Genomic DNA, 143,018 nt, shown 5'->3' on the forward strand with positions numbered 1-143,018 from the left:
TTGCGATTCCTTATATCGGGTATATGGAGCTCGATGTCGAACTTTGTGGTAAAGTAGTACCGGAGTGTGGAGTGCTGGTTGTCCGAGATCCTCCTGGTGGCGCCGGTGGACATGTCCCGGGTGTTTTGGGGATGAATGTCCTTGGCCGGTGCTACCAGGAACTTTTTGGACAACATGGTACATCCCTTTTTGACTTACCGGTGGTGTCACAGGCCCCTAGCTCCGTCACAAAGGCATTACAACATTGTAGTAAGGTTAGTGTCCAGACCTCTGTTGATCGTGTTGGGGGGGTTAGGGTGCGGGGGCGGGGCGTGTGTGTCACATTCCAGGTGGTACCATGAAGCTGGTAGCGGCAACCTGCTCAGAACATTATGCTTCCGGTCCCGTGCTGTTTGAGCCTCCAGATTCAGGCTTACCTGCTGGTTTGTTGGCCTCCCCCGCACTGGTTCAAGTGACCCGGGGCACGGTGTATATCCCGGTTGTGAATGTGGGTACCACTGAGGTGATTCTTTACCCCAGGACGTCTTTAGGCACATTGAGTGGTGTCTTTGTCATTAGTTTGCCAGAAGGTATTACTGAAGTAAGGTCCTTAACTGCTACTGTAGGCTCCCATAGTTCCTTGGTCCCCTCTACTGTGGAGGACCAGATTGATGCCATAGATTTGTCAGTTTTGGCTGGGGAAGAGCAAAGCCGGGTCCGGGCTTTGCTTCACAAGTACAAATTTGTGTTTTCAGCCCATGAGGGTGATCTGGGGTGCACTAGCCTCTTGTCCCATGATATTCCGCTTCTGGACGATACCCCTGTCAGGCAACGGTACAGGCGTATACCACCTTCGGAATATGAGGTAGTAAAGTCCCACATTAATCAACTTCTTGAGGCACAGGTTATCAGGGAAAGCTGCAGCCCCTATGCGTCTCCCATTGTTTTAGTTAAGAAAAAAGACGGTAGTCTACGAATGTGTGTAGACTATCGTCAACTTAATTCTAAAACTAGGAAGGATGCCTTCCCTTTGCCCCGTATTGAGGAGTCCCTTGATGCCCTGACTGGTGCCCGCTGGTTCTCCACTATGGATTTAGCCAGCGGGTACAATCAGGTACCTGTCACTGAAGTTGACCGGCCTAAGACTGCTTTCTGTACCCAATTTGGCCTATTCGAGTGGAACAGGATGCCATTTGGTCTCTGTAACGCTCCCAGTACCTTCCAACGTCTGATGGAGAGGTTGTTTGGTGACCAACAATGCCAATCTTTGCTCTTGTATCTAGATGACATTGTGGTGTTCTCTTCCTCGGTGGCTCAACATCTGGAGCGTCTGGAAGTGGTCTTGGGTCGGTTAGGGGCTGAAGGACTAAAAGCCAAGTTAGGAAAGTGTGCCTTCTTTCAACGTGAGGTAAAGTATTTAGGGCATGTGGTGTCGTCTCAAGGTGTGTCCACAGACCCAAGTAAAATTGAAGTGGTAGCTCAGTGGCGCACTCCTACAAGTCTGTCCGAGTTGCGTTCGTTCCTGGGTTTTGCCAGTTATTACCGCCGTTTTGTGGAGGGGTTTGCCAGGTTGGCGGCCCCTCTGCATAAATTGGTGGCCGAACTGGCAGGTGCAAGCAAGACAAAGAAACGTAGAGAGGTGAGTTTTTAACGGTGCCTGGGGTGAGAATTGTCAGGATAGTTTTGAAGCCTTAAAGAGGAAACTCACCTCTGCCCCTGTGCTTGCCTACGCAGATTTTTACTTTGCCATTTATTCTGGAGGTTGACGCTAGTTTCAGTGGTCTTGGGGCAGTTCTTTCCCAAGAACAGGGAGGAACCGTGCGGCCAATTGCATATGCCAGCCGCAGTCTTAGGCCCACTGAGCGCAATATGAACAACTATAGCTCTATGAAATTAGAGTTTTTGGCGCTCAAGTGGGCCATGGCTGAAAAATTCCGTGAATATTTGTTGGGGCACAAATGTGTTGTTTTTCACCGACAACAATCCCCTTAGCCATCTATCATCGGCAAAGCTTGGGGGCGACTGAACAGCGTTGGGCAGCACAACTTGCAGCTTTTGATTTTGAGGTGAGGTATCGATCAGGCAGATGTAATAGAAACGCAGATGCTCTGTCGAGGCAGCACCCACTCGACTCTAGCATGTTAGGGGACTTGCTTCCAAGCACTGCAGTTCCTCGTGCTGTACAGCAGGGGGCTGGTACGCAGGTAGCTGTTCAAGCCACTCAAGCGGTGATCACAGCCCTGCCCAGTTATACCACTGCAGAATTGAGCTCTTTGCAACAGGCAGACCCTGTGATTAATGAAATTTTGCCCTTTTGGAAACGAAAGGTGTTCCCTAGAGCGGAAGAACGCAAACGGTTGTCTAGGCTGGGATTGATCCTGCTTCGTCAGTGGGATCGGTTCATTGAGAGAGAGGGTGTATTGTATCGACGAGTGTTCCGCTCTGATGGGGGTGAGGAGTGTTTTCAATTGATTTTACCCACTACCTTAAAATCTGAGGTTTTGAGGCAGCTTCATCAGGAGCATGGGCACCAGGGGAATGAGCGTACCACTGAGTTGGTACAGCAGCGGTGCTATTGGCCTGGAATGTCCTCAGAAGTGGCACGATGGTGCCAGGAGTGTGAAAGGTGCCAAGTTGCTAAGCATGGGGGTCCCACTGCCCGTAGTTTTATGGGCCATTTGTTGGCATCAAGACCTAACGAGATCGTAGCCATTGACTTTACTGTGCTTGAACCCTCTCGTTCAGGAGTTGAAAATGTCATCGTGATGACTGATGTCTTCACGAAGTACACCATGGCTATCCCCACACGGGACCAACGGGCGGAGACTGTGGCCCAGGTTCTTGTGGCCGAGTGGTTTTACAAGTTTGGGGTCCCTGGTCGGATTCATTCCGATCAGGGCCGTAACTTTGAATCCTCTCTCATCCAGCAGCTCTGTCAGTTGTACAAGGTCGAGAAGTCTCGCACTACTCCTTACCATCCGGCTGGTAATGGCCAATGCGAGCGCTTCAATAGGACGTTGCATAATCTCCTCCGTACATTGCCTGTTTCTCGGAAGAGGGACTGGGTGTCTTGCCTTCCACAAGTACTTTTCTGTTATAACACCACCCCGCATCAGACCACTGGTGAGTCTCCATACTTCCTAATGTTTGGGCAAGAACCACGGCTCCCAGTTGACTTTTTGTTGGGCAGAGTCCAGGAGGTGGGGGTAGGTAATGTTCATGAGTGGGTTGTGGAACATCAAACTAGGCTCCATGTGGCCTTTGAAGGGGTACGTGATCGGCTAAGGGTGGCCGCGGAGAGACGTAAAACACATCATGATCAGAATGTGCGGTGTGTGTCACTTGAGGAGGGCCAGTTTGGTTTACCTCCGTGAGTGTGGCATGAGAGGTCGCCATAAGATCCAAGACTTGTGGAGCCCAGTTGTGTATAAAGTAGTGAAGGCACCTGTTGAAGGGGGTTCAGTATATACAATTGCACCGGTTGATGAGTTGGGTAAGGTAAGGCATGTTCATCGCTCTTTGTTGAAGGCTAAGATTTTAGGGGACCGTCCAGTTTCGAGCCCTCAGGATAGGCCTTTGGTGGAGGGGGCGCTGCCTTTAGAGGATGAGCCAGACGAGGGCGATTTGCTACTGTTCGTCCCTGAAACCCCCCAGGCTCAGAGTCCGGCTGTTAGTAATTTAGTCCCTGTAGCTGTCCAAGCTCCCTTGGATATCTTGGACCCTTGCCCCCCTGTGACGGTACCTGGGATACCAGTAGCCCAAGGACAACACCGTTCTGGAGAAATGGGTCTCGCTCCGGGATCTGTTACTGTGTCTGTAGGCCCACCAGGCACTGAGGTAATGGTTTTGCGGAGATCAACGAGACCCAGAGCAGGCCAGCACTCCAATGTCCATCACCTGCCACGGTCAGTGGAGGTGCCTGGTGAGGCTGTGCCCCTAGGTGGGTCTGTCTCTAGTGGGATCTCTGTCATTTACAGGCCTTGGAATTGATAAGTAGGGTTGCCGTATTCTATCGTCGGGGCGACGATACAAAAAGTAGGGGTAGATTGTGGCAGATTAGTCAGATCCTCCCTGTAGTGACGTCATGTTATTGGTAGCCTATCTTCCCGCAGGGAGGTGTGTATAAATGGCTGTTTGGTGCGGGCCGGATGTGCGTCATCTGTTCTGTGCCTGCGCTCTTCCTGTTTACCGGCATTCAACAGAGGTCTGTGGTTAAAACACAGCCGTTTGGGCATTTTAACACCGCTTGTGTCATTTTGTGGGGCTTTGCGTACACTGGAGAGTCTATTGTAAACAACCGTTACGTGCGGTCTGGCTCGTTACACTGCCTAGTCCCAGGTACGTAAGATTTAGTATATTGCCAGAGGTTTTAGGTGATGTGGTGTGGGGGTCAGCTATGTTTATCTTTACCGCAGCATTCCCGTGTGTTTACCGTTTGAGTGGGGACATCCAATATATGCTGTTTGGCATCTACTTCATTTCTATCCCGTGGATACTGACGTCAGCTCTGCTTTCTGGTGTGGCAAACGGCTGCGTTATTTGGTATGTGTGTTTATATTTCCGATTGCTGTTCATAAACTATAACTAGTTTACTAATCGTCTTCTTATCTGTTAGGGGCTAAGACTGTGCGTGCTGCATTTCCCTACTACATATAGAAGCACGCTGCTGTTTTGTTCCTGCTGGATTTGCTTTCGTTTCTTTTCTGTATATTTTTGTTGTGTGTTTTCATCATTTTGTCCTGGGTGATTTAGCGCGGCCCGATTTTGGAGTTGTTGGTTAAAACCTGCTCCTACTGTGACTGTATTTTAAAGATCTTTTCCTCGTACGTTGGGAAATAACGAGTTCAAGGGCCGCGCTCATTCAGATATTTATTTCTTCATTTTCCCTTTGTGGTGTTTCTCATTTTGGACCGGTTCAGAATGCTGAGATTTTCTCTTGGACATTGTTGTCTTTAAATTTATTTTCCTTTTCCTTTTGTGGTATTATCTAGCTGTTTAAGCTAGAATTTAATTTCTTTTCTTTATGTTGGAAGGGTTTCTTTTGCTCCCCTGCATTTAATAAGTTTTTATTGATTAATTTCTATTGATTTGATTTATTCTGTTTTGTATTACAATTACAGGAGCTGTGTGTCCGACGGCAGTGAGGCTTTCCTTCACCGTGTGCTGTGTTATGCTGTGTGAGCACCACTGATAAAATCACGGGTATTGGAGTGAGTGTGTGTGTGTGTGTGTGTGCACTTAGTGTGATTTTCCTCTTTTGCTCCCTCTCTTAGCCCATTTGATGCCAATAGGCTACAGCTCCGAAGTAAATGTGAATCCTTATTGTGGATTGTGATTTCCAGCTTAGTAATTGGCTGGGTGACTATTATTCCTGCATTTTAAACTTTTGTACTAATAAACAAACTCTATTTTGCTACCCACGTCTCTTGCTCATTTTATTCAGTGGAATGAACCTGGGTTCCTTATAACATTTTAAGTGAACTGTGATTCCCTGGTATAGTCCCAGGGTGGCGTAGTCTATTGTATATCTCTTGAGTGTTGAATATTGCTGCAAAAAGACCACTTTGCCACATGTGCTTTGCCTGAACTTGCCTGATCAACCCATCAGACATTAGGTTTGAGTTTAACTATTCTTATATGGACATATTACATTTTTTATTACACAAAAACAGACTAAGTTATATCAACCTAAGCTAAATTTAAGAATCTAAAGTTTAACTAAATGATTTAAGTGTGTTAAATGTGATGTTCAAGTATATTACTGAAGTTATTCATTGTAATTGCTTGGCAGTGTAAGTATCATAATGTATGTATTTGCATGGTGAATGTGATTTCACCAAATGCAACATGTTCCTGGATCAACATCCATGTTGATCCTGGAACAACATTCCAATCAACCAGCCAGAACTACGGGATAAGTTTACAGGAAATGTCACTTTTAGCCTTCCAACCAGAGTTACGTGCTTCTATACCCTTGTTATTTAACCATCATTTCCCTCTGATTTTAGGGATAAATTATGGGTAGGGGTATGTTTATAGGGATAGGGTTAGGTCTATATTTTTGAAGAATAATGTTGATCCAGGATCAACAAAAGATGTTGATCCAGGAACATGTCTTGCTTGGCAAAATCATGGTGACCACATTTTGGCCTTTCAAGTCAAGTCTGCTTTATTGTCAATTCTTCCACATGTACAGTACATACATACAGAGAATTGAAATTGCGTTACTTTCAGACCCTTGGTGCATCCAGATAACACTAACAGTAGAACATTAAGTACAGATAATAAAATATAAAGTACAACTATACAAATATAAAAATAGGTAATGTAAAAAAAAGATAAGTAAAGCAGCACAAGGCACATGGCAAATAGAGTGCAAACCAGTGAAGTAAACAAACAGTGATGATATAATGATTGTAGTGCAAAAGAGCTTATTCAGTCTGGTTAAAGTGTCAAAAATCTCAGAGAGCAGTTTTTTATTTAAACTGACAGAAGAGGTAGTTGGATGAGGTCAGTTAACTGCTGAAAGAGGTAGTGAGCAGACCAATGCTGTAACAAAGTGTCTGGTGCAGGTCCCAGTGTGTTAATGGGAGCTGGGGGTTGGGGGGTGGACTGAGGTTCAGAGTTCAGTGGTGCCTGGGGAAAAAGAGGGGAAGGGGGGCAAGGTAGGGAGGGAGTTCAGCTTCCTGGCAGCCTGATGAATGAAGCTGTCCTTCAGTCTGCTGGTTCTGGCCTGGAGACTCCGTAGTCTTATCCTGATGGCAGCAGACTGAAGAAGCTGTGTGACGGGTGAGTGGGATCACCTGCGTTGCAGAGGGCTTTACGGGTAAGATGTTTTTTTTTTTTTTACGTTTACAAGGTTAAAAAAAAAATGTTTTTCACTTAGATTAACTACATTCAGTAGTTAAATTCTATAGTTACGGTTGAGGTTTGTGATGGATCCAAGAACACATTGTCTACTGTCACCCCTTTTCAGCCTGTTTTTCTCCTAACTGCAAATTGTCCAGGATTTAATAATAAAAAAGTCAGTTAATGTTATCTCAGAGCTGCTCTGGTGATGTAATTGCAGATCTTCCCCAAATCTCATACCAGCAGCTAAAGGTTAATTTGTTCAGCTGGGCTGCATGTACCTCATCAGCATTTCTGTAGCCCTGATGTTAAATGATGAAAACTTTGGGTGCCAAGTCAAACAAGAATTCTGAAGTTTAATCCTCTAGCAGAAGAGGAGCGTGTCTTACGGTCTTTTTTATTTATTTAAATGTATTCCCCACTGAGAGATGATGTTTGACTGAACTAGGACAAGCTAGTCTTGTTTAGAGGAGTTCTGGGAAGGACTTGTGGAAATCGCACAAATAAATAGCATCATGTGCAATCAGGGCATATGCTATGACTGACAGAATGTTCCAGCATGGATGGACGATAAAGGCTGATGGCTGCGTGGTTGAATCTTCTTGTCAGTGCACGATGCTGGCCAACCGTTTGAATGAGTGTGTGTGCATGAATAATGGAGGAAACGTGACTTTGGTGGCAAAATGATGATTTTGATGTGAAAACATCCTCCGCTCCTCAGTGGTTGGTATGCAGTGTAATAATCTAATTTTTGTGGTTATTTTGGAAGTCAAATTAATTTGAGGCTGCACTGAATTAAATATTGCTCGGCACATTTTGTTTTCTTCAGAAATGATGAACAGAAGGTCTATTTTTGCATCTGGAACAAAACAAATGCATTATGAATCAGTTTGGCACACTGATATTGTGAGAGGATGGAGAGAGTACATGTCGTCCACTGGCAAGTGTTTAACAACACAACCTTGACATAAATCGCATCTACACAAACAAACAATATTTATCTCTGCCAGCCAATTGCTCACTAGATAGGTTTATGCTTTTATATGTACTTCATTTGTGTGTGTGTGTGTGTGTGTGTGTGTGTGTGTGTGTGTGTGTGTGTGTGTGTGTGTGTGTGTGTGTGTGTGTGTGTGTGTGTGTTTTTACAACAGTTTTGAAACTGAAACCTCAAAGCTATGTGTTAAAATATTTTTAGAAGATGTATTAATAAAAGATTATGCCAAACTACTTAATCAGTGTTTTTTTTTTTTTATGTTTAATGATTTCTTTCATTATTAAAAATAGATGCATCCAGTCAAAAATGTTAGAAATTAGTAATTGTTACTTACAAAAAGTAACAGTTAAAGTTAAATAAAATGAATTCTTTTTAATTAAATTCAGAAAGTTTAAAAAACATTCTTGAAGGAGTTCTTGTATAAATTTGTTATAATTTCAGTGTAATAACAATAATTTTAACTGTTATTTTGGTCACAACTGTTACCATGGCAAAAGGCTCCATCTATTTTATTCAGTTTTATTAACGTTCTGCTTTTCCCTGTTTTATGTTTTTGCTGAAATCATTTCTAAGTCATGGCCTGCAGCTAACATTTTGAGTAAATAAAAATGAGAATATCTTCCATCAGGCATGTCAGGTGAATTATGAAACCATATTTCCATTAATCAGAAACATGTATACCATGCTATTTTCCCATTGTGGCAGGTTTATTGTGGTTGAGGGGCATGTTTGTCACAATCATAGTAATCCATATGAAATCCAGTGCCGGGATTTGCGTTCGATGCATATGGTTTCCAAAGCAACATTTTAACACTTTGTACATGCTGCCAAAAAATGAATAAGCCATGAAACACTTTGAAAGTGATGTCTTTTGTTTCCTGTCACTGTACCTTTGTTGTTTCACACTGGTGCTACAACACATGTTGAAAGGCATGGGTGTGGGATAAGACACGCTGTGGAAATCATTTTCCCACATCCGATCAAGTAAGTAGAGCTGTAACAGAGGGGTGTCTCTGAAACACCTGTTAACAGTTCTGCTGTATCGCCGCAGGGAGGAGGAACATCAATAAGCCACTGAAAATCCTCAGGCAGATCTTTAAAACAACAAATTAAAAGGGGTGGAGGAAGAGAGGTGTGTGTGTGTGACAGGGTGGCTGATGAAGCTCTGGAGGATGGGCTGCGGCGCTCCTGTTTTCATGCTGATGGGAGATCGAGTCCCCAGCCATCTGCTTCTTGGCCCACTCCAGGGACGCCTGTCTAGCTGAATATGCTCAGCAAGCAGAAAGGGAGACGCTGTGGCAGCACTCCTTCTCTCCTGCCCTCTCAAACCCACCGCTACAGACGAGGTGGCATCCGTGTGGGGGGTGAGAGTAACCGTCTTGTCTTGGCAGGGCTCCATTTTGATCATCATTGCCAAAGAGCTGGCAGGCACATCCACACACACACACACACTCATTCATAAAAACACACAGATGAACACGCACAGGTACTGTCTGTCTATGTGACCTTTACATGTGGTTTTCTTGTAAGCAAACTAGTGCACTACTAGTATGAGTGCATTGAGATTTCTTGGATCAGGGTTTGATGGACCCAAGTAAATGTCAGCATGAAGTTAACAGATATTGGTCATTACAACCAATTTCTTTTTAACCCTCTGGTATTATTTACTTTGTGGTGCTAGACAATATTCACCTCTAAATTAATTTTTAAAAATGATATTTTGAAGAATGTAATGGCCCATAGGAAAGAAAAAATTAAAAAGTGAGATAACTTTAACATCTCAAAAATTTCTCCTAGATAGAAATGAGGTTACTTTAAGATCGAATGGAGATTTCTGCTTGAGTCTCCTGGTTCTCAAACTTGTCTCCTGAGAAAAGAACTCTAACAATCTCACAATTGTCTCCTTTAAAGCTTTAACAGAGATCTGAACAACAATACACACTGTGCTCAGATATTTCTCCTTAGCTACAGACTCTGGATCTCTCACATTTGTCTCCTTTAATGCTTACAAGTGATCTCAACAACATCACACACTGTGCTTAGATTTTTCTCCTTAGCTAGAGACTCTGGATCTCTCACATTTGTCTCTTTTAAAGCTTTAGAATAGATCTCAAATACATCACACGCTGCAGTCGGATTTTTCTCCTTAGCTAGAGACTCAGGATCTCTCACATTTGTCTCCTCAAAAGTTTAGATTAGATATCTCAAGAACATCACACACTGTGCTTAGATTCTTCTCTTTAGCTAAATAATCTGGGGGTCTCATATTTGTCTCCTGTAATGCTTTAGAAGAGATCTCAACAACTTTACAAAGTGTGCATCAAGTCAAGTACTTGTAAGGCACTAAATAAAGGTTTGTCTCCTTTATTGATTTATAGTTGATGTCTATTTTTTTAGAGAGTTTGTATAGAGTTAAGGATAATGTTACTTTTTATAGGACAATGTTTATGGACTTAGGAACATTTGTTGTTTGAAATAGTAATGTTTTAATATTAAAAGTAAATAGTAAGTCTTGATTATTAATTGACTAATTTGATTATTAATACAAATTATATGGAAGAAATGTTTTGAACTCATATTGATGCATTTGACTTCGTGCACACTTTGTAAAGTTATCGGCATCACTTCTGAAATTTAGAGGAGACAGTCTTTAGTGTAGGAGAAATATCTGAGCACAGTGTGTGATGTTGTTGAGACTTCTTCTAAACTTTTGAGGAGACAAATGTGAGAGACTCCAGAGTCTCTAGCTAAGGAGAAATATCTGAGCACAGTGTTTAAGGTTGTCGAGATCTCTTCTAAAGCTTTACAGAAGACTATTGTGAGAGGTTTAGAGTTTTTCTCTCAGGAGACAAGTTTGAGAAGCAGGAGACTCAAGCAAAAGTTTCCATTAATTCTTAAGGTAACCTCATTTCTGTCTAGGAGACATATTTGAAATGGTAAAGAGATGTTTTTTTATTATTATTTTTTCTTCCCTCTGGTTAGCTTCAATGTCCTCTATCTACACCATTTCAGTCAAAGACAATACATGCATTGTCATATTTGAAGTTGTTTTATGTAGACAGTGTTTTATTGCACAGTGATTTAACAGAGGAAACCATAACCTATTTTTACATACATGCAAAAATGGTCTGTACACGACAAAAAACAAACAAACAAACAAAACAACAAAAACAGTGGGACACTAGTTGTATATTTGTTTAAAAAAAAAAGGTATTGCTCTTATACTAAACATCTTGCACTTTCTAGTGTGTTTGGAAAATGTGGTGTTTACAATGTTGGACATTGAAGATAAACTTAAACATTTAAACTAGTAACCCTTGATATTCTGAAATGTTTAATGCTGTTTAAATGATAGTTTTTTGTATTTACGATATTAGTAAAAGTTTAACGTTTCTCCTAAAATAAAACTGAAGGCATCTTAAGACAAAGCTGATATCTCAATGAGACATATAAGAGAATCACCTTTAGTATCCTGAGCATAGAGTGACATCTGTCAGAGCCATATCCTTGTGGGCAGCACATCAATGTGAAGGCACAACTGAACCTCAGACAACATGGGTTTGAATCCCAGCTAAAGGTACTTTCATGCTCATGTTTGGTTCTTACTTGTCCAATTGTTTCCTGTCTCTAATATTTACTTTTGGAGATGAAATACCCCATTGCAATAAAAAATCACCAGCAACCTCTGAGCAGTAAAACATTTTTATAATGGACTCTTGCAAGAGATTACAGCAAGACAATAAAGAGATCTCCCATGTTTCTCACACTTTTTCTCCCATTGTCATTTTGGATTCTTTTCTTTCAGAACTTTCTCATGTCTCAGTTGTGTCTACTTTTATTTCTTCTAAGGATTTTTAGGGGAAACATCTGGAAACATCTAAGACACTGTTGAGACTAAAATACATGAGAATCACAACTAAGGCTACGTCCACAGAAAGCCAGAGCTTTCCCTATCCAATCTTTTTTTTTTCCTCGTCTCAAGAAATATCTGCGTCCACACGAAACCACAAAACCACCACAAAACGATGTAGTATACATGCCAGACCAGCATGTGGCACTGTAAATCTGCCACAGAGATGGACTAAAAACGGAGAATAAAACATTTACATTTACATTTAATCATTTAGCAGATGCTCTTATCCAAAGCGACTTACAAATGAGAACAATAGAAGCAATCAGACCAACGAGAGAACAACAACAGAATACAAGTGCCATAATAAGTCTCAGTTAGTCTAGCACAGAACCCGTAGCTATGTTTTTTTTTCTTTGTTTTTTTTAGCTAAGAATAGGATAGACAAGAAAAGTTAAGTGCTAGTATTAGTTGGTCAAGTGCTGACGAAAAAGATGAGTCTTTAGATGTTTTTTGAAAATGAGTAAAGACTTGGGAGAGATTGGGAGGTCATTCCACCAGCTGGGCACAGTCCAGGAAAGGGTCTGTGAGAGTGATTTTGAACCTCCTTGGGATGGCACCACAAGGCGTCGTTACCTTGCAGAATGCAGGCTTCTGGAGGGCGCATAAGTTTGAACTAGTCAGTTTAGGTATATTGGTGCCGTGCCAGTGTCCAGCTTGTAGGCAAGCATCAGTATCTTGAATTTGATGCGAGCGGCTACTGGTAGCCAGTGTAACCTGATGAGGAGAGGAGTAACATAAGCTTTTTTTGGTTCATTGAAGACAACCCTCGCTGCTGCATTCTGGATCAGTTGTAGAGGCTTGATAGTACATTCAGGAAGGCCCTAGACTTAGACTATGCGCGTAAACCTTACACGCTGTATACAAACGAACATGGAACAATACATTTATTAATCAGTGTTAATGTTAGTTAATAAAAAGACAATTGATCATTGTTTGTTCATGTTTTTGTTGCTGTTACATGATGTAGCTGTGTCTGACTAGGGGCGAGGCGTGGGCTGATGACATCATCGTTTCAGAAAATATACGGATTCGCTGTCCACATGAAAACACAAAGGCGGCGTTTTCCAATTTATCCACTCTGGAACCCGGTTTCAAAAAATATCAGTTTCACTCTCCCAAAACGCCGGATCCATATGGACAAAATGCCTATACTATACAAAATTTATGCGTATACAGCAAAATGCATCTCCGTGTGGACGGGGCCTAAGTCTCCTGAGGCTAGAAAGAGCAACCACTGAGCAATAAATTTCTGGTTTGTTTTTGATTAAATTTCTCCTAATGAATTTTAGTTGAAATTTTTTATGTGATGTTTATTTTGTATTAAGTGATGTATGATGTTTTCTTCTAAGTTTCCTGAGCTTAAATAGAAAGCTGAGCAATACATTTATCCTATGGGAGTATTGAACCCAAATTTACAAAATATCTTCTTTTACCACAGGAGAATGAAAGACATACATGTTTTGAACAATGTGAGGGTGAGTAAATGATAGCAGAATTTTCATTTTGGAGTGAATTATCCCTTTGAATTCTATCAACAGCTTTTGTGGCACATGGCCATATGGGCATTTGGCCAGGTGGCACCAGTTCATTAAAGAAGTCGAAATATTGGAGAAAAAAAAAACTTTGCACAAGTTAGGAACTGTTTCTATCACATTATAGTCTCATATATAAACATAATGTTAAAGCTATACTTTCTTGTGGATTTTAATATTTTTTTTTTCCCTTTGGAATAATGACGTCCATTATCAGTGCATTACTGTTGAGACATTTTAGTTTTGTTTGTTTTGAATTTATTTCATTTATTATTTGCTAATTAAGCATAAATCAGATTTGGATACTACTGTTGGCGGATCTTCTTAACTTAAATTGTACAGTCCTTTAAAGCCTGCATAAAATGAAATTTCATCCCATCTTTTTTTTTTTTTTTTTTTTTCTAATACGTTAAATATCTTATTTTTTTTTTCATTTATATGTTTAATAAAAAAAAAAAAAAACATACATTTTGACCTTGCAATATTTAATCAAAATGTCAACTTAATCTTCAGACTTCTCCCTGGTGACATACAGGACTTGTAAACCTACTCTTTTTTACAATCAGCTGCAAGCTTACATTAATTTTTGAATGGATCGCATATGTCTTAAAATCCAATCAGCAGCCAATGGATAGAATCAAGTCCACGCCCTAGATTTTTCTTTTTTGATAATTCATTTCACTTGGACGTACCTCACAATAAAGAAAAAAGATCTGACACTTACAACCACACATCTGGAGACAAAGAAACTCATCCAGTGTTTGTTATAAAGCATTTTGATAGTATTTTTTTTGATTCATGATCTCTACCCTATCCACTTCCATTTAAGTAAATTATTCAGGTTTGTACCAGCATGAGCCCGTGTGGTTAATTCAGCCATTGCAGTGGTATTTCATCTGCTTCCTCTGCTGCTGCATTAGAATTCCATTCCATCCAGTTCCCTCTGATTGTCTGATGTAGACACACAGACACCTAAAGAGGATTCTGCTCCCACTGAAAGTAATTGGCAACTGCTATGCATGAACAACCCAGGCGTAATACACTAATGGCTCTGCGTGTGTGTGCGAGTGCGTGTCTCTCCTCTGGTGTATGCTAATCCCTAGAAGGAGCCGGACTTGTGATCGGCATGTTAGTTCCGTTAAGTGTGGAAGGAGAGATTCCATTCAGGACCACAGCAGAAGGATATCAGTGTCCCAGCAGAAGTGTAAGCTGTGCTATCAGGGGAGCTGGTAATGAGAACACGCTCTCTGTGGGCCTGATTAAAAGGCCTGTCACTCCATTAGCTTAACACTCACATAAATGCACACACATAAACTTAGTAATGGCTGTAATAACATGTTGGGACACATTCCGGGGGGAAGGAGACCGTCTTTCTGTATTGATGTGACTGATGGTCTTTTCCATCTGAGCATGTTCAAGCTGAGCGCCATGTGGCTGCTTACTATTACAGGATTTGGTTAGTGATTCAGGCAGCAGGAGCGGCTGGTGTGTTCTGCACATCTGTCATACCCAGGGGACTCAGACTTGTAAACTCCATTAAGTGTTTGTGAGGGTAATAACGGATTCCTGTCTGATAAAGCGGAACGGCTGCCTTTCTCATCTTCTGCTTCTCTAACATCGACACGCTGTTCCAGTCCAGCAGTCTTCACAACTAAACAACACCATGGCTGTAGGTAAACTTTAAGCTCAAACCCTTATTGGTTCTTTCAGGTATTTGGATTATACCCTTTCATATCCCCCCGCCCTGTCATATATGTGGCCCTGGGCTGTTTATTTTTGTAGGCCTCCCCCTTTGCCCCTCTGAGGAATTCCATTAAGATAATGACACAGAGGCTGCGCATCCACACTCCCCTGCAAACGTGTTTACACCTGCGGGCCGCAGGTTATTGCAAACATTTTTAAAATCAAATGATGAGGGTGATTGGCGGCCTGTGGGGGATCGCCGTATTAAATATCCCATTACACTCAGAGATAGAGTAATAGTGTCTGGATCACAGGGGTGCATGAACACTCCAATCATTGGGCCTCTGAGCTCCGATCTGCTTCTGTTTGAGTAAACAGCTATTTAAGTATGAGGGACTGTGGTCAAATGCTATTTTGTCTATTCCGAAAAGGGACGAAAGCAATTTTGTTGCCCTCCGAACCAGCTGGCTCATAAAAAAACACACATACGCATTCCTGGTCGGAAAAGATCGGAATAATGCATGTGGCCACACATTTATTTTAATAATTGTATGTCTACAAAACATGGTTTCATAAACTCATCAGTTATGTGAATATACAATATAAATGATATAGATAAAAAAATATTGTTTCATTCCCACATGATGTTTTTTTCCCCAAACAAACAAGGGCCTTTCTTTCCCTCAAAGGCCATTTTCCATTTACTGATGTTGTGATATCATAAAAGTATGATATGCAGATATCCTCCCTGTAGAATGTAGAATTTGTCTGGCATTGTGTCAATCTATAATCTCTACAGTCTATATCTACTTATCCATCCTTTTTTTTTTTTTTTTTTTTGACAAAACCGTAGGCTATTCACTGGACACATTAGTCTGATGGCAGTGAGAGGTCTTGACTCAGAGAATCTTTGGGCAATGAGAAAAATTAGACACGAGTCTTTCCTCCCTGCACGCTTTCTCACGGCTACACTCGGTTGAGCAGCGACACAGAGCTGCAAGGCCACAGAGATACACAGCAGGGAGCCCTAATTACTGCCTTAGCCAAAAAGAGCTCTCAAAGACGGAAGGGAGGTGGCGACTATGAGGATGCTGTTATAGAGTGGATGCTGAGATTAAGTGGATACTTACTATTCCCTCATTCTTGGAAAAGTCTAGATGAGCTGTAAAAATGTGAATGTTCAGTGAGGGCAATACCCAGAAGAGATAATGACATGAATGTCACAGGTCATTTATCTGGAAGGTCATTTGATTTAACATTTAATTGACTCTTCCACTCACAATGGGAGATTCATTTGTGAAATATGCCTGGGTTAAGATGGTGCACTGTGCATTTACAGCCCAATAATATATTTATGAAATAACTGAAACTGAAAATTGGTTCGTGTTTAGATGTTTCTTTAAAATATTTGTCATATATCAGAAATATATAACTGTTTGCCCTTCTAGCTGCCTTTATATTAACATTAGGCCTATTTCTGGTATTAAAACAAACTTTACACTAACTCTATGAAAAAAAAAATGTTTTTGATCATATAATACATTTTGTGTGTGTTTTTGTGCAGTAGCCACTCTTGTTTTTCTCTCAAGGTTGTATCACTGTTCTGTTTTTAAAAGTCTTTTCTTGTACGTAAGAGGCTGGTGAGTCATTGTAAGTACAAAGAGTTGCGCGTTTTTTTTTTTTTTTTTTTTTTTTTGCTCTAGACTTTCCATTAAGAAATCATTTAAATGCCCCAGCATAGTACATGAAAGTGCAAAAAAGATGATGTCATGGTCACCATTTTCACGACAAGCTGACAGTATAATGATAACATCTGTAAGGCACGTATTTAATGTTTCTGGGGGGAGTGACAAGGAAAGATATTAAGAGTCGTGGGGGGGTGTTCAATAAGAACTTGGATGGACGGTTGTAAATTAGGTTCAGTATCAGGAGTGAAAGTACTGCAAGTAGGTGACATTGCTGTATAGATGGATACTGAGTTTTGGTGGTTTGAAAAACTGTTCCGAACTATCATTTCACAAAAGAATTTTCCTTTTTGCTAAATGCCTGATACAAAACAAAAATGGATTTATGATATACACAACCACATAATCTTTACAATTTACATTTGTTTTATATATGATATCTAATTTAATAAAATAGTTTATTTTGTAAAGAGCATGAAAAATACAGTGATCACCATATATGTAACCATGTTTTGTTAGTGTATGTGCCAGTGTATATGAGGATTGAATTATTAAATTGTCTGCATGTACAGCGAAACCCCAATGGCACACATCCAGACTTTGTTTTTTTCATATCACAGTACCTTATTTCATATGTTTATCAAAAGAATAGGTATACATCAAGCTTGATAATCTTATTAAAACCAATAATGAAAAAAATTAATGAAAGAGAATTTTAAGCTGAAGTGTGCCATTTTTTTTTATATAGTAAAATGCTTCCTGTCTCATCTTAATATACACACACAGCTATAAGCTATAAGCAAGCATATTGTGTCTCCTACAAAACAGCCCAACACAGCAATGTGGACTCAACAAAATGGCATGAGTTTTGTGAGACTTTCTGTTTGGGAAACCTGTGTAAAACTTATTTAGCAGTGCTGAAGGCCAGCTCCATTCAAACTCCTTTTTTTAAAGATTAATATTTATAATTATTGTTTTTCTAATAATAAAAGCATTTCCCATATTAAAGAATGTCATTAGATCCAGAATAGTATTCATTAGACAACATCAATGCTGCATATTTTCGTGTGCCTCTTTGACTGTGTTCTACAAGGAATTCAACAGGTGACTCAAAACAACTTGAACATTAAGCTAAAATAATTCATATTAGGGCTTGATGAATAGCTAAAATTAGTTTCTTGATGTGTTAGTCCCTAGGTAATTTCAGTTTCCTGCTCAAGCACACATTTGAATTACCAACATTCTATGAGCATTTAACCTAAATCACGGAATGAATGACATTCTGTTCTTTTGTGTTCTGCTATTCTGCACTTTACTTGGCCACATCGCCAGTGTGTTGTGCTGATAAATATTGCAGAGGGTTTTGTGGGTTATTGCGCACTGCGCTGAGCGCCAGGAGGACATTGCAGAAGGCTTTGGATAACTTTACTGTGCCATAAAGGCAGCATGAGTGATTTTCTCTAGTATTTATTACCCCCACCCAATGAATTGCCAAACCCATTTCATTTCGTTTATAGCTTTATGCTAATGTGTGAAAATCAAATTAAGTTGACTTGTTTATTTATTTGATTTTAAGTTGGTTCACTTTGTGATTTATTTGACATTTGAACAAATGGGGTATGATGGATAGCTAATAGCATCTGACACTTGGACATAAATAGGAATTCCTCAAAAACAATCAAGTAGCAAAAGACTAGTAGCAGTTCCACAAGTCTGAATTTCATGTATTGCACTTCAACAAAAATGTTATTAAAAAATCAAAACAGACTCATTGTAAAGTTATAAATAAAACAAAGACAATTAGAGCATTTTTTTTTTCATAAAATACTATTTTAGTCTTTTTACTTTAGTAGTTTTATTTAATGGTAACATCTATCTAGTTTGTATCAATTTTTTAGACTAGGCCTATACTGCTTTCATTTAGTAGGCTACTGTTAATTTTATGGACAAAACATGTTTCAGCTGATTCAGTGACCATAGACCCTTATATTATAAATGCAACTGTGTGTTGGAGTAGTCACCTTGCACTTTGTCTCAGTAATTTTAGCTATTGTTGGACATAAGTGCAGAAAATATAATAAAGTTAATAAAATAACTGGAGTGTACAGAAACACATCTATTTGTTTGAAAAATTAAATCAGTACCCCTTTATGCAGTATGTGTGTGTGTGTGTGTGTGTGTGTGTGTGTGTGTGTGTGTGTGTGTGTGTGTGTGTGTGTGTGTGTGTGTGTGTGTGTGTGTGTTGTGTGTGTGTTTGTGTTAATAGAATAGTTTTAAAATGGTGAGTTACTTATTTATAAAAGAGGCTGACCGCCCCCTTGTGGACAATAATTTCCTGGTCTGAAAGGAATCTTATAACGCATGTGGCAACACATTTATTTTAATGATGATATTTTGTATCTATGCACTATTCAAAACCTATTACAGTCAATACAAATCTATAATAGACCAGATTTCCAGATCTGTACTCTGATCAAATTATCTTGATTGATTAACAAGATAATTAGTAAAGACACAAAAAAACAGATTTCATAATTACCATTATTATTTATTAATGTTTGCGTTGCTATTTTCCTACATAAAATTTTCACTTTCAAGACAATGATGTTAATAAAAAACTGCCTTATGATAGTAAAAGAAATGATAGAAGATGTAATATAAGATAAGAGATATAGTAAGGGACACAACATGTGAACATTTTGATACATTTTTTGAAATATCTGTAAAATATAATGAAACTGAAATCTATTAATCTGAAATATTTATGAACAAATTAACACTCCAAATTATTTCATGCAGTATATTACAAAATATGTGATGGGGGCATGGAAAATGACTCTGACATAAATAAATGGGAGATGGTGATAACAGCAGGATGCTCCTTTGTGAAATTAAATTCTGTACTGTAAAAAAAAAAAATATATTTACAAAGGAAGCTCAAATAAAAAAAATAAAACATCTTTTTAAAACTACAAAAACAAACTTACAACATTCCAGACAACATCAACAAAATCCATTCATACATTTAACCACCATTTAATATAATGGATGAGCAGATCCATTTCTGTAGCTGTGATTTCCATTGTTACGTCCCCCTAGAGTGTGTTTATCTCACCTCTCCCTGTTGGATTTCTCACAGAGAGGAGTGTTGCAACAGAATACCATCCGTCTGCTGAATCAGCAGAATAATATATAATGAAAAAGGTGTGACAGAGCTGCTTAGCACAAGACTTCTGCTTTGATTAAACTGCATCAGACTACAAACTAAAAAAAAATAAAAATCCAATAGAAACAGAATCAACAAATAAAAATGCTCACCGTGTTCAGACCAGACAAAAACTCAAATGAAAAGTGTTTTAAAATTCTTATAAGGCTACTTTTCTTTCCAAGCACCTCCAGTTCCTCAAAGCTCAAACATTAGAGTTTGTGTGAATATCTGAGGTATTTTTGAGACTATCAGCTAGATATTCCTCTAAAGCACCCAAGGCCAAGTTGACTAATGGAAGACTCATCAAGTCGCCTCTCTATTTGCTTTGGATGGGAGGATCTGATATGCAGCAGGAGGAGAAAGAGCAGTTGCTTGTAAAAACTGCCAGAGTTAATGATGGCTACTTACAGCAGGGTGTCCATTTGATTGATTAGACACTATTCATCACTCCGACAAGGGGAACACATTTTGCTGTGATGTTGATAAATCAAATCAGCTCCTAATGATAATGCTCGATGGGGCCTTCCTCTTCATTTATAGGTGTGCTTATCATCTAGTTTAATCTCACAGAAACCTCTCTCCATCTCATAAATGACGTTACTTTTTAATCATACATGTTTGCATACAAGCTCCCGCTCAAGTCAGTGATTAGGCGTCCACATAAAGGTTTAAATGCCAAGTTTTATTTAAAGATCCCTGTTTTTATACTCTCCTGTAAAATTATATATTTAAAAAAGTCTTTCTAGTTTTAGGGGGACTGGAGCATTCTTCGTGTAGTTGTAAATAATACAAATAATATCTGAGAAAATTTAATTTTTTTTCTACTTAAAAATTAAGTTTTAATTGAATGTGCTTTACATTTAAATTAATTCCCTTCTAATTGTGAAACATGATTTTTCGTGCTGTTTAACTACAGTATAAAAAATTATTTTGCGAAGTTGCAAATAAACAGATATTGGACTATGAGTTTACAAGCAAATACTATGTTTCCCCGTTTTCCTACTTCAAAATTATGACCTTTAAATAAGCTGTGTTACTTGATCTTTCTTGTAACTGAATTTTTAACATTTACTAGGAATTTCTGAGTAAAAATGGTTTTTGACCACCAACCTTTTTATAGTGTACTGGGTCTCTTTCGCTTTTTATAATTTTATGAATTTATAATAATATAACTTGTATAATTTTTTATATTTTTAAATAATTTTATATTTTATAATTATAGTTTTATAACCAATATCTTTTTTTTAGTGTTGAAATTATATTGTCATAATCTACCAAACTTCAAATCTATAATGAAGAATGCCTAATAAAAAGGTGTTTAATAAAACTTTTTTCCAACAAACCCTAACACTTCATAGTGTCAAGTACTATCTAATTACTATGTGTCCAATCACATTTAAAAAAGTCCATTGAAAATTGCAATTGATCTGAAACACAATTTTGACGCAGGAACAGCAAAGTGGACAAAAATAACATAAATCTAAATTAATTTATTTTTATTTTTAAGAATTCAGGGTTGAATTCAAGTGTATTAAATGTTAGCTCTTGACCCATCTTTAACCAATTTTCTTTTTGGGTTTTTAAATAATGCACAATAATAAAGGCCCTATTAATTACCATCAAACATTTGTTCGGCACATGATCCCATACCCACATGCAAAAAAAAACAAAAACAAACGAAATCCTACTTGACGGCTGCTCAAGAAACTTATTTCATTACATATTTAGAATGAATACGTAGTTTTGTCACTGGAACGCAGTCAACTATGGTCTTCCTCAAATCACAGAAAACATGAACAGTGCATTTTTCAATTCAACAGCTACGCAGATGGCGTTTTGTTTTTTAGCACGTGCGCTCACAGCGGCGCGCCCGGCCCCCAGAATGCATGCGGTCTGCTGAGGTTGCTTGTTAGCCACTACGCTTTGCCTGGGTAACCATACGGCATTTATACATGCACGTCAGGGTTGTCCCTCCCTCGAGTTTTATAGTTGTCTTAATGCGATATGAGCCTCCGAAAAAAAGCGAGCTCAAGCTGCAGGCATAGAAAACCCAATAGAAAAAAGATAAGATCGCGAGTGAGATTTGCGGCTTTAGCCTCTAGCCTGGGCCATATGTCTCTGATTCACACACCACCAGCGCGTTTCTGAAGCTCCATAATGACGCGTGGAAAAGACTAAAATGAATGGAACTCACATGGATAATTCAGTTTCATATTTATTTAGTTTAAACCTGCATTCTGATAGTGTCAACGGACAGTGAGGTACATAAAGTACCGCAAATTGACACGTTATGTGAAATTGAGCCAAAGTCGATACTACTTGCTGCAGTTTGCGCCAGAGATTCAGGCATGTTGTCTGGCAAAAACATAATGAGGCTTGTCGCCATGTAGACAGCATTGTGCGTCGTCTTATCGCGGGGTCAATTTTTTTGAATACGTATTAATTTGAAAATAAGTTTTCACAATGACTAACAGACAGTCCCAGGGTTGCCGCGTGTAGAGTTTTGAGGCCCACATCCCCCTTAGGTGATCTGGACAGTTACTTATGTTATACGTACCTAATATTGTTATTTACCCGTTCTCGTTGTTTGTGGGTAATATAGGAGGAATATTCAGGTATTGATACAACACTATGCCAGTTAATTTTTGTTCTTGGTTTTTGTAAGCATTGCATGCTGTTCTGTTACACTTTTAATCATCCTGATTATGAAACCTATTTGATATTGATTTGTCTGGGCCGTTTTTAACAAACACTAATGATGTGACATTGTTACTAGTGACTTTCAAATTGTGTTTCCTAGGCACGATCGATAAAACCCTTGTGGACATGCTAAAACAACAAGGGAGCTAAAACAACAACAGTTTATCAACGCTAGCTGACACAGCAGGTCCAACGTATGGACAGCAGAATTCCACGACACGGTAATGTATTGTGACAACTCTGAAGGTTGTTGGATAGTCGTTTATATCTTAATTTATAGAATTTTCCCAAGCCATTGCCTCCAATAGTGTTCTGTGCTCAATGTAGTATTATGTTTTTAGTTTTGTGTAGGTTGCTGCTAGAACAGCTGACAAAGAACAAAAAGAAGGATGACAAAATAATGAGTTTCTGTGTCGGAGCTTGAAATGAGTCTTCTTTAAAAGCCAGTGGTGGCAGCCTTCACTAAAGTTCAGCAGAAGGGTAACTGAGTCCATCGAATAAGGGAGAAAACTTTATGTTGAAACTGTTCTCGTGAATCATGCCCCTAATTCAGATCATCAGGGGTGGCATGTCCAACAACAACAGTGTTTACCAGCTGGTCGTAATCAACAAAAGTTCTAACCGATTCCAGTGACGTCTTTCAAAACTCAAGTGTTGTTTTTGCAAACAGCAATCGCAAAACACAAATTCACAGCTATTCCCGAACGCCTGTGGTTAGAAGCTAATTTTTTCCTTGTTTGCATGCTTAAATAGATCAGTGGGGCAAATCTATAGTTTCCTCTAGTTTGGCATAAAACTATAAAGGATCTCTATTTTGTTGTTTTTCTTTTGTGTTTGTGAAGAGTTGCTGTGTTTGACAAGTTTGAAAGCAAAGCGAACAGAGAACAAATATAGCAGGGTAGTACCTAGATGTCAGCGTTTTATTTCAGAGCGGTGCGACAGGGATGTGACTATTTTAAACCCAAACTGATGAATTAGCTGAGAGTTATTACTCCATCACCATACCAGATCTATATTGTTATTAAACAACGCGCTGTTAGGTTATAGCGCGATGAGTTATGGGATTGTTTGTATCGGGAGAACACCCCCAGTGGCAACTGCTCTGTATTTTAATTGCCGACCTGTAATACTTTTACTTTGGTCTTAGCTTGGTTTATGTATCCTGCTGTGGTGAATAGAAGTTGTCTCTGCTTGTGGTCTGAATAGGACGGGGTTACTGCCCATCTGTACATACTTGCTCTTACTGTTCTATTCTTTGTTTTTGTGTCATCATACTTGATGATACGCACTTTTCTGTGGATGATTTGGTTTTCTGTTTTTTTCGTTTTCACGGTGTCTGTGGACTCCGCAAGTCTGTGCTGTGGTGCTTTCCTTTAAGCAAGGCCAGTGTACCAAGAGGTTGATAGACGGATAGAATTGCGTCGACAATGACCTCTCTTTGGAGAGGAAATGTGAGAAAAGAGGAGCTTGTATGTGGGAATGGCGACAGAGATGACGAGCTGGTCGAGGAGAAAGGACGAGTCCCAGTAGTAGTATTTCAATGAGGCTTCATATTTTAGCACAAGTATTATGTACAAATAATACAATTTGAAAACCACTTAGAATTAACAGTACTAACAAGCGTATTTCTCAATCTGGATTGTTGGCAAATTGCGACCGTAAGTTGGATGCTGTATTGCTTCTCATGCTGGTCTGATGGAAGAATCTCAAAAAATACATTTGGTTTCTTTATGTGTACTTTAGGATATTTTTGTAATGCAAGAACAACTATGGAAATTGGGATGAAAAGAAACTTGAGGAGGTAGTGAAACAAGAGAACATGGAACGATGGCTGAAAGAAGAAAGCAAATACCCAAAAGAATTGTAGGTGAGCCATGTGGCGAGGCAGATTTGACGCACATTAAATCTCTCCTCAGCATATTAGCATTGATCGTGATGTGACGCACGTGCGAATCAACGAAATTAATAAAATAAGACTTTATTTCTATCAGGTAGGGTCATCAAGTATTTACTTCTTATGCTGATTGAACACAACATACGCCCTGGTGCTTTTTGCTTGGTTCTGGCGGGGTCATTGGGAGGGCGAGACGAGACACGAACTGCGTTATTGCTACCGGCCAGCGCTCTCCCTCGTGATGGAGGGCCAGGTTGTTCTGAAGAAAGTACAAGAGAAGAGAGGAACGAACGAACGATACTATCGCGCTGGAGGGATTTGATAGAGACTGAGAGTGAGAAGGCAGTGACGACAGTGTTCAGAACATGGTAAGGTAGTCATCGCAGTGAGTCAGGGAGAGGTCTGATAGTCGTTCATTCTATTCACAATTGGGTTAGTTATAGCGATCAGTTCTTTCGTTAGTGGAGCTATGCTGTCTCTGGGAGGCAAATGTCATCCACGGATTACTCTGTGAAAAACACATTCTTGGCCTGGAAGAAAAGGGAAAGCGCAAGAGAATCTGGGCTAAAAGCAGAGCTCAGACATGGAGAGAAGAAAAGCCCCGAAATTCAAGCTTGCAAAGCGGTTGATGTGTGTAGGGAAAATCATGGCACTCGCCTCTTCCCTGTTTGTCTGATTCGATTTAAAATACTGACCTCAAAATAAAAAATAAGACAAAACGCGACTAGTTGCGTGGGTCTCTTCTTACGTACTTGGGCATTAAAAGTCCTGGTTTCTCGTGCAAGACCTCTCCGCCGCTCTTGTGCTGTTTATGGTCCTTGGCAAGCGTCCGTGGCGATGGGAAACAGTAGTTTGAAGAGCTTTCAGTACTATGCTTGTTGATTAGGCATGCACGAGAGTGACCGAAAATGCCCGATGCATGACCCAAATACCCTGATCGCTGATGATGCATGGACTCATGCTCGCACTTGATGTTCTTATTAAGCAGAGCTGTTACAACAAAAAAATACATCTTATATATTATAATGAGTTTATATACATAATGTGCACTACTTACCTAACATAGCCTACTGACGACGCACGCAATAGTGATTAGCACATGTTGATATTCTGGATGAGTTTCCTTGTTGCCCAAGCCCCCACGGGAATTCTGGTTTTGTACCTAACGTCTCCCGACACCTACACATGCAATCGTAATAACAATACACGACATTGCTCCCTAGAATACTGGTAGTGGAAAAACTCCATTCATTTACAGGAGTGGCAACATTATTAGGGCAGGTGTTTTTCTCTTTATACTTCGTATAACTCTTGCGCTACAAAACACCCTTTTTTAAATTTTTTTTTGGTGTCATTTACCTCAATCGCGCGCATTGAAGTGATAGTTAAAAAACGAATGCAATACCAGAAATTGCAGGCTTAAAGACAGGCATGACCTTGTAAATCAAAAGGCTCACTGGGAACATCACAGTGTCCAGAAAAAAAACCACGTGGAAGAGAAAGACCCAGACATTTTATACTCCTGCAAAAGATTTAAGAATTTACCTGCTTAAATGAATTATGACCTCAACAGGAAAACAGTTAGTCCTCCTACAGCACCCCACCATTTTCCCAGTACTGTCAACCTTCCTGACGTCCTCCAGACACTTTGCATAAGGTGCAACTTCCACCAGGTTCTCAGAGACTTTGCTTGGGTTAACATAGATCCAAAAATAAAATGGATGACTGCCTGCACGATACAAAGCACAGAAATATACCTGCTGAATTCTTGTGGAAATATATTAAGACTAATTTTTTACTAGGCTTATTATGAACAGATAAGTTTGAGGAGTGACTCTTAAAGAACCAGCACCACAATCCTCTTCGCACCACCCCATTCAAGAATTTACCTTCCAGAATTCTGTGTCGCAGTACGATTTTAGGAGCTCATCGTATTGTGTGCTGGCCTGGTCCTGTCAAGCGAGGTCACTCTCGAACAGTCTATATCCTTTAATAACGTCCTCTCAAACTACACATCTTGCATGTATTTTCCAATAGTTCAGCGGTTTATTCAAATGTTAGAGTTTTAAACACCAACAAAGTCTCTCAGAACCTGAATCACCGCTTATAAGTCTGAGAGAACTGCGGAGCGGACCAAGGTGCATTTCCTGGAGTAAAATGGTGTTGTGGGGGGCAACATGGGAAGACCTCAAATGTTTCCAGATGGGGTTGCACCGAATGCTGCACATTAACATTCAAAACTAATGTCTTTTACAGTTAATGCGTTAGTTACCTTATTGGGGGGTCGGGTCCCACCTGTTTGTGTACTAGACACACATCTGAGCCTTATTGCTGCTATTACAGTCAATCACTCGTCTAACTTTTGCATTTTTGGGTATTGCATTTTCGCGTGTGTTGAATAACTTCCTCAATGGGTATTTAATCAAGGCACTTTTTAGTGCTGAGGTTTCAAGCTCTTTTTTTTGGTCGCTCAGTTTTAGCTCAGTACAGAAAGAAACTTGCCTAATCATTCTGCCACCACACTCTGAAAGTAAAGGGGGTCCCAGGAGTTTTTTCACGGGGTCCAGCCTTCGCCACGGACAGAGTAGTCTCACGGCTATATCGTCACACAAAATCACTAGTACTTATTAAAAAGTGATTGTGGTTTGGAATTGGTAAAATGTGCGCCCTTGCGGAAAAAAATATAATCATAATACTCCCAGCGGTATGTGCGCTACATGTTTTTGTGTCTGGTTCAATCTAATACTTTCTCTTGTGATGGCCAACTTTCAGTGCTCTCCACAGTATCACAATTCCTTTAGCAATTTGTTTACCTTGATTGCTCTTCATTCAGGCTGGATACGGAAATGGATGTATTTCAGGAACACATTGACAATGTGCTATAATTTTATCCTTAAAGAGGTGGATAATGCAGGTATAAACGGTGGCGTCCGCTAGACAGATTTACTGCCAGAGCTCCTCCAACACATGACACAAATGAAGATGGTGGATATGCGTAGTTTAATATCTCTTGTTTTATATTTTTCTTTTGTTTTTGGTTTTTTTTGTTTTTTTATTTTGTGTTGTATTTGTCTAGGGCTATTTGTGATGTTACATTAAGTTCCGTACCATCTTGTTTTAAAAGGCATAGCAGAGCAGGGTCAACTGATAATATAAGAAACAAAACGAACTGGATCTACTATATTTTTATGTAATTTCACTATTTCTACCCAGCTGTTGTTCTCTCTTTTCGTTTTTTTCGTGTTCAAATTCGCACAATTAACTTGCTGACCAGATGTCCAGAACCACTGCTTTAACAGTTGTATACTTATTAATGCTTTACTTTTCCTTCGACCTTAGACCCTAGTCCAAACTTTTTTGTCTTTAATGAGCGTAATAACTCGCAATCAGGTTCACAGTTTATTACATCCTCAAAATGTTCATCTACTTGACCATCACGGACCTTTTGTTTTGTTCCCACAGATATACATTGAGCGAGGCGATCCAGGCCCGGATCTGCTGGGCAGGAAAGCGAGAATTACTTAGCTGCCGAGGACCAGACGCTGGAGGACGGAGAAACCAATGAGGAACTGAGGTCAGAAGGCGTGACTGGTAGAGCGCGACACCTCCATTCACCTTGGGAGGTATCTAGACGAAGCCTAGACGGGAGGCTAAGTCCAACACACTGTACCTGACGGAGTGAAGACTTGCACTATTGTTTTTTTTTCATAACTACCCATTGGCTGATGATGTCAATGACAGATATTGTTCCACCAATAAACTTACCACCGAGAATTGACATTGTCAGAAGCTGCTTGCCTGCAATATGTACCCTCCATCACTCGAAATGGTCAAACCGGCGGACGCTGACGACCCAGGTGAAGACTTCGGAGTAGTTGTTGCTCCTTATGTTCTGCCTCTCTCGTCGGATTAAAAAAATTTTTTTTTTTTCTTTTGTTTTTTTTTTTTTTTTTTTTAAATTTAAATGGCATTACCCCCAAAAGCCACAGTCAGGTGAGGGTTTTTGTTCTTCAGACAGGAACATACTCCAAATATTTATGAGGCTGTTTGATTATTTGATATTTCTGCGTTTCTTTATTGGAAGGATGTGATTAAATCACTCTTGATATGGTTCATGTCTATGAAATGAAATCCAGCATAAAGCCTCTAGTGGGAACTCGGGTTTTCATACTCTCTGCTGGTATTGAAATGGTTGCTGTGTAATGAAAGCAAAAGGTTTCAGTCGGTCGTCCCTCGATTTTTCAGTTTTGTTGAACATTGTAACCCTCTGCATGCCTGTATCAGGAATCAGATGTAAAGGTGAAATAAGTGTCTGCAGGCTTACATTTCAAGTTTTTCAATAATCAGGTTGATCAGATTGAGTCTGGTCGAATGTGAAGTCTCTCGGATGCAAATGTGGCATCTCTGGACTTCACAGAAGAGAGATGTGGATGACGAACATCATTAACTCAGTCAAATTTGATGTTTTTCGAAGTGGTTTCAAGTAGTGTGCGCGAAAGAGGTTGAGATTGGTGAGATGAAGCGAGTGAAGTGTCTAGTACTTTGGTATTCAATTGTTTTAAATTCTGCCCTCCCACCAACCCACATTGTAAATAAACAGGATATCCGACTACGGGCTTTGATTTGACAATGTCTACTTGTAACTTTTTATTTCGGCTATAGGTTTATTTTCGGCTTAACCGAACAACAAAATAGTGAACAACATGCAGTCTGGGTCGATGGAATATGGTGATGCTTTTGTCCGTTTATCAAAAAATGGAGTCTTAGTACATTAGTGGCAACTGTGGTAGGTCTGCAACAAACCAAGATACATTAAATGTTACGGGGATTGTATACAGATATAGATGGTCTGCAGTGCTGCCGTTATTAACACCTGGTGGCGCTGTATACACTAGTTCCTACGTGAAGCTTAAGATTTTTAATAATACAATTTGCCGGAAATCCACAGCTTTAGGTTTTATGACACCTTTCACTCCTCCCCAAAGTCCTGCTGGTGAAAACCTTGATGCCGTTTGTCGTGATGTCACCGCGATTGTTTTAAAGGGTTAACTTCCCACCGCAAAATGAAATTTTGGGTCTTAATCATTTACACCCATGTCGTATTCCACACCCCTAAAAGCTTGTTGTTTGTCTTTGGAATACAATTTAAGGATCGTATTTGGACGGTACAATAGGGAGGCTTGACGAATGGTCTCAATAGACTGGCAAGATAAATAAGTGCACCAAGTTCCAAGAAAGTACGAAAAGCATCGTCAGTAATAGTGCAATGTGTAGGTTCAGATGGTAATTGTTATGAATGCGCCCGAGAATACGTTTATACACCAAGAAAACATAAAATAAACGATTTAATATTAGTCCACAATTCCTCTCCCTCTGTGTCTCTCCATCTCAGTGTAGAGCCCATTTTGAGCGTATTCTGACGCAGGACAAGCATTTCTCGCCCAGAGTGGCGCTGTATGCTATTCCTGTTTCGTCAGCCGCGCTGCGCTGTTTTCATTCAAACCAAAGCAGAACACTACACGCTAAAAAAAACAAACGTATCCTTGTTGCGTGGCTGCCACAGAAGAGCGGACGCTGGACTGGGTACTGTCTCAGAATTGCAAAAATGGCTTTACTCTGTTTGGGAGGAGTCACAGAGGAAAGGAATTTGTTGACTAAAGCCCGTTATTTTGTTTGTTTTCTCTTTTTTTTTTTTTTTTCCATGTACAAAAAGTATTTTTTGTTGCTTCCTATTCATTATGGTTGGATCACAGATTGGACCGAAGGGGCAATATTCTGACAATGCTTTTCATACTTCCCTGGAGATGGACCTTGTTTATTATTTTGGTCGGCGTATCGGTACAGTCGTCAAAGCCTACTCGTTTCTCATCCAAAATATCGTCAATGTGTTTCTCGAAGGATTAACAAAGCTTTACGGGTTTGCAAGACATGGTGTTAAGCGTGAATAACTCGAAACAATTTTTCATTTTGGGCTGGAGTAATCCCTTTAAGCAGTGGGACATCCCGCGCAATCTTCCACCCAAGCTAGACTGTCGTTTAGAATCCGCTTGCTGTGTTAAACCAAAAATACTGATGGAAAATTTTGAGAGTACATTTTCATCAGTATTTTGAAGGAAAATTGTTGAATAAATGGTTTGATTACTTTCTAGCAATCGTCGAACATTGCCAACTGGTCATGTATAAACATACTAGTACTGCAAAGTAGAGATAGTCATGGCCATGTCTTTTAGAGGACCGAGTTAATAACTTCTACAGGTGGTCGAAGTTAATAAGAAGATGTTTAGAAAGCAACAGCAATTTATATCGAAAATAGGAGTCTTTCATGCCAAATACTAACACTATCTTTGGTTCACAACCTTGGGATCAACACATCTGTTTCTTTCTTTAAAAATAGAAATTACTTCATTCAGAAAGCATGTTAGCCTTATAAAAAGTGATCAAAGTAAAGACTGTTTGGAAAGCTTTATGTATTTTAAATATTGTAAGTAAAAACTTTTTTGTCATCAACGAATTTTCTGAAAAAAAGTATCATTTGTGCCAACAAAATATGAACGCCTAGTGACACACTGTTTTTCAACATTGATAAAATGACATACTATTAGAATGATTTATGAAGGCTCATGTGACACTCACGCCTGGGACAGTAAAAACAGGGATGAAAATTCCAGCTGTACACAAAAAGGAAAAAAAAGAGAAAAGGAAAAAACTTACTGTATCATTTCAATTACGTAGCCTATAATAAAAATGTAATTTAAATTTTCATCACTTGTTTTTTTTTTTTTTGTTTTCGTCAGTCATTTTTGATCAAATTACTGCCGCCTTAATGAGCAGAATTGGCTTCTTTAAAAAAGTCAAAACCAAAACAACACAAATTATTCACTGCTCCCCAATCTTTTGCCCGGCAACTGTATCTTTGATCACTCAATAGAACGCCATGTGTGGCTTTTGTTTTTTTTTTCATTCATTGTTAATGAAATTTCTAAATCAACGCAACATATGTATTATTTGATGCAATTCCCGACAAATACTGATAGATTTTATTCCTGCTGGCGTTTGTTCTGAAGAAGGAGGAGAAAGAATGGCAAGAGATCACTTGAGGAGTTGATGGAGAATTTGAATACATTATTACTGGAAAATCATTCCTTGGCCTTGGAAGAAAAAGGATAAAGGCAAGGCGAAAACGGACTAAAAGCCGATCGCTAGGGACCTTGGAAAAGCACAGAAAGCTTGGCAGAGCCACTTGGAGGGAGTTACCACATCTGCTTGTTCATTGCCTCTGTTTGCCTGATTTAAAGAAAAAGAAGAAGAAGGACAAGTGATGGTGGATTGAATTTTGGATGTTTGGCGGTGATTGCTGTGGTCCAAGGGTGTGGCAGTAAAGCTTGTGCTATCAGATCCTGTGGTTGCTGTTGTTGTCCTGGGGCCTGTTTATAAAAAAACAAGTATACCAAATAATACAGGGCCTTATGTCAGTTAGTCCTGATTTATTTTTGTACCAAATCAACTGACAATAAGTCAGACTTACTGAAATACTCCTGGATTATTTGGTAAAGCTTGTTTTATGAAACCAGCCCGCTGGTTCTTCAAGACTTTCATGTTGTTTACTTTTGTGTAAAAATGACACTCATCTCTTTCTTTCATGTCCTGAGAGGTCCGTGGGGGAAGGGAATTGTTTTGAGTTCAGACCGGAGCTAATTAACAATGAGCAGCGCTGATGATACGTGGGAATGTGGAGATGTTTATTCCCAGAGCCCCCCCCCCCCCCCCCCCCCCCCCCCCCCGCCCCCCCCCCCCCCCCCCCCCCCCCCCCCCCCCCCCCCCTTCCACCCCCCCCCCCCCCCCCCCCCCCCCCCCCCCCTCCCCCCCCCCCCCCCCCCCCCCCCCCCCCCCCCCCCCCCCCCCCCCCCCCCCCCCCCCCCACCCTCCCCCCCCCCCCCCCCCCCCCCCCCCCCCCCCCCCTCCCCCCCCTCCCCCCCCCCCCCCCCCCCCCCCCCCCCCCCCACCCCCCCCCCCCCCCCCCTCCCCCCCCCCCCCCCCCCCCCCCCCCCCCCCCCCCCCCCGCGCTAACCACAAATCACGAAGCTGGGGAAGGACCGCTCGGAACAATCTTTTTTTTTTTCTTTTTTGCAGCCCCCCCCCCCCCCCCCCCCCCCACTATCCACGTGGCGGGGGGGGCAGCGGGGGGGGGTGGGGGGCGGGCGTGGGGGGGGGGGCTAAGGGGGCGGGCCGGGGGGGGGGGGGGGGGGGGGGGCGGGTGTTATCCCATGGTTTTTTTATAGGCCATTGACCTGATGATGTCTAATTCCGTCATCATCACCTTAAGGGCTGTTGTAGTACTTGTAACAAAAACAAATGAAAAATTATTCGGGGTATGACAGCTGAGTTTTTGTTTTGACGGCAGATGGCATCGCAACAAACTGATCAATCAAGGCTTTTCCCTCTCTTTGGCTAGAGTTTGATCTCTGACCACATGGCTCAAGGCGGCTGAATACCTACAAAACCATTTTGTTCGCTCTTGCGTTACAGGAAATGTATGAAAAGGGTCTAACTTCTCTCTCTGTCTTCGACGCTAGAAATAAAAATAACTGCAATATGAGATTTTTTTCTAAAAAAAAAACAAAACACCCACAAACAACGTGGAGCCAATTCCCATAAGTAGAATAATGAGAAATTGATTTAAGAGAATAAGGTGATTGTTATAGTACTACTTCAAGATTTTTACCATCAGGTTTTCAGAAATGGTTATCAACTTGTAGTATATATAGAATATAATGAAGATGTAATTTCAAAAAGCTTGAGTGGGGTTCGTTGCCAACAGAGTACAAGTTTTTCAAGAGCATAGCCAATTTTCACAAAAAAAGGCGCCGCGCCATGACTCGGTTAAAATCATAAAGTTGGGTGTAAAGACAAGCTTGCCCATCCTAAAAAGATGGGTAAGCTGGAGTCGTGAACTTCATGTATCAATACGACAGTTAGTGTCGGCAAACTGAATTGATCTCAAGAGTCCAGGTTGGGTCCATAACAGTAACAGTACGATCAAGAGAATACTGGGGGGGGAGGTTGGAGGGGATACGTGTTTGCGGCATGGGCCAGAAAGACAATACACGGGTAAGTAGTCTAAACGCAGAGTATAATTTACATGTACTTTATGGGTAGGTGAGTCACACATGCTGGCGCGTGGACTCTCCATCCGGTCATTTCCAGAACGCAACCCACCCCACAGGGGGGGGGGGGGAAGAGAACCTGGGAATGGAGTGTATCAAGTACGCACTGGCGGGGGGGGGGTGCGACACGACTGGGTGCACAAAGGAGGATGCCCCTCTCCACAGTTTGGCATGTGTGAAGCACCTAAGCCAAGGGGTCAACACATTGTAAAAAACCGCAGAAGCCTGCGGATGGCAGTGTCCCCCACCGACGAAAAACACAGGGAACGGAGACAACCGCGGAAACACACAATAAGAACCACCAGGGGGCTGGCGGAGAGCGTGGAGTGTGTACGGAGGAGAGGTATCAAGACAGCTCCAGGGGGCCCCGGAGAGGCAGGGGGGGAAACTGAACCACAGTTTGGCTAGAGCGAGTAAGCGCTCAGATCCGAGGCGAGGAAACCCGGAACAAGTCCAGAACACCTTACGGGAAAAGGAGATTGCAAGGTCATTCAAAGGGAAGAAAGGCGCAAGGGGGACAGTAAGTTCAATCTTGATGCGCACCAGCGGCAAACGTAATTATTTGTGGCCACTCTGGGCCAATGGTATCACATGGTTCCCACAAAAGCCCGCTTTGACGGCAGCACGCCATGACTGTCAGGCTCTGAAAACAAAAGTCACTTTGTTCCCCAGTAGAGTGAGAAATGTTGATTTATGATTCCAATTTGTAACTGGTGCCTTTTATTTCCTCAGGAACACAATCAATCTTTTCAAGCCTTTTACTCTATGACAATCGAATAAAAGCGAACACCAGTTTGTTTCGGCATATATTCTAAGTTAACGTTATGTTAAGGGTCAAAAGCAAGCCTCCTAGCATTGTAAAACAAGCCAACATAGGACATAAAAAAAAAAACACCCTAATGTCTTTCATTATGGCGAAATCTATGGAGGATTCCCAGGGGATTTACGAAACTGCATTCTTGGAGATGTACTTTCATCCGGTGTTTATTGTCATGAATCAGCTGACAAGCCCATATATGAATAACATTTTCCTCAAGGCTCTGAACAGATCATTTGTTATGGTTACAGGCTATCTGACGACCTTGTACATAAAGACTGAGGCTCAAGGAGCTTTGTTGGCAACATTTTACTTTCGTCTTTTTAATAATAACAATGATTTTATAATAACAATAAAATTATAGATTACGCTATTGCATGTATGAGATTACAGGAATTTTTGTTTAAATAATTAAATCCACGTTTGTTTATTGTTGCCTCGAATTAAACACAGATAAAATCCGTGCCTTTCTTAAACACAGGGTGCGCGCAGTTTCAACAGTTTCTAATGAACCAAAAAAGACGTTAATAAAACACAACAGATTCTTCTTGCCTGGAATCACAATGATTTAATGGTATTTAAAATGTGTACGCAGTTCACATCAAATGCCGAGCATTTAACGTCCCTGGGAAACACGCTGCGGAAGTTTCTCGTGACGTCACCGTGACGTTTCAGCAGGCTGGTCTATTTTCACTTCCTGTGCAGTGGGACATCCCGCGGCTCCATCCGAGCAGGACTACAACATCTCCGCCGTGTCCTACTTTTAGAACTATTTCTTCCATTTCACAGCTCAGGGCTGGGGTTTACTGGGCAGGCGTCCCGCCTGGAATGATGTAACGGACATCTCGGCTGGATTGTTAGTGTGAGTGTTGTCAGTGTTCCTGTGTTGTTGTTATGGAGCGCGGAATCAGTGGCGATCATCTGTGCTGCTGATTCAGACGGCCACCGCACAAACAGCGCGATCTCCATCTACTCTCACGCTTACAACTGAGATACAAAACATGGCCAACATCCAGCATGTCTGCTGTTGGATTTGGGCTCTAGTGGCTCTTTTCTACTTTGAACACAAGCATCTTTCTTTTAATCTCGGGACATTAGCAAACCCACGGTTTTCGCGGGACCTCCAGGAAGTTACTGTTGTGGATTTTCCGTGGCTTGCTTCTCAATCCTGATGACAAAGTTAAAAAAAAGTGAGTCAAATAAGTTGCATTTGTAAACCTTGTGAGGCTTTCGGTACGCTAGTTTTGGGTATCATAGGGGCCTGCAGGAAATTTTTTGTTGTTGTATAGTTTGAATTTTTTTGGAGAAAGACTGAGGCATGATTCTTTTTAAATATGGCATGTAAGAATTCTAAAATATACTTTTGTAACAAATTTAACAATGCTGACAAAGTGGGAGAACATTCTGTTGTGAAAAGGTTGTATGGTTTTACAGCTCAGTATGTTGTGTGTGTGTAGAACTGTTATGTGAAAGCTATGTATACATATTATTATTTAGTATTTTATTGAATGCATGATAAAAAGATTTTTCATTTATAGGTTTTATTGTAATTTTATTGAAATCTTACCATATATGTGTCGATGTCGGTTAATGGTGGCATTGACATGTAGATATACAAATAAACTATTTCTGTTTAGTTGGATTTGTTTTATTTCTAAATAATATATTAATTTTAATATGTTTTAAATGAATAATTAGGCTCTCATCAATTCACATACCCACTGACAGTTACAACCCATAATCAACCCCGAGTTTGGGAATTGACATAATGTTTAATGCATTTCCTTTTGTTGATAACAAAAATGGAATATATACAAACACACACCACACACACACATTTATTTTTCTCGTTGTTTTATAGGAATATGGTACACTATGAATCCCATTCAAAACTATGTGACTAAAAAAAGTTAGGTTGAAAAGTAATCAAATAGGTAGTCAGAATACATTAGAGTAATTTAATAGATTAACATTACTACATCAACAAAAATTTTTCATCACAGTAAAGTTTAGTATAGTTTCTTAAATATGTATATATAGATTTTTAATAATAGTAATACATAATTATATACATGTATAATAAAAATTATTCAGTCTTATGTAATTAAAATGACAGATTTCCTTGTTTCAACTCGCAGGTGATCTATATATATATATATATATAATATTATATATATATATATATATATATATATATATATATATATATATATATCTATATATATAATATATAATTATTATTATTATTAGTTATTATTGTGTGTTTTAGTGTTAGTATTTAACAAAAGCAATTAAAACACATTTTCAACCCTGTGCTTCCAGGTTAAACATACTGGTCGTCGGTGCACCCAGGGCAAACACATCGGATCAAACCCCATCAACAGTCACTGAGAGGGGCGCTGTCTTCAACTGTCGCGCCCTGGCACAAAGTGGCTCATGCACCCAGATTGAGTTTGACAGCACTGGTAAGATGCAGCACTGTGTTTTCAGTCATCATAGTGCAATTTTTGCTCCAACATGCTGTTATTTAATGCTTTTCCTGTCTGTCCTGTCTGTTGATTCACGTTGCATGCTAGTTGAAGAGGCTGGGTTTGTCAGAATTTATTAAGGGACCTTCTGAGTAGCCTGTGGCTCTTTTTAATGATTTATTGGGTCATATATCAGCTTTGCTCTAAATATTTTCAATAGGTGGGGGGAATATAACAGGCGAGGGAGTCTGGGATCATTTCAAGGCTCATCTAGGATTTTAAGATTGTTGTTGCAGATTGTTTTGAATTCACATGCTTGGCATGACCTGCAACAGAGAAGGCCTTCTTTTTTAGCGGACATTCACAAAATTCATGTGCTGGCCTACTAACTAGTTTGGGCAAATGTACACAGTCTTCACACTAACAAAGACTTTGTTCAGCCTTACATTGCTCTGAGGTGAATATAGGCACCCAGTTTTTTGTGCCAGATCTCATTGGCATTCAGTGACAGTTATAGACAGACATAGTCTGCCTGATTTACCCTGCCAGCCAAGCTGGATTGTGCTAGAAGAGGAACTACCCAGAAGAACAAAACAGGTCTTCAGTTGGATTATCTCAGTATGCTTAGAGTTCTCACCAACAGCTGAACCTACTCGTCTTTGTGTCCTTTTCACCCCTTAAATAAATTCTTGGACAAAAAGAACCAAGTATAGTGTAGATTTAATGAATACTGTGGCACCCATGGCAAATAAAGCAGACACAGTTCAAGTATATAATAATATAATTAAATATAGTTTGCGCGGGGATTTTTTTTTTTCTTTTCTATTTTAGGCTACAATATCCAACTAAATGGAATTTAGACTTAAAAAAAAAATCATTTTACAGTGCAGTTGTTAATGACAAAATAGGTTTAGTAAATAAATGTTATTGCTGTTTATTGATTGATTGATTTAATCATTGATTGATTTAAATTAATGTCAAACCAAATGAAAGTGGGAAACAGCTCTTAATGCCGAATTACTGTAGCTTCAGTATTTCACTAGTACTTCAGTTATTTTTCATTTTGAATAGCACACATTTTTGGGACCTTTTCCTCTGCGCTAACATTTTATTTTCAATTACTGATAATAGTACAGAGTTAGTGGGATTGCCAAGCTATACATATGTTATCATTTTTGTGTGAAGCACTTTAAGTGTCTGGATACTTATTGGGGCCATAATATTGTCCACCTGACCTGCAAAGATATGTTATATTTTTCTTTTCAGCGCATTTAACTCCAGTATATATAATGTTTAAATTTTGTTTCTTAATATATCACTTTTGCAAGAAAGAAGCTTAAACATTTTTTTCTGTTAAGCAGCTGGCTTGGCCAAAGCATAACTGTCCTGACATGTTTTTTACTGTGAGTGATCTGGGTGTGGCTTTACAATAGTGTTCTCTCTGTGCTGCGGCTGACCCGCTGACTGTTTGAGGAGCTGGAAAAGACTAGATTAGAGAAAAATGTCAGAAGTATGAGATGGAAAACACTGTGTGTGGAACAACACTCATGCTGACTGTTACAGCATGCTTATAGTACAACTGTGTTTCCATTGAGCCGCAGTACCATCAGCTCCCCTTTTGTTTTGTTGTTTTGGCAATAATTAAGCGCTTAATTCTAGTAAAGCCTGGGTGTTGTTGACCAGCTGTAGGACTGGGTTGACCATGAGAAACACTGGGAAATCCCCAGCTCAGTAGCACAGACAGCCGAACAGCTGACGGCGTCCTGTGGCTGAGATGAACCAGCCACAGGGAGGGAATTATCTTTTTGGGTTATGTGTGTGTGTGGGTGTGTGTGTGCTAGGATCACGGCAGTACTAGGAAAACCTTCAACTGCAGTGTATTGTTGAAAGAGCATTAATTTGGAATCCTAGGGTAATATTACAGAACTAAACAGAGTGCTTTAAATGACTCGAATGATGTCAGAATAATGTACATAATGGGACAAATCACTGACCTTTCTTCTGGCAGAAGCGCACTGAAAAAAATCTTACATTCTACATTTTCCATATAATCATCCATTCCTTAATATGATTATGCTTTCAGTTACCATTCAGATTTTAGCAGTCTGAGCTTCATTACATGTTTTATCATTTTTTAATTCGCAAACATTCCTTAAAATGAGCACCCATCTGAAATTGTAAACCCAAAAAAAAGGTCCCTCTGGGCCTACTTCCTCTTATTATTGTCACTAGACATTCATTCTGCTTGTTTAATAGCAGAAATGTTTAGGGTTTAATTCTATCGATGCCATGAATAGTATTCAGCTGTCACTATCTTTGTTCTCCTACCTATGGATTGAACATTCAGTATGGTTTGGTAATGAACAAGAATGAGAGAGTGTTTTCATGATCAGCGTATGCAAACTCAACTTTTTGAACTCTGATCGCTTCTGTGATATCAGACATTTTGAAATCATTTTGTAATTTGAGGAACACGCCAGTGGATGAGATTGTAGTGAATGAAAAGCGCAGTGTAGCGACACTACAAAGGAAATGATGACAGTCTGATGATTCTAATCAACCTGATGTAACTTATATTTGCGCATTCCTCCCTCCATCTCCTCCTTTCGCCGTTCTTCTCCTTCCCTTGTTGTTTTCTATCACAGATGACAGGAATAATTCCAATGGACGGCAAATGAGTTCAAGTCAAATCAATGGTTTGGGGCCACTGTGCGTTCCTCTGGGGACCATATTTCTGGTGAGTGCTGTCTGTGGAGAATGTGAAAGTTTCTCCTGAAAATAGATTGTACTACTGAGCTCAAACCAGAAAAAAAAAAAAAACTGGGGCTGCGCAACAATTATATTTTTGTTTTATGGTCCAACATTTGCAGAAAAACATGATTACTACTCTTGTATTTAGATTGCACATCTCTTTTTTTATTTTTTTTCGCAGGCATGTGCTCCTCTCTACCAATGGAGCACATATGGATTATCAGAGAGAGAGCCTGTTGTGGACATGTTACCTGAAGAAAGGCAATAACATTGTGGTATATTCACCCTGCCGCTCTAGTTATGTACATGATCACCGCTCCTTACCTCAGGCTGCTCATGCCCTTATTGGCGTCATATTAGTAGCTGCTCTCCTCAGAAATGTCTTAACTAAGATTAATGGAATAATTGTAGTTGTGTAATCAATCATTCTTCTCACTCCTCATGGTTTTAAGATGTGTGAGTTAAGTTCTGCACACAGACCATTGTGCCAGCAAGCTGTGCATTGTGTGTTATGACATTTCCTCTGTCTAAAGTTTGCCTTCCTTTTTCTTACCTTTTTCTTCATTCTGAGACTTCCTTAAAAATGATTTCGCTTGTGAATATATGAATGACTTTGTTTTAGTTTATTTTTACATCAGACTCAAACTCGCCTGAAGGGACAAGGATTTTGTCAAGCAGGTTTCAGGTGCTGACTTTGTGAAGGTATTAAATTTCACATAAATCTGCTTCTTTATATATATATATATACTATATATATTATATATATATATATATATATATTTATATATTAAAAATATATATATATTATATATACATATCATATATGATATATATGTCTATATATATATACTATATATATATTTAATTATTTATTTATTTATTTATTTATTTATTTATTTATTTGTTACATTTCATATCAATTTTAACCCCAAAAATATTAGGACACTTTATTTTCATTACATCAGAATTTTAAAAATTACAATATAACAGAATATAGAAACAACTCATATCAAACCCCATTATGTCTGGTTGTTTGTTTTTCTAATGAAATGTTTTTATTTATTGCGTGTGCTCTTTCTTTGGTCAAATTAATGATGAAATTGTTTTTAGTTATTTAGATACTTGCATGGTACAGTGCCCTTCTGTGCAACAGTAGTTTTATTGGCTGTAATCTAATATGATTGATATTTTGTCAAGGCATATTTTACAACAAGAAATCCGTACAGTACATGAAAAGACAATTTTAAGTGATCACAATACAGCCCTAAAAAACTAATTAATTGTAGAATTTTAAATCTTTACCAGTCATTGCCACCATCCTTCAAACCTCTAGGTCATCTAAAATATAATAATGTGTAAGTTATGCTAAAAATATATTATTATATTTTAGATTTTTAATCATTGCAAAATATAATAACATTTAACATTTATGATCACTTTTCTTTTTATATATTTCATATATTCACTTATATATATTTCTTTTATGTATATTACAGAAAAAGTATGTTGATTCTTTTTTACATAAAAAATATGCTGTTATCGCTGAATGACAATGAAAACATTATTTTACCCATATATTTGACATTTTATTTACACAAAAGGTATTGAATCATTTTTGTAACTATTTTTGCATTTCATAGCGTTTTAAAGTATATAAAATCACTTTCCTAAATGAAATCTGGCGTGGACACTAAAATGGGGTCTTGGACTCATGTATAGCTGCTTTTACATTGCTGTGTATGTTATTGCCTATTCGTGCCCAACTTGTACAGAAGTATGAAAAAGTTTTGTTATTTCTCCTTCAGAAGCAATCGGGTTGTTATTGGAGGACCAGGAAGCTGTTTATTGGCAAGGTAAACCTGGTTTTATTTATTATGATCCCTCTGTGAATTCGACATTGAAAGCATAACGGAAAAAGGGAAACAACAATGTGCTCTGTCCGGATTTTTTGTGACTTAAAGAATGTCTGCTGTGTCTTTCAGATATAGCATTCACACAAAACTGGCCAGTGAATGTGTGTGCACAAAGCAATGGCAATGCATGTTTTTAAATATTACAAATGTGTCCTTTGGTCCCCGGCTGTCAAGGAGAAATGCTGCTCAGAGGAAAAGGGGAGGATGTTTTTGTGAGTCAATACAAATAATGCCAGAATGATATGCTGTCTCCTTCTGTGAAGATGCGCCTGCTGTTTCATTGAAAGGTTTTGTGGTTTGGCGCTGTGCGATGTGTGAGATGACTGGTTTACTGAATCTCAGCACTGTTATGACCTCATAGGGTGGGGTCCCAGTAGGGAACCGTGCCCAGAAAATGCATTTAATCTCTAACACATCTTTCATGACCTGCAGTGATCCATGTTTTTTAAAGGTTTCTTGTTTAAAAGCGTTCTAATAGCCTTTTGTGAAACAAACCCAGTTTTTCTCTCTCCTTTTCATAGTGGTATGTACGGTAATTATACAGCGCTGCTGTGGCTGAAGAGTAAAATGCTTTTTAGAAAAGTGAATGTTATTGTGTGATTGCTAGTAAGCTTGGTTAGACTTGAACTTCTTATTTTCGCTGTTTTCACATTTTGTGAGTGAATTCCTGCATTATCTGCCACCCTGCATTATGTCCTCAGTAACTAAATTTTGCTACAAAAAGGCAAAAATGTGGGGCAACCTTTGGGACTGTGCTGATGAACCCTGTTTAATTTGAAGTAATCTTATATTATTTCAAAATTAAAAAAAAAAAAAAAATCTAAATTATTTTTAGCAGTACATTTCAATGAACAGACTGCAGGAACTTTTTTCTTCTGTGTTTTCGTTTTTACAGCTGAGCGCCTCTCTTTTCTGATCTGGTATGATAATTATACCACATGCTGTAAGAGTAAAAAATGCTTTCAGAAATGTATGACACATGTGACCTAAGCTAACCTTGGGATAGATTTGAAATAAGTCTTTATTTTTGTTTTTGTTTACATTTGTTAATGATTTCCAAAAACATTATTTGCCATTTAAGCCCTCATGAGGGGGGTTTTTTCTACAAAAAGGTGACAAATGCTGGGAACTTAACTCAATTACTCATTATTATTATTACTCAAATTATTATTATTATTATTATTATTATTCAGAAAATGTATAACTTTTTTTAGTGATACATTTAAATGAACAAACTGAAGAAATGTAGCCACTGAAATAAATTAGACTTAATTAGACTTGATGGGAGTGTGTTTGATTCTTGTATCAGCTTGCTCTGTCTGTTGTCAAGGCTGTGGTGAGGCAATAAAATGTAGGCATAAAACATGTTAATATACTTTTAAAAATAAAAAATAATTGCTTGCTGCTGAAAAAGCTACACTGTTTTAAAAAACCTGAGCTCCTGTTACACTGCTGAAAAAATGAAGTTTATTAGTCGCATCACAATTCATTTAATTATTTACTCCCTATAACACTGATGAGTCTATATTAGTCTAGTTTAGATTAAAGACCATAAAAACATAAAATGCATGTGGTGCAAACCATATTTATAGTATGTTACATGACTGAAGACAATGTGACCTGTTTAGAATACATTTTGTTAATTACATCTTTCTGGTCTGCTGAACATTACATGCAGGCAGAAGAAATCTCTATTACCTGCACTCTTCATTTAATTTGTGTGTTTCATATTTGTGCTTTCCTAACTGTTTTAATTGTCTTTTTCTAGGTCAGCTGATCTCAGATGACATCACTGAGGTCATCAGCAGATACAATAAGAGGTTTTTGCTCCTTACGGTAACCAGCTATCAACCAGTTCAGCCGGAGCTCAGTATGATGAAGTTTATTTGGGTAAGCCTGTGTGCGTCTTTTGATTTTGACAATATTTCTGTAAGTTGTAGTTTGTGTTTTTGTGGTGGTTGCACTGTTACCTGGAAACCAGGAGTAGAGGCCATGCTGTAATAATAGGTCTTAGAAATGAATGTTTACCCCGGTGCTTTAAGTTGCAGTGATCAGAAAATACAAAGTAAAAAATCGCCAGTGGAGTGTAGATATTAACTGTCATCATTTGATTTTGCTCTTAGGTTACTCTGTGGCCATTGGTGATTTTTAATGATGATGGTGAAGATGGTAAGATATTTAATCTCATTTTACATGGTTGATATTTTGTGAAATGATAAATAGATGTGATCGGTTAGATATTGTTTTGTAAAAAATATAAAAATAAAAAATAATAATACTTTTATTTGGTAGGCACATTCAATTACACACTTAAAATCAATAATGATTTAAAGACATTAATAATGTTCACAAAAGATCACTTTTTGGAATACAACTACTGTTCTTTTGTAAGAATCCTCCAAAAAAAAGTGTAATATATAGTTTTTTTCAGAAATTATTACGCAGCAACACTGTTTTTCAACATCGATAATTATAATCGATTTTTCTTGAGCACCAGATCAGTGTATTTATAAATGATTGCTGAAGGATCATGTGACACTGAAACTGGAGTAATGGCTGTGCATATACAGGAATAAATTCCATTTTAAATACATTCAAATAGAAAACTTTATTTTAAATGGTAATACTATTTCAAAGTACTGTAATTTTTTAAACAAATAAATGCAATTTTTTCAAAAACATAAAAAAAATCTAATCTGATCTCAAATGTTTGAACCAGTAGCTGTAATTTTAAGCACCACCCACAACCCAAGTTTGTCTGTGGATTGTTTTAGCTGGTCTTTTATAACTTGGCCTACTCTGAATACCAGCCTAATAGCATTGCAAACTAAAGTAGTGCATTGCAACTAATTTCTAAATTCTTCCTGCCTCTAGATTATGTCACTGGAGTTACACAAGAGGGGAGAAAGCTGCTCGGTTATGTGAGTTTTTATACCTATTTTTGGTTAGGAATCTGATGACGGAACCCATAAAAAAAGTGATGAAACTCTTCTTGAAACAGCTTGCAACGAATCCTCTCTCTGGTTTTGTTCATGTTAGGTCAACAGGTTTTTAAATGGAAGAACACTGGAGAGTCTGTGTATAATTTCAACAAAGGCACAACACAGGTGAGCAATTACAAAAGTGTTTGTTAGACAGTGTGATGTATGGTAAATGACAGGATAAGAGCAGTCTTGCCCTCCGTTAGCAGCCTTCAGGTCACATGACAGGCCCGTCGCTTGTGGTCATGGCACAGTTTTATGCTTCAACATTTTTGTTTTATGAGCAGCCAGTTCATGTCCTAAATCAAAAAACATCATTCCAACATCTGGAACCTGTTGACAGCAGTGTAGCCAACACATGAGAGCAAGAAGGGAAATAGGTGTTTTTGGCTGAGTTGTGATTGCTTCAGGGATGATTCATTAACAGTTAATCAAGCTTAAGTCAGAATGAGCGTAACAGAGATTTCAATAAGCTCAAGAACTGAATCTACATGTATATGCTGTAGGGTGCACCACCAATACCAGTGATACATCATGATAATGATATATTAGTAATAGTAGTAGTAGTAGTACTCATTGACATTATGTTGGTTGATTTGAATGTTATGGCCAATGACCTTCTATGTAGACCAGTGTTTTACATTTTTACTGTTTTTGTTTGTCTTGTTTGTCTTAAAAACAGTGTTTAGTCTAAAGGCTCCAGTCTAGTCATGTCTAAATTGTATTTGTTTTTTTTCTCTGTCCACCTAGATGGCTGCTTACTTCGGTCATTCTGTAGCGCTGTTGATATCAATAATGACAGGTAAGTAATGCTTTACACTCACATGCTGTTGGATGATTTTTTACTACTCAATGTGGGTTGATTATTCACTTCTTATAAATTTTTGACAATCTTTTCTTTTAACAATGTGCAATGGATACTTTAAATCAGTGGTTGTTCACAACTGGTATGGCGTGGCCCGGTTTAGTGATGGCAAAAATCTCGCCAGATGGACAGGAAGAAAAGTAAAATAAAAAATTTAACATAAAAAAAATTAAATGTGGCAATGAGGAGGACAACTACTGAAACACAATCATCCTACATTGTGGCAAGTCCTTTGAACCAAAATCTCAAAAATGTTGCCAGATTGGATGGATGAATTAGAATTGTGTTACTTCCAGCTGTAGCTGTATCCCTTCTAGCCACAACCGCACGGCCCGATGGGTTGTTGATCAGTTTTATGTTCAGAGCATTCTGAATTCAGTATTTGTTGCTTTAAACTGGCCTTCAGGGAATCAAGTTTAGTTCACTTTAGGTCACTTTTTTGACACTTTAGTCAAAAAATTTAAATTGTTTATCATTACTCAACCTCATGTTGTTTTAAAATGTACTAACTTTCTTTTGTTGACCACAAAGAAGATATTTTGAAGAACGTTTCAACTATTTGCCACCCGTACATTGAAAATCTGTGAGTCTAAAAAATGTCACAAAACCCATTTTTCAAAATATGTAATGAGACATTAGAGATTAAAAAAACCCTTAAATAAAATATGTATTTTTATTGTTTTTTTTTTTTTCACTAGATTAACCACATAAACAATGCTTTGGAAAACCAACAAAAGAGGGTTATTAGTTTTAAGGCTTTATTAGATATTTTTTTTGTTTTTTTAAATACTCTGTTTTGGGCTTCTAATTTTGATTTTTCAATGTACAGTATGAGGCTTTGCTCACACAGAAGTCAAATTTCAAACCAACCAAGAAACTTTCCATTGGTCACCGCAGCGAATTTGCATGACCAACTTGAACATGAGGGAAATCTGAATGGGGAACGTTTATGCCCTCGCACAAACCTCCAAAATGCATGGATTCATATTGGAATAAATGGAATTTGCCCCCAAAATTTCACAGAGCACCTTAACATACATTTTGATTATTGATGCACAAATAAGCACATTACACAGTGTTACACAGGCTTTCTTTCCTGGAGTATGATGTTCTAGTGTTGTTGTTGTTGTTGTTGTTGTTGCTGCAAGACAGGAGCATCAGGTCCAGTCTGCTGCTGTCCAGAATCAGGGTGGTGTGTCTTCGTCTGGGCATCTCAGCTGAGACTCCTGTCCACTGCATGGGTAACCTACAGGTAGTTGTGAATAGTACCCGTGGCTAGTAGCTCCCAGCATCACACTGATGCACACAAGCCCTCACAGTCACCGTCAAGCTGCAAACTGTGTGAGGGACCTTAACCTGACTGTTTTTAAACAACACTACATGTCAACCAGACACTCAAAACATCCTAAAAACCACATAGAAACACATATAAAAATCAAACAGAGGAGTCCAGCAAACGCAACACAACAAGCTAACCAACTGGGCAGGCAACATCCTTTGCAAATGCAAGTCAACACACAGAAAACAACCAAAAACATCCCCACAACCATGTAGCAAAGCACTAAAAGCCAATATGAACAACACAGACGGGACCACAAACACTGCATTGACAATCACCAAAAACATCTTAAACAACAATACAGCAAACGTGCTTACTTACTGTATAAAATAAAACTTACTCTACCAAAATAAAACTTACTCTAAAAACTATAAACTTACTCTATAACTATATGTACAATATATACAGTATTTACAAACTTAGGTCCCTCTGTGTGATGCTCCATGAGACACTGTGATGACTCAGTGTTTGCTCAGGCAGAGGTTCTTCACTGGATGTTCACATGGATTCATGGATGTGAAGCTTTTTCTGCTTGTGAAACTCTGTGGATGAAGACACGTCCGTCTGGCTGCTCTGTCTCCAGCAGTGAAGGGCAGCTGAGCGTCTCCCACAGGCGCTGCTTGATCTTCATCCCCAGCTCAAGGCTGTAGGGACGCTGTTGACCGCAGTGTGTCTTCATCATGGGCTTCACAGAGTGTTAAATGTCCTGGTAGTCCCCTGCACACAGCAGCCGTGGATGGAGACTGGGATCTTCCTGCTAACACAGAGACTCCAGACACTCGTCCACTGATGAGACTGAGGCTGCTGGATGGATTGTCAGGAAAGACAGAGCAGGTTTTCCAGGTATCGCCCTCTCCAGTCTGTTGGGTCTGTGAGCTTTGGCAGAGATGCAGCTGTAGGTGTGATCTAACCTGATTATAGCTCCGGCCAGCTGTGAAAGCTCTCCCAGGCCTCTTGAATGGAAGAGATGGCCTCCACCAAGAATCCCCTCATGTGTGTGATCTGCTTCTTCTGGGGTGAAGCTGCTCTCCATGAAGATGCCTGGGAGGAACACTTTACAGATTTGACAAACTGATAAAAACGTCACCAAACTGTAGAGTTTGAAAAGCTTGCCAGCACGTGTGATCAGACTTTCAAAGGCTTTCATAGATAGTTTGTTGATTTCAAATATCAACACAAGCTGCTGTTACAGGACCTACAATGTTGAAGTTCATTTTTTAAATGTAAACAACACGACATCAGCAGTAAATCAATTAGAGCAGCTTGAACTCTATGATACATCTATTGCCATTATCATTTTCATTTACCGTATATATATTGCCGTATATATATATATATATATATTATATATATATATAAATATATATATTCCTAATTCTTGTGCGTGGTGTGGTGTATGTAGTGGTGTGTCTGTTAAGGCCAGAATCCTTATTAGGAGCTTTTCTTTGTTAGTGGCTCATGATGAATCCTGCTTTATGAACACAAATCTTTTTAAGTGACAAAACATTCTTTTTTCACTTCCTAGCACTGACTCGTATCATTTGTTCATGTGTTTCTCTGTTTAAGTAAATGACTGCTTTGGGGTTTTTTTTTCCACCCTCCAAAGACACCCAAAGCATTTCATTGGTTGGACCTAGCTTGTATGAATGTGAATGAATAGAGGGCATGTGATTTATTGGCAAAGTGAGTCCATCTTGTTTCATCACCAACAGAAAGGGTGGGAAAAATGATTAATTAAAGAGTTTTATGTGCGTTCACGCAAACCATAGGTTTTTGGGCATTTTAATTTTAATGTTTTTTAGAAGCCAGCTGAGAACCACTGCTTTAAATTATATTCAATCATGTTAGCAATTCATTTTTATGACACTGGGCCAAGTAAACCTAGTCTAAATATATGCACAGCATTCATTGGCATTATTTCAAAAAAAGAGCTCAGGTTTGAACATTGTGCAACAGTGAATATAAAGTTCCCTATGTTTCCTGACAAGTTGCTCTCTGCCTGAACATGTTGACCAGTTTTTTTGTTCAAAAAAGTCCTGTTTTTATTATGAGGTAGTTTTCATCAGCTTATCTTTTTTTTAATTCTGTGCATTTATTAAAATCACTTTGGAAGTTTGGCATTTATTCAGAAGAATCTTCCAGCTGTTTTATGCTGGTTGATAAGCGCAAAATCCCAAACACAACCTATGTTGATCATTTCAGTTCGAATAAACATTTTATGTTCCCCCTTCAGGAAGATGGATTTGTTGGTGGGAGCTCCGTCTGTTCATGGACCGTGGCTCAGATGGGAAGCTGAGGGAGGTGGGTCAGGTCCTATGTCTACCTAGGCAAAGGTGGCTTCACTTTCAACAATGTCATCAAGCTCACATGGTTCTGAGATCTATGCTCGATATGGAAGCTCCCATCTGCAGTCTGGGAGACCTCAACATGGATGGATATAATGGTACTATTTTGTCTTTCTTTAACATTTTTCTGTATTTCTGTGCTGTGTTCTTTCAGGACCCAACCTAGCATGCAACATGATGAACATACAGTACATATTTACTCATTTGTTGTGATGGTCTGATGCTGTTGTCACCTGTTCTTCCCTTCCCTCCCTCATTGTGCAACAGTAATCATGACTTATGAGCTTTTTGTGCAAAGACTGTACAAGCTGATACAAACACAGTACTGTCCATGGCAGTTACTCAATAACCATAACTTAAAATGGTTTTGTTTTTAATCCTTTTGTTTTTTCTCAGATGTGGCCATTGCTGCCCCATATGGTGGGCAGTTCCACCGTGGCTTGGTGTACATTCATAACGGGCGCCCCACACAGGGCCCAATCCTGTGGCCTCTCAAGTTCTGGAAGGAACATGGGCGTCTGCTTCCATGCCTTCTAGCTTTGGTTACGCCATGAACGGAGGCACAGATGTTGAGTCAGAATGGATACCCTGGTTAGATTTCAACAATCAGTTTTGTTTTACAAATTAAACGTCTTTTGCAATTAACCGATTACAGTCACATAAATTCAAGTTACTTCCTCTCTCTTACTCTTATATTGCCATTCATTCCTATTCTCTCATACTCTCTCCTCTTATAGACCTGATTGTTGGGGTGGTTTTGGTGCTGACAAAGCTGTTCTGTACAGGTACAGAATGCTTATGCTTCCCTTTGAACTCACACATGCGTTTGATTGACTTTTATGATCAGGGCCGGATAAGCTATTAAAGGTATTCTCATTTAATTCAGCAGTATTTAAATTTGCTTTATGTGGAAGTAGCGAAAGCAGTTATAGGCTGTATAAAAAGAAAATCACAGTGAAACATTTGCCATCATTTATTTTTGTACATGAAAGACCACCAGGCTTAGATTTACATTGTATTACACATACTGTGTAAGCCAAAATGTACAGTCAGCTCATCATTATTGCACAATAAGCTCTGAGAGGTTAAAAAACAGTGAGCAAAAGTTAAGTCATACAGTGTTAAACTCTAGACCATAAATGGATACGAAGCTGCAAAAATAGGTGATTCTGAATCCCACACAGTATTGTTGTCACAGACCTGAATATACTAATATTACCAAACCACATATTAATATCAGTGCTTTTTTAGTATTCTACAGCTCTGACTGGGTACTCATTAATGGATCTGTGAATTAGGCATATGCAATGAGGATAATCAATCATAACAGAGTCCATTTACATAAAGAAGTCCCAAAGGTACAACAGCAAAAAATAGCCTGTTCAATTCTAAGGGTCAGGGAGTCAAAAACTACACTAAAATGATCATGTAAAACTTAATTAGTGTTTTCATGATTTTTCTGTGATTGTCTACCATCTTACAGTATAAGGAATCTGTCTGAATTGGTAGACTGATGATACCTGCTTGTGTTGTGTTATTAGGGCTCGTCCGGTCATCAGCGTGAACCACCACACTAGATATCAGCCCACAGATCTTAAACCCTGAAGACAAGAGCTGCACCCTGCCTGGTACACCCCACCACAGTTTCCTGGTGAGTCAAGGTTTTTTTCAGCAGTTTCAACCAAAACATACATGGTGCAATTTGTTTCATGTAATGATGGAAATGTAATTTTCCAAATAAGAAGTGCATTAAAATCATTGCAATAATCATTTTGTTTGCCTCTTATATCACCAATAAAATCATATCAGATATATTGTGAATATCCCTAATATATCACTAAGTCTTTTATTTCTCTTTTTTTTTGAGGTTTGTTATACTTGTAACATTTTGCTTCTGTTAAAACCACAGTTGTTTGTGCAAGAATACATTAACATAAGCATCGGCCTGCATGAATATGCTCCTGTTTAGAAACATCTATTTAAAGAACTGATTTCTTAAAGGCACAATATGTACTTTTTCACTGCTAGAGGACGTATTCAGAACAAACATAGAAGTCTGATGACGCTGTGACTGAGGTCTGGAATCATAGGAGTTGTGGTCATCCCACAGCCGATGCAATCTGACGGGATTTGGGCAGAAATCATGTTCATGGATGAGCAGATGATTTATTAACGTAGTAGAATGAAGCAGGGTGAGGCTGAAAGCCGTCGAAGTGAAACGAGGCTGCTGAAAGAGCGGAACACAAGGCTCGAAAGCAGCGGAGCTTTTATTATGCCTCAGTCAATCGCTTCTGCTCCTTCCGGTCGTGCGTATGTGGGGGAAAAAAAGCAGTGCTGTTTTATCATACTAGATACGTTTGAGAGTCCGTTATAATGATACTCTGTGCGGTTGTCACAGGTCTATTAAAACACAACATATTAAAGCGTCTTTGATGTTTCCATGTTTTCTACAAAACAAAAAAACGCGGTTCAAAATCAAGGGGTTATGATGTCATTGGCAGGCGACACAATGACACTACGGACATGGTCCATGTCACTAGTTAAAACTGCTTAGGTTTCTCTGGATTTAAACATTTTTTGAAACATTTGGGATAATCTAAGTACACAAGTCAGCAAAATATATAACACTGTTCTAGTGGTGGTATTTTCAAAATCCGCAGTTTTTTTCTATGCAGTTTTCCATTGGTCACACATGCAAACGCAGCACCAGGTCACTGAAACCGAACATTTTTGAAAACTACTGCCACGGGTGAAGATTTTTTAAAAACTTCGGTGTAGACAGCGACAAAACCGGAGATTTTGGCTTGTGACATCGAAGCAAGTGTACTGGGTAGGGAGCTCAGGATTCTGATTGGCCACACATGGCTTTAGAGTTGAGATTATATCACCACCTGTTAGCTTGGCATGCTCTTGACAGTGCTTCATAGCATTTATAAAAATATAAAAAATACCTGTGTACGTGTGGACATGGCCTAAAATGACCTGATTTAAGGGGGCGTGTTCCTTTAAAGCTTCACAGTAATCAGCCACTGTTATGATTGGCTAACGGACATTGCATAGGAAACAGTGTGTCAACACCCCCTCACTATTGCATGTGAGTGTTTTGACAACATGATCAATCATAAAAAACTTCCAGACAAAGCATTATGAAATCATTTACTTACGGTTTGTGATGCAGCTGTGGTCAGATCTAGTACTGTTCATCTTTCAACAGTGTTTCTTTGTGAACTCTCCATGACACTGTGCCCTGACTACAAAACAAAATCCAGATAAGATTATAAGATATGAAATGTGTTTAAGAATATGAAACTTGCAGGATGGTTTTAATGGTACAGAGGACCTCATTGTATGCCAAAAGATCAAGGCAAATTTGATTTCTCATGTCATGATCCCTTTAAGCAGAAAGGATGAGTGTACATATAGTTTCATCATCAGTAATATACCTTAAGATGCTTGCGTTGACTTATGCATTTGAGAATATCATGAAATAATGAGTAATTCTCAATTCTTTCCCTTAGCTTTACTGTGAAATACTGTCTGAAGGCAAATGGCAAGGGAGAACGCCATCTTCTCTTCGTAAGTACTTTTTTCTTTGATATATGCAAATGTATAATATCCAGGGCAATGGGCAGTTTGACCTATTATTGCACGTAGTAGGAGCACTAGGTGGCTGTAAATGGAGTCCTGCTGTTGCGGTGTGTGTTATGAGCACTCTACTGCAGGGGGGGAAACTAGAGCTCAACGTGTCACGCAATCAGTGTGTTTGGAGCCGGACGTACGGTGCAGAGTCGTTAAAAGCCGCGCGTCCGGCGCTCACAAAGTCTTCACAAGGATCTCATTACAGTCTGGCGGTGTAATGGCTACCAGACCCACAGCCCACTCTTCACAGACCACCATACCATGATGCCAATTCATTATTTCTCTGTGCGGCTTTGAAGTTCTCCTATGCTCTGGTTGAGCTAATGGCAACCGTTATGCAAGCTTAAGGTGCGGATGTGTGTATGGTGCAAGGCCTTGTCATAAATTGATCTGAAATGCATAAACTGTATCAGTTTATTTAGTGTTTCTTAGGAGTAGGACATGTAGTAGGTATGAAATCTACTATTGAAAAGTTAGGGGTCAGTTAGATTTTCATTTATTTATGTTTACAAGTCACAAGTTTCCACAATACATTTATCAGAAGAGACCGTGAAGACATTGTTCATTGCTAATAATAAGAAATGTTTCTTGAGTAGCAAATCAGCATATTTATTTCTCAAGGATGACGTGACACTTTTTCTGTGCAGTTTGCCATTGGTCCACACGCAAACGCAGCACCAGGTCACTGAAACCGAACATTTTTGAAAACTCCTGCCATGGTGAATATTTTTAAAAACTCCGGTTTGCAGTGTTATCGTGTAGACAGCGAAACGAGAGATTTTGGCTTGTGACGTCGAAGCATGCACTGTTATCTCCACTACTGGAAACTTTTTCAGGCTTCTGATTGGCCAACATGGCTTTACAATTGAGATTTATCACCACTGTTGGCCTTTGGCAATGCTCTTGACAAGTGATTCATAGCATTTATAAAAATATAAAAAATACCTGTGGACATGGCCTAAAATAACCTGGTTTAAGGGGAGTGTCCTTTAAGGCTTCACAGTAATCAGCACAGTCCACTGTTATGACTGGGCTAATGCCATTGCATAGGAAATAGTGTACCCCCCACACAACACCCCCTCACTATTGCATGAGGTGTTTTGACAACATGATAAAAATAAAACTTCCAGACAAAGCATTATGAAATCATTACAGTTTGTGATGCAGCTGTGGTCAGATCTAGTAACTGCTGTCATCTTTCAACAATGTTTCTTTGTGGACTCTCCATGTCACTGTGCCCTGACTACAAAACAAAAACAAAATCCAGATAAGACGTGACACTGAAGAAAAATATATCTAAATATGTATGGAAAACAGTTATTTTGAATTACAAACCCGATCCCATCTTGACTTCTGAGAGACACTGCCACTCTGAGAGGCTCTTTTTATACCCAATCATGTTGCCAATTGACCTAATAAGTTGCAAATTGGTCCGTCCAGCTTTTCCTTATATGTACATTTAAATTTTCTGGCCTCTTACTGCTACCTGTCCCAACTTTTTTGAAATGTGTAGCTCTCATGAAATCCAAAATGAGCCAATATTTGGCATGACATTTCAAAATGTCTATATGTTATCTATATTCTATTGTGAATAAAATATAAGTTTATGAGATTTGTAAATTATTCCATTCCTTTTTTACTCACCAATTTGTACAGTGTCCCAACTTTTTTGGAATCGGGTTTGTATAATAATATTTTACAGCATTACAGTTTTAATGTATTTTTCATCAAATAAATGTATGTGAAATGAGTATCAACGCTTTTCTGTGCTTATACAAAAGAATGTGTGATTGCTGTTGGTGAATTATAGTATAATAGATGTAGTCACTAGTTCTGTCCTACTTGTTTACCTCACTATATCTAGGTAGGGAAAGTTTCAGAATACTGAAGAACTGTTGTTAATGTGTCAGTGTGTGGGTTATTGTTTACCCATAAATCACTTACTCATCCTCATGTTACTCTCCAGATCTCTGTGGCTTTCTTTTTACTGTAGAACATACCAAAGAAGAAAATTCTTAGAAATGGGCTCAGTGTTTGTCATGCAATTGTCATGGTATGTCATTGTATGTCAGTGTTGTCCCAGCATTACTTGGTTTCCAATATACTTCAGTCTTTTTTTATATCCTCTTTTGTCTTACTCAAAAGAAAGAAAGTCATACAGGTTTGGAAAGACATGGGTGGACTGTTCTTTAAGGAGAATTTAGGAGAAAGTTTTAGAAGTATATTTTCAAAGTCAGGTGCTCATTTGTCACCTTTAAGTGGCAGCTGTGCTTGTAACTAAAAGGTCCATACTGAAACTCCAAGAGCCATAACCATTGTGTCTTTTTGAGCAAGACCGTTAACCCCAGGTTACTCAGACAGACTGAACCAGGGCTTTAAAGCAGCTAAATGCTTACAAAAAATTCAGGGGTATAACTGTGTTTAAAGGTTTCGGGGTTGACTGCTTGTGTTCTAAACGGTTTCATTTGCAGATTATATTTCTTTTGCTTGTTTCCTTTAAATTGCCTCTTTCATTTAAAGGAGAAACTCTTGTTATGTGAAGAATGTAAATAGCTCCCTCATTCCTTCGGAATTTAGTGCTTTGTATTACTATTTGAGTTCCTCTCCTTTATAATTGAAATGAAAACGTGGCCTTTCATTCACAGATTTCCAAGTGGATCTGACCCTGGATCGTCTCAAACACAAGGGAGCCATCAAACGGGTGCTGTTCCTCCATAACAAGATGTCTCATTATTCAAAGAACATGACCGTCTCCAACAGCCAGGGACCAGCCTGCGAGGAGCTTCAGGCTTATTTAATAGTGAGCAAACCCATTCACATTTATTTATTTGACAGATGTTTTTATCTAAAGCATTTTGCAGTCCTTGCAAGGTTATGTATTTTATAGGAAATCAAACCTGTGGCCTAGGTGTTCCTGATGTAATGCTCTACCAGTTGAGATACAGGAACACACAGAAGAATCCCTATGTAACTCATTCACTTCTGCTGGTCCTGCCAGTACTGGGCTGTGAAAAGTTTAGTGTAGTTTTGTTTTACTTGGCCAACTGAAGAAGTGCTCATGCCTTTATGTCATCAAATATGTGTTTGCTCTGTGCTTAAAGCAGATAGCCCAGATGTTTGGCACTGGAATATGCTGTTATTTTGTTTTCAAAAAAGGAACAATGTGTTACAGAGCTAAAGAAGGATTTGACCTGGAAAGCCAAAGCTCTCTTTCTTGGACATAAAAGAGCATGTTGTAGAGCTTGTAAGCTGGACTGAAATTCCCCAGCCTTGAGCTCATTGAACTAGAGGCCCTATTTCTCTCTTCATCCACTTTTGGCTCTCTACATCTCTCTCTCTCTCTTAACAGGATGACTCAGAATTCAGGGATAAGATCACACCCATTTCTGTTTTTATGGAGTACAGCTTGAATTACAAAGCAGCAGCAGATAAGACCGGCCTGTTGCCCATCCTTGACCAGTCTACACCTACAAATGTCACCAAGCAGGTACAGCTGTTTCCCACACTAGACCTCTGCTTACAGGGGCACTACATATACAAATAGAAAAAAAAAAATCTTAGAAATAGAAACCAAAATCTTCTGTATCATAACAAATCATAAAATCTAGTCTGTACTGATATTTTTATCCGTTCAATACATCAGTTTAATAGATAAGTATACATTTCCTTCAAAGAATAATCTTTCTGACCTCAGACTTTGGAGCGGTAGTGAATGAGCACTTTGTTTCCTCATTGGGTGGGGCTGTCATGGGGCTGAGTTGCATCTTTCGTGTATTCCGGAAAGATCTTGGCATCTCTAGGAAAGGATGACGATGGAATAGATGAAAGTGGTTTATACTGTGTACATGGCTGACATGATTGTGTTAAAATCTTTTCCCAAGGACATGGACAAACTAAAAGTAGCAGGGAATTTTTTTAATGTTTTCTACATTTAGAAAAGCCATGGATATAATTAAAATCCTAATATGTGCTAATAAGTCTTTTTTTATGCAGGGTTCTGAAATATGTTTCATTGTGAGAAAACTTTCAAGAAATTGGTGAAGCCGATTTGCAAATTGGTCTAAAAAATTCATTTTTTTTTTTTTTTACTTTAACTTGAATATTTTACATTTTGTGCATTATTTACTGCAGCTTTTGTATTTAATTTGCTTTTGTATGTCAATTGGAAAACCGTAAGAATCATTGGTCTTAAATTGTGGGAACCCTGAACGAGACGTCTTTACATTGTGTAGAAGCTGCTCAAAAGATCAAATCTTCTACTAACCAAAGACTTACATGCTGATTAACACGAACAATTCACATTAAACAGCACTGGATAAAAATAAAAACTCACTTTATTTTCCTATAATCCCTTGTGAATTTTACAGGCTCACATACTCCTGGATTGTGGCGAAGACAATATTTGCAAGCCAGACTTAAAACTGTCTGTTGTGAGGTGAGTCACTGGTTCATCTCAGTCTTAAATTCCATTGCACTGTCTGGTGGTGTGGAGCTGGAGATTAACTTGGTGCTTTTTGATGTTTTGTTTTGTGCTCCAGTGACCAGAAAGAGATCTACATAGGTGACGATAACCCCCTGACCCTAGAGGTCACAGCAGAGAATGGAGGAGAGGGGGCATATGAGGCCGACCTTACCGTCACCCTACCATCTCAGGCAGATTTCATTGGGGTTGTGCGTAACAGTGAGGTGAGCAGTGACCCATCTACACCTCATAAAGTGCACTGTCCTCCCTACTGTGACCTTCTGTAACGAGACAATTAATGTTGTATTAAAAAGAGCTGATTAACAGATGTTCCAGGTTTAAAATATGGACAATGTCTGTGACATCTTACTGGTAACTTGTTGCTCCATTTGCAAACACAAGCAAAAGTAACTTTTGACAGTAGTCAGATCACCTAAAGGAAGATTTATAAGCACTTTAAAAAAAATACATGCTGCACATTGCTTTCAAAAGCTTTGGAAAGCATTGCCGTTAACTCTCTTTTTTACAGTGACCTTGTTACAAGCTACATGTACTTACTATTATAATAACAACAAATTATGCATGATTACATGCAAGTAAAATGCCAATGCTAAGCCAAACCCTAATCTTAAACCTAACCATATAGTAAGTACATGTAGTTAATTAACATTACTCAGTACTTAAAAATGTATAACTACACTGTATCATGGACACCTTAAAATAAACACATAGTTCCCAAGCATTGCCTCATTAAGACCCATTAGTGTAATTTAGTGTTTTGGGACAAGTCAAAAGTACTTTTATTTATCAATAATATTTCTATGCTGTTCTGTGACATCATTTAGAATTGTTTGAAGGTCCATTTGTTATTTCTGTATCTCAGACATTGTCTAGACTGTCCTGTGCCTTTAAGAAAGAGAATCAGACCAGAGTGGTGGTTTGTGATCTCGGGAACCCAATGAAAGGAGGAACTAAGGTGACCAACAGACTTTCCACACTAAAGTGTCTGCATATTTATTTGTACCAAAAGTTATTTTTATAAATGTTGCTTATTGTAACATAAAAATTAATATTTTTTCTATAAAATGGTGTTGTTTGTGTAGATAATAGCAGGATTGCGCTTCAGCGTGCACCAGCTTTCTGAACAGGATACAGAAGTCAAGTTTAACTTGCAGATACAGAGGTATTTAAATTAATGCTTTTTACAATAATATAGTTGATAGATTTGCTTGTGCAGTGTTAATTAAATGGAGTTTGGTAAGCCATCAGTAACCCAAGGAGGGCCATTAAAACAAATGTAAAACGTATATTTTCACTTCCTGTCTTTTTATTTAAATCAGTAAAACTTCAGACAGCATTTGCTTCTAATGCTACAGTTTCCTGCTGACTGCCAGTGGTTTTTTCGTAGAGTGTTAATTATAGGGAACTGCTATTTTTTGCGTCTCTGTGAGAACATCCTGCTTTGCTTCCTGTATCTTTACACCCTCATGTCTTCGCCTGTCTTTACCACAGTGATTTGTAGTGCATTTCTGAAACATAAAGAGTGGTCCATGGTAATATTTGATCATGTTGTCTGTAATTTAATGAAATGTATCAGTTTTTAAAACAACAGCACCACCTATTGGAAATTAATGATTCCCTTTTGCTTCCAGCTCAAATCAGTTCAACAATACCAGCAATTTGGTCTCTGTTGTCACAAAGCTTGCTGTGCTGGCCAAAGTGAAATTAAGAGGGTATGATCATTTAAATCATATTTCTGTCAAAATTGCGTGACATGTATTATGTAAACAGATTTAAAATAAGCATGAATGCCATTTAGAACACATTTTACTTTTAAGTTATGACATTTAGATTAAGAGGGCAAGCTTTTTTTAGAATGACTTGCACAATATGACCAAGAATGTGAATTTAGAAAGTAAAAATGATACAGTATGGATTAAATGTCAATAAAATGATGAAAAAAAAAAAACCTTGAGCACTTGGCTGTTACTAGACACGATCTTCACTGTGTATTCATCTGCTGTATCCTGTGTAGGGTGTCTGCGCCAGAGCAGGTGTTTTTACCCATCGCTAACTGGCAGCCAAAAGAGAATCCTGTTCTGGAGGATGATATTGGGCCTCTTGTACAGCACATCTATGAGGTAGAAAATGCAGTGAAGATCATTAGTCAAAGAAATTATACATTTATTAAACTTCAGCAGTGCATCATTTCTGATTTTTTTTTTTCTTTCTGCTGTAATCATTTATCTCATTAGCTAAGGAACACAGGACCCAGTACTTTCAGTAAGGCCATTTTGGATGTGCAGTGGCCATACAGATTCAAAAATGGCTCTCTGCTCTACATCACCAAATTTGAAGTGGACGGAAACATGAATTGCAGCTCAAACAGGGAGCTCAACCCGCTTAACGTCACTGTATGTATCCCACAATCCAAAGTATACATTTATATGTAAGACTGTTGTTAATAACAAGTGTAAACAGGACCCAAAACCCCGCTCCACGCAAGCTGTATGTTAAATAACATCTGTGTTCTGACTGGCTGTGATATTTTGTAACATCCAACAAATGGGATTTTTTACAGTGTGGACAGACAAATTAGTTACATGGATGGTTAAAAACTTTATTCACAAATTGCTTAAAATTAGGATCTCATCTAATACTCCAGGGATAAACTTATGCTTTTGCTTTCACCTAGAATCCCAGATTTATTGACAAAAATGAGACCTCTGCCAGCGGAGACGGAGCTGAGGGGAGGAACAGACACAGCGTCCACCGCAGAGACCTGGAGGACAAACAAGGGGAAGAGAACCTGGAGATTCTGGTTTGTTCAAAGCTTTAACACTTGCCATTTGACGACCACAATTGTCTGTGAAGTACTTGGAACAGTTTTATATTGAATTTGAAATATATACACTTCACTGTTCAAAAGTTGTTCAGTGAATTTGTGTTTGCTATTTTTTAAAGACATTTCTAAATGCTCACCAGGTCTACATTTATTTAATCAGAAATTCAGGAGAGAGAAACACAAATTTTAGAACAGTAGTGTGTATGTATAAAATGTATGAACTATTATTATGGTTATTAAACCATCAAATAATTTTTTATGGGAACCGTTTTACTTTTCTACACACCAGTAGGTGCAGTCAGTACGTGTCATTAAACTGTCCTTTACACCAGTATGTGTGAATGCGAGTACAATGGTTTGTGTGTATCCACACAGGAGTGTGGGAATGCGGAGTGTCAGGAGATTAAGTGTTGGGTCGGCCGGCTGGAGAAAGGCCAGAGTGCCATTCTATTTATTTACTCCAGACTCGCCGTGAGCACGTTTCTTAAGGTAAAATCAATTCATTTGAATGACATTGCCAAGCCTTAAACAGGATCTTTAACATCCTGTTTTCACTGCACAAATACTAATACATTTAAAACACAGCAGTGGTTTTCTTTCCTTTTAGGCTGAAAGTCAAAACAAATCGTACAATGTTCGCTCCTCAGCATCCTTCAGTGTCATAGAGATGCCATATAAAAATCTCTATTCTGAGCTCCCAACTAGCAAGACATCGGTAAGTTCCTATAATCATCAATGTAACGGGGACATAACTTGGATTTTCTTGGGTCAGAAAGAGTGGAATGGTTAACCGCTATTTATGAAAAAAAATCATAATCAAATAAGAACACATTTGTGCACTGAATATATAGTGTTTTTTACTGTCTTCACTGATCACGACTGAGGGTTGTGTGATGTCAGTGTCATTATCACGCATGTCTGTCCTGCAGGCCTCTCTGAAGGTGATCTGGAATTCAGAGAACCCTCAGCCTGTCCCAGGATGGGTGGTGGCTCTGGCTGTCCTGGCCGGACTTCTGCTCCTGGCTCTGCTCATCTTTGTCATGCATAAGGTGAACAGCTGTAAACTTTAGTCAAATAACATAGACTAATTGATTTCAGAATTAGTGTTGCTAATTTTATAAATATTAATTTACATTTGTATATTTTTAACCTCTAATAAGAGACTATTACTTGCGTATGGGCTTATTCAATAGTTATGTAAAATGTAAAAAAAATATCTCTGTCTCTTTTGTGGTTTACTTAATGTTCAGTGCCTGAAGAGTCCATTTTCAATGGTATTTGTATCAGTGATGGAAGTTTTGGTATTGAACTATGCATACGAATATCATTGACTGGTTCCATCTTGATTTCTCTCCTCCTCAGATGGGCTTCTTTAAACGTGTGCGGCCGCCCCAGGACGACAGCATAGAGAAAGAGCAGCTTCAGCCTCAGGAGAACGGAGACCGAAACACAGAAGCCTGAGCTCTTCATCTTCACTAGTCTATCACAGTGCCAACTCAATAAAGCCACATCAGCAGGAGTGTGCCTGATTTACAGTACAACACATCCTTCATCTTTATTAGCAGGTCAGCCTTTAATCATGCAGACAGCCCTGACGAGTAAGATTGCTGTCGTCACTTGAATGGTACACAGCTGAGATGGTTTGAATAACCATGATGCTCTGTTAATAGGACTAAAGCTCCCTGCGCTCCTGTCCTTCTTTAACTGCACTGAGTCTTAAGACGAGATTTGATTTTCAGTCGGGTATAGAGAATAACACATTTAAAATCATAATACATTTCAAATTGTTTACAAGTAACAAAAATAATAATGGTAATGAACCATAATACAAAATGAGATCATGATTTTTACATGGAAAGACGTGAGGTATTTTGGTACATCATTAGATTGCTGGTTCTGCTTCTTCTGTGGGATAAACTTTTTGTTATACCGCTCAGTTTCTACTGTTTTGGGGATTTCTGTAGGACTTTCAGTTCTTATCTGTTTTCTTTGCAGTTGTTTCAGCTGTTGGGATTTGATTTCTTATTTGGGCGTAAGGTGTATTATTTTGAGAAAATATTCTTATGTTTGTTTACTGTAAACACATGATTTTAGAGCAGGGTTGTGTTTGTGCATTTAGAGCATTTGGTTGAATTTGTATTATAAAAAGAAACAATAATATCTTTGCACAATAGAGCAATAAAATGGTAGCAGTTTTATATTTTGAAAACGACCCCTTATGGACAGAGCACCTTTATTAGAATGTTTTAACTCCCCTTTAGTTTTAATATTCCTCTTGGTCAGAAGTATTTTTTATAGATGAAACACTAGTCTGTTTCTGAAAGATCTCTTTTACCCAAATACATGTTGATTAGAATAGGAAAAAATATTAATTTAGTGTGATGTATCCTGATTAATATTAATGGATAAAAATAAAACAGTTTGATGGTACGGAAAAACATCTACATTTAGAAAACTGAGGCTGGAATCCTTAACAATATTGGCCTTTTTAAAATGGTTTTGTTATATTGAAAACGGTTATTTAATTAATGATTTTGTGGATTTAAGGATGCGGTTCATAGTTATTGGTCTTAATTTTGACTTCAGATATACTGATACACAAAATCAACAACACTGAAGAAAAAAAAACCCTGGATTTCTTATGTTGCTGTATTATAGTAATGCTGCTGCCCATATGAATTTACCCATATTGGGTTGCCATAAGTATGTTGTCTAAATGAAAAATTGTATACATTTATAATTCAGTCAAAATTATGAATTTTCCACAAATAAAATGATCCAGAATGTATTCTCTTGTAAAGTTTGTAAAAAAAAAAATAATAATAATAGAACATAATTATAGCAACAAAAATGTGTTTTTGAGAATCTACCATGTTTAAAAATGATCACTGACTCTTTTGGCTTTCCTTTTCTTTTTTCCCCCACGAATTTGTTTAGCAATATGTTGTTAATGCTTCTGTAATTCAATAAACAAATATACCGATGCAGTTGCATTTTTCTTTTTTTTTTTTTCTTTTGGTAGTTGATCCTATTTATGAATATAGCTGGACTTGAATTTAGTACCTATTATTGCTGTCCAAAGGTCGTGCTATCATAACACCATTTTCTAATCTACAGTGATGAACTCGACCTCACAGAATGTGTTTAGCTGTTAACAATTATCTGGTTGATGAATAATTAACTGCAGGCTTTAAATACAAGAATAATCATCTTTAAATTCTACAGCGCTTCCATAGTTTTTGTTTTTGTGTACTCGAAACAAAACCGCTGTAAATAAGTCCTGTGCTTATGATGAAGGAAATGAAGAAACGTAAACTTAATTGTGGATTTGATCATTTATTGTAAAAATTTTTTGCATTGCACATAATGTAGCAGCTCACTGTGCATCTGTCAGTAAGAAGCTGAGATCACTGCCCGGTTCATACTCTGTAGTATGCTTCCCCCTGAGAAAGAAATCCACAGTCTCACTTACTGTCCCTGTTTGGGATCATTTTTTCTGTTATATTTTCCATGTGCATGAGCAGGAGTCTCTGCATTACCTCTTGAACAGTCGTGCTTTGGTGCTCCCTAATAAGGTGGCTTTGTTTCCCTCCACTAAGAGCAATGAGCCTTCCCGAAGACCCTGCCATGAACAGCATATAGTGCTAGAGCTCAACTACTGCTGGAAATTACATTTGAACATACATGCGAAAGAGAAAACGGTTCTTTCTTTAAACTTCATCATATTACTGTAATATTGATCAAATAAATGCAGCTTTGTTGAGCCTTAAATTGTCTCACTGACCCCAGCAGTATTGTACATGTTAACATACCAGCACACATGGTGTGTCGTGCTCCTCGTGGTATTGGACAATTCTCTGTTCACGTGTTTCCTGTAAAATGCAAAATAATATCTTCAGTCATGAAGCCGGAGGATCTACCTTAAAAGTTTGGTTTATTATATTCTATATAGGTTTTATTTTTTATTTATGGCAATTCATTTATGTAAAAAACATGTTTTTGGGTGATTTTACGCATATAATATTAATTAATGGAGTCGTGGTGTTGCGCACAATCATTTGAATGTACCCCCATATGCTTGCTGTTGGGATCAGCATCCAGATAGTGAGGGTTAATGTTGAAGGGCACTAAACCAATGGCAGCAAACGTGGGTGGATAGACGATGGGCATGTCATTGGTGGTGTTGATGCTGATGGTGGAGACATTGGTACCTGCACTTGATCCCATGTAAGGGATCCCATCCTATAAGAAAACAGCTACACCTGTTACGGGCAATTACGCTGTATTTTAGATTTTAATTAATAGAGACACTAACTCACCTCTAAAACTCTCTTTCTAATCTCAGTTACCAGCTTGTTGTCATAGAGAGCTTTCAGCAGGCGGAATGTATTACCGCCACCTAGTGGACACAAACAGAATAGCACAAAGACAGACCACACTCACTTTTTCTTTTTTTTTTTTTTTTTTAATATTAAATGTGTAGTGTCTTTAGTTTAATGTTTTGTCTTTTTATTGTCAATTTTATTAGGGTTTTTTTATCAAATTGAATTATTTTTACTATTAAATATATTATTATGCTGATAATTGTAAGAAAATGTATATTTTAGCAGTATATCTATTAAAAATCCTTCATACCAATGAATATTCCTTCAGCTTTCCTAACAGCCTCCACAGGGTCTGGTGTCTCATGGACACTGTCCACCTCATAGCCTGGAAAAAGAGAAAAGAAGAGATGAAGGCCAGTGTGGCAGTGGCTGTGTGCTTAACATACATGTGGTAAAATCACAAGACACAAACCCAATGTTATGAACTTGTCTCTTGCAGTTTTGGTATAGGCATCTCTGTCTTGCAGTGCATATGGGACAAAAAGGATCCTCTTTACATTCCTGTTGAACAGAAAACATAAAGTTATGCACACTTATAACTGGGGTTAATGCAGGTCAGATTAATTGATTATTACAAAAACATCTTAATATGCTTATATGCACTTGTCATAACTGGTGTTTATGTTCAATGAATGGACTTGTACTTTGCTTCACTTAACCAGTGACATGTCTGCATAGATATAAAATGTATCCGAATATTATTGTCAGAATATACCTAGAATACTAATATATAAAGGGTTTTATGACTGCAATTGCAAAACTATTCTTAGAACAGTTTTACCAAAAGTTTAATGCCTACATTCTATTTAAACTGCTGGCAACTTACTTTCCAAAGAAGTCTTGGATCTGCTGCTGACAGTGTTGTAGATATCCTCCTCCATGAAGAGTGGAGTTAGATACCAGCAGAAGTCTTCTCTCTTCATGATTCTGCCTCAAGAAATGTAGAAGTGGATCACAAGATTTCAGCTCAGCACATGAGCAGCGCTTCTTTCTGCTGACAGCACACTCTCAAATCAGTTTGGTGGTAATCTCCAATGCATAACCTTTGGTCAGACAGTATATCGCTCTCGTTATTCCACAGATGACAGACCTTCAGAGGAACAAGCCTTGATAAGAAACCTTATAACGTTACTGGAATCACGTGATTAAAGCAAAACCTCACAAAATGAACAGCATTTACTGAGACAGCAGAGGCAGATCTTGAAGTGCTGATCACAACTTCAAACCACTTTTTAAAACAGACGTAATCGTTTTTGTTTTATTTAAACTTTTTATGTGTTATTTTTATAGGTACTCGTCATTACAGGCGATTTGTTTTCAAAATAAAAGTCTAGTAGCGGGCCATCTATTCATCTAATTTTTTATAGATGGAAACGTCGACATTTTTTGCTACTTTTCAGATGGATGTATTATAGATCGATCTAAATAAATAATACTTAACGCATTTTAATTATTACTGTGTGAAAGTGATTTTTGTCTTTAAAAAAGCACAGTCCCATAGCTGTGTCATTTCAACCATTCCACTTAATAAAGTTTTATGAAACTTAGTGTTACCAAAACGACAATATGTCAAGCTTGAAGAGCTTGAGATGAAATATGAGAGGTGCAATATATTTGTGAACAAAATTTCCAGTCAGGCTGGAATTTTGCCACATTGTGCAAACCGTGTGTATATTGGTCCATTATTTTATTGTTTGTATTCAGGATATTTAAAATGCTAGCTATGTAGTACGCATTAGCAAGGAGTCTGATTAAATAAACTACTGTAAAATGCGTTTTAAAATAGTTTTGTTTTTAAGTCCACACAGGGCTGCTGATGCTTTTATTTTGTCAAGTGATTTCATCCGGTCTGTCACGTGTGTGCGCGTCGTCTCGTCAGTGGGGCACGTCATCAGTCTCTTAAAATTATATACTGTATTTTTATACAGTCTATGACTGCGCAGTGATAAGAGCAATTACTGATTATGGCATTATGGTGTACAGTTCGGCATCTTAAACAACTTTTAAAGTTCGAGGCAATTCAATCACAAGCACTGCGAATATGTTGTGGAGCGATAAGATCATCTCCAATAGCAGCAGTACAAGTAGAGATGGGTGAAATGTCTCAAGAAATTCGAAGGCTCAAGTTAAACATGAGATACTGGATTCATATAAAAGGACACTTAGATAGTCACCCAGTTAAGAAAGTCCTGAAGGATTGCTGGGAATATGAGTATAAAAACTATCAAGCTTTGGATGAACTGCCAATGAGGAGGCACAGAATATGGGAATTAATGACATTTTTTGACCCTTGCCCCAGCAATTCCTCCTTGGCTTTTCCCTATGCCTGTAGTTGACATTCAGTTATATGAAGGAAAACATAACAAGGAAAGAAATATGTTAAAAGATATAGCAGTGAAGCAATACATTGAACAAACTTATAGCATGTTGCAAATATACACGGATGGCCCTAATTAAAGATTCTGAATCTGGAATAACAGCAGCAGCAGTCTACATACCCTTAAGAAAAAGAAGTTTATTCAAGTGTGCTATTAGTATACTTCTTTTAAACTAAAAATAGGAAAGTATTCTTTTAGTTTACTTTTTATGTACTTCTCAGAAATGGGCTTTATGTACTCCTCAGAAATATACTTAAAATGACATTTAAGTATACTTGACTTATACTTACAAAAAGTCTAAATATACTTGAACTTTACTTAAGTATACTTAATAAAATAAACTTGAAGTATACTACTTTTTGGTAAGGGTACCCCAATTCAAAGTCAAAATTTCAAAAAGAATTTCAGATCATATATCTGTTTTTACTACAGAGACAATAGCAGTATTCCTATAGCTCTTCAGTGGATAGAAGAAGTACAGATCAGTCATTTGTACAGACTCCCTTTCAGTTTTAATTAGCTTGCTAAGTGGAATTTTAACAGCAAGGAAAGATATGGTTTTTGATGTGATGCAGAGTCTATTTAGAATAAGAAAATCTGGTCTTATGGTAAATTTTCGGTGGGTACCATAACATATGGGTGTGGAAGGAAACAAGGAGGCAGACCATCTGGCTAAACAGGCTCGGAAACATGCACAAATTGACATTAAAGTGTCAATTAGTAAAACAGAAGTAAAAGGGTTAATTGCAAACAAAACAACAAAAGGTAGACACTTTCATCATAATCAAGAGAAAGTAGGTTTTAGAAAAAAGAAAATTTGGCAACAGGAAAGAAGACGTTTTAATTTCAAGAATGTGTATCGGACATTGTTCGTTAAATCAGTGTCTGTATAGAATGGGGATGCATGAAACTGGAAACTGTGACAAATGTGGTCATGGAGAATCAGTAGAACATGTACTTATAGAATGTGATGCATATGAAGGAGCAAGATTTAAACTAATTAAAGCTTTAAGATCGTTTGGAATAAGTAATTGGTCACATCAGATTCTGTTAGGAAATGGCCCAAAACAATCAAGAATATTTCATGAATTAATTAATTTCTTAAAAGAAACAAGACAGATAAATAGAATTTAGGATACAGTTGTATTAAATAAAGTGTAATTTATATATATATATATATATATATATATATATTATATATATATATATATATATATATATATAATTGTGAGAATAACGGTGTAACCATTCAAAAGAGGTAAGCCAGAGACAAAATCTAAGGCAATGTGTGACCAGGGAATGGGCAGGGATTGAAGTTGACCAACGGAGGGATGGTTAGAGACTTTGTTTTGGGCACAAATGGAGCAAGCCAATTCAAACTGCCTGACATCCTGACCCATAGAGGGCCACCAAAATCGCTGGCGGATGGCAGCCAGAGATCTCCTGACTCCTGGATGGCAGGTGGTCCTAGACTCATGACCCCACTGAAGGACCTCAGGGCGTAGTGCTGCCAGCACGAACAACCGACCCGCCGGACACTCAACCGGTACTTCCACCCCTCGTCCGGCCTCCTCCACCCGCCGCTCGATGCTCCAGGAGAGAGCCTCTACCACCTATATATATATATATATATATATAATATATATATTGTTTATTGTATTATCGTATTTATTGTATTATCGACTGTTGTATTGTTTATTGTATTTGGACATTTAAGACACATTTAAAGACTGGCATTTCATACATTTCAAACCAAGCAGTATTTGTGTAAAAAGAGGGTACAACAAGTTCACAAAAAAATCTTGTTAGGTTTTAGTTAGTCTATTTATATAGTGTTAGATTTGATATTCAAAATGAATGCAAATTACATTTGGACACTTTTTCTCATTGACAAGATGGAATGTCATGCGATGAAACTGTGCCCATATTTATGTCTTTATTAATCATTTGGATTTACAAATAGGTTATTTATATATTTCATAGTATGATTTGAGGGGAAATATGTATTATTATATTCACTTTTTTACATTACTTGAAATAAAATAAACATGAACTGAAATACATTTTAAAAACCTAAATGTATTTTAAGCTAGTTGCAAAAGCAACATTTCTTTAGTTTAGCTTGACATCCTAAAATAACTCAACTAAAATAAATATGACTAAAATCTCTATAGATATTGAAATGAGAGAGAGAGAAATCTGTTACTAAAACTTTTTAATTAAATTTTAAATTAAAGTGGGGGAAAAAATAAACGTGAACATTTCAGGTTCAGAACATGTTTAATTTTCATTTTGTTTAACTTTTATGTACTTTTATCTAAAACTGAAACAAAAATGACTAAAAACTGTACAGACCTATTATTTTCTTTAAGAAGAAAACTTATAACACAGTTGTTAATAAACACTGACAATATGTATATAAAAAAACTTATTTAGCTTGTTGCAAACATGAAATTTCTGATTTTCATTTAGCTTAACTTAATGTACTAAAATATCTAAAACTGAATTCAAAATGACTAAAAACTATAGAGACATTTTTTAAACACAATTACTAAAATTAAAATGGAATATATATATATAATATGTGTTATAATAGTATCTTAATGATACTAAAATAACACTGAACTGTATTGATTTTTATTTTGATATCCCCCGGGAACGAAACGTCTCATCGAGGGAACCAACGACCCCGGTGACAGATGTCTAATCGTAGAGGATGTCCTGACCAGTGGCAGCAGTGTTCTAGAAACCACTGAGGTGCTTGAGAAGGAAGGCCTGAAGATCACAGATGCAGTCGTGTTAATGGACAGAGAGCAGGGAGGCAGGGCTACATTGCCAGACACTCACCCTCTCGCTGCCCGCCTGCTGAAGATCACAGCAGACAAGAAGACCATTCTGTGTGTGTCTGCAGATGTGACTCATTCTGAGGAGCTGCTGGAGATTGTGGATGCATTGGGGCCACTGATTTGCGTGTTGAAGACTCATGTGGACATCCTGCAGGACTTCACTGCAGATGTCGCCAGCAGTCTGAAAGGGTTGGCTATAAAGCACAACTTCCTGATTTTTGAGGATCGCAAGTTTGCAGACATTGGAAACACAATCAAGCATCAGTATGAAGGTTGTTTCACAGGGTGATGGAGCTCCTTACTAGTCTTAAAATGTTGCTTTCACTCACAGTCTGCACCAGATATACATAGAGCAAAGACATTTTACATAATGTCATGTTTTTTTTTTCTTTTTTTTTCTTCTAATAATTAAATTGGATGTTACACATATTCCCCTCATTGTCCACAACCTTTTTTTTTTTTAAAGACACCATGACTTTTCTAGCTGTTCATGATTTATTGTATAAAGATTTAAAAAATATATAATTTTTACTCAAAATTTCTACCCAGAATAATATTTTAGAGCTTGGCATAACTAGAAAAATTTATATTCATTATAAAAATCCCATGAAGTTAAAAAGTTATAGAAGTTTATTAATTTACATTACTTTTGTAGTTCTGGAAATGACCATTTTAAAATTAAGCTACCTCATATATTAGGTTGTGCTTAACGAAGTCTCTTCTGCTCATCAAGCCTGCATTTATTTGATCAAAAATACAGAAAAAACAGTAATATTGTGAAATATTATTACAACTTAAAATAATAGTTTTCTATTTGAATATACTTTAAAAAAATAATTTATTCCTGTGATGCAAAGCTGAATTTTCAGCATCATTACTCCAGCCTTCAGTGTCACATGTAACATGCAGTCTGTCACATGATCATTTAGAAATCATTCTAATATTCTGATTTATTATGAGTGTTGGAAACAGTTCTACTGTCTAATATATTTTATGAATAAAAGGTTAAAAAGAACTGCATTTATTCAAAATAAATAAAAAAAATTCTAATAATATATATTCTAATAATATATTTTCTTTACTATCACTTTTTATCAATTTAACACATCCTTGCTGAATAAAAGTATTGATTTTATTTAAAAAAAAGAAAGGAAAAAAATTACTGACCCCAAATTACTGACCAGTAGTGTATATTGTTATTACAAAATATTTATATTTTAAAAACATAGCTTCTTTTTTTTTTATTCATCAAAGTATCCTAAAAAAGTATCACATGTTCTGAAAAAATTATTAAGCAGCAGAACTGTTTCCAACTTTGATAATCAATCATCATATTAGAATGATTTCTAAAGGATCATGTGATAATGATCCTAAAAATTCAGCTTTGCATCACAGAAATAAATGATAATTTAAAGTATAATAAATTAAAAAACAATTATTTTAAATTGTAATAATATATCACAATATTACATTTTTTCTGTATTTTTGATTAAATAAATGCAGGCTTGATGAGCAGAAGAAACTTCTTTCAAAAACATTAAAAATAGTAATGTTTCCAAACTTTTGACCTGTACTGTATATATATATATATAAGCACAACCTAATATACTGTATGAGGTAGCTTAATTTTAAAATATATAATATATAATTATATTTAAAGATATTTTTGAGGTGCCTTTGAAGGTTTGCTGAAGCCTCATTTTAATAAATGTGCCATTTATAATGCCATTTTAATAAAATTTGCTATTTCTGCTTGACTGTATAAAAATTGTCATCATTTACTCACCCTCATGTCGTTCAAAATCTCTGTGACTTTGCGTGAAGCATAATCTTTATACAGCAGTTCTCTATGAAAACATATTTTATAGTGTCCAAAATGGACAGAATAATAATAATAATAAAAAAAAAACACATAGACCGATATATTTCAAAGTTTCTGAAGCCATATGTTCAGATTCCTTCTTTTGTGTTCGACAGGAAAAATACAGTCATACAGTTCTGGAATGACAGAAGTGTGAGTAAATGATGATGAAAGGTTTATTTTAGTTTATGTTTTATTAGTTCTCTTAATGTTTTTTCATTTCTGCACAAGCGTTCCTAATATTTTTTTTTTTGTTTTAAGGCAGTCTCTATCGGATCTCTTCATGGGCGCACACCATTAAGGCCTATGCGTTGCCAGGTCCGGGTGTGCTGCAGGGTCTTGGTGCAGCTGGCAAGCCTCTGGGTCAAGGCTGTTTGCTCATTGCTCAGATGAGCTCGCAGGGTTCCCTAGCAACAGGAGATTACACTCAAGCAGTGGTACATCTTCTGCTCTCTGTGAAGAACTTATGAACAGTGTTCTCAACTCTGAAAATACTTGTTTATTATTTCATAACAGTAATGTTCTTTGAAAGCTACCAGAGCTCAGCTTCTTGTTTCTCCATTTGAGTTGATTGAAATGTCTTTTAGGTCAAGATGGCTGAAGACCATATATATTTTGTATTTGGATTCATAAATGTATCAAAGATCAGTGAAAAGCCTGGTCTGGTTCACATGACTCCAGGAGTGCAAATACTGTCAGGAGGTATGTTTTACTGTGGTCTGGCATTAGCTTTTCTGTGTATCTTATGACAAAATAAGGAGTCTTGTCAGAGAAAAAAATGCAAAAAATGCATCATAATATAATATGTTGTATTTTAACTATTTAAACTATTTAAACTTTATTTAACTATTAAAGTATTTGTTCTTTTTTATACATCTGATACATGCGCTTAATTTATTAATATTTTATTCTCTAGGGGATGGACTTGGACAGCAGTATTCAAGTCCAGAAGATGTGATCTGCACTAAAGGCTCTGATATCATCATTGTGGGACGAGGTATTCTTGCCAGCTTAGATCGGCTCAGAGCTGCAGAAGAATACAGAACTGCAGGCTGGGAGGCATATCTGAAAAGACTCTCAAAGGCCAGCTAATGAAATTCTTGCCAGCTTAGATCGGCTCAGAGCTGCAGAAGAATACAGAATTGTCTAGCACCACCTAGTTGGATCTGGCCTGGTGGTTACTGAATCAATAAGCCTAGACATGAAATTATACACTACCATTTGAAGTCCGGGGTACAGTAAAAACTGTAATATTGAGGAAACATTTTTGTTCAGGGAACATTTCATGTCAGTGTTGAAACCACTGTTCTTAGTGTTTTTTTTTTTTTTTGGAAACGTGATACTTTTTTCAAGATAAAGAAAAAAAAAAAAAGAAAAAAAATGCATTTGTATGATTTGTTACATTATTTATGTAACTTTCACTTTGGAGAAAATTTATGTGGTTCATGCTGAATAAAGGTATTTATATCTTTTAAAAAATCTTTCTGATCTCCAGACTTTTAAAAAGAAGTGTACCTGATCAAAAAACTGAGCTTCAGAAATAAACTATGATATATGAAAAAAAAGTCAGCTAATTTTTCTACTGCCTTAAGCATGTTTTTAGTAACAAAGGTATTGAAATCTTTGTCAAAGCCAAAAATAAATTTATGAAACTTGTTATACTTTTGTCAAAACCAGTAGGGGGCAGAAAAACATCAGCTATTTTATGGCTGTTCCTGCCAATAAAGTCTTCAAATGATAAATAAAAACGACTGCACAATAACGTTAAGCCTTCCATATAATTGAAAAATATGGCCTTAAATATTATTTCTGTCAGTCACTGTCCCCCTGCTTTTCTTTGACAAAATGTGATGTGGTTTAATGTCATTAAACTGCAGTGAGACATGCTGTATACCACATTTAAAACAATAAAAAGTCAATATCTAATTCTTGTATAATTTCTAAGAATATAAAAGTATATGCAGTTTCCGTGACCTCATTTTAACTTGTTTTACCCCCTTTTCCTTGTCGTACGAAGAGCAAAAATAAAGCAATGCATACAAATAACATGAGCAGAGCAAACTATTAGCAAAAGTGTAAGTTTATAGGCTACCATTTAATGCTCCGATTTTATTTATGAATTCGTTCACCTGCAGGAGAGCGCAGGTTAAGGGGTCACCTTTGTATGATCTCGCGCTCTGACCTCATGCGCTCCAGATGTCTCCCCGCTTTTTATCTCGACGAAACGAGAGCTCGGTTTGCACAGAGCGACATGATTGACATAATAGAACTAATCTGCTCTGGCCCTCCCATTTGACTCCCTGTGTCAATATTGGATGAGAGGAAAGTGCCGTGTGACAGGTGTCCAGGACAGAGTTCCGCGCGCTGAAGACGGAGAGCAGATCAATGCATTTACCCGCGTGCGCACTAAATACACCGACACTGCTATATAAAGCCAAAGGCCTCAGATCAGTGTGCATTTTAGCGGTACTATTAAAACACTACTGATTCGCTGAATGACACGGTAAGATTTTATTTTATTTTATTTTATTTTATTTTATTTTTTGCTCAGGTTTTGTTAGGCTACCTTAACGTAACCTTACAATTAATCATTTAAATGTAGTAGGCCTATCCATATTTTCATTTACACCTACTACTGATTATTATTTGATGTTTGTATTGTTAAAGAAAGTTATTACTTGGGGAAATTATTGCACACATCATATGTTGGTCTTATGGTTGTGTCTTCAAGGAGAGAAGACAAGTCATCACCAGAAACGTAACGAATAAATTGACGTCCAGGATGGATGTTTTGTGTTTTCTGTACTTGTCTCACGTTGAGCCACGCGCACAATACCTGCAGATGAAAAGGTTTTGTTCGTTCGGCTCGCGTTACGCAGATGCAGACACGCGTCAGTGAAACACCACAGCAGCGGGTCTCTTCAGCCCTCTTCACCGAGGCTTTCCATTTTACAACAAGTAATAATACAACGCCATTAATATGCTGATTAACTATAAAGAATGCTTAAGCTGTGACATAAGAAGACAAAGGATAGGCTATAAATGTCATATGTCTTAATTTCATAGCCTATTTATTTATTTGGAATTTAGACAAAAGGAACGTTAAAAGTTTTTTTTTTTTTTTTTTTTTTTTTTTTTTTTTAAACCAGTAGCATTTGTAATACTGTAAGGTCAACAGTTTGTAAAACCTTTATATTATCATCTTTTATAACCAGGTAATTGTATTTTGTGCGTTAAGAGCAATATACATGTAATAATCAGTATAGGCCTATTTATTGATTGATTGATTTTTAAACAAGTAGCACTTGTATTATACTGTAAGGTCAACAGTTTGTGAAATAAACCTTTATATTATCATCTTAATTGTATTTGTGTTTTAAGAACAACATAAATGTAATAATCAGTATATTATATTAGAAACTGGCAAATTTGTTTTTAAGTGGAAACAAATAAAGTATATTATTTATTTATTTATTTACATTTGATGCATTTACAGTTCTGCTTATGTTGTGACAATTATATTGTGTCTGAATGAAGCATTTTTTGTGGTATTATTTCATGAAGTGCTTAACAAATAGCTACCTGCTGGACAGGCGTTTCCTGTTGGCTATGTGGCAGTTAAAAGAGTCACTGTTGAAATGCAAATGATCTTTTTTTCTTGCCTTTGGCAGTAGATAGAAATGTCTTTCTCTGTCCATCGTCGGGGCCATGTTCTACAGAAGCGCTCGGCTTGTGCTCAAACACATAAAAGGACATTATCTGAGCAGATGTCACCTGCACTAGCTGTCTGGAGCTGTTCACATTTGCCTTGAGAAGGATTAGTTTCCATGGCACCCTCAAGAAAACGTCACCCAGCACTAACTATTTCACCTCACCATCACACCTGCAAAGTAAATGAATCAGGAAAAACAATATACACTCCTACATGGTTCGATGATACTGACAACACGCAACAAAAATAAACTAAAAATAAAAAAATAATAAAATACAATAAAAAATACTAAAGATGTTTATCTTAACATCTATATGAAATGTGGATATTTTACAGTTCAATTAGTATTTAAACTTCAATGTTTAAATTTTTAGATAGGCCTATTATATAAACTAAAACTTTTTTATTTTGTTCAGATAGACAGATATGCCAAATCCTGCCACTATGAGGATACAATGACACAGTTTACTTTTGGAATGAGACGGAAGTGCCACACTTTCTGATTTGCAAAGGCATTTGCATGTCAAATCACTGACAGTAACACTGTGTTTTTTGCATTTGGAATGTGTACATTGAACACTGATGTATCCTCATAACTTTTTTTCATTGTTTTTGAATGAAGTCTCTTAAGCTCATAAAAGCTCCATTTATTTGAAAGTATCAAAACAGTAATATTGTAAAATATTATTACATCTTTAAAATCTCTCTCTCTCTCTCTCTCTCTCTCTCTCTCTCTAAGTATGTATGTATGCATATGTGTGTGTGTGTGTGTTTGTTTGGAAAAGCTGAATTTTAAGCATCATTACTCCAGTCTTCAGTGTCACATGATCTTTCAGAAATCATTCCTTTTTACAGATTTTTCTGAATTCTTTGTATTGTTATATCAGTTTTGGATTTATTGTGTCATAGCTGAATTTAAATATACCTTCCTTTCAATAATAATAATAATAATAATAATAATAATAATAATAATAAATAGTTTACTGACTTTTGAGTAGAACTGTGTTGCAATTACTCTGTGTTTTTATGAAATTAAGTTATTGGGCTCTTATGAAATTAAGTTATGGATGCAACTTAATTATACATACATTGTTTCTCTCAGATCAGTAAAATCAGGATAACAGGACACCAGCTGTGTGTCCTGCATCCCTACAGCACCTGTTCTTACGCAAACAACACCTAACAGGTGAGAATAATCACATGTGCATGCACGCATATTCATGCCTTGGCTTATCAGAATATTTCATAGGGTTATGTTTCCAACATCATTGTAATAAAATTAGTTTTATGAATAATACTAAATAATGCTGTGGTCATAAATGTCCTAAAAATGTTAAAATGTAGGCTACTGAAACCCAGCTATACTGGTCATGCAGTAAAGTATTACACCACCAGATGTCATCAACAAGGCTGACCACTGGACTAGTTCTAATGTTTCAAATAAATTAAAATGGCCTACTTTTTATTAACATGATCATGCTCTAAATGAAACAACACAGGCTTGATATGATAAATCTGCCTGTGCTTATCAAATTTCAAACACTTATCTCAATTTATTTTTAATGACATACCTATTATTTTTAAGTGTGTTTTAGCCTTATTGTACAAAGACATAAAATAACTGTATGCCGTAGGCCTATATGTTCCTGAACAGCTGCAGTTATTACAGATAAATATATATATATACAGTATGCATATTATTATCTGAGGTGTATTTAGCAAAGAGAATTATATAGGCCTACTTCACCTTAGGCCCTTTTTTAATGTAAGTGCGAGTGCGGCCATTTGTAACTTGAATGTGTGAGTCAAGCAATCGCTTCCAGTTATTTTAGCCGAACAAAAACAGCCTTTTATGCTGCTTGGTATTGCAAACTGGTATATTATTTTAATTAATTATCGTAATCATTAACACACTGGTTTCTAGCGCAATAGGTTTTACCATTTACTGCACTTTGTTATGAAGTACTCCTCTATAGTGAATATCCAAGACTTCCGATTCATTTATATCGGCTGTAGTTATAAATTAATCGGAAGACTTGCATATTCAAAGAAAATAGTTTAGTTCTGTGCTGCCTAAATAAGGTGGATATTGTGGATTAAATTATTTGTGAAATGTATTCTAATGTCATTAATGTGTGAGGGAAATCCTCCTATTGGCCAACAGCAGCCAGTTCTGCCCAGAGAGAGCATCCACAAGCAGGCACCAGAGAGTGACCAGGGCGCAGTCTAATCTTCAGCAATTCTGCTATTATTTACTCTATGCGATTAAAGTCTCATGTCAAAGCGTAGCCATTGTAAACTGCCAAGGGTCTGGCGTGGGGGCAGATAGTGTAGTTTTGATGAGTCAGTGGGTCTAAGACCTCCACAATAGGCTGCACATGGCTCCACAATAGTGAAGGCTAATGCGGTTTTTCTGTTGGCTGCTGCTGAGTGTGCAGGCCTGATGCGCATTCTGCACTAAACGAGGGGCCCTGTCCTATAAAAACACTGGACAAGGGCTTGGCCACCACATTGATTATACTGGATCTGTCCCACCGTGAGTATGCCACTGTCTTAGCCCTCAAAGTGAAACATCAGATTCCTGTGCAATGTTAAAGAACACAGACAGAGCGAATGTGATCATACTGACCAAAAAAGATCATGTCAGCAGGAAACACATACTTGTCAACACTTGATCCAGGAATCGATTTTCACTTGATCTACCCAGGAATTTCTCACATGGGTGCATGAATTCACGCTGTGGTCTTTTCCTGATAGAGAGTGCGGTGATCGACAGCAGCCATGAATCCGCAGGAGCAATTGGAGCAGAGGGGGAAGTTTAGGATGACCGTGTTCGAGGAGGAGTACTTCCAGGGCAAGAGCTGTGAATTCACATTTGAGTGCCAGAACATACTGGACAGAGACTTCAGAAAGATTCGCTCCATTAAGGTGGAGAACGGCCCGTAAGTGTAGCCTCTAGATGTTTTAATGTGCAAAATGTGAAGCAGAGAGGATGTATGATTGTCATGTTTAATATTAGAGATATTTTTACTGATTGAAATAAGTGAGATATTTGTAAAATTAGAAGTAATATGTGCATATAAAATATATACATACACATCTCTGTTTTTTAATGCATTTAATTAGTTAAATGTGGCAGTAAAGATATTTATAATGTTACAAATGATTTCTACTACAAGTAAATGCTATTCTTTTGAACTTTCTGTTCACCAAAGTATCTTGAAACAGTGTAAACTAAAATATTAAGCAGCACAAATAATTTTAAAATTGATATAAGGTAAAATAATGTAAAAATCAGAATATCATGATATCTTAAGGATCACGTGACACTGAAGACTGGAATAATGGCTTCTGAAAATTCAGCTTTGCCATCACAGGAATAAATGAGGTTTTCAACTAAATATGTAATAATGTTTCATAATATTATTTTTTTTACTGTATTTTTGACCTGGGTGAGCTTAAGAGGAAAAATATAATTTTACATGTATTTTAAAATTATTGTATAAATCTATAATAATAATTATAATTATATAATTACATTATTATTGTTTTTTATTAATTAAAATATGCCTATATTAGAATTACAGTGATTATTTGTATCTCTTTACTTGACAGCAGTTCCCCACAAAACCACCTTATAGTCATAAACAATATTTCCAACTGTAACTATAGCTTCAATGGTGTTTTTTTTGTCATATTTATATAAACTGGAACAACAACAGAGAGATAGTGGCGATAGTCCGTGTGGCTGGCAGCTGCCTGCCGTGGTGATGAGAGATGAGCTGATAAAGAAACACAGAGCCGCTCCATTCAGTCAGCACCATTGTGTTTGCTTTGCTTTGTGTCCTGATCAGTAGAGATCACTGCCATGTAAAACGCTGTTGTTTCCTGGTTTGCGTTGACTATGACATTCTGTCTCTTGCAGCTGGGTGGGGTACGAGTATCCTGAGTTCCAGGGCCAGCAGTTTATCCTGGAGAAAGGAGAATATCCCTGTTACCAGGCCTGGAGTGGCAACAGCAGTTACAGAACAGAGCACATGCTCTCTTTCAGACCTATTAAATGTGCTGTAAGTTTATGTCAAATCTGTGAAGACTTACTCCAGTACCTCTTTCATCATCTCTGCAATTTTGGCACATTAGGTTTACTTTATAACAAATATCCTCAAAATCATCACCTCCATGATCTCATTTCCCACACTCACCCTCTCCCCGACAGAACCACAGTGACAGTAAGATTACCCTCTATGAGTGTGAAGACTTCATGGGACGTAAATTTGAGATGTGTGAGGATTATCCCTCCCTTCAAGCCATGGGTTGGTGCAGCAAGGAAGTTCCCTCAATCAAAGTAAACTCTGGAGCGTAAGTCACCTCACCAGCTTTTTAACATCATCTGTCATTAATAAACTAGGATAAATAAATAACTAAATATCGAATAACTATATTTAATTATTCAGTATTTTTTAAATGTTTGTTACTAAGGCCAGACAAAAATATATACACCTTTTTTAGATTAATATTATACATTTATTTTATATATTTTACTTTTTATATGTTTTATATTTATATATACGTAATATATACTAGATTTTCAGTAAAAAAAGCATATCTGCAATGGATGCAATCAAAAAATGTATCTGTAACAAACATTACATTACTTGTGATTTTACACTCTCACAAAGATGGTATCTTTTCAAGAGGTACAAAATATGTACAATTTAAGTTTTATTATGCACCTTCAAGGTACTCATATGCACCCTTTAGGGGTAAATAAGGTACCAACGTTTTGAAAGGGTACTGCCCCTGTGACAACTTTTGTACCATTTTTTTCTGAGGGTGTGTATATATAATTGTCTTTAAAACTCATATTATACAGAGTGTTGTCCTTTGTGGATGTCCATTTCTTTGTGACAAATAATGTATCACTAATGCAGCAGCTCCCTGCACAGTCTTATTTGTGTGCGGTGCAATAAAGGAGATTTGTCCTTTTCTCTGGCAGCTGGGTAGGCTATCAGTTTCCCGGTTACCGTGGATATCAGTACATCTTTGAGAGGGACAGACACCAAGGAGAGTACAGATGCTACAATGAGTACGGCACCCAGGCACACACCAATCAGATCCAGTCTATGCGCAGAATTCAGCAATAAGACCCAGCACCACTGTGTACACCATGTCATGCTGTGTCAATACTATAGGCAATAAAGACATTATATAAACTACAGTACAAGAGTGCTTGTGGCAATTCCTTGCTTCGATACATCTCTGCTCAATTCATGGATCTGCTAAGTGTTAATTCTTGATGTAAAACAAGCAGATCTGATGCTTTTTTTTTAAAGTTATATGTAATAAGAGCTGGCCCTCCCACATTTCTAGGTAAATATAATCATGCAGACATTTTAAGAATTTTTTTTTTCTAAAATAGCGGGCTAGACTGATGGAGGAGTCCAGTGGATAAGCCACTTCATTATATTTAACAGTTAGGATGTTTTATGCCAGTTGAACAACAAAAACTCTTGCATGATGTCCTACACCACCTACACGATGGATATGAGACTGTTCTATAATAAACAAGAGCATGAGTACCTTTATGTTAATGTCTCATTATTTGTTCTTCGTGGACCTGCTTTTGAAGATTTCAACTACATTCACATATATATTTATATAAAATGTATATTATTTTTCTTTATATATAAAAATATATATAAAAGTTTTGTACTCCAATTTTTCATACATAACTTAGATATATAGGAAGTGCTGCTAATAAAAAATCTAAATATTTATGTATTTAAAATTAAATGACATATTTTAGCAATTATTTATTTAAAATGAATTATCACATATTTATGTAAAGTATTTGTATTGTGCATGTATGTATGTATGTTTGTGTGTGTGTATATACTGTATATATATATATATATATATATATATATATACACACACACACACACATATATATACATACATACATACATACATGAAAAATAAAGAAAGAAGGGAAGAAAGAAAGAAAGAAAGAAAGAAAGATTAAAAAGAAATAACTTTTTTTTTTTTTTTAATAAAAACATTTAAAGTGCGGTTAACAATTACCAAACATTGTCTGATTTACATTTCATGTGGACACAAACGTGGACTAAAAACTAAAAAGTTTTACAGAAACATATCAGTATTGCCAGTCTTGAAAGTCACTTTCTTGGTTCTCGAGCCACGTTCAGGGATGGTGTCCATAAAGCAAGAAAAAAAAAATTGTCAGTATACTATAAATGAATGATGAGGGGGAGGGATTCTCCCCCGTTTGGGTTTGTCTGGAGCTGTCCGAGGTCCTGACCTTTGTGGATTAAACACATGTCGCACATATTCTTTCTTGATTCTTATTATTTTATTTTATTTATTATTATTTTTCACTGTTAAAAAACAGCCTAGATCTAATGCAATGGACAAATCTTTGTAACAATGATGGGCTAACGGAAGTACGGGTTCTTGTTCGCCCAATCACATGGTTCGTAACCCCGGGATCCGGGTCTGATTCCGCCTCTTATGTTTGCGGTGTAACCGTTCAGGACTCTAGCAGTACACACACCCACTCACAGGATCAGATGTAGACAGAGCAGTTGCTGTTTGAACACCCGATCCCACACCCAGTCCAGGATCTCCTAATAAACGTTCGACTGCACACACCTTTATCAAATACACATATCATACGAGCTGATTAAAAGTGTGCCACTCGTTCTGAGTGCAATGATTATAAGACAGACAAGAGTGCTGAAAGCAGCTGGATCTGAGACAGGCTGAAGTCTGACATAACAGGACGGGGTAAGTCAACTTATTGAGGGAGCAAATCAGGAAACATACCGGAACTGTATTTAGTGTGGGTTAGTTCAGGAAATAGCAGTCAGGTTATAAAGCTATGAATCACAAATCAAACTTTTTAAACTACACAGTCAAACGTTTTAATAATTAACCTTAATATGCTACTTAAATGTATACCATAAATTGAGACTACTAGAAATTGAGTTATATTTAAGTTTAAGATACATTGTGTTGTTATTATAGAGATTTAAAAAAACCGTGTTACCTGTCTCTCCTTCTCGTGTTCTAATAAACACGATTTTTATTTAAATATTTTACATGAATGTAACTAATCAGTTATATTAATGTAAAATATTTAAATAAAAATCGTGTTTATTGGAATTAAATCAACCTGACTAAAAACAAGAGACAGGTAACACAGTTTGTTGAATCTCTAAAATAACAACACTTAATTAGTTATATATTAGTTATATTTAAGCTTAAATATAACTCAATTTCTAGTGTTTGCCTGCTTCAGATTAACGTTGTTTAACGTTGCTTCTATACCGAACTCTAAACTGAAATTAAAACAGAACTAATATAAAGGGTGCTGTTGGTAGCCTACAATTTAGCCCCCTACTGGGGAAATTTGTTAGGCAATAATTAAAACATGTATATTTTATATTCTGAGAATCAATTTATGGTGGAAATGGAATTTACTATTAAATTAATTGTTATCCCCTCCACCGCCCTATATTTGATTTTAACATTTTCATTTTTATAATTTTAGCTCAAATGTTTGAATTCAAAACGCAAATAAAATTCTCAGAGAAAAAAACAATTCAGGGAAAAATAAAAAACAAGAAAACATGTGGATTCAGGTAGTAATATCTCTTTAAATCTACAATTTGCTTTTATAGTGTGTAATCATGCAAGTCTTTTACAGCTATAACCTGATATTAAAAACACAATTAAATCTTCAGATATATACCAGATTTAAACAATTGTCTTTACAATTTGTATTTTATTCTAGTTTATTCTCCCTTAATTTTCTAATTGTTGCATTTAGGAGCCAGCATGAAGTCACCCATGTCGCGTGGACGAACTGAAGAATCGCCTTGCATCCGGGGCTTGTTTTAAGTTGCCTGCGATCTATTTAATGACTCAGGCAGCTAAAGCAAGTCTGGGACGCCGGAGACAACACGACAGAACGCGTCAGAACGATGCACGGAAGATGAGTAAAAATGATTACAGATGATATTAATGTTTGTCGATAATGATGCTACTCTGACAGTTTAAGCTGATGCAATCAATCATTGTGCAATTTATACATGTTAAATAAACACAAGTACCTGACATATTTCACGATCATAAGACTTCTTTACCCTTTATTACCAAATATTTACATTTATCGTCAGTTTTAAACAATAAATACACACCCCTGTACATACAGTCAGCATTAGCATGTTTACTTGGCACAAAAAAAAAAGTATCTTCCTTATCGGTTAGTTCACGAGTGGAATGTCGTATGAATTATTATCAAATATAGGGTGAACCCAATCTATTTTGTTATTGTTGTTGTTGTTTTAACAGTTTAACACTCAGAAATTACAGTGTAAAATATGTATAACACAATCTAAATCTATCTACATTTATCTTTGTTTGGTTGTTTGTTAAGATTTGGTTTTGTAAAAAAGGTATATAGCCTACATGAAATTCAAGGACTTCTATAATAAAAATGTGTAATCATTATGATAAAAGACTATTGTTATTGTCTATTATGCTCAGTTTAGAAAGGTACAATATTACGCAAATTTAGAAAGTTAGAATTTTATGTGCTATATTAAAATGAAAAAAAATATTTCATCCAGTACATACATGCATTATATAACCGTCAAGAGAAGTGATCATAAGGCAAGGCAGAGGGTTTACCATATCATCTATTGCTCATTAAAGCAGCATAAGTTTGGGATAAAATGTTCTTGTTTACCATTATGCACCGAGGCATGGTTAAAAGGTAAATATTCTCAACCAACATGGAACAGGCCTTTCTGTTTGCAAAGAGGTAAAAAGGCGGAAAAGAAAAAGGATCTGAACCGGTTTCCATGTCAAACACTTCAATTTTCCATAGAAACTCTGATCTTAACGCAGAAACTTTATTAAACCTTGATGGTGGATTGATAAGGCCGAATTTCTATCGGTTCCTTTTTATTGTGGAGACGGGGAGGGATGACAGAGGTAAATTGCTCTTTTAATTAAACCAATGCACCAAAGGAAATTGCTGTCTGAATATTGTCTCAGAGATAGGGCTTGTGACAGTTGCCTGGAAACTTCAATCTGTCTCGCATTTATTCCAGATCACAGTTTTGAGATAAAGTTTAATAAAAATCTTTGCGCCAATGAAAGCCTACCCTTTCACGTCCTCCACCGCCACCACAATGCGACAGAACTGCGGAGGAAGCCTTATGTTTAACATGTATCTCTCAGGTACACAATCTTTTTGTGTGTAAAATGAGAAATATTGCTGAAATGACTGAAAAGAAAAGGGCGATGCTAGGGGTCCGCGGGTGCAATGCTGCGCACCATCGCCGGTGCCTCTGACTTCTCCATCTGGAAAGCATGTCCTCTTTTGTCGGAAATCGGATATCCTTTTTCCTGGACGCGTTTCCTGACCTCCGCGCTGAAGTCTGGGCAAATACACCGAGCAGCAACACGACAATACTCATAATATTTAACCTCTTTTGCTGCGATTTGTTATTTATTGATGAGTGGCATTAGCCTACGTGTTTTGTCTAAAATTACGAATTACAAATACACAGACGGGGAAATATGTTAAATGCATCTGTTGCGTTTTATGTTACTCCAACATTTCAGAAGGCATTTAAAATATCAATCACAGCTAATTCTAAATGTCAGACGTATTTTCAAACGCTTTCTTTCAGACCCTACAGAAAATCTTTTGAAGGACAGCAAATGCTCTTCTTGGACCCCCATCAACACAGGAGTGCAAAAAGGTGAGTGTTGCGATGAATTGTTGACAGGCAAATGCTCTCACTTTCGTGCATAAATAATAATAATAATGAAAAAAAAAAATATTGCATAATTTAAAACATATTCTATTGTGTGGTTTGTTTGTTTTTCTTTTCTTTCTCTTATTGTATTGTTGTAACTTTTGTAACTGTGGCTTCTCTTTTTATGATTCATTGACATTGTTTTTTTTTTATTGTTGTTTGATTTATTGCTCTTGATGGTGACCTTGAGTGATCTGAAAGGCGTCTTAAATAAACTATTATTATTATTATTATTCAAAGGGATTTGACTACTTATTTATGATTTTATTTTGTTTTATATTTATGATGAGGCCTATTTTTTTCCCCCAAAATTATGTGTTCCCAAAAGAAGGTTTCAGTGAATATTTCTTTAAAGAACAATTTTTAGTTCTAGTTTAAGGCCCCGTTTACACTAGTGCGTTTTCGTTTTAAGACGGTTACGCCTATCGTTTACACTGCTCCGGGGTTTTCGACCCTCGAAAACGGAGACTTTTGAAAACGCTGCAGACCCATTTTAGTTTGAAAACTCTGGGGTTGCGTTTCAGTGTAAACGGACCAAAACGGATGGCGTGGCTGCCCACATTCACGCTGCGTATCCTTGAGGACCGTGTAAACAATAACATCATGCGCATTGTTGTACCCACAGATGTATAGGTAAACGCCGTTTTAAAATGAAAACGCACAGGTGTAAACGGGGCCTAAGAACCTTTTAACGCTACAGAGAAGGGTTCTTCATGGAACCATAGATACCAATAAAGAACCTTTATCTTGAGAACCAAGAAGCCAATACACCAAAGAACCTTTAATGAAAAGAAAAAAAAAATCTCCAAAGAACCATATATATATATATATATATATATATATATATATATATATATATATATATATATATATATATATACATACATAAAACCATCTCAATAAAAATCTTTTGAAGAATGCCCTTTACTCTCACTCTTTACAAAGAATAGGTCTGCTGATTACAAAAGGCCTGTCTGTTTTCCCTACATTTATGTAAATCTACTTTACTTGCATTTTAGGAAGTGGACAAATCCAGCTATGGCAGTTTCTTCTGGAGCTGCTGTCTGACAGCGCCAATATGAGCTGCATCGCCTGGGAGGGCACCAATGGAGAGTTTAAACTGATAGACCCGGACGAGGTGGCCAGGCGGTGGGGGGAACGCAAGAGTAAACCGAACATGAACTATGACAAACTGAGCCGAGCTCTGCGCTATTACTACGACAAAAACATCATGACCAAGGTGCACGGAAAGCGTTACGCGTACAAATTTGACTTTAACGGCCTGGCGCAAGTGTGCCAGCCCTCCTCAACCGAACAAGCTATTTACAAATTCCAGAGCAACTTCGCTCCCCTCCAGTTTTCAGGCATTTCCAAACTCAGTCTGGTTGCTCCAGGTGCTGGTCCGTCGGGGTTCTCATACTGGCCCGGATCTCCTCCGACCCTCTATCACAGCCACAACCTGCAACCGCCTGGACCCTTCGGTGCCGTGTCTGCGTCACATATAAGTTGCGTTAACAATATCAACAGTTTAAACAACCTGAATAATATCAATAGTCACTATAACTGATTTTTTTTTTCATTCTCCTCAGGAGTGCGCGGTGATAGTCTAAGGCTAATAGGGCCTATTCAAAAGCGCAACTGATTTTAACATTTTAGACTAATATTCCAATCATACCCCAAATAAGAATAAATAAATAAATAAATGAAAAGGCCTTTATTCGATTGAAAGGATAATTTGGGATAACATTTGGTGGATTGTTAATGTTGATCACTTTAAGATAAGAAAGCAATTTAGCGCCATCTTATGGAAAAAAGCACTATCACTTCGTCACTGGTTAATTCGTCATTAAAATCAGCTGGTTCGTCGTAGTCTGCAGAAGTGAAGAGAAAATTAACGCAATGTTGGAAACAAGTCTACATGGTATGAGAACAAATGGTAAGAAGCAAAATAGAAGAGTTCAGATGCAAAAGCCTCTAGAATAAGTGCCATCTGAAATTTTCTTCTAAAATGATCATTTTCTCAGGCTTTCATGTGTAGGTTCAGTAATTTATCTAAAGTGAAATAATTGAACAAAGGAGCCTGAGAAAAATGCTGATTATATAAGAATATTTCAGATGGCACCTGGCTTTTGCATCTGAACTCTTCAAATATGTTCGCTACACTTTTGTAATCGAGCATAGTTAGCACGCATGTAAAGCGCTTTGATATTTCATTATTTATTTTATCGTCGACATTGACTCGTGGACGGTGTCTGAATATTGGGCATAGGGCTACATTTTAAGAAGCGTATGTCCTAATAAACCCTAAAGAATTTTTTTTTTTTTTTTCATTTTCGTATGGTCCACTTAAGCACGCAAAGACTGATCACCAGTCTGTGTCCTCGCCTTGTTTTCACTCAATTGATTATTTAGTTATAATGTATTTTGCTTGTGACGGTACATTAAAATGATTAATGTAAAAATTATGACCTGTTTTATTTGTTCATTGTGTGTTTCTGTAGTATTAACACATCCTGTTTGGGTGGTTTATAAAGTAATTTTAATTTATTCTATAATATGTGTGTGTATGTATAGGCTAATGTATTCCATGAAAAGTCTATAATGTTTATCATTAATCATGTACATTTTAGTAATAAAAATACACTTATTAAACGCTTTTTATACTATTAAGTAAACGTATGGGGGTTTTACAAGTAGGCCTAGCTATAAAGTAGGCCAGTGGTTCCCAATCCTGCCCTGGGGACCCCCCAACACTGAACGTTTTTGTTGTCTCTCTTATCTGACACACACATTTGAGGTTTTGGAGTCTTCACTAATGAGCTGATGAGTTGAATCAGGTGTGTTTGAATAGGGAGACGTCTAAAATGTGCAGTGTTGGGGGTTCTCCAGGACCAGGATTGGGAACCACTGTAGTAGGCTATACATTTAAATAATACATAGCCTATATTAAACTAAATGTTCTTATAGGCAGTGTAACAAGAGAAAAAGAAAGCGGATCAATAAAATACATGGAAAGGAAAATATCGCATAAAAAAGTGGAAAGTCTGTCTCCCTTCTCCATCAAAACAGAAAAACGGCGTCTGTGCGTGTGCGCACTCTTCGTTTTAGAATTACACAATCTGGACACAAGAGGGCGCCATTTATCTGTATTCGACCTCAACTATGAGAGAGACCGCGCCATAGGACATCATTTTAGATTCATATATCAAAAAACAAAAAGGTACAAACCGCGGAAATAAAATCCAGACATATTCCTGTAACGTATCAAGATTGAGATCCAAATGGTAATGCATTTCCTACTTTGTGGAAAATAGCTTTCTTATTTAATTGGCTGGTAGCTTATTTGATAGACAAGGAGTTTCTCCAGCATGGCTGTGTATTGTGAGGAGACCCATAAGTTCCATCAGTGTGATCTGCATGTCAATAGCAGCTCTACTGGGGTCCGCCATTTATGGCAGGATTTGCTTGCACTGACACACTGGACCTATTCTGAATCCAGCTCTAGTCTGGCCAACAGACTCCAACTTAGAAAAAGTGCCTGCACAGACTTGGTGCTTTCTTCAGTTAAAACAATATTTGTATATGAGATAAATAACAAAAAAATCAAGAAGCCTATAAGTTTTGCTTAATCGTCACACTTTTAAATATTTCTTATGCTTGCTTTAATTTTGAAAGTCAATTTTTGTGTAGACACATCTTAAAAACTTGGTTTTGAACTTTTTGTCCATTGTTGCCCAGGAGGAAAGGCCATTTAGCATAATAGGCTCCAACAGTACTTACAATACATGGGGCAAGTTGTCACAACAGAACCTGCCTATCTCTTTTAAGCTTTTATTCTAAATTTAAAGCGCAAAACAATTATGAAACACTTTTTTGTGACAACCAGCCCTGGCCTCCCCTATATTGAAATTACATAATTATTTTTTTCTCCAAAATAATCATTACACATCTGTGCATTTGTCAAAAATATAAAAGTACTACATAGAAAATGTCCTTAATAGGGTTTTAACTTTTGATGACCTAAAATATTTAAAACAATTTATCTGTTTACATGTAATCCTACAGAAATAGTTACACCCAAATACAGTAGAGTAAATGTACAATTCTTGTTGTTGTTATTATTACTTAAAAATAGCGACCTTTTTATTTGAGCTAAGTAGGGAAAGTAAAAATGTAAACAATAACAACAAAGAGCATCTAATCTATATATAAGGTCTACCCTCCGTAGGTCTCCTCAGTGCTCGCTAAGATAAATCACTCTTATAATAAGCTCTCCTGAGTTCTAGGGTGTCACTGAGTAGGTGAATGTACAAGAGTTAATCTGGACATTATCTGTGCTAAGTCCAGTGCAGCGGCTTTTGCATAACACACAGGTGGGAGGAAAACATTTCAAATCTCTCCTTCCCTAAACAAGTGTATAAAATCAAACATGATAAAATACTTTTTACTTTATTCCTTCCTTATAAACTAACTGGTAATGTTTTAAGGCACTTAAAAAGGCCAAATGCTTTAGTTTCTTATATGGCAGATTGTGTTTACAAGCATGGTGCCACTTGCTGGTCATGTTGGGTCAAGGATAAATGCTATCATTAAAGGAAGCTGAAGAGCAATCAATCTAATTTAGGATTGTTAATGGTTATTAGCCCCCCTAAAAGGATGCTGAAATAATTGTTTCTGGTAAACACAACCCTCTGTGACAGGAGAGGAGTGTTGGCTGGTAGCCTCTAGAGAAACCTTAATGAGCAATGCTGCTTTGAATCTGTCAGTGTGATCCAGTGACTAACTCCCAGCCAGTGGGTGGCACTGAATGTATCATCCATTCAAGTCAGTCACGGAACGCCCACTCTGACTCTATATATAGTAAACATCCTCCATCTCGCTCTCCCATAGAGAGACTGAAAAAAAAGTGTAATCACGTCTGTGGCTAATTATTTCATACTGAATGATTAAAAAGTGTAGGCAAAAAATACCCTGCTCGAAACATTCTATTAATGTCATGTCTGTTTTATCATAAATAAAATAAAAAAATAAAAGCGATTCCAACAATATTGTTCATTCATGCCGTTATTGTTACAGTTGTGCTGTGGTCTCTGCTATATTTTACATTTAGAATGATTAAAAAAAAAAAAAAAAAAAACATACTGTATCTCGAACGAGCCATTTTATGGATCTCTGTCATAATTTTTTAACCTTCATATCATTCCAAGCCTGGTCGCTGTATGCTTTCACTAGATGATAAAGAGTGGCATTAAAATTCTTCAAAATTTCTTATTTTTTGTTCCGTATAGAAAATAATAATAATATTGGTTTAGTAAATAAATAAATAAAGAGGATGAGTAAATTCTGACACAATTTTTTGGCTGAACTTTTCCTTAGAACAAAAGACGTATATTCTTTATTAAAAAGTATAACATTTAGATAAGTTATTTGTTTGGAAAGGAGTGCTGTCTTGTCTTGACATGCTCATAGGAAAGGTTTCTATTCACTGACCTGCCAAAAGAGTATTACTAATGACACTTTGATTTCCAATGTGATATAACCTATTTCTACTAATCTGGGATCAGTTAGTGGAAAGACTTAGATAAGACCTCTTATATACAATATATATATCCAGAGCACAGTGTCATAAGGGCAAGCAGACGGTAGCTACTGAAGAAAGCCTCCTGACAGATTAAGAAACCATTTTAACAAGTACAAAAAAAGAACTAATCCTGTGCTTGCCACTTTTGTTAGGGTCTCTGGGGAAATCACTTGTTTACTGAGGATCCTGCAGTCTTCATATGTGCAGCTAATAAGGCACAGCCATTCAACAGACAGAACATATTAGTGTCAGTGATATTGTTTTCATTTTTGAATCAGTTGTCCACCATTTAGAACTGAATGGAGAATTCCTTTTTGAATTCAAATTTAATTTAGAAATTCTGGAATTAGACTTAGAAAACTGGAATTTCAAGAAAAAGAATGAACAAAGGTCTGATTTCCCCCCAAAATTGTAAATAAAATATTCAGAGTATTTCACAAGAAAATACAATTTCATGCTTTCTACTTCAAAATGTTATGTTTAATTCAATGTCACATGCTGTGTGTGTGTGTGTGTGTGTGTGTGTGTGTGTGTGTGTGTGTGTGTGTGTTTGTAATTATTTGTGAAATATAGACTACAATTTGTGAGTGTAATAGTAATTTCTAAGTAGGTTTCAAAGTATTTTTAGATACACTGAAAAAACTAAATGGTGTAAAAACAATTTACACTCAAAAGTTACCAACAAATTTCGTAAATATTTAAGAACTGGCAAGTAAGCTGTAGAAATATAGGGGGAAACGAGGTGGCTGCATGTTGCTTACAACAGAAGCTTTAAAAATAGTTCCAAAACTGGGACATGTGTTGATTGCGAGCTAATTTCCTACTTCAAGACTACTTGACACAAATAGCCTCCTTGACGTATATTTCTTGTGTGTACGTGGCCACGCGCTGCTTGAAGACAAAACGCGTGAGGTTCCTTAGCGCTGTGAAAGAGCGATCTTGCGGTTACTATAGCGACAGAACAGAGAGATGAAGCCCCAGTTCACATGTCTTCCTCTGACCGAGAGAAACCCCTTTCACAGACTGCAGCAAATTCCGGCCAATGAACTCGAAGATCATTCATGTCGAGTGTTTTATTCACAACTCTGCGAGACTCACTCATTCTTGCTTTCAGGTGAACGGGACTGGTTGAGGATGAAAAGACGCAGCCTTAACAAAGACGCAGCCTTGGAGTAAAGTCGTAAACAATATTGATCCATCTGTAAATTAACTGTAGATTCATAATTAATATTAGTTTCCTTCCTTTTTCAAAAACTATCATTAGGAATCAAAGGGCAACTAATATAAAGGCAAAATACATATACAAACCAGTAGAATAAACAGAGAAAAAAATATAGCTTGTTAGTCAAACGAAAAAGTAAGAAGAAGTAACTTCAAATGTAAGAGATTTTGAGTTTTATTGTACACTGTAGATATAATGGATATGCCTTGTCCCAAAGATCAGCTGAAGTTGTGGATGCTATATAATTTTATAATATATCGTAAAATGGCACGTGGTCAGTGCATTAATGAGCTTATACATTATCGATCAAGAAAACCAGTCACACTGGGTTTGATTTCATTCAACCAAGAGCACTGAAAAATCATGTCAAAGTATAAAATAAACTACAAGCATGATCTGCCCATTTTCCTCAAACCAATGTGAATCAAAACAGTAAGATCACCCATGAATTGGCACATAGAGTTTCTCAGTGAATAGAAAACACTTTCAAGTTTCAAATCCAGAATGGCTGGAGACAGGCGTCTGTCAAAAATATTGTAAATGAGCACAACAGGTCAGCACCTTGGATAGTTCCATTCACATCCTCAAATGGAGCATCCTCCTCCTGAGACCCAAACAGTCATTTGTGTATGTACTAATAGGCCTACCTTTTAATCCTTGATATGGCAACTTCCAGGCTTTTTAATAATAAGATGGCCAATACAATAGGCTATAACATAAATGGTAGGCTATATATTTTTGGAACTAAACGGATATTACGCTTGTTAGGCTACACCAAACACTTTAATTATGTAAAACGATTCAAATGCAACATTAGACCTAAAATATATAACTTTTCTTTAGGTCTCAGGAGGATAGTGACCCGAATGACAGATGAGGCTGACAATTATATAGAATAAACGTTGTGCCTTCCCTTTTTATGAATGACTGTGAATCACAGCAACAGATGAAAATCTATACGACATGCATAAAACTGCAGCTACACAGGTGAAGCCATGTTGGCAATTACAAATCATTTCACCGGGGCTACTTTATAGCCTACTGTTAAAACAAAGCCAACACAACAGTGTCATAAATACTAAATTGATAAATCGGCTCAAGGTGCAACGTAACAGTCAGTCAGGCAGAGCTGATAAATCACAAGTAATTGATCTCTGCTCAGATTCTGATCACACTCAGCGGTCCAGTTCGCTTCCATCCTTCTTATAATCTCCTTCGTTTTTTAAGTCTTGGAAAACCTCTGTGAAAAAGTGCGGATCTATATTAATCTGCAGCATTTTGCTGCTCAGTTTATCGATGACATCTAACGAACGATCCCAGAACACGTCCTTATTGGTGTCGATCATGAAGGGCTTGAGAGGGTACGAGATTTCGTTCCCTATGTAGGAATACGCCAGATAGAGGCAGGTCAGAAAGGTCCCGTGGAGTTCACGTGGATTGTCAACATCCTGGTTTACAGTTTCCCGAACGAGCAGATAGACGAACACGAGGTTGGCAGGCGTGATGAACCCGTGGTCCTGCCAGCCCTGCAACAGCAGAGTCCTGTCCACGTTTCGGAACCAGAGGACAACCTCGTTTGGGGTGAGTTCCCTGACTTTGCAGCATCGTTTGCAGAGGAATTCGCCCAGACAACGGAGCAGCTCCCCGGTGGAGGCCTGGACGATCACGCGCCTCGGCGAGACGAGCGACCGGCTGCTGGGCTGCTTCTGAACCGACACCAGTTGCTTCGCCGCTGGAGTGAACTGGTCCTGATTCTGGTCCAGATGGGGAGGAACCGTGGGGATGGGTACCGCGAGAGGTCCATTTTTCGTTGTCTTCTCGGACTGTCGCGATTTCCTGGAGTTCTCCTGATTCAGATGCTCGACCTGAGTATCGCTGCTCGCTGGCAGAGGAAGAGGATTCGGACTTACTTTCTTGGCACTTTTTTTCTTACATGATGCAGTCACTAGCCGCTTAAATGTGAGCGTGGACACGACCACTGACTGCTTTTTAAGGCTTTTCTCTGTTTTCCCGTTGGCTTCGTCTCCTCCATCTTTCAGAATGGTCCCCTTAGTTCCTATAGGGGATATAGAGAGCACGGTCCCCATATCGCAGACAAAAATATTATGTTACGGCCCTGCGAGCGCGGAGACGTCGCGATGGAAATTGAACGTATCAGATCACAAGGGCAGCTCCATTTGGTTAGTAAAACAGATAGGTTAGCAGGTGTACTGATAGCTCATCAGAAAGGAAATTCCCGAGCAGTCACACTCCCTCCACTCCTTCTGTAGTAGTCACTGCAAGCCAAGTCCTCCTGCATTGCCTACCTCAACTAGAGGGGATTTGTGGTGAGCCAAACCAATCTGACATCAGCTTCTGCTAACCGGGATTATCCCAACGTGTCTGCGTAATTAGCCAACCTCAGGGCTACAGAAGACGAATGACAGACTAAAGCACCAATAGAAGCAAACGCCTGCGTTCACATTATCACTTCAGAAGGTGGAATTTTTAGACCGCATGAGCCAAGTATAGTTCTGCTAATCCCAGACAGGGCACAGTTCTCTCCTTAGCTCTTCCATTTAACCTACTTAGCACTGAAATAGTTGAAAAAGAAAACAATAATCAGTGATTAACCAAGATAAATGTAATAAGAAATTGCATTTTTTAAAAAAGGAAAATTGTTAGGCTATTTGTTATTAAAAATATTTGTCCCTGAGGGTTTCCTAGACATAAAAAATAAATAAAATAAAAATAAGATAATTCTTTGCACATGTTTTTTTATGTTTGGAACAACTTACTAAAAGCAAATTAATCTGTTTTGGCAGAAACGGAGGTTACATGAGTACTCCTTTAAGTTTCCATGAGATTATAAAAGGAAACCCAAATTCATCAAGCTGCTCTGTCACACTTAAATCTGGATTAAAGCAGAAAACATTAACATTTGTTCTGTAAATAGCCTATTTACGACAAATTCAATCATACTTCATTTATTAATATTTGTCAGGAGACACCTATAAGTGTCATATAGGGATTTTACATTCGTTCTGCTGATGATAAAGAAGATATGATGCAAGATATCAGAATGTAATACAAGCATGAAATGTCTCAAATCCTGTTTACGTTTACAGTTTTCATAATACATAATTCCAGGTTTATTAGACAGCTAGATCAACTTTCACAGTAACACACTTGTTCCTGTGCAAGTTAAATGGTATGGTCTTTGTCTTCTTGCTACTGACCCCATGCTGATCTCCCATCTGTCTGATCATAACAGCTGGCAGGACAGATAAACTGTAATACATGCCAAGGTACCTTTGAATTATACAGTATTATAAGAAAAAAAAAATCTAGTCTTTAAGGTATTTGCAGAGTGTGTAATTTTATATATATATATATATATATATATTTTTTTTTTAAATAACAGTGCACATTATGGCACAAAAACAATCAGATACAATGACTCACTACTCATATTGAGAGTATTATACTTTGAAAATATGGTATGTTATAGTGCACATAATGTGATAACAAAACCTGCTCCAGAAACTAGGACACAGGGAACCTGTGAGACTCAGAGGAATTGCCCACAATGCAGCGTCTCACTTGAACTGACAGTACTGCAGTCAGAGCAGCATCTCTGTCTATGAATATGCAGGGGGAGGGTTATGAATATTCAACTCTAGTAGCAACCTTACACAGTTACTGTGAAAAGCAATGTGTCTGAAAAGAAAATGATTACTTTTTTCTCCTTCTCAATCTGTCAATCCAGTAGGCTACATTTCTACTAAAGGGCAATGAAATTATCTCTTTTCATAATACCCAACCATAATTGTATTAGCTATCGTTGAGCATCTGTTTTTAATAAATTATATTACAGTCAAATGTAGCATTTGCCAAGCTTGTCAATATTACCTAATTGCTGCAGTTATGAATCAGCATCACGAAGACAACAGTTGAGAGACAACTGTTGTGGAGGAAGAACTTGCTGAATCAAGGCAAGGATATGCGAGTTACGTCTCAGATTTACAGCAAATTCTTTTATATTATCATTCTTCAACGAAGCCAGATCATTAGATAAATCAGTAAATCAAAGCTGTTTATTACCACTGTCCTAATTTATTCTTGGAAGCCACTCCTTGCACTCTCTCGCCACCTTGTGGTCAGATATACAAATGTAGCCTACAAAACTAATGAAGCAAAGTTGGTCTAAAATTGGATGACACTGTCCAGCTGCATACGTCACATCACATATTGTTCATAAATATCTGATCTTATAAATGGGGGTATATATATAGGTGTATTAATATTTATTTTTATTTTTATTAAAAATATTTCATACATTGAAACAATGTATATATTAAAAAAGTTATATCTTATCTAAATTAATAATCATTAAAACTAAAATTATTTGTTTTAAATCATCACAACATTGTACATTACACTGTAGGCTACAGTATTAAAAAATAATTTTGAGATTTGTTTTGGATTACATTTAACAGTGTATTAGTTATTAAGTGTATTAACTTTAGTAAGTGCTAGATGAAGGCAAAAGTAATTTTGAATAGGGAAAATAAACATGCACAATTGAATATCCAGTATAGATACTGAACAATAATAAAATAATAATAAAAATAATAATAAATCATGCTGATCATGAATTCTTTTTGATCATGAATTCTTAATTATAAATATATATCCTGGTTTTCTCAAAGTATCTGAAACTCATTTCAGTTAATTTAATCACTACATTATGTAAGGACAGAAGAGGGCACCATCTACTAAGTCTCAGGAGTGCAAGCGTTTGGAAGAAGTGCAAAATCCTGATGATAGGGAGAGCTGATGATAGCCCCTGTCAGCAACGCCCTTCAGCACCTCAGGCTAATATTTAATAACCCCAGGCAAGAGCTAGCGAAATTATACACCCCCGGGATCCCTATCTGTCTAATATTCTCACTCATGACAGAATCCTGCTTTCAGCCGAGGCACTGCTGCCAACAGCGAAATCTCTGAACAAATGCTGACTATACCTCCCCAGCTGTTAGCGGAGGAAAAAGCTCTTCATATGAAGGACAACCATTTATTCAATTTGTCCACATTTAGGTGGAAATACTTGGAACAACACTGTAAAATTTAAAGGTGTTAAATAGAGTTTATGGAACTATGTAATACAGTTTTAAGAATGCACACACAGCTGCATGTGTAGAGTACAAATACCACCCTACCACAATTAATTACCAAACATGTTAAAGGGTTTATAGGAAAGAACTATGAGGATATAATCTGTGCCAAGGACAATAAAGAGAAAAACTCAATGAACTTAACTATGTCATTGTGCATAATAGGCTGTGGCTGTTTCATTTCTCTTGCCCTGTAAAGCACAAGAATTTGTCCACCTCTTTGTTGTGGGTCACATCAAAAGCAAACACAGAGATCATGTTGCTGCTCTTATCACAGGGTTGTCCATCAGGACTCCAGAAAGGGCTTAGCAGCACAGCCAGGGGCAGGTGGGCGGCACAGCACATCACTGATAGGCTTCTGCAGCTGGACAACATTGAGACGATAAGACAGATCAACCTAAACAGACACACACACACACACACACACACACACACACACACACACACACAAGAACAGAGCATGAAAAACTGTTCAAACAAATACACTGTAAAAAAGAAAGATTCTTTATTTGCATTACTGGTTCTTTAACATCTATGGAAACATTTCGTTGACTTTCCATTTCCATTTTATAGTGGAAAAGGATTAATTACATTATTTAAAACGTTCTCCACACTAAAAAACTGAACTGAAAGGTTCTTTGGAAAACCCAAAATGGTTCCTCTATGGCATTGCTGCGAAACCTCCTTTTTAAAACCACATTTTTAAGAGCGTAGAATGGAAAACGCATAAAATCACAAAGTAAAAACAGGAGGCACTATACTCGAAAAGGAATAAAAGTTCTGGATGTTGGCTTCAAAATACAGCAATGTCAACCACAGCGTCTCATTTCGTCATTTATTTTGGGACAGGGCCACTGACGCATAGATTTTGGTGGGTAAAAAACAATTAATTATTAGAAAGAACAAAACAAAAATATAGCAACTGTAGTTTGTATTTAACAATGAAAAAAAAAAAACATAAAAGCTGCCAGCTTTGTTTAACCTCACCAGGTCTAAATGAAGATCAAACACTGGTTAATACTAATAAAGGCTCAATATGACTGGCCGAGCTCTCTTGAACACAGACACACCTGCCTTTGATCAAAGCCTGCTGCTTGAAAGCCATGCATAGTGCGATGCGGTGCATAGTCCTGTCATGCAAACAAACCTGACGCTATATTTAACTGGGCAGCTATCACTTGAAAGGCCTGTTTGTTTTTATCCGAAGCTAAAAAGACATCAGACAGCATCTGCAGCCTCAGGAACACGAGGGGAGGAAATCTGTAACACTGACTACTAAACTGAAAACTAGAAATGTCTGGTTATAGCCTTATTATTAAAGCTGTCACACTTCACTGATTATGCTGATTTATATAACAGCTAGTCTCGGTTCTCGAATTTAGGTTTTGTCTCACTCCGCTTCTCTGTGTAGCAGTGAGGTCTTTCTGTAGGTTATCGGTCTTACTATCGGTTATCTTTTCTCTAATAAGTCTTAGTGAGTAAATCATTCATTCATTCATTCATTCAAAAAATATTGCTGCTTGAATAAAATAGGAAACATTCCTCAATAAACACAAAACACAATACAATTCCAAACCTAAAATAAATAAATAAACATTCTAATTAATCAATTAAGACAAAAATTGCAAAATATTGCAAAATCTGAATTTGTGTTCAAAATAATTGGCCAAAATCACAAAGAAGCGAACCATGTGACTGTCTTGATGAGTGAGTCACTGAATTATTCACTGAACAGAATCAGTGTTTTTGAACCAAATCATTATGCAAAGCAGCTATTACTGCTTGGAGATGTGCAATGGTTAAATCTATTGTGGCTTTCTGCTTCAGAGATATTTTCTTTGGCCAACCAAAAAATAGACATACAGTGACTAGCGTCTCTAAAATGTAAGTTACTCTGTATTTAGGCTTGCTTGTGTTATATTGCTTTATTGTCGTGCCAAAAGGATTTGTTGACTTCAAGGAAATCATTTTGTTGTTTACAATCATGTGATCCTTGGTGGATATTGATACTCAAGATTGATTCACAGTCTAATCGCTAATTATCCCACTGGACTTATATCATTCAGTTAACACCCGGAGTTACCCTTACGAAAAAGAAGTTTATTCAAGTGTGCTATTAGTATACTTCTTTTAAACTAAAAATAGGAAAGTATGCTTTTAGTTTACTTTTTGTGTACTTTTCAGAAATGGGCTTTATGTACTTCTCAGATATATACTTAAAATGACATTTAAGTATACTTGACTTAAACTTACAAAAAGTCTACATATACTTGAACTTTACTTAAGTATACTTAATAAAATAAACTTGAAGTATACTACTTTTTGGTAAGGGTAGGTAAGCATTGGTTCACCGATGCGTATAACGATTGGCCAGATGAAGTTAACACTCTTCCTGAAATCTGACTACTAGATGATTAGATTACAGGACGATGGTATGTCATAATTACACCACATGAATTTAAATGCAGTTCTTTTTTTCTTTCTTTCTCGGAGTGAAATTGATTACTTTTTTTTCGACATTTTCTCCATCTGTTGTCTTTAGTCACTGCTCCGGATAGTCACTAGTGAAGCATTTGGCACATGACCGAATGGTGCCAATAGGCTGCTGCTAGTGGAACAGAGATTTTTATTGAAGTAGTGAACATATTAATGAACGTCAAATGCTATTAAACAGTTCCAGAAATTCAAGCAATCCGCTTAATATTTCTGGGGACATAATGTGGGATAATGTGTATTTAAACTCACAGTAAATCAATATATCTTTCAAAGGCTCGGTGCAAATGCATTGAAGTACAGTACACATTAACCAACTGCCTAAATGTCCCACTGGTGAGTTCCTGCTGATAGTCTTTTGGATGATTGGGTGCAGGTGATGCAGAGTGAGAACCCCCAGCTGGTGCTGTGTTTAAGTTCAAGTCTCACATAGTCTAATTACTAACAATGGAATCCTACTAACAATGGAAACCATATAGTCACATTGATTCTACCTAAAGGTCTCTAAATCAGCTTGTACAGGTTTGAACAAGTTCGAGACATTCAAGAACAGATGTTAGAGTGTAGAGCGGTGTTAATAATGAAAACAGTGATTTTTCCTTCCTTAACTTATTTCTGATTTACACTGATAGTGTATCTGTACAAGGGCCTATCTTTCACAGGGCCAGAATAGGTCTTATTCATAGCTCAGCAATCTTCAAATTAATACCTAGTTAAGTTCATTGTTTTTGCATAATTGTTATTCATATTAACAAATGATTTTGGCTTGAGGATACTGAGGAATTTGTTCTGTTTTTGTAACCCTCTGTAATCATATATATTATATAGAACAATAATGTAAAATCAAATATGAATATTGAAGAAATTAAAGAAGTGTTTTAACTATTTGAATGTACCTTAAAAATATTTTCAGAAGTCATATAGTCAATTAAGTAATTATCATTACTGTTATTAATGAAAATTTACAGTGCCAGCTATTTTATTAATAGCTGTATTAATTAAATTTAATTCAATTAATTACAAATATTTATTTATTTGTGGGAGCTGATGGGTGATTCATTAGTTAATTAGTTGGGAAATTATAGGGTAATGGCTTTTTATTATTAATTTGTGTCTTTTTAATTATAATTTTACGACTTTAAAAATGAAACAGAATTTCTCTATTTTGGGCTTGTCCCTTTGGGCATTGCATTTTTCACAGCAACCTAAAATTGAGCATCAAAAGTGTAATTAATTGGTTACATTTTTAATATAACAATTATTATTTTTAATCCAAAATATTAGCCGTGGTCTTTATACTAGGACATGTGAAATCATAGAAGATACCATGAAAAAATGTAACTTTAAATTTCGTTTAAAGTAGTCAGAATTGTCTCTGTATGAAGAATCCTCCATATGTTATTATCTGAGTAATGGATTCAGTGTCTACAGAACTATGCAGGCGTTTGGAGTAGGCACTAGGTAGTCAAACTGTGACTGCAGTCAAAAATGTGTTTCACCAGCAGATGGCATCGTTGTATGTTTATGGCAAGCGTGAGTGTTGAGTTCTATAAATCACTAGACAGCACGGGCCATGTGTTTGGGGACAGGGTCATGCTGAATACTGTGCCACTGCCAGAATCAACAGACGGATCAGTAATGCGGCTCATGAAAGGCCAAAGCCCTGTGATAAATCCATTACCCACAACTCCTGTAGTCATTGTCCCACCTCTTACTGACCTCCCAAAATAAACCCTACAATCTTCCTCTCCCAAGGCTGGGAAACTCACTCGGACGTCCGATCAGCCGGAGAAATGTTCAACGCTTCATTTCAGGGCAAATGTATAAATACGTTTATAAGATCATCACTTGGTGTCCTGTGGTCTTTTATGACACCAATGAATGACAAAGAGTGAGGGTGAGAAAACACAGTGAGCAGATTCCTGCGCCCCAGGCCCATTTATCAGCACGTTTGAAGTACCGGATAGACATGGAAAGCACATGAAGCATAACCGCGTGTGTCCAGAAGTCAGTCTTTAGCAGAGAATCAAGATAGTATTCTGATGCAAATCTAATTTACAGTAAATTTAAAATGTTATTAAATGCATAATTTAAATAATACAGTAGTGGGTGGTGCAGCATACTGGTTGAAGACCTGGGCTGCTATAAATGGACAGTTGCAGGTTCAAACCTTACTGTGGGTCATCCATAAACTAATAACCCCTTAGAGAAAATCACTTGACCCAAGTTACACCAAAGGGACTGTACTTATGGTCCGTAATCTGTAAACTGCTTTGGACAAAACCATCACTGAATTGGCAAATCAATAAACTTCAGACTTTCTCTGCTTCCCTTGTGAAAAAAGAAGTGCGCTGAAATCTAGTTAATGTTCACTTGTGTATTTTAAATTCTAGAAGCATATTTTTTAAATAACTGTACTTATATGAATTAAAATTAAGTGTATTTAAACAGAGTATACTTTCATGACTGTTTCTTACACTTTAGTACACTTAAGAAGTGTACTTTGTAATAATGTCAAAATAAAAGTTGAACTTTTAAAGAAAGTTTCAGATCATCATATTTTAACCTTTTGTCATGCTTTTATGGAATTTAAAGTGCTGACTAAAATACTAAAACACAGGTACAGTAGCAGTACATAATTATAATTTTAACTGTAGTGAGTTATTCAATATTAAATTTAATGTAAACACATATTAAACGTTTTAACAGAAAATTACATTTAAGTTTACTTTGGTTTGCCATTAATGCTTGTCAGTATATATGACAGCAAAGAAAATGGAAGTAATTATGAATTTATATTTAAAGGGACAGTTCAACCCAATATGACAATTCTATGATCATTTAATCACCAGCAAGTTGTTCCAAACATGTATGAGTTTCTTTCTTCTGCTGAAAAAGAACATAATTTTTTTTTTATTTTACATTTTTTAAGCATGTGGGTAACCAAACTATTATAATCCCCATGGTATTTCCCCTTTGGCAGTCAATGGAGACCATCAACTGTTTGGTTATTCAACATTCTTCAAAATATCTTCTTTTGTGTCTTTAATGTGTTTTCTATGAGTTAAACACGGTAACATCTAGGTGATGTTTATTTATGCAATTACCTATACATTTTTTATATTTCATTGTGTATAAAAGAACATTAGGCCTATTTAAGCAGTAAAAATTTAAATGTAATAAATTCATTTTATAAGCTTATTGTAAAGTTTTCCCCATTAAGACACCAGTCCATTCCTAAAATACATTGAACACACCACTCATCATTTCATGCTACACGGTAGAGATCAACAAGATTTCCACATTCCTGTTGTCAGGTGGTGGAACCAACCTCTGAATCGGTTCTGGCCGCACACTGGGTTCTTTCACTGACACAGGGGGAAGACTGGTTCCCTGGTCTGCAGAGTACTTCAAACACCTGGTCCAAAATCAACAGCACATGTTGAAAAGCACTAACAGCGGCCCGTTCCACGCTGAGCGATGATGTCACCTGAGCCCGCCATACTGCAACACTATGACTTGTCAAATTAAAGAGAGGAAAACCACAGAGATGTGTACCCCTTGGAAGCGACGAGGCCTTTTTCTCCTTTCCTTCTGGGAAATGGAGATTGTGTGTCGGGAGGCCAGTTTCCAGAATCCACCTGCTGCCAAGCTTTAATGGCGTGATAAACAAAGAGGAAATCGTTAGAGAGCATTAAAAACACAGCCCCTAACTCGCATGTGACTTTGGTTTATGAGAAAGAGGCAAATGCTCTACTCTCTAAAAGCTAAGAATAGAGGCTCTTTATTGCGTTTATATATCGGTTTTCAATTTATACAGTGCACTAAAGCGGAGAAATTGCAACCTTGTAAACATTTTTCATTAAGCATCCTTAAAGCAGCTAGAATTAGAATAAACTTTCACAACGGAGCAGCTACATGATACAGTCATAAAACAGCCAGTATAGTGTATGAAATAAGGCTCTAAACTTTCCATCAAGTACTGAAAACAGCTTGTGTTTTGACCCAAAAACATATTGACTGTACTAATCATATTCTTAATGGTTCTCCAACAGAGGGCAACACAGGCTCCCATATCAGATGAAAGTACAAAATACCAGCATAAACCAGCTTCATAGCCCATAATTGAGTCTCTATACGCACATAAAATGACATTTCTTATTTTAACCATCACCCTTCTGCCCACAAGAATGATTCATCAGTGCGTAAAAAGCTGCTAAGTATAGCCTAGGCCAAAACATAAGCCTTGTCAAGTGTACGATATTAAATAAAGCCAATAATTTCAGCATCTGTTCTCATTATGCCTAAACGGAGAGTAATTGTTTTCAAATTTGAAAAATGTGGCGATGGAGCTCTCGCTACTGCTAATGTGGCTGTTGTTATTTCAGAGGGACCCAGAGGAGTATTTAGGCAGCTGCCGAGGCCTCCGTCCCAGCCCTGGTATCATCCCCCCATCAGGCACTCCTTGAAGTGGTTTTATAAAGACATGACGAGGGAGCCCGGGCCGAAAGTGATCAGCGGGCGACGCACATCTGAAACCCATTTCCCGCAATTAAAGGGGAGAGACTATCAGCTCTAAACATCGGCTGTTTCCACGGTATCGGTTCAACATTCGGCTTGTGCGCACATTCCCATAAACAGTGACAGAACATTTCCAAATATATTTGTTTAGAGAAAAAACACAGTGGCCGTTCCAGCTGGGCTTGTGAGGGGGGGGGGCTTCTATGGATCAATAAAGGTCACATTTCTGTACAGTGGTTTGGAAAGTTTGAGAGCGTGGTCCCAGCATCTACACCTGGGGTGGGGACGGGTCTCGATGTGCAGCGGTGTGAGTGTGTGTCCGGCTCGAAAAATGCTTCCCCCGTCAATGCCTTCGCTGGTCGTTTTCTCTCTATTTATGAGCTCAGATCAGACTTCAAACACAATAAAACAACATACCAGGACACTGCAGCTATGGTATGGCAGACCTGATTGCTATCAGAAACTACAATCAAGCCAGTTTTTAACCCTAAAATGCATTGGTTTATAATTCCAGCACGCAAAGAGATAGTAAACAGCTTTGACTTAGCATTGTTTGGTTCACTGCTCCTCATGCTGAAGTCTAAAAATGCTTTGGCTGAGAGCATAATAACTTCTGAAACTAATTCTGCAATGATGGTTTTGTGAGATAAAGAATCTGTTGATTTGCTGAAGAAGGCGCTGTGAGACTCGTACTCTTTCTTGAGTGTGTTTTGGTCTATATTGAGGTGTTTATATGTGAGTGTGATAATGTGTGAAAGGGGGCACTTTAGGACCCCTATGTTTTGTGTAAAGGTTCAGTATTACATCAGAAACTAAGGGCAACAACAATTGATTAATAAAAAAAGCCTTGCCATGCATACAAAGAAAAACATTTCATTTTTCCTCATAAATTTTTACATTTGAAAGAGAAATGGGTCACACTTTCATTTTAAGGTCCAATTCTTGCCATTAACAAACCAGTAACTAATGTGCTGCTTATTATAAGTTAGTTATGGTAGTTGTTAAATTGGGTAGGATTATAGGGATGGCCGGGCAGAATACGTAATTTTATAAGTACTAAGTAAACAGCCAATGTGTTAATAATAGGCATGCTAAAAGCAACTTGTTGATAGTAAGAAACTGGTCCCTACCAAAGTGTTACAGAGAAGTGGAGGTTTTATAATAATATTTAGTTGTTTTGGACTCAAATTTTGGTTACTATAGATGACAAAACAGGATCTAATCAGTGTTATTATGTAAAAACACACTAAAATTAATTACACATTTTCATTAAAGGAAATAAAATGAAATAAAATATAAAATATTGATACAACAGTTGAAGTACAAAAACGGGAAAATTAAATTAAACACAATTAGATAAATGAACTGAAATAACAATTTAAAATCTAAAAATGAAAGAAGCTCAGAATATTAATAACTACTGTACTTTACTACTAAAATAACACTGGATCTAAACCACTTAAGTTATCTAATTAAATATTTAGATTTGTTTTTTTTTATTGTCATTTAAAATTTAGGTTGAGCATATTGCAAACACTAAAGCATCTGGGACTTAAAATTGAGCACTGCCAGAATGTTAATTGAAATAAAATGATTAAGGATAGCTTGTGTCTGATGAACACTCCAAGAGGCTTTAGCTTTAGCTCAGTCATATGAAACAGATTTCCCTGTGGTCAGACATGCTCTCCTCGATGGAGGGCAGATGTCTCTGTGGACTCAACCACTTGATAGTGAAAGACAGAAATGTCAAAAGCTAAACTGTCATGGGGGATGATCCTGGTTCATCTTTGGGGCAAAACTGTGCCTATAAGCGTCATTACAAATATAAGGCAGGAGCTGTTCCTCGGGCTACCTAGTGTCTGGACTTAGTGATAGAGATAGAAATGAACAGATATAGATCCTGCATAAAGGTTTCTAACAACTTAAACGACACTTTCTTTGTAAAACTTTCACGTATGCCCTGTGGTGGTCTCCTGTCATGACCTGGTTAAAAAAGTAGCAGGAAGATGATGTGCCTATATCATGCCCATATGAACAAAGACATAAATTAAGGACAAAATAAGATGTGTCCCAAAAAAGTAAAAACGATCTTTAAAAAAATTACATATAAATGACATCTATCTATCTATTGTTGTCCATACCAACTTGGCAGGGGCTTCTTGAGCCTATTCCAGCCTATACAGTATAAAAAGATAATATGAATAATACCATGGAGAATTAATGGATAATCAAAACAAAGTAGGATTTAACTAAAGAATGGTAATTTTAATAATTTAATAGCGCTAATTAATTAAACTGGTATAAACACATTGGTTTCTTTCAAGCAAAATGTGTCACAAAAAGTAGGTTCAAAATAAATAAAAAAAAAAAAGATAAATGTAGTGTTGGGTATATTCATATTTAATGTAATGAAGTACTACAAGAACATCTACTGGTATGGTGACAGATGATTACACATATTCCTTAAATCTGATTAAAGCCAGGGGATAAAAGGTCTTAGAAAAGAGAAAGTGTGTTTCCTGATGCCACTTGGGTTGATATTTTTATCGAACATGTAGTTAAAGACTTTGTCTACAAATGTCTGTTCTTTAGACCTAAAGCTTAAGAAAATTTGTTGAAAAATGGAGAGAAACAAGAGATTGAAGACACAATCCTGTGATTGCATTTACACCAAATCCACTCTGTAAGACATTGTTGCAGTCTTTGGAGGGCAGCAGTATGTGCCAGTGTCAGCCCATAAAACGGCCAGCAGCAAGGCCTCTGGTCGCTGTAAGGCAATATGAGCATCTCAGCGAGAGCCTGCTAGACTCATCCATCTCTGTCCAGCAGCATTGTCTGCCTGCTGGCTGGAGCTGCATCTGGTGTCACTGTCTCTGAGAGAGTCTGCCTGCAGCCCCATAAACATGACTAATCATTAACACAAGCCGCTTCAGCCAAGAGTGCTACACTCCCACAGCTGCTGAGAGCACTAAAGGCGCACATAAATCTGTCCTGAGAAAAGCGAGCAGAGGACACGCTCTGCTGGTGGGCACTGGGAAAATGGACATTTGTTGCCCGTTGGGATGGTTGCCGTTGCTGACGGGGAACAAAGGTAACCTTTTGGACTACGGAGAGGGTTAGGTACCTCGTTGGGCCATATGGTTCAATGTGTGTTTATGCTTACATTGAGCTTTTCCAATGAGTTACCAAGCCTATCTTGTCCAGACCATAAATTTGGAATGATACATGTCTTTAAAATACACGCAGATGCTCCAGATGTTGATTATTTTGTGCTGGACTGAACTATGAAAAATGGGTCAAGGGTAAATGCAGCATTTTGCCCCACTGAGAATAACTTTACTCTTTCATATTATTGATGATTGTTTTTCCGTATGCTTTTCATAAGTCCATGCCACCTTCTGCCATGCTTGCTTGGCAGCCAATACCATCACTATTATGAAGCAGCAATAATGCAGATCGCCAGAAGGAAAATACAGCTGCATAAAATAGCACAGAGACACGTATATCATCAGCTCATCAAACTGCTGCAGAAAATTGAACCAATCAGAGGTGATGAGCTTAAATAGTTTGTTTGTTCGGTTTCTGAAGGCACCAGAAAGCGAAAACGTTTCCAGTCTTTGGCACAATATCAGTAGGATGCTTTGTGCCTAGGGTTTCAATGGAGCCCTTGTTATTGAGTAAAATGTTAACTATATATAGTTTATATATTACTTTTATATCTTTTATAAGTTTGTGTTATATAACACTGAGACTGCTTAATATGTTTATAAATTTTTTTTAAAGGAACTTCAAAACTTCATCTAATTTGACAGGACTAGTTTTGTAGAGAGTCAGTTAGTGATGCAGATTTCAGATCAGCTGTCACCAATGCAAAGGTAAGGATAAACTTTACAGAGCTGTGAATGCTCGTTTGTGTCCTGTAGATGGGGGGCACATCCTTAAAGCTCTGCACTAAAAGCCCTCCAGTGATGCGAAACCCACCATGCCTGCCAGATGTCATTGTGCTTGTCCTCCATGATTCATAGAGCTTGTGTTTTTTTATTCTCTTTCTGCCCTCACCGCTGATGGTATTTCTCTTACCCTGGTATATGTTTATAGTAGCGATTTAAAAAAAACCTTGAAGAAGGTGAGCGAGGTTAGGGAATCACACCTGATGACCAGGGCAGCTTTGGGGGAATCCCATAGCTACGTCACTTAGCTGAGGTTACCAAGTTATGGTATATCAAACTCTCCACAACCTGAAGTTTTTATGGACACTTATACGTCTTTTGGCACATACTGTATGCTAAGATCCAGTGTAGGGTATAATTTCTGCAATATATTTTCTGTTGGATCCTTAGAGCAGTTTTGTTTTAAAAAATCACACTCCATGTGAGTTTGGCAGGTGATCACTGGTATTTGGTTTTATTTATTTAGTTGCACGTGGATTTTTTATTCAGTGTTTTGTCATTGAGATTACTGCACCAACGATCGTACCCATAACCTTTGATGAGACTTTCGTGTATCAAGTGTATTTTTATTTTTTTATATTTGTAATCAAGTTCTGATTTGAAAGCGGGCCCCCCCCACATGAAAGTGAGTAACGAGGCGCATAGTCTCATCTATCTCTTTAAGTTGTTGGCTGCCTGTCCTAGTGGTTGTCTTTGTTAACCCGCTCGTTTATATACTGACAATTATTGGTGTGGATGCTGCACTAAAGGGGTCATGAACTTTAGAAAAACAAATATACCCTTGATCTTTTGACATATAAGAAGGTCATTGTACTATAAAAAACATCCTGTAAGTTTTCAGAACTCAAAAATGTAATGCTAGTCTAAAAACAGCTTATATAGCCAGTCTGCCAAAAGGACAGGCTTGTGGGAATATGCCAATCTATGATGTAATAGTGTGGCTAAATACCGCCTCCATAAGGAGAAGATCAACGCCCTAGCTTTATACAGCACTGCCTGTTTATTTCCCCCCCAAAGATTCGCACATGTAGTAATGACAAGAGAGGCAAATACAGGCAAAAGAAACCAAACAAAAAAAATGGCTCCAAAGACAAACAAGGCACTGGGGTGCAGTGCCAAGCTTTGGAACAAAAACACAGTCTTTGCGCATTGCCTCAGTTCTGATCCCCAGCATTAGGAAAGAGTGGATGAACTTTACTTTTTTAATGAGATCGAAACCACGTCAGTAAGAAACTTGGTCCTTTTTTTTTTCCACTTCATTTTACCACAAATTTGTTTACAAACAAAGAAGAATTCAAGGCAGGACTTTCAGAAAGATTCAAACTAAATGATGTGATGTTAGTGATCACTATTGCTTTGTCTGTTATTACAGATCGTTTGATATGTCATTGAGTTATTTATTGCATTTTTGACCTAAAATAACTAAGCAGTGTCCCATCATGAAGGATGTAGGCTGTCAAACAGGCACAACTGTCTGGTGTTCTCACAAATGGAGTGTTCTGACAAGGGGGGTCAAACAGGACAGAAAATAGCCTATTACTTCTAAATTATGATGTTTGTGATGTAAAAATTTTGATGACATTATAAATGTACCCCAGAGAAACAGGTACAAAATAATAAAATAAAGATCATGACCCGGAGTTAAGAGCAAAAACAATTTTTTGTTTACATCGAACATTTTTTTTTCCTTCATGGTCAGCTATATCTTAATTATTCCACTAAGGAAAAATGTCCAAAATGGGAGGATTTATGAAATAAAGCAAGTTGCATTAAAACAAGTCATGTGATTTTCAAAACGGTTGCTCCTATGCGGTGACCTGCCACTGTAAAATAAAATTTTCATTTTCAAAGCTTATATGTTCATTATGTGTAAAGTGACAGCATAAAGTTAAAACTGCCATGATGGATTTTGCAGATTTCCCTTAAAAAAAGATGCTAAATTTTGATGGATTGGACTGGACCTGGACTTGTGTGTTGTTGGTTACTGAGATGTTTTTATCAGTTGTTTGATTGGTGCCCATGCTTCACCTGCAGAGGATCCATTGGTGAACAAAGCTGTGTGCTTCTAAGTTTTCTCTAAATCTGATGAAGAAAAAAATGCATCTACGTCTTTAGATGGCCTGAGGGTGAGTACAATTTAGTACAATTTTCCTTCTTACACAGTGATTGCAGAATATGTAGGAACAACCCAGAAACTCCACCTGCTACGGTCTTCCTCCTGGGGCGGGGTGAGAAAAAAACTATTTTGTTCTAGCTGGTTGAAGCACTAAGCACAATGCTCAGAGTAATTATCTTCCTGTGTTAACCCATTGAAGAGTAGCTCGGAGAATACAGCGTGACTTGGAAAAAAAGATGGGTAGCACAGCAGTAATCCTCAGAGCGTTTTGACTAGTCAGTAGTGTACCTATAATTGCTTGCTTACTGGCAAGGAAACAAGCCAAGCACAATACTAAGTTGATTACCTGTGGTAATGAAATCACTTAAAGTTTGGCTCTTTAACTTTCGTTGTAATTATTATCTAACCGTCCATAAAACTGCACTCACATACAACTTTGGCAGTTAGTTAGAGTTTGAAGAGAGTGTACTGAGCCAGAAGTATAATTCGATGATTCTGACACGACTGAAACTGGACGGAGCAAAATGGACCACCGGGTTTTTCCCACTTTTTAATCCCTCTTGCTGTACACAAACACTTTTCCATGTTGTTTATTTCGTGGAGACTGTCACGGCCTGGCTTTCATCCCCCCTGTGCATATGGTAGGTAGGGAGGCATACATTGCTTCAGCATGTTGTTTGGCAGGGCAATAGGCATAATTTATTGGCATATGAACATGTATGCTAATACACATGTTTTTGTTGCGAGTCAAACAATGGAGGGGGAAAAAATGGAAAAGCACAGCAGAATGTGGCCAGCGAAAGTATTTCACACTGGCCCAGCCAGCAGCAGCTGGTAAAACAGCGCGAGCCCGGGTTTGCATGTTTTAACAGCAGACCGCGTGTGCCTAATGTAGTGTGTTTTGAGATTTCACTAGATTCCTCAGATAGGTTGGAAACGGTTCAACATGAAAATGAATGATGCGATGCCCACTGCATTTTTATTTACACAACCACAAACTGGCAGGGCTAGAACAGACAGCCCTGTCCCTACGAAAGGAGCACGGTCTTTAATATGTTTGTCGTAGAAAAAGCCACAGCGGGGGTTGTTCCCCTTTCCCCCCAGATAGGGGTGGCCAGCTGTGGTGGCTGAAGCCTATAGGCCCGTTTGATAAAAGCACCTGGTGTAAAGCTGAACTTCCCTCTGCCTTCCCGAGTTCAATGCTTCGGGTCGCCTGCTTGGACAAAACGTAACGTTTCCCGTCAGCAGCAGCGGAGCGGCCCAGGCTGCTGCTCGTGGGCCACCGCCGCCAGAACCACGCCCATCCTCCTGTCAACATGTGTCATTCAGCCACAATTTACTGAGTAGCAGTGTTGTGTAAGATAACAGATGGATATGATTACCACAGTACTTATACAGGTTATTTTTAACATGGTCAGTTCTCTCCTGCCGCTCAGCAATGAGGAGAATCACATCTATGGGAATCACCCAAAGAGCCACAGATCGGCCTGATAGGATTGCTGCCAGCTGACATTCGAGCTGAAATATGGATGTTTTTTCCTTGTGTTCACTGTTGGACAAACAACATGCTTTTCTTGCCATCCCCTATTAGCCTCAAGCAAACACATGATTGGATTTGATCCAAGTTCCTGTTTTTCCTTCCAGTTTTTTTTTTTTTTTTGTCAGCAGCAAACATATTTCAGTTTGTCTTTATCATGTTTGAAATTTGCTCTAAAGATCCAGATGACAAGCGCAGGGTCCTTTTCGTTTAGTAATGAAATGTGTGCTGGTGATACAGGGGATTTACACAACACCAATACATAACTCTCCACTGAAATTTAAGACAAGCTCTGTATCAGGGATTTCTGCACAAGACTTTATGAGTCCAGGGATTAAGCAAAACAACAATGGAATGAATTTAAAGAGATTTTGGAAACAAAAGGAGGATTAAATCATTTTGAGAAAAGTTAGGTTTTTATGGGAAAAATAATAGAACTACATCCGATCATAAACAGCAAAAAGTAATAGATATTGCTAATGTTAAATCAATGACACATGGGTCAGTTTTGCCACAATTGCCACTATCCCCTCTTTTTTTTTTTATTTTTTTGTTGTTGATCTGGATCTGTTAATAGCAGTTTATACATACAGTGACTTAAATACACCACATCTGTGATAAGCACGTTTTTAATTTCTGAATTTCAAATTCATATTAAATGCAGAAAGAGTCTGACAGAGTCTGCTGACATTCTTGAAGACAAAACCCTAAAAACCTTTAACATGACATAATCATTTATTATTATTTCTTAGAACAAATGTGCTCATTATTATTTTGAATATAATATATTAAAATTAAATATATAAAATATATTTTAATCTAAAGAATAAACCTGCTCGTAATATTTTAAACTTTTATCTTAAAACATCAAGTATTTTGATATTTTTTATGACAAGGCACGGTTAGTTCAGGTTGTAATATCATGTGTTGTGTCACTCCAAAAAACAATATATTTCTAAAATTAATAATTGAAAATATTTGTTAAAATAAAAAAAAATAAAATAATAATGTGTAAGATGTACACTCACATCTATACTAGCTGTAAGAAAAATATGTTTTTTTACTTTTTACTTTATGATTACAAGCATTTGAAATTTTAAACTTGAATCCAACATGAATACAAAACTACATTTCTACATTTCATGGACACTCTTATTTGTCATTGGCCCACATGTTTACTATAATACCTCTGTAAATAGAGAGCTTGGTCGTCTGCACACAGGCTGAGTGGGAAGTAATCATTTCCCTACAGACCACAGAGCATCTCACAGTGATGAGTGTGTGCACCGGCCCCCTCGTGTTCCCAGAGAGTCATCCATCACACACTCTCTGCCCTTAGACGTGTGTGTGAAGCAGTGTTACAACATCAGTGCCTGGCCCAAGTGCGCCTGCCTACATTTCCCTGCACACACACATCACCACCGACACACACACACACACACACACACACACACACACAAACACCACGCACACACACACACACACACAACACACACACACACACCACACACACACACACACTTCTGAATGCTGGATGCCCCACCCAGCTAAAGACTGGAGGCAGTATTCAGACCCAACACAACTACAAAGCCTGCTGTCGTAGGAAGTTGTGAAGAGTTGTCTAAGCTGGGGGGATTGTTTGCTGCTAATTACATAGCGTTACGCTTGCTAAAACAACCAAAACTGATAGCAAATGCTGGTCTAAACACTTGATGTAGTATCATGATGGTGTAAGTCAGTCGATGAAAGCATGATGGCAACTTGAGATGCTGTCTAGCACTGTGTTAGGAAGAGCCACCACAGTATGGAAGAGCAATCTCCGTCTTGTCGGCAAATTTCACGGGTGATAGTAAATGACAGATCCTGAATCACTGGGTGTTTATAGGGTGTTATGATGTGAGAGAGTGCACATCTTCAGTACAGCTCAGCTTTGAAAGTCATTCAGCATCAGCTGGTACATTTGCTTTTTAACTTTTAATCGGCTTGATTCTGGAATACTTGATTCTGATTGGTCAATTAAGGCATTCTGCAGTCAAATAATTTGAATAGTGACCACTAGATTATATACAAACCTGTGGCCCTCTTTCTTCTCACATACACTACCATGTAATAGTTTGGGTTCAGTAAGATCATGGGAATTATGCAATAAATTTAAATTAAAAGTGACAGTAAAGACCTTACTAATATTTATATTTTTAAAACAAAGCTGTTTTTCTATTTATCCAAGAATACCAAAAAAAAAAAAAAGTATCACAGTTTCAACCAAAAAGTTGACCAATCATCACAAGTTTGATATTTTCAACTTTGGGGGGAAATGTTTATTGAGTAGCAATATTACATTGTCCCACCCATGTGACACTGAAGGACTGGAGTAATAGCAATTTAATACACATATTTTTCTATTTAATTATTTATTGTCTAGTTGACTGTTATAATAAGTGGAATAAATTGTAGTCAGCTAGTCATTAACTGGGCAAAATACTTCTCTGAAGAGTGATGTAAGAGTCCCCCTAACAGGACCCCCGCTCTTCCTGGGTTTGTTATGTGATAATGACCAGCTGACTGCACTTTATCCCTAACTTTTAGGACTATGCAATCTTACAATAGTCAGCGGGCCTCTTATCAGTATAATAGGTAGTCTGATTACTTGGCCAGAATAAGCAGCAAAGTGAGCAGCCCTGTATATAGCCAAAAGTTTGTCTCAGAAGGACTAAATAAAGGGGTAAAAACTGGCATATATATAAGATGAAGAAGGAGACAGTGCCCCTCTTAAAAGCAGTGTGCATTGCTGCTAAATTGTATCATATGTAAAGATGAGCTTTAGCGTGTACTGTACATGACTGAAAATCATCTAATATACAAAAGAAGTGAATAGAAGTTTAGTTGTCATGATAATCATGAAAGGGGACCATCTTGCCCCACTGCTAAGGTAAGATGACCCTCTACAGAAGAGGGGGCTTTAGTAAACGTGTCCAAACTGTTATCTGTATAAAAAAAAATTACAAAACAAATAACAACCCTATCAAAGAGATACATATGACTTGTACTGTAATTCTATAAATTCTGTACTCTACAAATCTAAATGAATTATTGTCCCCTATGATACATGAGATTACCACAGCTAAAACTGTGTTTAGTCTGCTAATCTGACATACAGCTTTTGACTGAAAGTAGTTCCAAGTGGAAACAAAAGATATTGCCCTTTTGGGGGAAATGTGTGTGTGAAAAGAGTGTCAGTTAAATGAACTGCTGAAGAATGAATAACCTCTCTTGAACTCCAGAAGAACAATAGAATTGTTTTTAAAATAGTTCTGGCAGATTTGTAGCTAATAATTAAAGTTATATATTACTAGCTCAGTCCAGCTAAGTGTTAATAGGTATTTTATGAGGCAATAACACGCAGGTGTGCTCTGTGTAGTCGGAACACAATGACACAATGACAACGACATCCATGGAAACTCCTCCTCTCAAACTCCGCTTCTGCATGGAGAGCTGCCCAGGCGACACCAACTGTAAATTAAAACTTAATTACACATAATGTGACAGTCGATCAGTTAACTAGAAAAACCTCAGATGTAAAGCTGAGGCACTGCCATTGTTTTGCTTTCCTCTGAGTCTCCCCATCCCCTCCTCGATCTGAGGGACTTTCCCCCATACGAACAGGTCTGCCCTTAAAACGTCCTGCTCCGAGCTCAAAGCGCTGCCTTCATTTGATCTTCTCCAATTCAGACATGACAAGGAGCTGGTGATGGGTGTGTAATAGTGTTAGGAGGAGAAGGAACGCCTCCCTAGCCGCTCCTCCCTCCTCCCCAAGCTGCCGTTCAGGAGCTCAGATGAAAGGCTGGCTTTAGTGATTCAGGATCTAAGTGATGTGGTCCAAAGCTGGCAGCAACCAAAACAGCAGGTTCACATGCCGGCCCTATAAATTGGCAACAAAGTGCACCATGGAGCATGGTGCTGGCTGATGAGTTTATAAAAGACCCCGGCTTATCATCTGGATACAATTCTATCATTACAGCTTCCTGCTGTCTGTGAGTGTGGGCACAGCTAAACATTCAGCTGTGATAGCGGTTGGAAGAATGGCCCTTCGTTCGTCCACTCCGTGCAGACGACGGGGTTCAAGATTGCGAAGCCACACACAAGATGCAGTTTGGTGGGAAAAAAAAACTGACAGTCTGGCAGCGCAAGCCCGTTTGATGCGACCCCTCTGCCCTCCGATTTGCCTGTAGGGCGGCCGCAAAATGGGCAAAAATAATTCCCAGGACACACACGCCCCGTTACTGTAAAATTCCACTTCCTTGTTCTCATCTTCTAATTAAAAGTAGGGAAGTTTGTTCAACTCTAATTGTGTTTGAAAGTGAGCTGGCAGACGGATGGCAGCTGGAATCATACAAAATTAAGAGAGGATAATGTTTACCAAAATTAATGGCAAATCTATAGGACAGGGAACAGATTGATATGCTGCTGTAAAAAAAGAGAAAATGTAAGCCTGCTTTAAAGGGCAATCCCAGCATTTGTGGCACTAATGTTGCTATATAAGAAGCAAAAATCAAGGTGACAGCGAGGAACTTAAAGAGTAAGCAAAAGCAGGCCAATTTTTGAAGATTTAAAAAATGCAGAAAATGGTGAAGCTTTTGATTTTATTAAACCCATTCATTTTTTGTTTAAATATAAATCATTGTTTTGAGCTGTTAATTCTCATCATTTTACAGTAGTTTTAGATCTTTTAGGTGTTATGTTGCCAATGTAATCAAATGATGCAAGTTTCTTCAGATTTACTGAAAACATAATTCCCTTATGATGCTGGTTAAACAATGCTGTTGTTAGTTTTGCTGAGAACAAAAATGGTTATGGCCTGAGAGACTTTGAGTCACTTCCAATTAAACATATAAATAAAAAAAATTATGATAATAATAGTGTAACTTTTCAAACCAAAGGTGTTTTTTCCATTGCCAGCGTGTAGCTGAAAGTAAGACAAACCAAAACCCTGTTATTTCAGTCTTTAATGACCTGACAAAATTCAAAATAAAGACTCCAGAACAGACATGCGATCTTCCTCCCTCAAACATCTCAGGTGCAAATAAAGCATCGGTTTCATTTCTGTTTTGCTTGGAGAGAATTCAGTTAACTATTACAGATGCCTAATCATAGTCGCATCACTCGTTTTTGCTGTCCTGTGGTTCAGAATCTCACCTGAGACTCTCAAGTTTTTGTATGCATGACTTCATCTCAGAATAACTGATTCTTTCTCATCATAAACTCCACCACATGAGTCTATTAGCCACTCATCTTCCCCTGCTACACTGGGTTTGAAAACGACCCCCAAAACTTTTATTTTCGTCTTGTACCCAGACATTTGGACAAGCAAATTGGCTCTCTCTGAAGTCTGTCTGGCCCTTCGTTTTATCTAATGGATGGTTGTGGTATATCGTCTTGCTTTAATAATCAAAGGCTTTAGGCTATTGTGAACAATTGACCCCCCTCCTTTCAACTGTTTGACATCTTACCTCTGGAAGTCTCAGACTAGTAATTTTCAGATCTTTTTAGTTTATTTCTTTCAAAGCACTCGTCTTATTTCAGATCAGAAATTTTAGAGGAAGCCTGAATGCAGGCTTATTAAAATTTAGTGAGGACAACTGGATTGTTCAGATTGTGTGGTCTGAGATAGTCTCTCACTGTCTACTGACCTGCGCTTGCTCATAGGAAAAGGTTTTGTCTTTGTAATTGCAGTGAGATGTTCAAACAAGACCATGATTTTTTTTCCTAAGGGTTGGAGTTATTTTATGTGGACAGACATGTATAATTCTGCTCTAAACAAAACTCGACAACGATTTTTTTTTGTTGTTGTCCTCTTAACCCCTTAATCTGCCACGCATCAGTGTTTTTTAATAAAAAGTGATTTACAGTACTCAAAAAAGTGATTTACATTGCTCAAAAGGGTGTTGCCACGCAGGGACTGACAGATTTGTTAATTTTTTACCGAGTTGCCTGCACCACCCTACTGCCAACAATAAATCTAATCCTCACCAGATAGTTTTCAACCAAAAACAAAAACTCACCTTTTACACATTCACCAAACATTATTAGGCTTCATTGGACTATGGCTACTTTTCATCGATTTTTATAAAGGATATTATTTTTGTTCCCAGAAAAAAAAAAAAGAAAGTCATATGGGTTTGCAAAGATTTGAGTGTGAATTATGACTCTTATGATGATTTATTAAACCAGTTACCATTCATTTTTTTAAAACAATGCATGGTTTGAGCTGTTTGTTCTCATCCTTTTTACAGTAGGTTTCCCCTTTTCGATTTTTATAGTTGTTATATTGGCAATGTAATCAAATGAATTAAGTTTCTAGAATTTACTGCGGAAAACATCAATTAGGTGTATAAAGATTTTTAAAACAAGGGATATTCATTTTTTGTTCCAGGCAGAAAAAAAAAAAGTCATATGGGTTTGCACAGATCGATCCTGAGTGTGAATAAATGATGACACAATTTTCATTTTTGGGTATCCGTTTCACTATACCTTCAACTATCCCTTTTAGATTTGTGGTTGTAAGATCTTTTAGAAGTTTTTGAAAAAAGTCCCTTATTCTCATCAAGTCTGCATTAATTTGATTAAACAAACAAACAAAATTATTATATAAAGTAACTGGTTTCTATTTGAATATAACTTAAAAATGTAATTTATTTTCCTCATGGCAATTCAGAATTTTTCAGTACCATTACTGCAGTCTTCAGTGTCACATGATCCTTCAGAAATCATTTCTAATATGCTTCTCACAAAACTTTCGTATTACTATCATGTTTGAAAACAGTTGTGCTGCTTAATATTTTTTGTGGAAACCATTATCCCTTTTTTTTTCAGGACTCTTTGATACATAGAAAGTTAGAAAAAAAAAATAATAGTTTTTGTAACGTGTTTCCTAGTGTTTTTTGCTATCACTTTTGATCAATTAAACACATCCTTGCTGAATAAAAGTATGAATTTCTATTTTAAAAAGTATTGGTAGTGTATCTTATAATTCTGTAGTAAATTTCACACTTTTAGGTCAGACTTTACCAGGCTTTAAACGGACAATTCACAATTCCATTGTAATTTCAGATATGATCAAAAGCAAATAGCTTTGTGCTTGTTGGATATTCTGTGTAACATATATTTTATCTATCACTAGAATTGCAATTGTTATTCATGTTCAGTTGGTTATTTAGGCCTTTGCAGATGAGGCATTCAGCTTTGGGCCTGTCCCTGATGTACCAGATTCACATGAACCGAACCCCAGAAACCACCTTTTCAAGCTGGATGGGTGTGGTTCGCTGGTGTGTGCACCCCGAGTTCGGAAAACGAGCTTTCCACACCAACCAAATGAACCAAACTCTGACGTCAAACAGACTCGGGTTTGCACCACAAACTCTAGTGTGAAAGCACACCCATAAAGTGTTACCAAACATGAATAAGTCTTTCTTCTATTGCCACTTACTTAAGGTGATGACCTGGTTTGTGTTTTGGCACTTCAGGCCAAAACTCATAGTGTTAAAATGGATAACACTGGCCGAAACACTGAATTAAGTTTCGTATACAGAAAACATTAGGATATTAAATTGAAAAAAATGTATAAGAAGAGATACTGTCATCATAAAGTTTGCGGGTCCTAACATTAGCATTCAGTGCTATAGTTTTGAATCTTCAATAGACCTTCATTCAGTATTACCTTTCACACGGGTAATAGCACTGAGAGATCGCTCAACAAGTCATTAGCTGTGTCGTTTTAACTTTTAATTAGTCCCTTTACCTCAACTGTATCTTCAAATGCACATCAGAACACGTGCTGCTGGCTATTGGTTTGGAGCAGAGCGAGTCTACAACCTGGCTGAATGTGATTATTATGAGACCACATAGGGACCACATCAGCGCTCTCTCAGAGGCCTGTACATTCATCATCATGGACTCTCATACTGTGGAGGGATGGGTGACCTCAAGAGCAGATGTGCCGGCGGCCCAGCTGTGGTCACCCATATTGATGAGAGCATCTGTAACCAGGCTTTTTATTGCTTTATTTAGATCTGTGGTGAATCTAGGATACAGTAGCTACTGAGTCTGCATGCATCCTGAACCTGATCAGATGATGTTTACACTGATTTAAGATCAACACAATGTGGCTCCAGCACATTGTTTTGCAAGAAAATGCCCAAACTTTTGGGCTCAAATCTTAAGTAATCCTTGCATAAACTCCAATTATAAATGAAATAACATAATGTTACCATGTCATAGTTCTAGTAAATAAGTCCATCAAAACATGTCTAAACCTTCTAGCAAGCTAACTAGCCTATAGCACAATGAAAACCTGTCAAGTAACAGTTAACGGAGTGTCTATTTATACAAATTGCAATAAGCCAGTCTGGCAACTCTTTCTGGCAACTCTGCCCACAACTGTCTGGTTGAGCCAGACAAAATTACAAAAGATACTGTACCAGTCCAGTATGAACCGAGACAGTAGTGTGGAGAGTAAGGACAGTGGCTTTTAACTTTTGACCCGCAAATGACCCAAACTCGAATCCGCCTTAACATCGCTATTAAAAATGTTATTTTTAAAAAAATGAAGAAAACACTCGAAAAATTTTAATAAAGTGCTTGTTTAATAGTGAGAAAAAAGTGTTTTAAAGTGTTTTTGTTGTGTTTTTTTAATAAATGAAATGATACGCTAAAGAAGAAACTAAAACTGCCAGCAGATGGCAGTAAATCGTCTTTATGAGTCGATTCTTTCAAATGGCTCATTCGTTCAGGAATGAAGTAAAGGGCTCTCTTTATGAATGGGCCTTTGAATCATTGATTCACAACGATTCGCTTCAAAACGTGGATTCATTCAGAAACTAAACACTGCTGTGTTGCACTTGAGATGCAACAACAGTTCGTGCTGTGGCTTTATGGGTAATATTTTTGTTGGCAAAATTGAACAAAACTCACAATATTGGTGTTTAAAAAAAATTTTGCACAAAGTTAACTTCTTATTTATATGAACCGTTGTATGAAATCACATTTGCACTCTATGGTTCCTTCGTGACAAAAAATGGCTCTACCCTCCCTGCTCGTGTTGATATCGCTTATCATATGATATACTGTAAATATGAGACAAAAACTCATACGGGGCTTTTTTTTCCCCCAATATCTTAAATTTTTGGGGCATAAACAGCGTTTATGGAGATTGTTGTCCTGCATCATATTTGTCATCAGTCAAGTGTATGAAATGTAAGATGACGTACAGGTCTGGGGGGCGGGGCCAGGTAAGTTAAAATATTTTAACAATCGCGTTAAACGGACAGCCATATATAATAAGAATAATATAATAATAATAATAATAATAATAATAATAAAAATAATATAACACTGATAATATGTATAATAACACTGAATATGTTGTTATTGTAGTGTTAACATGATGTTTATGATTTAATGATTTACTTATACAGCTGAGATGCAAAATAAACATCTGTCATTTATAGTAAGTTTAAATATCATCTAACTTCTATAGATTCTCTCTCTGTCTCTCTAGAGTCAAGATTCAAGTTAGCTTTATTGGCATGGTAAAAAAGATCTTTTACATTGTCAAAGCATAGAAACATTTAAATAGACATTTAACCCACAAATATACATAAGAATAGAAGTAGTATTAGCATATATAGTCTATATATCTGTATTACACTAAAACGAAAAAGTACTAATAGAAATTATAATAAAGAGACCAGGAGAGGGACTGGATCCTGTTCAGTTTATATGTGCTGTTACAGTGTTTTTCTTCTGGCTGTGACTCGTGGTTCTGTTCTACTGCTTGTTCCTTTAATTTCAAGGCAGGACTTGATGTACCTTGCGGCCAGCCATATAATATATATATATATATATATATATATATAATATATATATATATATATATATATAATATGTTCACTGGTCAGACAGGTCAGATTAAAAAAAAAAGTAAAGTATTTTTGAAATAACTTTACTGAAATGATATCATACTTTAATGAAACTATCATTGAACATGATAGGTTAGTGAATGCTTACTGGTATGATGTGGTGGAAGCACTGAACACATTTTTTAATGATTTATTTTAAAAATTTTAGAAACCAAATAAACATTTCAAAGGAAAGGGGAACAGTTTTAATGTATCATGCAAGCAAATTCTTGGCTATAAATCACTTTTACGTTTTGACATTGTCGTAAATACACTCATGTCTGCTCTTGGTCATAGGGGGAAATCCAATGAGTCCACCAACCACCTCAAGACACTGCTGAGAAAGAGAGAGAGAGAGAGAGAGAGAGAGAGAGAGAGATGGGGTCACATGCTGAATGCTTTGTTTATCAGAAAAACTGTTTCAGACAAAAAATATCTGTAGTACACTGAGTTGTAATAAGGTTAATTGCATATGTTTTTGTCACAGCCAAATGTCTATGGGGCATGTCTGAGAAATAATTGATAGTCTATTGAATAGCCTATTGAATCTGCAGTGCTTTGCATAATCAACTTGCAACTTTTTGCAACTTTTTGGGTCACAAACCACAGGTTGGAAGAACCCACTGGTTTAGAGGTTCAAATGGCCATATGCTTGTTAAACTTTTCTGTTTAATAGATGCCAGATAGTACCAAGAATGCATGTAGCAGACATGTTGTTTCTGTATGCACATGAAATCTTTCAACTGAAAGCAATTACAGGTGCCACAGATAATATTGAAAGCATTCTCTCTAAGGTGATTTTTTCTTGAAAAACCATTGAATGCGTTTTGATATCCTTTCACACCGACCACCTAACAGCATATTACACATTGACAGTTTTGCTTATTTTTCAACAACCGGAAACTAAACGTCATAAAACCAATTTCTCCTTTCAGCATCTAATCAATATAATTGTGATTTATACACCTCTGTATACACAAAGGATGATGTGCGTAAACTAACAGCGGCGGCATGGCTGCATTCCCCTCCTCTGAGGTTATGAGAGCTTGGCCGCAGGCGAGAAATGTATGAGTCATTAAACTTGTTGAATGCTCCATCGCTGCTATTGTTACATGATACACTCCTATTTCATAATCACAAAACATTAAATGTGCAACGGGCCAATCAGCTGCCTGTCATACTTTTTCTGTAGAAAAGATCATAATTTGTCTCAGTAGCAGTCTCTCATGAGCTGTTGAAATGTCAGCGCGTGTGCTGTGCTGTTCTGTCATGAGATGTGTTTATAATACGCCACTGAAACATAACAGAGTGCATGTCAGGGAGGCCCTCGTTTTTGTTTCAAACTGTGATAAAAAGACTTGGCTCTCTCTCTCTATCCCAACTCTGATGACCTGTCTGTCTCTCTCCCTTTCTGTCTCTCGCTCATCTATCCAGCTCACAGGTTCTGTCCTCTCGCTCTCTGGTGGAAAGTCCCATTTTGCATTGGGAGTGATGGGGTCAAGGCACGCCACTTGCAGCTGTGTGAACCACATGAGAGAGGAGCGTGAGTGGAGGAGGTAAGGAGATAATATGAGAACCTCTGTGCTAAAAAAAAAACATTCAGTGGAAAAAAAAAAACAATGCAGGCCAGCTGCTGCAGCCAGAATTAAAACCACGCTTTACCTGCTCTCTCACACACTGATCCGCACTTCACACTCGACCTCCACTGCTGCTGCTGCTGCCCAGAGTCCACTCACTCACACACTCTTCTACGCATCACTCACTCACTCACTACTCACTCACCCCTCTCGCTGCCAACATTAATTCATGGCCTGGTCATTCACTCCTCATGCATGTTTTTCACTCACCCATTCATTTAGCGACTCACTGAACTCATTTATTTCATATTCATTCACTTCCTCAGTGACTCAAACCCTTTATGCATGAATGAGTCAGTGAGAAAATGAATGGGTGAGTGATGAAATAAGAAGCATGGGTATTTTTATTATGAAGGTATTTTGATTATGGATGTATTTCGGCCAGAAGTGATGGTTTGACGTTAAAACGCATTAATGCTATGATTTGTTTCTTTCAAACCCATAGCTTTTCATTTTCACAAGAAATGAATTGATGGAGTTGTGTGGATTACTTGTGGATAATTGTGATGTTTTTATTCAGCTGTTTGGATTCTTCTCATTTTGAAAGCATTCATTCATTCTAGATGATCCATTGGTGAATAAGTGATGTAATGCAAACTTTCTCCAAATCTGATGAAGAAACAAACTCATTTACATCTTGGAATGGCCTGCCCAGACAGAAACCAGTGTCGGCGGCCCCGATCCGGCCCACATCTGGCAAATCTGGACCAACACTGTGTTGCTGTCTGGTGTGATGATGGGGTAAATTTTTAGGCAATTGTTTTTATTTATGATTGAACTATTCCATTAATCATTAATTTATACAATTTTTGATGCAATAATGCACTGATAAAAATGATTCTGCTGTGAAGTAAATACTGCTACTACTGCGTATTTACAAACACGTTGTTTATCACCGCTTTTGTTGTTTAGGTTTAGTAACACTTGCGATTTTTTAACATTTTCTACTCAAATTGATACAGTAAATACTCAAAGTCATACTTAAAACAGTCATACTCAAAAACAATCCATCAATGTTACCTTCATTGTGTAGTGTGTGCCAAGTATTGCAAAGTCTTTGTATTTTGAGTGAATGCTGTCATTACTAATTATGTAGATATGGTTTCTACGTCATATCTAATGTATTGGATTTCACTTAGATGTTTCTGAGTCAACACAACACCTTTTAAAGAAAAAGCATGGTGCTATATTAAGTAAACAAAATCTAAGTTTCGCCAAGTAAGCTTTTGACTATGTAAAATTACAAAAAATTTTTACTGGCCAAGTTAAAAGTGTTTAATTTTAAAGGTTAAAGTTACATTTTCGTAACTTAGGTAAGTAAATTTTTACTTAATTCTTTGTGTAATTAAAGGGATAGTTCACCCAAAAATGAAAATTATTGTCATTTAATGACTTCATCACCCTCATGTCGTTCCAAACCCTTGAGACCCTCCGTTTTCATCTTCGATAAACACAGTATAAGATATGTTAGGATTTAGATTAGTCCCAGAGCTTTCTGTTCCTCCATTGAGAATGTATGTACGGTATACTGTCCACGTCTAGAAAGGTAATAAAAACATCTTCAAAGTAGTCCATGTGACCTCAGAGGGTCCGTTAGAATTTTTTGAAGCATCGAAAATTAGTTTTTGGTCCAAAAATATCAAAAACTAACGACTTTATTCAGCATTGACTTCTCTCCCGGGTCTGTTATGAGCTGCGTTCACAACACTGCAGTTTAGTGATATCCGCGTTCGCGAACGAATCACTCGATGTAACCGGATCTTCTTGAAACCAGTTCACCAAATCGAACTGAATCGTTTTGAAACAGATCTGCCGTCAACAATAAGCATTAATCCACCAATGAACTTAAGCTGTTTAACTTTTTTAACATGGCTGACACTCCCTCTGAGTTCAAATAAACAAGTAATTCATTTACTCAAACAGTACACTGACTGAACTGCTGTGAAGAGAGAACTGAAGATGAACACCGAGCCGAGCCAGATAACGAACGGAAACATTGACTCGTTCTCGAGTCAAGAACCGTTTTCTGTCGGGATCCGCCTCTTCCGATTTCGAGAACCGAGGAGCTGAGGGATGAATACTGCGAATGAGTGAAGCAGACTGACACAACACAGCACGTCTGAAAACCGAACTGGTTCTTTGGCGTGATTGCATTTCTGACACTGATTTTCCTGTGCCTAATGTTAATGAATGCGCTGGGTATCCGTTAACCGAAGGCTTGAATCAAGGGCAATCATCGCCGCATCCGCAAGCTTCAATGACCTAGTTGCATTACGTTTGAGCGCCAAAAAGAACTGACGTGAACCGGTTTTCGGCAACCGGTTTATTGAATCAAAACTGTCCGAAAGAAAACCGGTTCGCGGAAAACAACCAGATCGACCTTTCCCATCAACTACCGTGAATGCATCCGAAAAAACCGATGCATAACCGGTTCTTGACTCGAGAATCGAGTCAATGTTTCGTTCGTTATCTCTGGCTCGGTCAGCCAGTCGTCACGTGTATGTTTGCGTAAATGAATTTACCTTTTTTCTGTGAATTACATTGTATATTTGAACTCAGAGGGAGTGTCAGCCATGTTAAAAAACAGTTAACAGCCTTTAAGTCATTTGGTGATTAATGCCTTATTGTTGACGGGCGAACCGTTTTCAAACGATTCATGTCTCAGTACCTTGCTGGTGAACTGCTGTTTCATAGAAGATCCGGTTACATCGAGTGATTCGTTCGCGAACCGGAGATCACTAAACTGCAGTGTTTGGAACGCGCTCATAACAGACCCGGGAGAGAAGGTCATGCTGAAATAAAGTCGTAGTTTTTGATATTTTTGGACCAAAATGTATTTTCGATGCTTCAAAATTCTAACGGACCCTCTGATGTCACATGGACTACTTTGAAGATGTTTTTATTACCTTTCTGGAGCGTGGACAGTATACCGTACATTCATTCTTCCATGGAGGAAGAGAAAGCTCTCGGACTAAATCTAAAATATCTATACTGTGTTCCGAAGATGAACGGAGGTCTCACGGGTTTGGAACGACATGAGGGTGAGTCATTAATTACATAATGTTTTCATTGTTGGGTGAACTATCCTTTAATATAATTATTCAATATCGTACTTAATTCATTCTTTATTAATGTGTTAGCGTTCAGTAGTAGCTTACATTTTACGCACAATAAGAGAACCGATAGTGAATTGTTGTAGCAGCCCCCAGAGTTAGGCGTACAGCGCCTAGTAGCATGATTTTAGAAAATTGATTTTGTACATTTACGGGACACACACATCTGTAAGCAAATACCTCCCATGGCCATACGAAACAAAAACGATATCCAGAAGATCTACGGGCACAATACGATGAATAACATCCTTTTAATCTATTGCTGGTCCAGGTAGCAAAACTACTCATAGCCTCTTTCCGGTGCCCCTTTTTTCCAAACTACCCTATTGTTTAATTGTGACGTGTATTTTATACCTAACTCAAAGTGACAGTGTACTATTAAAACTGGCGTGAGTATGACAACCCATAACCATATTTGGACATTCAGTTTTGCAAACACGATATGCCATGTGTCTTCTCTGTGCGGTTCCAAATTTCACAGTAATAGGCTCTACTACTTGGTTGTTGTTCACTCCAAACTTGGAACCTGATGTGAATGATCACGTTACAAGGAAAAATTTCATCGGAAGGAAATTACTTTTCTTCAACCACCACATTTGGAAGTCAGTGTACAGCAAAAAATTCGTCATTATGCTGAGTTCCCAGCCGGCAATGATTGCGGTATTTTCTCTGTGAATTAACTTCCCACGACCAGTCAATGCCATGCTTAACTGTCGTTCCTTGTAGTTCATCAACAACAACAAATGGCGCTAGCAGTCCCAAGTTCATGAATTTGAGTTCCCCAAAATGCCCAAGTAAAATCATTTTGGATAAAAGTGACTGTCCCTAATGGATCAATATAAAGAGAGTCTCATTCAGTCACTTCTGTTTGCGATTATATGTCCTTACTCAACGCCTCTTTATGAAAGATCACTCTATTGTCCCTCTATTTACGGCTCACTTACTTACTGAGCATATATCATCCACGCTGGCTTCATCTCACATGTTCTCCATAATTTAGTAGTTTGCCCACTGACTGCTCATCTGCTTTTTCTGTCCGTGTGGGAAGCCCCAAACTGCATCCCTCACCTCACCACACCTTTACCTGTAGAGCACCAGTGGCGTGATTTCAGAAGACGAGGCCTCGACCTAGACTGTCGTTGCCGGGCGTTGGCGATTCCTTCTGGCACAACACTTCAACAACGCAGGCTTTCCTACTTGACGAGTCCTGTAAAAACACCATCACCCGCGTTCTCTGTGGCCCCCCTAATGAAGGCTTCACATTTTGCCTTCTCTTGCGTGCTTAGTGGTCGCAAAATGGCTTAGTGGTGGGTAAACTGTAATATTCAGAGGAATAAGGAACGGCGGCGGCTCCAATGTTTCTTATGAGGCAGGTGCCGAGTTCACTGTTTTCTCAATACGGTTAACCGCTGATTAAGATGCCTTCAAAGAGGGCTGTCCTCATTCTGGACCCGCTGCGCACTAAGCAGGCGCTTGGCACACACAGACGCAGAGACGGCGCTGACGCCCTCTTTTTTTTTTTTCCCGTGGTTTTGGTTTTATTACACTCGCTCAATGCAGGGCAGCGTGTCATTACGGTCGGTGTTCTATACTGAACATCCAAAGATGGCACAGTGACTCACTCGTCTTCATGTTAAACCACCAAGTTGGACAGGGGGGAACAGAGAGGAGAACCCTAAAAAGGGAGACGTTCCTTCTCAGGAAAAAATGATTGGACCAATTAGCCACACATCATTGGCAACCCACTTGCTCTGTACGTGGGTTCCCAGCGGGCATACGGGAGGGGAAGGTTTCCATTTTTTTAACAGTGCACATCATCCAAACCGTAAAATAACAGTCATTTTCCAATGAAACCTGAAGGTAACTGAAGGTTGGGGGCGGGATTTTCTCCAGTAATAATAATCCCAGAGGTGACTTCACTGCCTTAGCCTCTAGTCAACAATGCAAAACATGTCAAGTTTACGGACTAAGCGAGATCCCATCAGTTCAAAAGGACCCGGGAGGTATCTGCACTCACCTTTGTGGTTGACACCCTGAGGATGAAGGCGTTATACCTGTGTCCACAGTTCTGGTTTTGTAACGCCTTCAGAGTCTAACTTTTCAGCTCCTTTGTGTCTCTGGTGTATCTGTGGAAAAAGGAAACCGCTGAGGTTCACGAACCCTGAGAGTGTGCAGGCGGCCCCTCATACATTGTTTCAAAAAGCCAGCGGCTCTTCTAGGTGGCAACGGCCCTTATCTTCAAGGGAGAGGGAGGGCCGAAACCACGAGCATCTTTTTAGGCTTTATTTCAGGTAAGAAAGCAACGCGCTCTAAACGTGACACATCTATACTTCAACACAAAACCAAAAAAAAAAAATAAAAAAAAAAATCCCCAACCTCACAAACATAAGAGATTTACCAGAGACAGTTTCACATCAAAAAATTTTAATTTGTGTCATCATGTTACTCCCCTCATTTTCTGGCCGCCATGTCAAAAACTGTATAATGAAACATGTTTATCTTCTGTGGAGCAAAAAGATGATATTTTAAAGAAGGTTTTCCTCTATATCATAAAAACAAAACCCTGAACCCTGTACGTTTTTTTTTTAAACGTAGCTTCTTCTTGGTTTTCCACCAGAATAAATGACGCAAGCAATAAATTAAGAAATTTATGATAACCACAGGATTAGTATTTGTGGGGGTGAAACTGTCTCTTTAAGAGTATAGGTAAAAGTTTCAGCCTTGGTTTTCTTCCGAAATTTTAAGATAATCAAGAATTCACAAGTACCTACAAACTGTGTTGTTGTTTTTGGGGGGGGGGGGGGGGGAAAAGCTAAGATGGCATTTATGGCAGTATTGTTTCGATCTCTATTATCGTTTTGATGTAAGGGGACAAACATTTAAGATCAGGCGGGTTCAACATTAAAAGTACAGGAGACGGTTGCCCTATTGGCCCCGAGCACTGCGGCCCCCTAGGACATGTGTCCAATTTGACCGCTCCTCTCGGCTCTGCCCTCCTTTTCTTTCCTCCATTCTGCTTTTATGTTTGTCTCTCTCTCACCCTCACCTCCCAAGTTTTTTTTTGTGGGAGGCGAGCGTATGAAGCGTAATAGAGGGAGTTGATGTGGACACACACAGCATCATGCAGCGCCCACTTGTGAATGCAGGGGTCAGATTGGAAGCTTTGAGTAGGGAGGGAAAGTACACAGAACATTCCAATGTTCTAACGCTCAACATCCCTCGTAGATAATGCTAGGTACAAGCTATATGTCTGTGTGCGGCCAATTTACTTGATTCAAAGCGGCACAGTCGGATAATCAGATGTTCCGCTTAGAACATAAAGATAAAAATCCAGTGATCCTCATTGGTCACCTTCTGCTACCAGAGGTATTTTTACCTACTGTTTGCTGTTTGTGGTGCTCTGGCACAGACCAACAGACTTCCATGGATAAATTGTGTGAATACTAAGGATTTTTATTTACATCCAGTGCAACTAGTTTTATGACAGCACACAGAAAACCGTATGGGAAAAGTGCCCAGGAATTGATCCTCATGCTCAGGCCCGGCAGGTCTGTTGCATGGCATAGCTGAATATTCTTTTTGCGAGCCAGAACTGGCCCTCGGGCACTCAAGCGCCACTATGTTTTCTTAACACAGGGACTGGAAGTATGAACGGTCTGAGTGTGTGTATCAACTCTACCGTCGACTGCGGGGCCAAGCCTTCCACATCCAAAATACTTAATCTATATGCCTACAGTTGCAGCAAGACATTGGAATAATTTTTCTTTTAGCATTGCTCTTCTAATGCAAGCATCAAAGGGGGTGAATGCATTTTTTATAGTATTAAAAAAAAAAATTTAAAGAAAGTAAATCTAAGTTTATGTTTTGCTTTGTTGCAAATTGGTCCATTCATTTTGTCGGGGTTTGTGTTGTAGTGAAGGTTTGTATGGTTATAGTATGATTTCAGTATCATGTCATAATTTGGATCTAAGATCAAAAATACCTTGGGAGGAAACCACGTAGAGATGATTGAGGCTAGTTCACTTAAGATCCCTATAATACCAACCTCTACTGTGTTTGATGTTGCGTCAGGCGTCCCACAAAAGAGTGAACATTTCATTTGTATGGCTAACAGATATGGCTTTTTACTGAAGCGACAACAAACATTTTCTCTCAAAGACAGGCATGTAGAGGTAGTTGTTGCATTTTGGCTTCAGTGTTTGTTTGCCTTTTAAAGTATGTTTTTCCACTCGAAATGGGATCATTTAAGATAAACAATTGATTTTAATTGATGGCTATATTGAGTGTGGCTTAATTACTACAACTTCATTTGTCAGAGCTGATTTTAAAACTATTCCCAGATTATATTGTACACTTGGGAGTTTGTGCTTTCTTGACGTTATCTTACTATCATCATTATCTTTTTATCTATCAATAAACTGACCCAATGGGCTTCATCAAATATAGGCCTTAAAAGTATCATAAATCTTGGCTTGTGGCTGTTTGTGTCAGTCATGAAAACTATAGTAGGAGCGAAGTAGAAGATGAACAGCGGGGGACAGTAGCTGGAAGAAAAAAGAGAAAACTTCTGTGTAGCTTAAGACAGCTTAAGATTACAGGTCGGTCTACTTTTTATGTTATTAAATGTTGGAACATTGCCTAATTTAGTACTCGTTCTAGAAGTTGATGAAGGCTGGTTGGATATGCTGCAGCTAATTTAACTCATTTAAGTGCAGATATAGCCGTTTGATCAAAGCTCGTGGAGCCCCGTGTCACATTGTGAGACAATGGGTCGGAGTAGTAGAGTTAAATCAAGGGGGGCCCTTAGACAAGAACACAAGTCTGATTTCCAGGATGAACATGCATAAACATTTTCAAAGACTGTCTTTAAATATGTCAGAATGAGGGTGAGATGGCTGGTAGGCACCGTTCTTCCAGCCGTCCTCGCTGCAGGCTAACCTCCATGATAGATTGCATGAAAATATGTGGCCAAGTTTGTGATAAAGGCATGGTGCGTTTTTCCTGATATTAGGTTTCTTTTGCGCACATTAAGTAGTTATTTTATGGGTAATTTTCAGGCATTTTAGAGCAAATCACATCCTTGAAATTGGTGCTCAAACAACTTTTGAAATGGGCCTCTTTCCTGACAAAGGAGACATGAGTGAACCTGCTTACCTGTACGCACTGCCATTACCTGGGTATTGTTCTTTTCATTAAGCTTCAAAGATTTTGGGTTGTGCACATTTAGTAAAAGAGGTCATGTGACTGTGATTTTTGTCCTATCACTGAACAACAACATTTCTAACCCGAGGCGTTACCCTCGACCCGGAGACGCACTGCGACACGGTTGCCCGAGGCGGCATTGTGTTCAAATCCAGCTGACTGCGGTGGGCAAACACCCCTCGGATGATCCATTCTTCTCTACTGACTATGACCATCTCGACCGCTGCAACAATCCTGAAGACTCCACTCCGTGTGTCTGCAACGGCCTGTTCTGTGTCACTTCTCGTTACTCCTGATCTGCAGCGCACCGAAGGACACTAGTGCTGAGGCATAACGACCCAGCTCAAAACGGGGCTGACAGAGAGGCGCTGTAAAATCAAGGATTTCTACCAGTCAAGGGACCCACAAACCCTCTGTATTTTCTCCAAAAATCACCAGGGCCGTTTTTTTATCTGGTCCTTTCAGTCATGAACCATGTTCCCATGTCATACACTCATTGATATTCCTTCTGTGTGGGGCGTGATTAAATTTTTGGTCAATGAAAATAAAGCCTTTTGTTGTAGTTCTTTTCAGAAAAGGAAGTAAACATTTGCCAAAAAAAAAGAAAAAAAAAAACTATATTGAACAAATGTGGTTTTGCCTCCGCTAGGTGATATGTTATTGGGCTGTTACCCAGTCACCATTAAAACCCCACAGCTACTATTTTAACATGGCACCAGGCGGTGTATTCAAAGTTCTGAGAAAGACACAAAATCCTTGGACCTGGAGGGGAAGAGAAACAGTTTGTGTCTCTGTCAGATCGCAGCTCTTCCGCTGGTGTGCCTGAGAGAACGTGATGTTCTTGTAAGACATGCAACAAGTGACTTAAGGAGCCCATGAGAAACAGAGCTCATGCAGTATTCACTACAGCTCAATACAGAGGGCGCACTTAAATAAAGTCCAGATTTGCTGTAAGGACAGGCGGGGGGAACCGAGGAACAGGAGTGGGTAGACTGTGAGCTAAAGCGTGTTTTACGCATGGGGCCGGGCGGAAGCAGAGCGTCGCTCACTGGCTCAGGTCCATTTATAGCATGAACGACGGGGAAATATTTAACCCTGTTGATCAATATTTTCAAAGAATGGCTTCCAGTGTCGTTCCCCATCTCCGCACTTGTGAGGCAGCTGTCACAGAGCCTAATCTGAGAGTAAAGTGGAGCAGTCGCGGGGGAAAGCGCCATGGTCACATCTACTCTTTCTGAAAATGGAAGGTGAATTCGCTGGCAGTGCTGCCTAAGGTCACCCCAAACATGTTGCAAATGGTGTTAAAAGCATGTACTTGCTAGCCCAGTCTCAATTTTCATAAAATCTGAGCACAAATTATCCCTCTCGCTGCCTCAAAAACCCTGCCACGCTGATGCGGCCTATTAAAATAATCATAAGGATCAAACTGTGATGTTAGCACAGATCAAGTATTTGTAAAGAAGCTGACAGAATGAGGTATGAAGCCTCAGGGGAAGAAGTGCATGAGGCACAGATGTATGTATTAAATTATAGTGTGGAGTTTCCTTTCCATAAGTATTTAACTCAGTTAAAGCTGGAGTGACTAGCGTTGCCTAGAATGGCCCAAAAAATGAGCTGTAAGTTATTGACTTGTAGACAGAAGTGAAAGACCGGCACCAAGAGAGGAAAAAAACTGAAAAATGTAAATGTTTATTATTAAGCTTTCATCCACTTTTTTAAAATGTGGAAGTAAGCTTTTTTCTTTAAATGTGTGAGACTTAAGATTCATTAGCTGATATACAAGAATAACTAAGTGCAGTAAGCAATAAAACTATTTGAGCTACAAACCAGCATGTTTATGATTATGATTAATGAATTAAAATAATATCATAATGAATACCAGGTTGCAGTATCAAGTGGCATACCTGACTGCTTTTGTACAGGTACAATAACTGGAAGCGAATGACACCGCAAGTTACAAAATAACGTGCCTGGACTTATAATATAAAAATAAGGTGGATTTGGACAGACTTATGGCAGTGAGCAATGCAAAAAACCTGGAGAGGAGCTGGAGTGACTGATTACAGAGTGGGGAGAGAGTTCATGGAGAAATAAAGCAGGTATCTTAGAGCTGCGGATTGCGTAGATGCTCAAGCAGAACTGGATAATACAGAACTGGATAATTGGAAAAAAGAACCAACTCAGGTCTTCAAGGTGCACTGAAGTGAGATATTACAATATAATCTTGATGTACAAGTCAGGGCTTAAGATGATTAAGTCTGTTGGTGTGTGTGAGTTCTCTTCTGATCATGCCATGGAGGCTCGATCGGTGCTGACTGTGGCTTATCTTTAGAGCTCATCCACCAAACCTGAACTCCTCTAATCACCTTCAAACTGGATCAGGTGCTTGTATTTGCTATAGTCTGTGGACCACCTAGACTCTGCCAACTCTGGCTCTGCTTTGAGTATGATTTCAGTGATCAGTATTGCTGCATTTTATTTTTTTTATTTTTTTCACCAAAAGTTCATGTATATTGTTGAGTCTTATACGGATAGTAAGGTTTCCTGCACCAAAAATGTGATTAATATGTTTGAACCATATTTTAGGTTTTGCATTGCCCACCCCTTTACTAGCTTAAGTTTAAACATTTTTTTTTTTCCTACTGGACCTTTTTAACACCAAAAAAAGAGTTGGTATAGAACAAAATTTATTTAGATTGCTAGTCAATTTCACTAATAATTAGAAGAATTTCAGGTACACACGTGAAATTTGAAGTTGAAAGACTTCAAGACTTTTTTTATATTTATTTTTATTTTCTATGTGGTTACATTTTGCCACATGACTGTGTTTCAAGGTCAGCATGTTTTTCTCAAAAATATAAAATTTGACCTTTTTTATAATATGGAAAAATTATTTGAGGATGTCAACTGGTACTGTATAACCAAAAAAGAAAATGTCATGACATTCATGATTCAAAAATTAATGTTAAAAATGGCTTTATATTCAAAGTGCAAGGAAAAATGTATTAATTTATTTACTTGATGGTTACACTGATTACTGTTTTACTTTTGTTGAAAAAGGGTATCAACACTTTTAATGCATGAATACAGTATGCATAACATGAATGCAACATGAGGTTTTTTTCCTTCCTCATTCTCATATTATTTGTCATTTGACCCTGCTATATGTATAAATGTGGGTGGCCATTAAAAGCACGTGTTCATGCTTCTGACGTCATAACCTTGACAATTTCTAAACTCCCCATTTTCAGCATTTGTTTTCCTAGGGTTTGTTGGATGGGTGGCTTTGTGTTGTAAATGTAAGAACATAGGTTACACTCTAATTTTCAAAAGAGCAGGGAAAATCCTGTTTTCCGTGAAAATGTCCTGTCTACTTAATGAGCCAACACTGAATACATTGGAAGAAAAATCCATGCAAGTAAATATATTTTACAAAATTACAAAATAATAGGCATTTTTACTTGCAGTTCAGTAGTGGAAACGACAACTTGTATCGAATTTAAAGGATCCATAGTTAGTTCTTGCTGTTGCTTCATGTTTGCATCATGACCTTTCTGGTGTCTGACTGTGGAGAATTCCCTGCTTTTTGTCTTCCTGCTGTCTGGCTGTGCGTCATGCTCTAATCCTTGTGAGGCCTATTGCAAATCAAAGGACCTTTCTCTTCTGATGACTGAGACATTTTTTTTTTTTTTTTGTCTTTATGTTTGTGGTTTCACTTTTTTACAGATTTCCAAAATCTTTATGGGTGCCATTACAGAGCTGAGGAATCTTTACTGGCATTAAGATGTAGTTTGCAACCCTGAGATCAGTTGAAAAAATGAAGGAACAAAACTGATGACCACATAGCGAATATTGTTGAGAACTGAATGAGTGTATAATATACCAAAACTGGATAGTAGTGGGGTGGGTGTGTGCTATACAATAAGGAAAAATCCTAAACAAGCTCAATCCTGCCTGTTCATTTTGAATGTTCACAAAATCACACGCATCACAGAACCACAGAATTTAAGGGGGCAGCTGTTGCATGCCGAGTCTGACATTCAAACAAAGGGTGTTACCAAACATTATTACAATGCACGATCACAAAAAAAACATTTGATTGATAACACAGATAAAAGAGGAATGTGGCTGATTTCCTCTGCATTATGACGTCAGTATTTATTATAGACTAATCATCATGCAATCATCATGTTGACAGCAACATTAAAGGGACAATAACAAAAAGAGTATCTGTGATAAAGAAATATATTTTAAAAATCTAGATGAAAAACATAGTTACAAGTTTTTATAAATGTTCTTTTTGTATTCATATGGTTTTAAATGACGTGGTGCAACTTTTAGTGTACACATTAATCATTCATATTTATTTTTTTAAGTATTTAAATCGTTTTTTAAACATATGCATACCATACTTTTGAAAAAAAAGTCTCTTATGCTCATCAAGTCTGCATTTATTAAGAAATAAATACAGTAAAAACAATAAAACTAAAAATACAATATAACCAATAATACTGTGAAATATTATTACAATTTTAAAATAACTGTTTTTCTAAAAGTCATTTATTCCTGTGAAGCTGAATGTTCAGCATTCATTGCTCCAGTGTTCATTGTCACTTGATCCTTCAGAAATCATTCTAATATGCTGATTTGATGCCCAATAAATTAATAAAATAAATAAATAAATAAAATATTGAAAACAACAGTTGTATTGCTTAATATTTTGTGGAAACTGTGATACTTTTTCCAGGATTCTTTGATGAATAAAAAAGAAAAACAGCATTCATTTGAAATCTTTGGTAATAGTGTATTTACTGTCACTTTTGACCAATTTAATGCGTCCTGTCTGAATAAAATGAGGTCTTACTGACCTCAAACTTTTTAAATGGCAGTAGAACATTGTTTTAATTATTAATTCATTATCATTATGTTTTTGATAATTACCTAGCTGAACAAGTCTTGTCTTGCCAATAATAGGTCACATAATCTGATTTTTGAGGAGACTTCCATCTGACCTTGACACAGCCATGAGGGTCTTCAGGGGACCTCTTGATGAGATAATTTCCTGTTTTAAAATTTGAAGCAAATTTGTTATGTATATATACACTCACTGGCCACTTTATTGGGTACGCCTATTCAACTGCTTGGTAACACAAATTGCTAATAAGTCAATCACATGGCAGCAACTCAATGCATTTAGGTATCTAGATGTGATGAAGAAGACTTGCTGAAGTTCGAACTGAGCATTAGAATGGGGAAGAAAGGGGATTTAAGTGACTTTGAACATGGAATAGTTATTGGCGAAAGTGAAACCAAAAGCGGTCTCGGTCTGCTGTTCTGATCTAATGGGTTTTTTTAGGGTAAATGATATTTAGGGTTTTACAGAGAATGGTCCAAAAAAGAGAAAAATCTCCAGTGAGCAACAGTTGTAGGGATGAAAATGCCTTGTTGATGTCAGAGGTCAGAGGAGAATGGGCAGACTGGTTAGAGATGACAGAAAGGCAACAGTAACTCAAATAACCACTCGTTACAACCAAGGTATGGAGAATACCATCTCTGAATGCACAACACGTCAAACCCTGAAACAGATGGGCTACAGCAGCAGAAGACCACACTGGGTGTCGCTCCTGTCAGCTAAGAACAGGAAACGGAGCCTACAATTTGCGCAGGCTCACCAAAATTGGACAATAGAAGATTGGAAAAAAGTTGCCTGGTCTGATGAGTTTCAATTTCTGCTGCAACATTCGGATGGTAGGGTCAAATTTTTGGCATAAAGTACATGAAAAGCATGGATCCGTCCTGCCTTGTCTCAACGGTTCAGGCTGCTGGTGGTGGTGTAATGGTGTGGGGGATATTTTCTTGGCACACTTTGGGCCCCAGGGAGCAGTTGGGGGTTCGGTGCCTTGCTCAAGGGCAAGGGCCGGCCCGAGACTCGAACCCACAACCTTAGGGTTAGGAGTCAAACTCTCTAACCATTAGGCCACAACTTCCCCAGCAGTAAAACAGGGGAAGATATAGTAATAATAGTAATAATAGATTATGCCAAACTACATGTTTTCAAGAATTGATTTCCCCCTTTTTTTATTCATGATATCAAGGCAGTTGTATCACCTTGACATTATTTTTACAATGACATTTATTTTTTTAAGGATGGGTATTTGCATCAACTCTTCTTTTACTGACATATACAGGTGCATCTCAATAAATTAGAATGTCGTGGAAAAGTTCATTTATTTCAGTAATTCATCTCAAATTGTGAAACTCATGTATTAAATAAATTCAATGCACACAGACTGAAGTAGTTTAAGTCTTTGGTTCTTTTAATTGTGATGATTTTACAAAAACCCACCAATTCACTTTCTCAACAAATTAGAATACTTCATAAGACCAATAATAAAAAAAAAAAAATTAGTGAATTGTTGGCATTCTGGAAAGTATGATAATTTACTGTAAATGTACTCAATACTTGGTAGGGGCTCCTTTTGCTTTAATTACTGCCTCAGTTTGGCGTGGCATGGAGGTGATCAGTTTGTGGCACTGCTGAGGTGGTATGGAAGTCCAGTTTTTTTTGACAGTGGCCTTCAGCTCATCTGCATTTTTTGGTCTCTTGTTTCTCATTTTCCTCTTGACAATACCCCATAGATTTTCTATGGGGTTCAGGTCTGGTGAGTTTGCTGGCCAGTCAAGCACACCAACACCATGGTCATTTAACCAACTTTTGGTGCTTTTGGCAGTGTGGGCAGGTGCCAAATACTGTTGGAAAATAAAATCAGCATCTTCAAAAAGCTGTTCAGCAGAAGGAAGCATGAAGTGTTCCAAAATTTATTGGTAAACATGTGCAGTGACTTTGGTTTTCAAAAAACACAATGGACCAACACTAGCAGGTGACATTGCACCCCAAATCATCACAGACTGGAAACTTAACACTGGACTTCAAGCAACTTGGGCTATGAGCTTCTCCACCCTTCCTCCAGACTCTAGGATCTTGGTTTCCAAATGAAATTCAAAAGAGGACTTTGGACCACTGGGCAATAGTCCAGTTCTTCTTCTCCTTAGCCCAGGTAAGACGCCTCTGACATTGTCTGTGGTTCAGGAGTGGCTTAACAAGAGGAATACGACAACTGTAGCCAAATTCCTTGACACGTCTGTATGCCTTGACCCCAGCCTCAGTCCATTCCTTGTGAATTTCACTCAAATTCTTCAATCGATTTTGCTTGACAATCCTCATAAGGCTGCGGTTCTCTCGGTTGGTTGTGCATCTTTTTCTTCTACACTTTTTCCTTCCACTCAACTTTCTGTTAAGATGCTTGGATACAGCACTCTGTGAACAACCAGCTTCTTTGGCAATGAATGTTTGTGGCTTACCCTCCTTATGAAGGGTGTCAATGATTGTCTTCTGGACAACTGTCAGATCAGCAGTCTTCCCCTGATTGTGTAGCCTAGTGAACCAAACTGAGAGAGTATTTTGAAGGCTCAGAAACCTTTGCAGGTGTTTTTAGTTGATTAGCTGATTGGCATGTCACCCATATTCTAATTTGTTGAGATGGTGAATTGGTGGATTTTTGTTAAATGTGAACCAAAATCATCACAAATAATAGAACCAAAGACTTAAACTACTTCAGTCTGCATGCACTGAATTTGTTTAATACACGAGTTTCACAATTTGAGTTGAATTACTGAAATAAATGAACTTTTCCATGACATTCTAATTTATTGAGATGCACCTGTATATTTTAAAGGGGTTATATGATGCTGCTAAAAAGAACATTATTTTTTGTATTTGGTGTAATGCAATGTGTTTATGTGGTTTAAGGTTCAAAAAACACATTATTTCCCACATACTGTACATTATTGTTTCTCCTCTATGCCCCGCATTCTGAAACACGTCGATTTTTACAAAGCTCATCGGTCTGAAAAGCGAGGTGTGCTCTGATTTGCCAGCTATCCAGTGCGTTGTGATTGGCTGAATACCTCAAGCGTGTGACGGAAATGTTACACCCCTTAACATATTGTGATGCCCTGTCCAGCCAGAGCGAAGAGACATAAAATAAAAAACCATTATAAACGTGATATAAACATGATTTCTAGTCGTGTCTTCTTTTGATAGAAAAAAACAAAGTAGTTTTGCTTTCTCCATGAAACAGCATCACACTCCATGGCCTTGAGTAAGCGGAGGCCAGAGTGCCTAGAGGTGAGCCGCGGTAGGCTTGAGTGAGCAGAGGCTGGGGCGGGCTTGAGAACGGGGCGGCCGTTGTATTCAACGAAGGAGCTTGTGACGACCACATGTGACGACCACATGTGACGACCCCGGACTGGAAAGCCGATCTAACGATCCACAGTGCAAAGTTGATGTATTTCCTCAGCAACCAGGACGGATCAGCTCCAGCCATGACGAAGCGGATATCGTACTCTTTTAGAAGGCCAAACAAAGCAGTTTCGCTTTCACAGTGAAACACACAGCATCTATACGACATGGTGGTGGCGGCAACAACAATACTACAACGAAAATAAAAGGTATGCCTTCTTTCTTTGAGTGAACATCTGGGCGGTGTTATGCAAATCTTCCCACATACTAACGTAGAGATGTTGGGGGGCGTGTTAAAATGAGCCGTTTTAGGGGGGTGTGGACAAGTATTAACTTCTATAAAGATTATCTCTTTGGATTTAAGACTTTAGTCTTTGCAACTTTACAGATCTTCTTTATGCACCAAGAGCTTGTAACACTCCAAAGAGAAAGGAAAATTTGAAATCGCATCATATGACCCCTTTAAATTCACCAGTTGAAGTGCAGGTTAATCACCACCCAGGGCCTGTTAGTTTGTTCATCTGCGTGCACATGATCTTTTCATGCAGAATTCCTCATGTATCTGCAAACCAATACCTGCTCAAACATTCATGTGTGGTCTCTGAGCATGTAGGGAGGTCAAAGTTCACTTGTGTTTGCAAAAAGATAATTAAATGAGCCTTTGACTCTCAAGATCATAATTCCTTTAGCATGGTCAAACAACCATGGCCAAATGGTGTACAGGTCTCAATACACACGGCATGGTCTTTGCCTCTCGCATGCCATGCTTTTGATTCAGCTAACAAAATAATAATGACTTATCTCTGGCTGCAATAAAAACTGTGTCATTCTGAGCTTTGCATGGTGTGTACAGTCTCTCTGTCTGTTCTGTCCTGTGCTTGTAGAGACTGGCCCATCACATCAGCTTGACGTGATCCACCCTTGGGGAAAAACGCAGAACATTTATTTCACATCAGGCATTGGCACTGAGGTGCTTGTTTTCCATCGGCTGCTTTCCTCAGCTGGCCTTTTTGTTTTTTTTTCTTGGTGTCTTCTCAAACTTCTCTACGTGTCCCTAAGTGTCATCTTCCTGCACAGAGTGCACTCATCAACCAAATAGAAAACAACACGATTGATATGCAAAACACAATATATGCAAATAAGCTCTTTCTTAGAAGTCACATGGATATAAAAGTGTCTGCCAAGAATCTGACTGTCAGTGCAAAAATACAGTAAATACAGTACCACAAATAATGTTTTTTCTTTTAAAAAAACAGAAATATCATGTGTAGAATTCTGTTCTGCCTGTAACAAATGTGGGTATCAGCTCTGTTTGATTGCACTGAATACTTGTGGAAAATTTTTGTAAACAAATGTATTTGCGCACATAGTCATATGACATCAAAATGAAAAGGTGGAGATCAAACTGACGTCATTAGACATCATTATCGGCCCTCAATCTGAACAAAATTCAGATGCTTCTTATGTAACATTTGGTTTCAGGCTTATACTTGATACTTAGTTTGATGATGTTTTATGATATGATCATTTCATGTCTATCTATCTATCTATCTATCTATCTATCTATCTATCTATCTATCTGTCTGTCTATCTATCTTTTTATATAGAACAGTTTATTGATGTGTGTGTGTGTGTATTATATATATATATATATATATATATATATATATATATATACATATATATACATATATACACACACACACGCATATACACACACAAACACACACACACACACGAATCTGTGTATTTCTGATCTCTCATGGAGCTGGGTTTTATGATGTTCTTTGTGAGTTATAACTTTACTACGTTCTTTATGGCAATTAATGATTAAAAAGGTTGCTTGACTAATTTATGCTGCAACATGTTTATATAAAGGCAGAAATGATCAGTTCTGCTACTCTACAAAAGGCTGTTGACTGACTGAAGCCCTGAGGGCATCTCTCTGCAGGCTGCAACAACATACTTGTCCTGCAACAACCACTGTTAATGCAGTTCACAAATGAAAAATAATTTACTTTTTCCAAACAGAAAAATGCTCTCTCTCTCTGTCACTCTTTCACTCTTTCTCTCTCCTGCTTTCCATAAATTAAAAAACATCCACAATAGGATATATTGGTGTATGGTTTTCTTCCTGCTGCACACGCAAAACAGGGGAAATGTGAAAGCTTGTATGCAGGAATGTCAATATCACTCTTCAACCATTTATAATTAAGTTCTTTATTGCTTTACAAATATTAAGTTATCCACAAAATAAAATAACTTATATATTCAAACTTGAAAAAAATTATACCATTTAAAATAAAAAAATGCTTATCATCGCGCTCACCCCACACAATATTTCATGTCAGTCATTTTCTCCAGAATAATTGGTCTAAATGTGCAAACAATCAAACTAAATTAAACGTTAACCGGAACTCAACTCTGACAACTCAAAATTCAGCTGACTCAGTATATTTTTTACAAATGCATTTTTGATGTTTTGGCATATATTTTAACATGAGAAACATCACACAAATAAATAAATCCAACAACAGAGCAAAACAGAAGAACAGAACAAAATTATCAGATTAAAACAAACAAAAATATTTTTTTCTTCTTTCATTATGGGACAAAGTTTAAAATTACTATATGAAAACAACTGTTGGTGCTCCTTTTAAAATGTATTGAGTAATTATGATTTATTTTCATCTGATATTAAGAAAAATGTTTCAGATTGACAAAAGTGTACAAAAGCTTTTGTATGAGTAATTATTATTGATCAAAGTAATGATTTTTTAAATAAAAAAAATCTGAGACTTATAGAAGTTTCTTTCACTGGCCTTGAACAGTTATTTTCATAAAACATCCAGTGATATTTTACTACTTTTTGCAAGATATTATATAAGACTTCAAGCAATCTGAAAAGATGCTAAAACAACTGTGAATGTTGAATAGTCATGTCTGAACAGTCACTTGAATGAGCTAGCAGAAATTGAGATATTTTATTTTTATATAAAGTTTGGTGAGTCGAGGGGACCTAAAGCTACCATATTATGGGTGTGGTGATCAGGACGTGATTATACATCTGTCTAAATATCTACTGACTGACATTAAAAGCTCTGGTGAATATGTTCCTGTTACAGTGAACAGAGGCACAGCCAACAGATTGCAGGGAAACAACATGCACACAA

At 37.7% G+C, this 143,018-nt stretch overlaps 5 protein-coding genes, 1 long non-coding RNA gene and 1 pseudogene across 7 annotated transcripts; 5 read left to right on the top strand and 2 right to left on the bottom strand.

Annotated features, from left to right (window-relative positions):
• The first annotated feature begins 35,998 nt into the window (after positions 1 to 35,998).
• LOC109054642 lies at positions 35,999 to 63,009 on the top strand (annotated as a pseudogene).
• A 340-nt stretch (positions 63,010 to 63,349) lies between these two features.
• Positions 63,350 to 68,266, bottom strand: LOC109054628 (alpha-aspartyl dipeptidase-like). The gene is made up of 9 exons (XM_042730424.1): positions 68,186 to 68,266; positions 65,238 to 65,338; positions 64,824 to 64,912; positions 64,662 to 64,736; positions 64,346 to 64,425; positions 64,095 to 64,268; positions 63,839 to 63,898; positions 63,566 to 63,648; positions 63,350 to 63,469 (listed from the first exon to the last, which is right to left on the bottom strand). Exons 1-9 carry the CDS (start codon positions 68,264 to 68,266, stop codon positions 63,403 to 63,405), a joined length of 810 nt encoding a protein of 269 aa, XP_042586358.1. The 3' UTR covers positions 63,350 to 63,402.
• Positions 68,267 to 69,435: 1,169 nt separating this feature from the next.
• Positions 69,436 to 72,590, top strand: LOC122138347 (uridine 5'-monophosphate synthase-like; the record flags this gene model as incomplete). Its single annotated transcript, XM_042730425.1, has 4 exons — positions 69,436 to 69,907; positions 71,758 to 71,933; positions 72,084 to 72,198; positions 72,413 to 72,590. Coding segments are annotated over 4 exons (939 nt in total), but the record flags the coding sequence as incomplete, so codon positions are not given.
• A 1,067-nt stretch (positions 72,591 to 73,657) lies between these two features.
• Positions 73,658 to 74,587, top strand: LOC122138380. The gene is made up of 2 exons (XR_006155514.1): positions 73,658 to 73,999; positions 74,228 to 74,587. It is a non-coding gene; the product is annotated as an uncharacterized LOC122138380 (long non-coding RNA).
• Positions 74,588 to 77,942: 3,355 nt separating this feature from the next.
• LOC109075021 (beta-crystallin A2-like) lies at positions 77,943 to 80,426 on the top strand. The gene is made up of 4 exons (XM_042731028.1): positions 77,943 to 78,150; positions 79,134 to 79,275; positions 79,425 to 79,567; positions 80,205 to 80,426. Exons 1-4 carry the CDS (start codon positions 77,990 to 77,992, stop codon positions 80,350 to 80,352), a joined length of 594 nt encoding a protein of 197 aa, XP_042586962.1. The 5' UTR covers positions 77,943 to 77,989; the 3' UTR covers positions 80,353 to 80,426.
• A 3,373-nt stretch (positions 80,427 to 83,799) lies between these two features.
• Positions 83,800 to 87,764, top strand: LOC109061775 (protein FEV-like). 2 transcript variants are annotated; one of them, XM_019078863.2, is made up of 3 exons: positions 83,800 to 84,478; positions 84,934 to 85,005; positions 86,082 to 87,764. In XM_019078863.2, exons 1-3 carry the CDS (start codon positions 84,391 to 84,393, stop codon positions 86,627 to 86,629), a joined length of 708 nt encoding a protein of 235 aa, XP_018934408.1. In that variant the 5' UTR covers positions 83,800 to 84,390; the 3' UTR covers positions 86,630 to 87,764. The 2 variants fall into 2 exon arrangements, with proteins under 2 accessions (XP_018934408.1, XP_018934407.2); XM_019078862.2 differs by lacking the exon at positions 83,800 to 84,478 and having other exon boundaries at positions 84,488 to 85,005.
• A 4,215-nt stretch (positions 87,765 to 91,979) lies between these two features.
• LOC109061776 (cyclin-dependent kinase 5 activator 1-like) lies at positions 91,980 to 94,294 on the bottom strand. The gene has a single exon (XM_042731029.1). The coding sequence runs from the start codon at positions 93,950 to 93,952 to the stop codon at positions 93,041 to 93,043; it is 912 nt and encodes a 303-aa protein (XP_042586963.1). The 5' UTR covers positions 93,953 to 94,294; the 3' UTR covers positions 91,980 to 93,040.
• Positions 94,295 to 143,018: the final 48,724 nt, after the last annotated feature.

Source organism: Cyprinus carpio, chromosome B9 (assembly GCF_018340385.1).
Source record: "Cyprinus carpio isolate SPL01 chromosome B9, ASM1834038v1, whole genome shotgun sequence".
NCBI classification, from domain to species: Eukaryota; Metazoa; Chordata; class Actinopteri; order Cypriniformes; family Cyprinidae; genus Cyprinus; species Cyprinus carpio.

Coding starts and splice junctions, on each gene's coding strand:
- LOC109054628 (XM_042730424.1), bottom strand. CDS start 68,266: ATGAGTCTAGGACCACCTGCCATCCAGGAGTCAGGAGATCTCTGGCTG. Junction 65,339..68,185: donor ATTTTGGTGGCCCTCTATGG/GTCAGGATGTCA, acceptor TTCTTGAGGCAG/AATCATGAAGAGAGAAGACT. Junction 64,269..64,345: donor TTAGAAAGAGAGTTTTAGAG/GTGAGTTAGTGT, acceptor GTTTTCTTATAG/GATGGGATCCCTTACATGGG.
- LOC109075021 (XM_042731028.1), top strand. CDS start 77,990: ATGAATCCGCAGGAGCAATTGGAGCAGAGGGGGAAGTTTAGGATGACC. Junction 78,151..79,133: donor ATTAAGGTGGAGAACGGCCC/GTAAGTGTAGCC, acceptor TGTCTCTTGCAG/CTGGGTGGGGTACGAGTATC. Junction 79,568..80,204: donor ATCAAAGTAAACTCTGGAGC/GTAAGTCACCTC, acceptor TTTCTCTGGCAG/CTGGGTAGGCTATCAGTTTC.
- LOC109061775 (XM_019078862.2), top strand. CDS start 84,828: ATGCATCTGTTGCGTTTTATGTTACTCCAACATTTCAGAAGGCATTTA. Junction 85,006..86,081: donor CAACACAGGAGTGCAAAAAG/GTGAGTGTTGCG, acceptor CTTGCATTTTAG/GAAGTGGACAAATCCAGCTA.
- LOC109061776 (XM_042731029.1), bottom strand. CDS start 93,952: ATGGGGACCGTGCTCTCTATATCCCCTATAGGAACTAAGGGGACCATT.